This window comes from Pangasianodon hypophthalmus, chromosome 21 (genome assembly GCF_027358585.1).
Source record: "Pangasianodon hypophthalmus isolate fPanHyp1 chromosome 21, fPanHyp1.pri, whole genome shotgun sequence".
NCBI classification, from domain to species: domain Eukaryota; kingdom Metazoa; phylum Chordata; class Actinopteri; order Siluriformes; family Pangasiidae; genus Pangasianodon; species Pangasianodon hypophthalmus.
The window spans coordinates 12,826,005-12,970,183 of record NC_069730.1 but is presented as its reverse complement, the minus strand read 5'-3'; the positions used below and the strand labels follow the sequence as shown (position 1 = coordinate 12,970,183).

Genomic DNA, 144,179 nt, shown 5'->3' with positions numbered 1-144,179 from the left:
TTGTACTGTAATTGATAACTATCACACATAACCTACTGCAGATTATAATTAAAATGTGGTAATTGCAATAGTGCATACAGACATAGCAGTAATCTGCACTGTAAGTGTCTTTCTGAAAATATAGTAGGTAACATTGAATTGGGGCCTAAATACCCAATTTAAAAAAAAAAAAAAAAAAAACGGGGCAGAATATTGAAGCTGTGCTATTTTAAAAAACAATTTAAATTTTGCTGTAATATAATATTCTTGTATGTCACAATGACTTTTTGTTTTTTAAAGCTCAAAGGCCCTCAGGTCAAATTGACCTGTCTATAATTTTTAATAAGAGAAAAAAAAAACATAGAACAGATCTTTTTTTTGTTTGTTTTTTGTTTTTTTGAGAAAACGTTATCTAAGGTCAGTACTGAACTGATACCTTTGTTAAAATATTTGACAACAGGTTTGACTACAGGCTCAGCAGTCAAATAATTAAATACCATTTTTGAATAAAAAGATAAAAAGTCACCTCTACCACCTATCACTACAGAGCCATGACACACAGCCACACCCAGATTTTGCATAGCTTTGTTCAACATCACTGAAGAACAAGTGAGTTGAAGTGTACTGACTGTACTTGTGGAAACAAAACAAAACAAACAAAAAAACAAAAAATCAACAACAAAAAACTTGAATTGTGTTTTTAACAAATGGTGGCTTATCTTTTCCCATTTTTGGTACAAGAGAAAATATTGTCTTTATTTTCTGGTAAAAATGATCTGATTTCCCTCTCCTGTTGTCAAATAGTATGTCATTTGTCAATTAGCAGTATGTTCATGTAAACAGTTTAAGTCAGTTAGTGCTCTCCACCAGGCATGTATAGGTTGATGATGACATTGCTTGACATTGCATCCTCCTTAGCCCTCGCCCTCCTGGATCAGTAGCTGTTGTTCAGTAGGTTCAACATCTAAAAAATTGCAATTGTTAGATTGAAATAGAATGTGACTGAAAATGTCTATAATATCAGCAATGATTACTATTGGTCTGGAAACTTACTTAAATTTACTGCTGTCAATTAATGGACGAAACCCTTTTGTTTCCAGTATATCTTAATTATTTTAAATCTTTAAAAATTATTAATTCATTTATGTTTCCTTTGCCTTGTGCAATATGAATTTGATGAAAAATTGAACTCTTTATTCTAGTAAAAGTGTACTTTGGATTCAGGAACCCTAAGCATCTAAAACCATTACAATATACACACCTTATGCTGGAATGAATACACATATGCAAAAAATTAATGTCCTTTAGACTGATATGGTGCTTTTATTCTTCTCCCATTCTTAGACTGTAGTTTGAATAATGCCCTAGCCTGTGAAGTGTGAAGGTGATCCCAGACAAGGGGACATTGTCATGTTGGCTTGACCTCTACTGTGTGCTCCACTTCCAAAAATGGTCCCACCTTCCTTGGTATTTTCTTAGATTTGATTGTTATTTTGCATGTGCTGAGTATACTGGTGGTAGTTTAGAAAATGTTTGCCATACATGGGACTGTAACAGCTAAGTCTAAGAAGAAAAATGGACCAGGCTGCATTTTTCCTAATACTGCTCTCAGGTTAGAAGTGCTGTTTTTAACTATGCTGCAGTTTTAATTATATTTGCATGATTTCTATTTAAATTAATAAATAAATATTTTTGTATTTTGTTATTTGTAGGAACCTTTGACATCTCTTCTTCTATGTCACGCCAGTACTACTATGTGAATGAAAATAAGACATGGCAAGAAGCTCAGAGCTACTGCAGAGCGAATTACATTGACCTGGCTACAGCAAACAGCATGGAAGAGGTAAACAGTATGAATGAAAGTGTGAAATCAGTGGATCCTGGGTATGGTGGTGCTGTGTGGATTGGACTCAAAAGGAGCTGGGCCTGGTCTACAGGAGACTCTCTCAACTACAACTATACTCCCTGGTCCAATTACCAACCAAATGAACAAAATACAGAGGCAGCATGTGCCCTGGTTGATGGAACTGGATGGAGCGACTACTTCTGTTCAAGTCGTTTTTACTCCTTCTGTTTCAATGGTAATTTAATTATTTAAGTACTAGATTTATGTCAAAATATATTTTAGGCTTCTGATTAACAACATCAACACAACAAAACACAGACTCATCAATTGAAAGAGGGTAACATTGATATGTGTTAATAAAGTGGTTAGAGTGGAGATGGGACAAAAAAAATTGGAAGAAAACAGCATGGTTTGATGACAGTTGTTTGCATGACATTTTTTTAAAAAAAATTAAACTTAAATCCATAAGTGAGTTGGCCCAGAATTCTAGAAAACAGCCACAAAAAAAAGTATGGGTTTGACCAAATTATTATTATTATTATTATTATTATTATTGTTATTATTTATTTATTTATTTTGCAAGTAATATACTTTGATATTTCTATTTTAAGAAAGCAATAATACATTTTACTAAAACAACATTCTTTAATTTTTTAAATTTATATTACATTCTGGCCTTGCCCTTGCCATCTGACTAAAAGACCATGTTGGGAAGGAGCCAGTTTAACAAAGTGTTTAATGCGGTCAGTCTCCCTAAAACATTGTTTAAACTGTCTAAAATCTAGCCAGGTGTTCTTTTCTCACAATTTGATAAAGTTTTTCTTTATCTTTAAATCTTTAAATGCAATTTTCTCACTTTTCACTTTTGGGGTAACCATATTTTAGAATACTATGAGCTTACTTCTGCTTGGGATAGATGCAAAAGAGAAACATATTTCAGTTGAAGAACATCTGTAGCTTACTGGGTGATAGATAGTAGAAAATGTCAACATTTTAAGCAGATGAAGAGTTTTTGCAGTCTGTCAAACATATACTTAAATTCACTTTTATAACTTTTATAACATCCCTCACCAGACTCACCTACTGCTAGCAAAAGGTTCATACTGATCCCATTTTCGAAGACTTGGACAGAAGCCCAGACTTACTGCAAACAACAATACACAGATCTTGCCATCATCAACAACACTGAAGACAAGGCAGCTTTAACTGGTTACTCAGGATATGCATGGATTGGCCTGATCTCCTCACAGTGGTCTGATGGAGGATTCTCAACATTCCGGTACTGGGCACAGGGGCATTCAGAGTCATCTGTTGTTAATAAATGTGGTGCCATGGTGGCTAATACTGGGAAATGGATTGGTACAGGATGCAACCTCAAAATTCCATTCATTTGCTATCAAGGTGAATGTTAATAATTAATTTTATCACACTGTTTCAGGACACCACTGTCATGCAAAATATTATGCCAAATCTGTCTAATGAAATCTATATGAAATTGTATACATTTGATTGTGATTTAAAATAAGGTTCATATGAATGGCTTTTCAATTCAATACTATTTTTTCTAGAGAGCTGCTTTACTTCCTTTTTCGCAAGACATTATAGGAGTCTAGAAATAATTATGAAGCAGTATGTTTCTCTTAAGGCCAGTATTCTTCAGTGACAGCAACTCTTTAGACAGAAGGATGATCTGTTATTCTTTTAACATGCATGATCTAATAGAATTTGAACAGAGTTAACCAGTGACCCAGGTATACAGAAGATGCCCTGAATGGCAAGGGGAAAAAGGTGTTCAAATTTACCTCTGCCCTATGTACGCAGAGTTTGCATGTTCTCCCTGTGTTTCGGGGGTTTCCTCTGGGTACTCCAGTTAACTCCCCCAGTTCAAAGACATGTGTTATAGGCTGATGTGATGTGTTATAGTGTGTGATTGTGCCCTGTGATGGGTTGGCACCCCGTCCAGGGTGTCCCCCGCCTTGTGCCCTGAGTCCCCTGGCATAGGCTCCAGGCTTCCCCATGACCCTGTGTAGGATAAGCAGTACATAAAATGGATGGAAAATAATTATATATATATATATATATATATATATATATATATATATATATATATATATATATATTTACCATTTGAACTGTAAAAAATAATTGGAATTAATTAACACCTTAGGCTATTTTGGTACATAATTTATTGTTGGGCTCAGTATTCTAAACTGATGAAATGTGCTAATTGTTACAATTTAGTTACCCTGAAATGTTTTTAGCCAATTAGCTACGGATTTTTTTCATATGTTTGCCTTCTCAACAGTTACATAAAGAAGAAAAAACAAATAAAATGTAAATTTAATCCATCCCTCCATCCTTCTTTCCTTCCATCCTTCCTTCCTTCCAAGCTTCTGTACCCATCAGAAATAGAGAGTGCAAAATAGAGAGTTTTATTGCTTTTGCTATCTGCAGATTGGATTGCAATAGCCATAGCTTTTTTCTATACTTACTTTCAATACAGGACTCAAGCCTGTCACTCGTCATTACCACTATGTGGATTACCCAAGGAATTGGTTTGATGCCCAGAGATACTGCCAAGCAATGTACACTGATCTGGCTACCATAGATAGCATTAATGATGTGAATAGTCTCATGAATGAAGTTGTGCTTGGCTACATTGGTTCTTTATGGATTGGACTAAACAGAGGTACACAAGCACAGTGGGGCTGGTCTCGAGGGGATGCGCCTCTAGCCAATTACAGCAACTGGGATGCAGGGAGGCCAAATGGTTCTGGACAATGTGTAGTTAATATCAACAATGTCTGGCGTGATTACAATTGCACAGTACCTCTATATTTTGTGTGCTACTATGGTAAGTTAACAAATCATTTATGTACAAATGTTCAGTTTTGGTTTAACAGAATGCTGTGATGCTACCCTTTTCTATTAATGTTATGTTACAGAGGGAAAAGGATACATCCTGGTACAGTCTAACAAAACCTGGCAAGATGCTCAGAGTTACTGCCGAAGCTACTACACTGATCTGGCAACAATCCGCTCTCCGTGGGAACAGAAGCAGTTGATAGAACTTGTTGGTAGAGGAGTCTTTGTTTGGATCGGCTTGTTCCTAGATACTTGGGAGTGGTCTGACCAGTGGAGCCTCTTTTTCAGAAACTGGGCATTAGGACAACCAAGTTCCACATCTGGTAACTGCGCTGCTATGATGACAAATGATTCTGGAAAATGGACTGTTCAGAATTGCAATGCAGCACTTCCTTTTATCTGCTATGGAGGTGAGTCTCAATAGTCAATTAGATTATTATGCAACATGAAATGAAGCACAAATGTGCACTTTGTAACTTTGTACTCTCTTTGTAACTGTCGTACTTCACTTTACAGAAGAAAACATGGTGAAGAGAAAAAACATAATAAAAATCAAAGTGGCTTACAGTGGAACAGCAAATCTCAATGATCTGTCAATGCAGGCAGTGATCTTGAAGGAAGTAAGTGTCTGTGTGGTGCATTGTGGTACAAGTTAATATGTTACAGAAATGGAATCCCAAAACAATCAGGGATACAGAAAATTGTGATCATTTCATTGAAACATCTTCTGACTTTGATTAAAAATTGCCTTTGTAAGATCTGTTTCTGTAGTGCCAATTCAGTATTACTTAGATACTAAGTATAAAACTGCCACATTTCCCTGTAAAGTAATGCAAAACTGGTTCAACTGACCCAAGGTTGTCAACTTCAGTCCTTTGTATTATTCTACACCCCACCTGTACATCAGCTTAACTTTGGTATGTCATATATTTTGTGTCCTGATATCCAAAGCTTTGATTGTTTAATGTATGCTGTCTGATTTACTTGTGTTCTTTTTGTTACAGATTGAAAAAAAAATTATAGGGCAGAGCAAGGCTAATGATATCAAACTGAGCTGGAAATTGAGGAGTGATGGAAACGTGTTTGTGAAGCAAGGATCCAGAGATAAGAATGGATAGGTTATGATCTCATTCACCATATAATATGTCAAAAGTCTGACATGCTCATTACTTTTCTAATCAAGAAATGATCTCAATATGCTTGAATCAATGTTTGTTTATTATGAATTAGCATAAGATCTGATAAATAATATTATTAATATTAATATTATTAAAATCTTTGCTTTGTGGATGCTTTGGGGTTAGGTTCAGGCAACTTTTGCTTCACGTTATTTATATGGTTCTAATTTAATTTTCTCCTTGCATACTTTAGGATGATTTAACTACTGATTAATCAATAAAAATATTTATAAATGTATTAAAGTTTGCTTTTATGATTTATTACAACTTTTTTCTCTGTTTTAAGTAAACCATAACTTGACTGCAATAAATGGAATCATATAATCCTTACAAAAATAAAGTATTGTTTAATATATTTAAAAGTGTTCTATAAGCACTTTATGTACATACAGTATAATCATGCTGTAGTGAAAGTACTTAAAGTTTACTACTTTATATATACTATCTATGCATTAGTACTATAATTACTTTGGACTAATTGGGGCCAGGAATAGACTTGTAAGTAATTATATGTCACAAGCTGATAACTCTGATAAATACTTTGAATACATTATTAGTAAACTTTCCCCTTTTACCTTTGAGAATAAAATAGATATATTGAGTAGAAATTACACTTTGGGTGGTTTAAACCACATATCACATGAAATCTACCAATATTAATGGCAATTACATCACCATATTGTATGATATTTGTTTTGTTGTTCCTTTCTCTGTCCTTATGATTTTCCTGTGAGGGCTATCTCACCACCAAAACAGTATTTTCAGCTGTGCTGTTAAACATACTTCACCAAAGTTTAGGTTTAGGAGTGAAGTAGGAACCCTGGAGCAGTGAGGTGGAAATACTACCCTTTGCACCACCTCAGCCTGCAGCAAATTGTTCATTTGCAAGTGAAATTTTGGATACATTTGTTACATTGGATACATTTGTTACATTGGATACATTGGTTGCATTTGCTCTAGTAAGATAGAAGAGTAGGTCTTCACTTAATTATCAATGTTCATTAATTATATATTGTTAATCATGAATGGTGTTTTGCATATGATAACCTACATACCCTACTTCAATTTTCGCAACATAAAACTCAATTTTAGCAAACCACATATGATAGAAATGTTCAATAATAATTTGAACACATTTCTTTTAATTTTGGAAATGAATCGAAAATATTGGTATTGCTGTCCAGAAAACCACTGTGCTGTTGATAGTTTCACACAGTTTGCGTCAAACAGAATCTCAACAGTACACATTCATAATCTGCGATAAGTAGCATTTTGTGACAACTCGAACAAAGCAAAATTAATTTAAAACTTACATCGCTCCAAAGACTTGCAAACTTGTTGCTAACAACTGAAGAATTATTACTAATTATGTATGACATATCAGTTTCATATTCATTTGTATATTGATTGGCTCATAGAGAGTGATGCACTACTTTAGCAATCATAAATTTTTATTGTCACTGAGGTTTTCAGCTCCCCTTTTTTTTGATGATTTTTTCATGCTTAATCTAATCTGAACAAAGTTCCCAGTAGTGATACAATCATGAAAAACGTCTCCAGGTTACGTATGTAACCATGGTTCTCCGAGGGAATGAGACGCTGCGTCAAAACGCTATGGGAACGCCTTCAGCGTGACCACACTCTGAATCACGTGTGTAATCAGTCCAATGGATGGGTGAGATATCACAGGCGGGGTGACGTAGCGACCAGGAAGCTTAAAAGCACGTGCGGTGGATACAGCAGCAGCTTCGAGAATGAAGCGAGCAATCGCAGGGATGCCGGAAGTATGGCACTGAGACGCAGCGTCTCGTTCCCTCGGGGAACCATGGTTACATACGTAACCTGGACATGTTCCCCTTCAGGAACTCGAGCTGCGTCGAAACGCTATGGGAACAAGTATGCCCACGCCACCAGACTTACAAATCCCTGCCTAGTGTGGAAAAGCACAGCTAGAGCAAGAGAACAAAAGAGCCTGGAGTGGCTCGCATGTCGAGGCCATATAACCTGCCGAAAGTCAGGGGCACGGACCAACCCGCAGCGTTGCAGATGTCCTGCATAGGGACACCTGCCAGAAAGGCCTTGGAGGCCGCCACACTTCTAGTGGAGTGAGCCTTGACTCCCAAAGGCGAGGGAAGATCAGAGGACTCACAGACCAGACAGATGGCATCCACGATCCACCGGCTGAGGGTAGCAGGGAGCTTAGTAGCAGGGAGATCTCGCTTAGGGGGACCATAGCACACAAACAATTGGTCCGCCTTGCTCCACAGGGCAGCTCTGTGGATGTATGCATCCAGTGCTTGCACTGGACACATACAGTTAAGCCTCTGCTGGTCGGGCTCCTGAAAGGGAGGAGGACCGAAGGCCTGGAGTATGACAGGCCATGGTGTAGAGGAGGGAACTTTAGGAACATACCCCACTCGAGGGTAAAGAAACGCTTTGGCCAGACCGGGCGCAAAGTCTAAATAAGTGGGGGCCACTGAGAGGGCCTGTAGATCTCCAACCCTCTTGAGAGAGGAAATCGCCAGAAGAAAGGATGTCTTCAAAGTGAGATGATGATCAGATATCTCCTCTATAGGCTCAAAAGGAGGTTTACAGAGAGCCTCTAACACCACAGCCAGGTCCCATGGAGGGACACGAGATCGTACTGGAGGCCTCAGCCTTAGCGCACCGCAGAGGAAACGTGTAACTAGGGGGTGTCTACCCACAGACTGACCACCGAGAGGGGCGTGGTTCGCCGCAATGGCTGCCACGTAGACCTTCAAGGTTGAGTGGGTCAACCCTGCGGAGAATCTGATCTGCAGGAACTCCAGCACTGTACCAGCAAGGCAGTTAACTGGGTCAAGCTGGTGGTCTGGTGAAAAGTTTCCACTTCAAGGTGTACAGTTTCCTCGTAGAGGGAGCTCTGGATTGGAGAATGGTCTCAACAACCTCGGTGGAGAGACCAGAAGCTACGAGTTGTGCCCCCACAGAGGCCACACCCACAGCTTCCACAACTCCGGGCGGGGGTGGAAACCCACCTGTGAGAGAAGGTCCGTCCTGACGGGGATCTCCCATGGAGGGCCGTCGAGAAGGGAAATCAAGACCCATACTTGGCCCGGCCAGAACGGGGCTACTAACAACGAACGGACTCCATCCCGGCGCACTCTCTCCAGAACTCCCAGGAGCAGAGCGATCAGGGGAAAGGGGTACAGACAAAGCCTCGGCCAAGTCTGTACCATGGTATCCAGTCCGAGAGGAGCTGGATGAGTCAGAGAGAACCAGAGGGGACAGTGCGATATCTCCTGAGTCACAAACAGATCCACCTGAGCCTGGCCAAACACTCTCCATATCTGCTTCAACACCTCGGGGTGAAACCTCCGTTCCCCAGGCCTCGGCTCCTAACTCGACAGGATGTCTGCTCCCATAATGAGATGTCCAGGGATATAAGCTGCTTTCAGCGGGAGGAGTTTCCCCTGGGACCACATAAGGATCTGGTGTGCCAGCCTGTAAAGGGGGCGCGAACGCAGACCTCCCTGGTGGTTTATGTAAGAGACCACCGCTGTGTTGTCAGTGCGCACCAACACATGGCGATCTCTTAGGTCCGGGAGAAAGTGTTTCGCTGCTAGAAACACGGCCAGCATCTCCAGGCAGTTGACGTGCCGGGTGAGATGGCGGCCGCTCCACAGACCGCGGGCTGAGCGGCCACTCATGACTGCTCCCCAACCAGTGAGAGATGCGTCCGTCGCTAGCGTTATGCGGCGACAAGGAGCTCCCAGCACCGGGCCCTGGGACAAGAACCAAGGTTTCCTTCATATGTCTAAGGCACATAGGCATCGCCACATGACCTTGATCATGCGAAGTGGGTTTCCTCTTGGAGAGAACCCCTTGGTCTTGAGCCACCACTGTAGGGGTCTCATGTACAGCAGGCCAAAAGGTATCATGATGGACACAGCTGCCATCAGACCCAGCAGCTTCTGGAACTGCTTTAAAGTGAGTGACCAGCCTTCTCTCACTCTTGTGACTGGCATGAGGATCGACTCGATCCGAGCAGGGGATGGATGTGCCTGCATCGTGGTCGAATGCCACACCACGCCCAGATAAGCAGTTCTCTGTACTGGAGAAAGCACACTCTTCTTTGTGTTTAGTCTTAACCCCAGCTCTTTAATGTGGGCGGGAACGACATCTCGATGCCGAACCGCCGCCTGCACCGATTGAGCTAATATCAACCAATCGTCGATATAATACAGTATGCGGATGCCCTAGAGTCGCAGAGGAGCCAGAGCAGCATGCACACACTTCATGAAAATGCAGGGTGAGAGTGCCAGGCCGAACGGAAGAACCCGATATCGGTAAGCTTCACCCCCGCAAGCAAACCTCAGGAACTTCCTGTGTTGGGGAAGGATGGAGATATGGAAATATGCATCTTTTAGATCGCTCGTGACAAGGAGCAGGCGGCGGTTCGGCATCGAGATGTCGTTCCCGCCCACATGAAAGAGCTGAGGTTAAGACTAAACACAGTCCTCGGACTTCACTACTTGTTTGATTGTAAGTATCCTGAACTTCAGTGGCATGACTGAGAGGTTCAAATGATGCAATTCTAAAATGGGACGCAATCCTCCATCCTTCATTGGAACGATGAAGTACCGGCTGTAGAACCCGGACTCTCTGTCGTGAGGAGGGACCACCTCGATGGCCCCCTTCCTCAGGAGAGCATTTACTTCTTGTTCCATTACCAGAGCCTGCTCGGGGCCCACCAGAGTGGGAAAAATCCCGCAGAAACGAGGCGGTGGAGAACCGGATTAGATTCGGTAGCCTCTTTCTACAGTATGCAGGACCGATTGAGACACATTTGGCAGAAGTTCCCACGCTGCCATATAGTCCACTAAGAGAATCAGTCTCTCGAGACTGACCTCTGGTGTAATGAGAGCGGCTAGCTCGATGCCCTGAAGTGGCAAACCGGCAGGGGATGGCTGAACTAGCTGCTCTTGGAACCTCCGTAGAGGTAGCAAGCCTCCCAGCCTTCCGCTACTTTCCCGGGGGAAACTGAGAGAAGCGCTCACCGGAGACTGCTGCGCCCTGAAGCACCATGGGTGGCAGGGTTGGCAGAATGATCCCCTGAGGGCACTTCCGGCAAGGGAGGAACCACTAAAATGCCACCGCTTGTACCCGTCGACGACGGCATTGACGGCGTCGCTGAACAGGCCAGAAGGCGCAAGCAGGGCGTCCATGAGGAAGACCCTGTCCTTCTGTTTTATATAGGACAGGGTCAACCACAAATGCCTCTCCGCTACCACTAGTGCTGCCATGGACCTGTCAATAGCACGGGCAGTCTTCTTGGTGGCACGGAGAGACAAATCAACAGACTTAATTTGGCTCAGACTTAATCTCCCCGCCCTCATCTAGCTCTTTCAGCAAATTGGCTTGGTAGGCCTGCAACACCGCCATGGTGTGCAGGCAAGCGCCAGCCTGACCTGCTGCCGTGTACCCCTTGCCCACCAGCACTGAGGTGGTCCGCAGCAGCTTGGAGGGCAATGCTGGAGCCTTCAGGGACGATGCCATGCCAGGGGACAGATAGCTAGCCAGCATCTGTTTAAACCCGGGCATCGCCCTGTAACAATGCTCACTTAGTCCTGCCACATTAGCATAATGACTGGAGGCGGGACTGAAGATACAGGCCGAGAAAGGCCTTCTCCATGACCTCGACACCTCAGTGTGGAGGTCGGGGAAGAAAGGTAGGCTCCGGCGTGGAGGTGGCAGCCTACTCCGCAGAAAGCATTCATCCAGCCTGCTTTGCTGAGGTTCAGCCCGTTTCTCGGCGGACCAGTGGATGTGCAGCTGGGCCACAGCATGAGTAACCACCTCCAACAGCTCCTCATACTGGGGAGATTGAGGGGCAAATCCTCATCAACGCCCTCAACGTTATTAAGTTTACATTATCAAGTTCTTATTTTTATCATTGACTTCTTATAGTTATAGCTGGTTTGACCGGTCACTTCGATAGGTTTAATCAAAACTGAAAAAAAACAACAATTAGACGTATAAATAATGTTAAATTAGACCTTGTGTTCTGTAGTGGAAATTTCAGGAATAAAAACCTCTGTGGCTGCAATAAATAACCAAAACATTATTACACACATTTGCATAATGAGCCTAATATCTGAATAGTTTGATTAGATTTGGAGGGGCTCAGTGCAATTTATTTTACAGTGGTCCCTGACTGCAAAAAGATTGAGAATCCCTGGCTTCCAACAGAGCGTGCCTACTTTCTAGGATTCACCAGAAGAGGGGGGCAAAATACCAGTTTTCATCAAAGCATAGCATTGCTCTCAGAGATGACTAAGTGTTCAGTGCAATGTTAAATTGCTTTTGCTATTTCTTTTGGACACAATAACTACAACTCCACTGTATAACTTTCTGTTATGGAAAAAAAAATCAGAAATTGAAACATAAGATTAACAGCAATGCATTTTTTTTGGGCTGCTGATCTTTAAGATTTGACACTTGATAAAACGCCAGATCGGCCCACTCACGTGGGTACCGGAAGCACCTGCCACAGGTGAGCGATTCTCATGTTCTTTCAGCCTGCACCATTCTACCGGAGAGAGGAGCATACCCGACTTTTCATCGCTCAGAATCCACTCGCATTTTATTTCCACCCTAAGACAAGTTTCCTTTTCTTTTTACCTTCTTGTTTTACGTACTTGTAGAGAAAAAAAAAACAAAAAACAAAACAATAATTTAGAGCCCTAAATAACCCCGTGTCCTACACATTTTCCCTGCTCCCAACACATCCACTTAATCAGCTAATTAGCAGCTCCTTGACTAATCAATCAATATTAATTTCATCGAGAAAACTTTAAAATGTTCAGGACAGGACCAGGGTTGGGAACCTGTGCCATAAAGGGCTCTCAGGTGGTCCCTCTGGGCTACAGATTCCCAAACCTTGTCCTGGACACTTAAAAACAGACATTTCAGTGTTTTCTCTCAATAGTCAATCAGTATTCATATAAGCATACACAATTGCTATTTTATTAGAAGGAGTAGGTCATATAAAAGTCATATAAATGAATAATGTAGGCCTACATAAAAAAAAAAAAACAGATCACACTGTTTTGACAGTGTATGTTTTAAAATATACACAACCTCATTATTTACACCCATGTGTAATTTAGTAATATGTAATGTGTAATGAAGTAGCCCACATGGTTCTGCACATTTTTGACAAGCAGGAGGGAGGGGCCAGGCTGTGAGGACGCACGACTTGCACTGAGTTGGCTAATCAGAGGGAGAGAGATAAAGGAGTGGCTGGAGACGCCGAGGGAGAGACACAGATGCACGCATGTTTTGTGATTTATGTTATGTTATGTTTACGATTAAACGTTACATTTAAGTTCACTTGGTTCCCGCCTCCTCCTTGCCCATCGGTGAGATTTGTTACATTGCTGCCAAAACCCAGGAAGAAGGAGGGAACGTCTTGCTCTTGGTAATGTCAATTTGGTGCCCCATTTTTTCCACTTGTTGATGATAGCCTTCATGGTATTCCATAGTACATCTAATGTTTTTTTTTGTACCTCTCTCGTTATCAGTACCTTTCAACAATGAGATTGTTGTAAGCTCTTTGAAAACCTTGGCTTCAGCATTAGGATGAAACCAAGAAAATGTCAAGAAAATTCTACAGAAACAGCTGATCTTTATTTGGGGTTAATCATTATCACTTCATTGATGATAGGTGTGTGTGATAATTACTTTTGGACCTGAATTTGAATGTGATTGGTTAATTCTGAGCACACTCACATGCCCCATTATAAAAGGGTATGCACAATTATGCAACCTAGTTACTGTAGGTTTTTTCTTTTTTCCCCATAAAATGTTTCTATTTGTTTTTCACTAGAGTTTTTTTGGTTTCTGTATCACATTAAAGGTGGAAAAAGATCTTATATGATTTATGTTGGTTTCATTTTTTACATCATGAAAACCCGCAGTTTTAACAGGGGTATGCAGACTTTTTATATCTACTGTATATAACTTGCATATATTCAGTGCATCAGTTATGAATAATCTTATTTCCTGATATTTACATCTAGATATGGCTGACAGGTGTTTCTTGTTGCCTAGGTGTGCCCTGTTTGATTGTTTGTTCACTTAATAGCTCTGAATATGTGCTGTGTTTCACTTTTGAAGACTATATTTGTTGTTAAAAAGGATAAATCAACACGAAGACCAGGGGGCCGTCTATGGGAGAAAAGCAAGCCATTTTCAAGCTGAGAAAAGACTATATAATTATTGCTGCATTTACTAATTTTAGCATCCGTCCATAGAATCGCCTCTGCAACTAGTGCCAGGGACAGACTTCTGCAGTCTGGCAGTGTCTGGCAAAAATCAATCAAAGATAAATTTAACAAAATTAAAACCCAATAAATAAGAAAAGGAAATGAGGGTTGAAAAAAAGTTACAATAACCTTGCTGCATAAGTGTGCACACCCTTTTATAATTGGGGATGTGACTGCCTTCAGAATGAACCAATCACATACAACCTCATATTTAAAAGTAATTATCATACAGCTGTCATCAATGAAATTATCCTGATTAACTCTGTATAAGACCAGCTGTTTTGGGGCTGCTTTTCTTCAGCTGGAACTGGGGCTTTATTGAAGGTGGATGGAATAACGAATAGCTACGAATACCAGTCAATTTTGGCACAGAACCTTTTGGCATCTGCTAGAAAGCTGAAGATGAGAACTTTCACACATTGTTTTGGAATGGCCCAGCCAGAGCCCAGACCTGCATCCTATAGAAAATCTGTGAGGTGACCTGAAGAGTGCTGTGCACAGGACAGGCCTTTACAATTTACAGATCTGGAATGTTTTTGCAAAGAAGAGTGGGCAAATATTCCTAAGTCAAGATGTGCTGAGCATATAGACTCTTATCCAAACAGACTGAATGCTATAATAAAATCAAACGGTGCCTCAACTAAGTATTAGTTCAGGGGTGTGCACACTTATGCAATTAGGTTATTCTAAGATTTTTATTTTTATCTTTTTTCTCTCAAATGTGTCAATTTGGTTTTCAATGGCATTGTACAGGTTGTAATTTTTACATTAAAAATGGAAATGTTCTGATATGATTTATCTTTGTTTTATTTTTACATCATAAAAACCTGCTGTTTTAACAGGGTTGTGTAGACTTTTAATATCCATTGTATATACTGTATGTTACTACTTCTTATCATAATATTGATGCCAATGTGTCCCTTATTATAAAGTGTAAAACATATAGAACTTTAACACTTCTTAAATACATACAAGTAATAAATAACCATTAATAAACCATATAAACTATAAACTAGAGATGGCATGATACCAGCTTTCATTTAAACTCAAACACACAAAAATCACTTACATTACAAATATAAAAATTCTAAAGAATAAAATATAAATATAATAAAAGCAATCCCAACAAAAAATGTGTTAGTTACATTGTTACACGATCAGATCTAATTGTTTATTTTTCTCCAATATTTATTATTGTAATGTGTACAACATATATCCTTTTGTTAACACAATTCTGAATGATTCTTAAGAATTGTTTAACCATAATTAATTGATATTTATTGCTTTAATTTAATTTAATAATTAATTGATATTTATTTATCACCGCCCACTTTATTAGGAACATCTGCACATTCATGTTGCTATTTAATCAGCCAATCATGTGGCAGCAGCACAATGCAAAATAAAAATCATGCAGATACAGGGCAAGAGCTTTAGGTAATATTCTCATCAAACATCAGAATGAAGAAAAAGTGTGATCTCTGTGACTTTGATTGTGGCATGGATGTTGGTACCAGAAGGACTGGTTTGAGTATTTCATAAACTGCTGATCTCCTGGGAATTTCACACACAACAGTCTCTATAGCTTATACAGAATGGTGCTTTGAAGCTTTTAGTGCTTCGAAGGCCTTGGTGGCTTCTTGGGTCCAGGACAGGGACTTGAACTTCTTCTTGAGAAGGGAGGTAAGTGGGGAGATGAAGGAACTATAATTATTGATTAAACAATGGTAGAAATTAGAAAAGCCTAGGAATCTCTGAAGCTCTTCAATGGTGGTGGGTATCGGCCAGGCTTTGACGGCTTGGACCTTCCCCTCGTCCATCTGGATGCCTCTGGCACTAATATGATAACCCAGAAAAATAATTTTTTATTTTTCATTCCTGTATTCAATAATAAGGGTTTAAGTATGGATTTTAGTATGTAAGCTTTTTTAAACATATTGAGTATTTTGTGTTCCTATTTTTTGTGAGACAAATTGTTCTGTTTTAAGAACCGTTTTTAAGTAATAACTCCTTTATTACAACCAACCCTTTGCTGTCTAAGGATAATAAATCTAATGGCAGCTGCTAGATAGTGAACAGATCCCTGTAAATATAAATTTCTAGCAATTTTGCTAACTAATTAATCTGTGTTTCACTATGTCTTGTATAAAACTGTGTAGTAATGTTAAAAAGTATGTTAAATGTGTTAATGTAATACCCATGATATTGGATTCAAAGATTATTAATCAGTGAATTTCTCATAGCATACCCCATGATTCCAGCCCCAGATTCCAGAAGATTGTGGTGCCAGTAAGAGAAACCAGGAGTTACTACATTGGGAACTACAAGAAATGACACATCTATCATAATACATTTGACACAATATTACTTACACAACAAAGAGAAAAGTAGAAATTATTGTAATAGCCATAGGATTGTAAAACACTGAGTCATGTTTCACTTCTTTGGAACTGTCTCTAAAATACCCCTCTTTCTGTGGAGAATTACAGGAACCGGTGTTAACGGTTTACTTCTAAGTTTACTAATGGGAAATAGGCTGGACAATAGAGCCCCAAATTGATGTTAAGAAAGAAACCAAGCAAATATGAAAATATGAATCATTTATAACCATAAACAACACATTTCATTAGAAGAATAATGTTATTCTTATTATACAGTGTGGCAGGGTGCATTATCCTGCAGAAAGAGGTCACTTCCATTAGGGAATACCGTTGCCATGAAGGGGTGTACCTGGTCTGCAACAATGTTTAGGCAGGTGGTATGTGTCAAAATAGCATTCATGTGGATGTCCCATGTCCCAGCAGAACACTGCCCAGAGCATCACACTGCATCCACCAGCTTGCGTTCTTCCCATAGTGCATGCTGGTGCCATCTCTTCCCCAGATAAATGATGTACACGCACCCGGCCTTGCACATGATGTAAAAGAAAATGTGATTTATCAGACCAGGCCACCTTCTTTCATTGCTCCGTGGTCCAGTTCTGATGCTCATCTGTCCATTGTAGGCACTTTTGGCAGTGGAAAGAGGTCAGCATGGGCACTCTGACAGGTCTGTGGCTACACAGCCCGTACGCAGCAAGCTGCAATGCACTGTGTGTTCTGACACCTTACTATCATAGCCAGCTTTAACTTTTCAGCAATTAGTGCTACAATAGCAGACGGACTAGCCTTCACTCCCCATGTGCATCAGTGAGCCTTGGGCTCCCACGACCCTGTCGCTAGTTCACCGGTTGTCCTTCCTTGGACCACTTTTGGTAGGTACTAACTGCATACCGGGAACACCACACAAGGCCTGCCGTTTTAAAGATGCTCTGACCCAGTCATCTAGCCATCACAATTTGGCCATTGTCAAAGTCTCTCTAATCCTTACACTTGCCCATTTTTCCTGTTTCCAACACATCAACTTCGAGAACCGACTGGTCACTTGGTGCCTAATATATCTCAACCCTTGACAGATGCTATTGTAACGAGATAATCAATATATATACAGTTATGGAAGTATATATACTTCCATATGTGTATATACATATATATATATATATATATATATATATATATATATATATATATATATATATATATATACAGTCTGGAAGTATTTGGACAATGACAGAGTCAAAATGTGATTGAAGTGTAGACATTCAGCTTTATTTTAAGAGGTTCCACAAAAATATGGCATTTGCCATTTAGGAATTACAGCCATTTTCACCAAAGTACCTCCATTTTCAGGGGCTCAGAGGTATTTGGACAAAGTTACATAATTGTAAATGTAACCATAATTTTAATACTTGGATGAAAATCTTTTGCAGTCAATAACTGCCTGAAGTCTGGAGCCCGTGTTCTCAAAACTCAGTTTCTGCGTTTCCTCCCTGGAGATGCTTTGCCAGGCCTTCAGTTGCTGCTTGTTTGTGGGTCTTTCTGCCTTCAGTCTTGTCTTCAGTAAGTGAAAAGCATGCTCTATTGGGTTGAGATCAGGCGACTGACTTGGCCATTGAAGAATATTCCATTTCTTTGCCTTCAAAAAGTCTTGAGTTGCTTTCGCAGTATGTTTAGGGTCATTATCCACCTGCACTGTGAAGCGGCGTCCTATCAGTTTTGTAGCATTTGGCTGAATGTGAGCAAAGAGTATAGCCCTATACACCTCAGAATTCATCTTGCTACTTCTGTCAGCAGTCACACCATCAATAAACACCAGTGAGCCTGTTCCATTGGCAGCCATACATGCCCATGCCATAACACTCCCTCCACCATGTGGTATACTTTGCATCATGAGCTGTTCCTTTCTTTTGCCATACTTTTCTCTTCCCATCATTCTGGTACAAGTTAAACTTGGTTTCATCAGTCTAAAGAATCTTATTCCAGAACATGGGAGCCTTTTTTGATGTTTTCCGGCAAAGTCTAATCTGGCTTTCCTGTTCTTGAATGTTACCAGTGGTTTGCACCTTGTTGTAAACCCTGTGTATTTACATTCATGAAGGCGTCTCTTGATTGTAGATTTTGACAATGATACGCTTACCTTGTTGATGTTGTGAAGGGGTCTTTCTTCACCAAGGAAAGGATTCTGCGATCATCCACTTTAGTTGTCTTCCGTGGTCTTCCAGGCCTTTCGTTGTTGTTGAGCTCACCAGTGCTTTCTTTCTTTTTAAGAATGTACCCAACTGTTGATTTGGCCACACCTAAGGTTTTTGCTATATCTCTTATTGATTTATGTTGTTTTTTCATCCTAATGATGGCCTCCTTCACTTGCATTGAGATCTCCTTGGACTTCATATTTTTAGCTCCAGTTGAACAGCTGCCAAATGCCAACTCAATACCTGATATCAACTCCAGACCTTTTATCTGCTTCATTTGTCTTGAAGTAATGAGGACCGCACCTGGTCAATTAACTTCTTGTCAGTCAATTGTCCAAATACCTTTGAGCCCCTGAAAATGGAAGTACTTTGCTTAAAATGGCTGTAATTCCTAAATGGTAAATGCCATATTTTTGTGGAACCTCTTAAAATAAAGCTGAAAGTCTACACTTCAATCACATCTTGATTGTTTTATTTCAAATCCATTGTGGTGGTGTATAAAGGCAAAATCACAAAAACTCTGTCATTTTCCAAATACTTCCGGACCTGACTGTATATATAGTGACTGTGCACAAAAGACACACAGCGCTCCTCACACGACTGCCGCCATGGTGCGGAACAGACATTGCCGGTTCAGCACCACTATTGTTTTGGACAGCATTAGAATGCGTGGCTGCAAGGCGGGGCAGAGAAACTCGACTTGGCTGGCAGCCAATGATTGCAGTAGCAGTAGAGCCAGTATGCCCTCTCCACATGGCCACCCCTCCCAGCTCCCCGACCATCCCTGTGGAGGTAAACTGCAGGCCAGTTTTGGCCCTCCTGGACTCTGGAAGCACCAAAACCCTGGCCCATCCCTCCCTGCTATCACTCCCTCCTAAGGCTGATGGATGCCTAACTGTCTCCTGTATGCATGGGGACGTCTGGGAGGTGCCTGCTGCTAGAGTCAGAGTCAAACATCAGGCCAGTGAGTGGCCGCTCCCCGTGGGCCTCATCCTGGAACTCCCCGTGGCTCTAATCCTGGGTCGATACTGGCCGGGCTTCTCCACCGCCAGGGCATCGAGGCCTCCTCGGAGATGTAGGCCCAGAGTGATATGGCTGTGGCTAGGACCACACCCTATAAGCCTGCACAGTCTCCCCTCATTCCTCTCCCTATCATAGGCATCCCTTTAGAGCAGATAGGCATGGACCTCGTGGGGCTGTTGCCAAAGTCTGTCCGGGGCCGTGAGTACATCCTGGTCATTGTGGACTACACCACCTGGTACCCCGAGGCAGTACCACCTCAGAAATCCACCTCCCGCAACATCGCCAGAGAGCTCCTTCTACTCTTCTGCCTTGTTGGGATCCCTAAGGATGTCCTCACAGACGCAGAGCCAGGAGCTATCTGAGCTGGTGGACCAGTTTGCTGACGTCTTCTCCTCCAGCCTGGGCCTAATGCATCTGGTCCACCACGACATCAAGACCCCACTGTGAGCTGTGGTTATACAGCAGCCCTACCACGTTCCAGAGCCTCGCTGTAAGGCTATAGAAGTGGAAGTCAGCCATATGCTCCGGGACAGGGTGATTTAAGAATCCGCCAGCCCCTGGTTCAGCCCTGTTGTGGTGGTCCCCAAGCCTAATGGAAGCATGCGCCTTTGTATCGACTTCCGGCGGCTCAACCGGGTCTTGGATTTTGACAGCTACCCCCTCCCCAGGGTCAATGACCTGGTGGAGTGACAGGGGAGAGCCCAGTTTATCTCCACCCTCAACCTCAGCAAGGGGTATTGGCCGGGTTCTCCCCTTTGGCCTGCACGGAGCTCCAACCACTTTCCAACACTTAATGGATATCGTCCTGCGGCCACATCACCAGTTCGCAGATGTCTACCTGGACGATGTTGTCATTCACTTCTCCACCTGGTCTGACCACCTCTACCACCTCGTGGAGGTCCTGGGAGAGCTCCAAAAGGCTGGTTTGACTGCCAATCCCAGGAAGTGTCATCTGGGGCTGACCAAGGCAGCCCTGGGCTACCGGATCAGCCAGGGGCTTCTAAAGCCAGAGGAGAAGAAGGTGGAAGTGGTTAAAGAATACCCACAACAAAGAAACAGGTACATGCCTTTTTTGGGGATGGTGGAGAACTACAGGAGGTTTGTGCCTAACTTCTCCGCTATAGCCTCTCCCCTCTCAGACCTCACCAAGAATGGACAACTGGACCGAGTGCACTGGAGTCACGAAGCCGAGCTCGCCTTCCAGACGCTGAAGCAAGTCCTCACCAGCTCCCCTGTCATACGTAATACCCTTCACCGTACATATGTGTGCCTGAGAAATGAAACAAACAAACAAACAAATAGCTAGCTAGCTAGCTAGCTATTTGTTTATTTGTTTGTTTCATTTCTCATCCCATATCATATCTATTACATTATTACTGGCACTGTAGTTTATAGTGATAAATAAAAATGCAATTATTCTGCCATCTAGTGGTACAAGCCTTTTGTTTAGGATAGAAAAGAAGAGAAAGGAAAAAAAATTGTTTGTGACAGGTGCGGTTCTGAAGAGTACTGTGTACTTTGGTACTATGACTGCAATCACAGTCCAGTCTGGGCCTCTGTCTGCTTATTGGCCATTGCTGTGCATGAACAGGTTGCCTAGGCTAAAGCAGCTGGATCAGATTTGACTACAAAACAGAGACTTTTCTAAGATGGTCAGTGCCTAGCCTGCAGACGCATAGCCTGCATTCATCTAGGGACATTTCCATTTCCATCCTCCTATCTTGGTGGCTAACCACTATAAGCGAACAGAATGAACAACTCAAATTCTGTCAAAAATCGTGAACAAATCAAAATGCTAACAAAAATCATAGACCTGTTAGTCTTTGGATAGTGGGAGATGTGGAAACTGAGGAACGAATTATAGCCATTGACCTGTTGGTTTACTAGATGGAAGATAGAAAAGATAGAGAGACAACATAGATGTGCAGTGATCTGCTTAACCCTCAAACGACCAACATATATTGCCCCTTAATCAGACCAACTGGGGTCAGATATGACCCCACAGTAATAAATGATGTACACTAATTATGTTTGAATTTTTATTATTATATGTTATTAGGCATATAAAACATTAAATTGGTATAAAAACTACAATATTTTTATTGTTTTTAATAATTATATAACATTTTATGTTACCTAAAATCAAATAATTTTGAGTCAAAATATGAATAGCATTAAGAGCCTCAGTCGGGTTACACATAAATGTTAACATATCAACACACTGTAATCAACTGGAACACTTAAGTTTTTAAAATTTTTTAAGCAACCTTATTTCATTCATGAAAATGAGCTAAGCATAACTCCAAGGTAAAATGAATGCACATACAAGGTGAGTCATGATTATGCATATTTAATGTATTTCAAAGGCAGTCAATGCAAATCACTTGAGCCGAGCTGTGTGTGGAACATGCTGGAATTCATACCTCTTTCTTGCATTTGGTTATGCTGTGTATGGTGGTACTGTAACTCAGTATTGCTCAGCATTGTTGCTCAGGCAAGTAGAGTTGGGATTTGACATCATACGTTTATGTGTGGCATGACTAAGGCCAGCCGTAATTCTTTCAAAAACACTCAACAGCTTCTGCTACCCTCTGAATTCATCCAATCAGGATGATTTCCCAACCAGATCATGAATGCAACAATGCCTCCAATGTCAATCATGTTGAGAAACAGTATCGTAGACCATCAGTTTAACTTGCACTTGTTGTGTGCATTGCTGAAAGATCATCCAGATTGTCAACAACACTTTTGGTGGCATTGTAATACAGGAGGATTTCAGGTTTGTTCTGCCCATTCTCCATCTTTTTGTCATGATACATGGTAGAAAGTGCCAGAACTCATTTTCATTTATACAGCACATAGGACAGCAAGGCAAGTTGCCCAAGAAAGCCAGAAATGGACGTTATCCTCTCTGACAGCAATTTGTATCATCATCCTAGGGACCGCTGGTTTGTTAGATCTCACAGTATCAACATACATCAATCCATCATTTAGAAGTACTTCAGCTTGTGTGATGGAGGTGAGGAAATTATCTGCATTTCTGCCACTTTTGCGGCATGCTGCTACTAGTTCGCTCCCCACTTGAGCCCCCTGACCAACTTCCTACTGTGTTTGTCATACTGTATGTCAGTGTCATTTTACCTGGCAAAGTAAATTCTAAGAGAAAAGCTGTCTGCTTTCTAAGAATATGCAGAATAAAGTTCCCCTGTCCCTTGTATGGATATGGATCACTTGATATATGGTTACCACAGAAACCTGGATTCTAATAATGATTCCTTTTATATAAAGTCACATAGACCAAATTTAAGCCAAGGGTCAGATCAGACCCCTGTTGGTCACTTGAGGGTTAATGTAGCTAGCTAAACATTGAACTGTGGCTGTGGAGGCTGTGGAACAGAGCCAAAATGTGAAATCAAGGGAGGGGACACAGGTCATAAACAGTGAGCAATGTGAAAAACTCAGAGTAATTGAAATGCACTCGCTGAGGAACTGAGAAGTAAGTGTTGTACTGAGCAACAGAACACTTTGAACGGATCCAAAAAATACAAAATACACTCACTGCAGCCTAAAGACATGAAAAGAGATGATAGGAGTCTATCACCATCTTTGGAAGACAGTCTCTCATAGTCATAACCGGTTAAGCAGATAGCACCAAAGTACACAGAGGGTCAGACATGGAGTAGGGACGAAGAAAAAAAGGAAACATGCTCTTTTCCACAGGTCCATAGTGGGTTAATGAGATGAGCATAGGCAAAGCAGAACATGTGGTGAGTGAGCTGAAATTTGTTTTGCAAAACATTGTTACGATCTGATCCTGGCACTCATCCTGGGTCTATTGTGTTGTTATTACAACCGTTTATATATTGAATAATTTTAACCACTGATCCTAAATTTGTGTGCAGTGTATTGCATTGTACTGTAATTAATAACTATCACACATAACATGTCTTTCTGAAAATATAGTAGGCAACATTGCATTGGGGTCTAAATACCCAATTTAAAAAAAAATGGAGCAGACTTTGAAAGCTGTGCTATTTTCAAACAACAATTTAAATTTTGTTATTACATAATATTCTTATATGTAGCAGTGACTTTTTGTTTTGTTTTTAAAGAAAAAAAAAAAAGAAAAACATAGAACAAATCTTTTTTTTTTTTTTTTGAGAAAACATTATCTAAGATCAGTACTGAACTGATATCTTTGTTAAAATATTTGACAACAGGTTTGACTACAGGCTCAGCAGTCAAATAATTAAATACCATTTTTGAATAAAAAGTCACCTCTACCACCTGTGACTACAGAGCCATGACCCATAGCATAACACATCCAGATTTTGCATAGCTTTGTTAAACAACACTGAAGAACAAGTGATTTACAGGATACATTGATTGTACTTGTGGAAACAAAAAAAAAAACAGAAAAAAAAACAAACAAAAAAAATCAACAAAAAACTTGAATTGTTTTTTCCCCCATTTTCCACATGAAATTATGCAGTTAGTTCTGCAAGCAAAAAAAAAAAAAAAAAAAAAAAAAAAAACAATATAAAACCTTTACAATATACACACCTTACACTGGATTGAATACCCATATGCAAAAACTTAATGTCCTTTAGACTGATATGGTGCTTTTATTCTTCTCCCATTCATAGACTGTAGTTTGAATAATGCCCTTATCCTGTGAAGTGTGAAGGTGATCCCAGACAAGGGGACATGTCTTTGTGACTAGGGCACAGTTTTGTCATGTTGGCTTGACCTCTACTGTGTGCTCCTCTTTCAAAAAAGGTCCCACCTTCCTTGGTATTTTCTTAGATTTTATTGTTATTTTGCATATGATAGGTTTTCTGGTGGTAGTTTAGAAAATGTTTGCCATTCATGGGACTGCAACATCTAAGTCTAAGAAGAAAAATGGACCAGGCTATATTTTTCCTAATACTGCTCTCAGGTTAGAAGTGCTGTTTCTTACTATGCTGCAATTTTAACTATATTTGTATGATTTTTTTTAAATTTATAAATATATATATATATATATATATATATATTTTTTTTGTATTTTGTTATTTGTAGGAACCTTTGACATCTCTTCTTCTATGTCATGCCAGTACTACTATGTGAATGAAAATAAGACATGGCAAGAAGCTCAGAGCTACTGCAGAGCGAATTACATTGACCTGGCTACAGCAAACAGCATGGAAGAGGTAAATAGTATGAATGAAATTGTAAAAACAGTGGATCCTGGGTATGGTGGTGCTGTGTGGATTGGACTCAAAAGGAGCTGGGCCTGGTCTACAGGAGACTCTCTCAACTACAACTATACTCCCTGGTCCATTGACCAACCAAATAAAGGAACTAGAGAAGGAGCATGTGCAGTGGTTGATGGAACGGGATGGAGCGACTACTTCTGTTCAAGACAGTTTTACTCCTTCTGTTTTGATGGTAATTTAATTATTTTAGTACTAGATTTATGTTAAAAATATATTTTATGCTTCTGATTAGCAACATCAGCAGAACAAAGACTCATCAATTGAAAGAGGGTAACATTGATATGCGCTACTAAAGTGGTTAGAGTGGAGATGGGACAACAAAGTGTTTAATGCAGTCAATCTCCCTAAAACATTGTTTAAACTGTCTACAATCTAGCCAAGTGTGCTTTTCTCACATTTTGATAAAGTAGACATATATAAAGGCAATAGACATATATTTAAAATGATAAAAAGACATTAATAACAAGATATAACAGAAATGACTGAACTGATCACTGATTATTTCCCAATATAATATCAAACAGAGATCAGTAGAGTGAAGAGAAGAGATTTGCTCCAATTTTTCAATTGCCACAAGTGACTTTTACCTCTGGTGTTGAGACAGAGACTGATGTGGCTGATAATCAAAGTGCTAACTCATTTCCCATTGTAAAAAATTGTCCATATTTATATTTTTACAGAAGTAGGTTAAGTTATAAATCATAAGTTATAAACGGTATTTTAGATTGCTATAACTTTACGTCTGCTTGGAATAGATGCAAAAGAGAACGTCTCCAGGTTACGTATGTAACCATGGTTCCCCGAGGGAACGAGACGCTGCGTCACGAAACGCTATGGGAACGCCCCCGCGTGACCGCGCTCTGAATCACGTGTCTAATCCGTCCAATGGATGGGCGAGACGTCACGGGCGGGGTGACGTAGCGACCCGGAAGCATAAAAGCCCGAGCGGCGAGCCCCGCGTTAGCTTACTGGAAAATGAAGCAAGCGCCGCAGGGACGCCGGAAGTGTGGCACCGAGACGCAGCGTCTCGTTCCCTCGGGGAACCATGGTTACATACGTAACCTGGAGACGTTCCCCTTCAGGAACTCGAGCTGCGTCACGAAACGCTATGGGAACGAGTATACCCACGCCGCCAGACTTACAAGTCCCTGCCTCCAGGAGGAGGCAAGCCTAAGGCACAAGGACAATAGGAGCCGGGAGTGGCTCGGGTATCTAGGTCATAAAACCTGGCAAAGGTCAGGGGCGTGGACCATCCCGCCGCGTTGCAGATGTCCTGTAAGGACACACCTGCCAGAAAGGCCTTAGAGGCCGCCACCGCTTGGGTAGAGTGAGCCTTGACCCCCAGGGGACTGGGGAGACCAGAGGACTCGAAAGCCAGAAAAATGGATTCTACAATCCACCGGCTGAGGGTCTGCTTAGAAGCAGGAATCGAGCTGGAGGTCTGATCCTCAGCGCACCGCGGAGGAAACGTGTCACCCAGGGGTGCCTGCCCACTGACTGGCCATCGAGAGGGGCGTGGCAGGCCGCAATAGCCGCCACGTACACCTTCAGGGTGGAGTGGGTCAGTCCTGCGGAGAGGCGGGCCTGCAAGAACTCCAGCACTGTAACAACTGGGCAGTGAACAGGGTCAAGCCGGCGGTCTCCGCACCAGGAAGTGAAAAGGTTCCACTTCAGGGCGTACAGTTTCCTCGTAGAGGGAGCTCTGGACTGGAGGATGGTCTCCACAACCTCGGTTGAGAGACCGGAAGCGCGGAGTTGTGCCCCCTCAGAGGCCACACCCACAGCTTCCACAGCTCCGGGCGGGGGTGAAGATGGCCCCCCGCCTGTGAGAGGAGATCCCTCCTGATCGGAATCTCCCATGGGGAGCCGTCTAGGAGGGAAATCAGGTCCGAGAACCATACTCGGCCCGGCCAGAACGGGGCTACTAACAGTAGACGAATTCCGTCCCGGTGCACTCTCTCCAGAACTCCCGGGAGCAGAGCGACCGGAGGAAAGGCGTACAGACGCAGCCTCGGCCACGGCCGTACCATGGCATCCAGTCCAAGAGGAGCTGGATGAATCAGAGAGAACCAAAGGGGACAGTGCGACGTCTCCTGCGTCGCAAACAGATCCACCTAGGCTCTGCCGAACATACGCCATATGAGCTCCACCACCTCGGGTGGAGTCTCCATTTCCCGGGCACCGGCCCCTGCCTCGACAGGGCGTCCGCTCCCACGTTGAGATGACCAGGGATGTAGGCCGCTCTCAATGAGAGGAGGTTCCCTTGGGACCACACAAGGATCTGGAGCGCCAGCCTGTAAAGGGGGCGCGAACGCAGACCTCCCTGGCGGTTGATGTAAGAGACCACTGTCGTGTTGTCGGTGCGCACCAACACGTGGCGGCCTCTTAGGTCTGGGAGAAAGTGTTTCAGAGCTAGAAACACGGCCAGCATCTCCAGGCGGTTGATGTGCCAAGTGAGATGGCGGCCGCTCCACAGACCACGGGCAGGACGGCCACTCATGACCGCTCCCCATCCGGTGAGGGACGCATCCGTCGCTAGCACTACGCGGCGACCAGGAGCTCCCAGGACCGGGCCCTGAGACAAGAACCCAGGTTCTCTCCACACAGCTAAGGCACGGCGGCATCGCCGCGTGACCTTGATCATGCGGAGCGGGTTTCCTCTGTTTCGGAAAAACCCCCTGGTCTTGAACCACCACTGTAGGGGCTCATGTGCAGCAGGCCAAACGGTATCACGTTGGACGCAGCTGTCAATAGGCCCAGCAGTCTCTGAAACTGCTTTACAGTGAGTGACCGGCCTACTTTCGCTCTCGCGACCGCTATGAGGACCGACTCGATCCGAGCAGGAGACAAACGTGCCTGCATCGTGGTCGAATCCCACACGACGCCTAGATAAGCGGTTCTCTGAGCTGGAGAAAGCACGCTTTTCTCGGCGTTTAGTCTTAACCCCAGTTCCTTCATATGGGCGAGAACGGCATCTCGATGCCGAGCCGCCATCTGCTCTGAATGAGCTAAAATCAACCAGTCGTCGATATAGTTCAGTATGCGGATGCCCTGTAGTCGCATAGGAGCCAGGGCAGCATCCACGCACTTCGTGAAGGTGCGGGGTGAGAGTGCTAGGCCGAAGGGAAGAACCCGATACTGGTAAGCTTCGCCCCCGAAAGCGAACCTCAGGAACTTCCTGTGCGGGGGAAGGATGGAGATGTGGAAATATGCATCTTTTAGGTTGATCGTGACGAACCAGTCCTCGGACCTGATCTGAGACACGACCTGCCAGAAAGCTCACTAAGGGAATCAGTCTCTCGAGACTGACCTCTGGTGTAATAGAAGCGGTTAGCTGGGTGCCCTGAGGCGGCGAACCGACATGGGGGAAATGAGCTAACCGCTGCGAAGGCCTCAGGAGAGGCCGCGAGCCTCCCAGACCCGCTACGTTGCTGGGCGAGAACTGGGAGAGGCGCTCGCCGGAGACCGCTGCGCCCTGAAGCACCATAGGTGGCAGGGTTGGCAGATCGACCTCCTGAGGGCACTGGGGGGACCCGGGCACCGTAAGATGAGGTGTACGCCGCGTTGCCCCAGAGGGGCCCGCCCTCAGAAGCCCTGGGCCAAAACCATCAGGGCTTCTTAGCCGCGGCCCTTCTGGACATGAGGACGGTCCTCAGATCCGCCTTAGTGCCCGAAGGGCCGGGCCCAGAGCGTCGTCGCGACTCCTGCTCCCGCCTCGGGGGAGCACGGGAGGCGACGCTCTGCTTTTGGGCCAGATCAGCGGCCCGCCTGAGCTCAGCTACCTGCTCAGACGTACTCTCCCCCTGCTCGTCCAGCTCTTTAAGCAGGTCGGCCTGGTACGCCTGTAACACCGCCATGGTGTGCAGACACGCACCAGCCTGACCTGCTGCCGTGTACGCCTTGCCTACCAGTGCTGAGGTGGTCCGCAGCGGCTTGGTAGGCAACACCGGAGCCTTCAGGGACGATGCAGCAGCAGGGGACAGATAGCTGGCTAGCGTCTGTTCAACCCTGGGCATCGCCCTGTAACCGGAGTAGTCCAGCCCCACCACATTAGCGTAATCGGAAGAAGTGGGGCTGAACAACCGGCCTGAAAACGGCCTATTCCAGGACCTCGACACCTCAGTGTGGAGGTCCAGAAAAAAGGGCAGGCTCCGGGCGGAGGTGGCGGCCTACTGCGTAAAAAGCGCTCATCCAGTCTAGAGCCCTGAGGCTCAGGCCGTGACTCAGCGGGCCAGTCAATGCTAAGCTTAGCGACTGCCCGCGTAACCACCTCGAGCAGCTCCCAATATTGAGGAGACTGCGGCTCAGGGTCGACGCTCTCCACATCGACCTCCTCGGAGGACGATAGGTGGAGCGCCGAGTCCGCTCCCCGGGGGGAAGAAACCGCAGAGCGTGCTTCCGAGCCCAGGGAGGGGACAGTGGACCTGGAGGGTGAGGAAGGAGAAAGGGACGGGCCCGTCTCCATTCCCTCCGCCAGGTCCATCTGCGAGCCCCACGAGCACAACCGCCGCTCTGCCTCGGCAGAAGCGGGGCCGGCACCGCGAGGCACGCTAGTGAGGGCTCCCTCCTCAAAGAGAGCCCAGCGGGAGCGGAGAGTGCGCAGCGGTAAACGCTCGCAATGTGCGCAGCCGGCTCCCTCGAGAGCCGACTGAACATGCTCCGCTCCCAAACAGGCAACGCACAGACTGTGTGTATCCCCGCCCGTAATATATCGCGGACAGGGAGAAACACACAGCCTGAAGCGCTGCCCGCCCTCGCCCTTTGTCTTATCCTTGGCTTTAGGCATGCCGCCGATAAAACACAAACCAGACGGAAAATAGACAAACAATCAACATAGAGCGCTTGCTGAAAACAGGAAGCTAACGCGGGGCTCGCCGCTCGGGCTTTTATGCTTCCGGGTCGCTACGTCACCCCGCCCGTGACGTCTCGCCCATCCATTGGACGGATTAGACACGTGATTCAGAGCGCGGTCATGCGGGGGCGTTCCCATAGCGTTTCGTGACGCAGCTCGAGTTCCTGAAGGGGAAACATATTTCAGTTCAAGAAAATCTGTAGCTTACTCGGAGATATGTCAAAATATTAAGCAGATGAAGAATTTTTGCAGTCTGTCAAACATATACTTAAATATGCTTTTATAACTTCTATATCATCCCTCACCAGACTCACCTACTGCTAGCAAAAGGTTCATACTGATCCCATTTTTGAAGACTTGGACAGAAGCCCAGACTTACTGCAAACAACAATACACAGATCTTGCCGTCATCAACAACACTGAAGACAAGGCAGCTTTAACTGGTTACTCAGGAGTTGCATGGATTGGCCTGATCTCCTCACAGTGGTCTGATGGAGGATTCTCAATATTCCGGTACTGGGCACAGGGGCATTCAGAGTCATCTGTTGTTAATAAATGTGGTGCCATGGTGGCTAATACTGGGAAATGGATTGGTACAGAATGCAACCTCAAAATTCCATTCATTTGCTATGGAGGTGAATATTAATAATTCATTTTATCACACCCCGTCATGCAAAATATATTATATTATATTACATACAAATTATTATTATTATAACATTAATGAAATCTACCTGAAACTGTATACATTTGATTGTGATTTAAAATAAGGTTCATATGAATGGCTTTTCAATTCAATATTGTTTTTTCTAGAGAGCTGCTTTACTTCCACAGACATTTTCCAAGACATTATAGGAGTCTAGAAATAATTATGAAGCAGTCTGTTTCTCTTAAGGCCAGTATTCTTCATTGACAGTAACTCTTGAGACAGAAGGATGATCTGTTATTCTTTTAACATGCATGATCTAATAGAATTTGAACAGCGTTAACCAGTGACGAACAGAGTAACCAGAAGATGCTCTGAAGGACAAGGGGGGAAATCTGTTCAAATTTCACCACTTTATTTATATTTACTGACCTTTTTAACATAACAAACTAAGACTTGGTGGTTAGCACATTTGCCTCGCAACTCCAGGCTTGGGGGTTCAGTTCCCACCTCCGTTTCCTGTAGGTACCCCAGTTCAAAGACCTGTATTGTATTGTATTTTCCATAGTCTGTGATTGTGCCCTGTGATGGGCTGCCACCCAGTCCAGGGTATCCCCTGCCTTGTGCCCTGAGTCCCCTGGGATAGGTTCCAGACCTGTGTAGGATAAGCAGTACAGAAAATAGATGGACGGCAAATATATATATATATATATATATATATATATATATATATATATATATATGTATATATATATATATATATATATATATATTTACCATTTGAACTGTAAAAAATAATTGGAATTAATTAACACCTTAGGCTATTTTGGTACATAATTAATTGTTGGGCTCAGTATTCTAATAAACTGATAAATCAGATGTGCTAACTGTTAGAATTTAGTTACCCTGAAATTTTTTTTAGCCAATTAGCTACTGATTTATTCATGTTTGCCTTCTCAACAGTTACACAAAGAAGAAAACATAAATAAAATGTAAATTTAATCTTTCTTTCCTTCCTTCCTTCCTTCCTTCCTTCCAAGCTTCTGTACCCATGAGAAATAGTGAGTGCAAAATAGAGAGTTTTATTGCTTTTGCTATCTGCAGATTGGATTGCAATAGCCATAGCTTTTTTTTTAATATATTTACTTTCAATACAGGACTCCAGCCTGTCACTCGTCATTACCACTATGTGGATTACCCAAGGAATTGGCTCGATGCTCAGAGATACTGCCAAGCAACATTCACTGATTTAGCTACCATAGATAGCATTAATGATGTGAATAGTCTCATGAATGAAGTTGTGCTTGGCTACATTGGCTCTTTATGGATTGGACTAAACAGAGGTACACAAGCACAGTGGGGCTGGTCTCGAGGGGATGAGCCTCTATCCAATTACAGCAACTGGGATGCAGGGAGGCCAAATGGTTCTGGACAATGTGTAGTTAATATCAACAATGTCTGGCGTGATTACAATTGCACAGTACCTCTATATTTTGTGTGCTACTATGGTAAGTTAACAAATCATTTATGTACAAATGTTCAGTTTTGGTTTAACAGAATGCTGTGATGCTACCCTTTTCTATTAATGTTATGTTACAGAGGGAAAAGGATACATCCTGGTACAGTCTAACAAAACCTGGCAAGATGCACAGAGTTACTGCCGAAGCTACTACACTGACCTGGCAACAATCCGCTCTCCGTGGGAACAGAAGCATTTGATAGAACTTGTTGGTAGAGGAGTCTTCGTCTGGATCGGCTTGTTCCTAGATACTTGGGAGTGGTCTGACCAGTGGAGCCTCTTTTTCAGAAACTGGGCATTAGGACAACCAAGTTCCACATCTGGTAACTGCACTGCTATGATGACAAATGATTCTGGAAAATGGACTGTTCAGAATTGCAATGCAGCACTTCCTTTTATCTGCTATGGAGGTGAGTCTCAATAGTCAATTAGATTATTATGCAACATGAAATGAAGCACAAATGTGCACTTTGAACTTTGTACTCTCTTTGTCACTGACGTACTTCACTTTACAGAAGAAAACATGGTGAAGAGAAAAAACATAATAAAAATCAAAGTGGCTTACAGTGGAACAGCAAATCTCAATGATCTGTCACTGCAGGCAGTGATCTTAAAGGAAGTAAGTGTCTGCGTGGTGCATTGTGGTACAAGTTAATATGTTATAGAAATGGAATCCCAAAGCAATCAGGGATACAGAAAATTAAGATAATTTCATTGAAACATCTTCTGACTTTGATTAAAAATTTCCTTTGTAAGATCTGTTTCTGTAGTGCCGGTTCAGTGTTACTTAGATACTAAGTATAAAACTGCCACATTTCCCTGTAAAGTAATGCAAAACTAGTTCAACTGACCCAAGGTTGTCAACTTCAGTCCTTTGCATTATTCTACACTCCACCTGTACATCAGCATAACTTTGGTATGTCATATATTTTGTGTCCTGATATCCAAAGCTTTGATTGTTTAATGTATGCTGTCTGATTTACTTGTGTTCTTTTTGTTACAGATTGAAAAAAAAATTATAGGGCAGAGCAAGGCTAATGATATCAAACTGAGCTGGAAATTGAGGAGTGATGGAAACGTGTTTGTGAAGCAAGGAGCCAGAGATAAGAACGGATAGGTTATGATCTCATTCACCATATAATATGTCAAAAGTCTGACATGCTCATTACTTTTCTAATCAAGAAATGATCTCAGTATGCCTGAATCAATGTTTGTTTATTATGAATTAGCAGAAGATCTGATAAATAATATTATTAATATTAATATTATTAAAATCTTTGCTTTGTGGATGCTTTGGGGTTAGGTTCAGGCAACTTTTGCTTCATGTTATTTATATGGTTCTAATTTAATTTTCTCCTTGCATACTTTCCATGCTACTTTAAGATGATTTAACTACTGATTAATCAATAAAAATATTTATAAATGTATTAAAGTTTGCTATTATGATTTATTACAACTTTGTTTCTCTGTTTTAAGTAAAACGTAACATGATTGCAATAAATTGAATCATATAATCCTTACAAAAATAAAGTATAGTTTAATATATTTAAAAGTGTACTATAAGTACTTTATGTACAGTTGAGGTCAAAAGTTTACATACCCCTTTCAGAATCTGCAAAATGTTTATTATTTTACCAAAATAAGAGGGATCATACAAAATGCATGAATAAGATATTTCACATAAACAACACAGTATTAAGAATCAAGGGTATGTAAACTTTTGAACGGGGTCATTTTTATAAATTCAACTATTATTTTCTCTTGTGGACTAATAAACATTTTGCAGATTCTGAAAGTGGAATGTAAACTTTTGACCTCAACTGTATATACAGTATAATCACGCTGTACTGAAAGTACTTAAAGTTTACTACGTTATATATACTATCTATGCATTAGTACTATAATTACTTTAGACTGTTTGGGGCCAGAAATAGACTTGTAAGTAATTATATGTCACAAGCTGATAACTGTGATAAATACTTTGAATACATTATTAGTAAACTTGCCCCTTTTACCTTGGAAAATAAAGTAGATATACTGAGTAGAAATTACACTTCGGGTGCTTTAAACCACATATCACATGAAATCTACCAATATTAATGGCAATTACATCACCATATTGTATGATATTTGTTTTGTTGTTCCTTTCTCTGTCCTTGTGAGTTTTCCTGTGAGGGCTGTTCCACATCCAAAACAGTATTTTCAGCTGTGCTGTTAAACAAACTTCATCTAAGTTTAGGTTTAGGAGTGAAGTAGGAACCCTGGAGCGGTGAGGTGGAAATACTACCCTTTGCACCACCTCAGCCTGCAGCAAATTGTTCATTTGCAAGTGAAATTTTGGATACATTTGTTACATTGGATACATTTGTTACATTGGATACATTGGTTGCATTTGCTTTACTGAGATAGAAGAGTAGGTCTTAATTTTGGAAATGAATTGAAAATATTGGTATTGCTATCCAGAAAACCACTGTGTTGTTGACAGTTTCACACAGTTTGCTTCAAACGAAGGATCAATCTTGTGACAACTCGAACAAAGCAAAATTTATTTAAAACTTACATCTCTCCATAGACTTGCAGTTGCTAACTGCTGAAGAATTATTACTAATTATGTATGACATATCAGTTTCATATTCATTTGTATACTGATTGGCTCATAGAGATTGATGCACTACTTTAGCAATCATAAATTTTTATTGTCACTGAGGTTTTCAGCTCCCCTTTTTTTTGATGGTTTTTTCATGCTTAGTCTAATATGATCATTCTTAGTCTAATATGATCATACTTAGTCTAATCTGAACAAAGTTCCCAGTAGTGATACAATCATGAAAAACCTATTTTATAAATTTAAGGTGTCTTTAACCTGTAGTGATATTCTCCAGAACTAAATTTTATTTATGTTTACAACTGTAATAGTTACGGCAGTAGTTCTGTGTTATAAAAAAAAAAAAAATGGTTAGATTATATTCAGAGGGGGTCAGTGCAATTTATTTGGTCCCCGACTGCAAAAAGATTGAGAATCCCTGCCTACTTCAGAAAGCATGCCTACTTTCTAGGTTTCACCAGAAGAGGGGGGCAAAATACCAGTTTTTATCAAAGCATAGCATAGCTCTCAGAGATGACTAAGTGTTCAGTGCAATGTTAAATCCCTTTTGCTATTTCTTTTGGACAAAATAACTACTGTAACTTGTACTGTATAACTTTTCTGTTAGGAAAAAACTCCTTCAGACATTGAGGAAAAAACTCCTTCAGACATTGAAATATAAGATTAACAGCAATGCATTTTTTGGGCTGCTGATCTTTAAGATTTGACACTTGCTAAAACTTTGATTTATGTTTAAGATAACGCATGTAGAGCATGCGTATGTGTTCATTTATATTCTTCTGATTAAAAAAATGAAAGTAGAAAAGACAAGATATGAGAGTACCGATAGTGGGGGGGAAAGAGAGAGAGAGAGAAAGAGAGAGAGAGAGAGAGAGAAAGAGAGAGAGAGAGAGCGAGCATACTCCACTCTGCAGTCTCAGACAACTCAGAAGTGACCCACACCAGTCTGCAGCTCTCTGCAGTTCTGTCCCGGTCGCAGAAAAACAGTGAATAATGTGATAAACACACCAGGGAAGAGGAGGATCGCGTGTCGTTTATGGTTTTCTTCTTTGCGTTTGGCTGCGATTTTGGGTTTCGCGCCGTCTCCGAGCGATTCGCGCAGACCTCTCCTCAAGAGATGCTGCCATGTCCCGAGGGCTGTTCCCGCGAGTGAACGTGTGCTGGGTCGCGGCGCTGCTGCTCGCGCACCTGGCCGTGGCGTCCGCCGCGCGCGCGCACACCTGCAGCGAGGTGAAAACGGCTTTCCAGCTGCGCCAGATCGGCCCGCTCAAGTGGGTACCGGAAGCACCTGCCACAGGTGAGCGATTCTCACGTTCTTTCATCCCGCACCATTCTACAGACAGAGCAGCATACCCGACTTTTCATCGCTCAGAATCCACTCGCATTTAATTTACGCGCTAAGACAAGTTTGCTTTTCTTTTTACCTTCTAATCGAGAAAACATTACAATGTGCAGGACAGGACCAGGGTTGGGAACCTGTGCCATAAAGGGCTCTAAGTTGGTCCCTCTGGGCTACAGATTCCCAACCCTGGTCCATCAATCAGTATTCATATAATCATACACAACCCGTTTTACTAGAAGGAGTAGGTCATATAAATGCATATCTAGGTCTACATAAAAAAAATTAAAAAAAAGATCACACTGTTTTCACAGTTTATGTGTAATTTAGTCATATGTAATGTGTAATGAAGTAGCACATTTTAGTGTTTTTCTTTGTCCAACACACCCACTTCAAGTCAGGAAGGGAGGTTAATTAGATGATTAGTTGATTCGGGTGTGGAAGCAGGGTAAACACTAAAATGTGAAGGATAGGGTATTCCAGGACCAGGGTTGGTGGCCTGTACTCTGAGAGAACAGAATGTGTCTTTCTATTCAGCGAGGGCTTCAAGTTGAAGCTCTTTAAGAAGCTAAGAACTCTTAACTGTCCTAAAGACTTTGAAGAACATTTTCTTTCTAAGGATGTATATACAGTACATATACACTGAAAGGCCATGTTAGGCACACTTGCCTTGTATTCACAATCTTTTATCAGGTAGGTCAATTTAAAATACCCTCATACTCTTTCAGAAATAAAGGAATCAAACTGTACACTTGCTTGTCGCTGGACTGGTACCCATGAAAGTGCAGATCGGTAGATCCAGAGCCAACACTGGGTGCAAGGCAAGAATGCACCGTAGATGTGATGCCAGTCCATCGCAAGTACTGGTCAATGAGCATTTGTTTATGATTAGAGTGAGGCAAGCTGGCAAGCCTAGAAGAGAGCACTGAGGTTGATTTTCTAAAAAAATAAATGAGTCTTTGCTTGATCTGGGGATTATGAAAATGATTGATTGAATCGTAATGAGCTCCATGGCAGAACCTGAGGTATAACTGCAGCAGAAATAGAGCTCCAAAGTTGGCTTAAATGCCCGATTTCCACAGCCTCTTTCTTGGGCACCATATATCACAGAGGCGTGTGGCTGGTGTCAGCTGAAAGCTACTGATGAGCTCTATTTAACATGTTTATAATGTTTTGCATGTCAGTCACTTCACAAGTGCAGATAATTCCCATTTTGGTAATGGCACAAGCTCTTCATGAAAGAAGACAATCATATGACCAGTGTGCTCCTTACATTTTCTAGTAGTATGCAATAACCTGAGCTGACAATAGAACCAGGGACCTTAGAGAGGACTGTGTCACCGGTCCAATTTTGGACCTTAAAAGTTTAAAGATGCATGTACCACGTTTATTAATGGTAAGGGCAACATTTTTAAATGGTGAACCACAGCGATAACTCTGACATGTTAATGGCATTTCAGTTGTGACACTTCATTGAAATTGACTGGACTCTTTATTTCCCTATCCAATCATATAAAATACTTGGAGGGCATTAGTATTGTAAAAGTTGGCATTCAAAATTACAACTGTTGCAGTCTCCTTATGTTCATTCTTTCTGACAAACAACCATAAAATGGGACTGTTACCATATGTGAGCTACATTTGTAAAATACAGTGTGCAAAGTTATATGGGGGAAAAGCAGTCACAATTAAAAATACTTACCACCCTAAGTACTTACAAGCTATGTTTTTAATCTTTATTAAGTAGGTTTTATGACATGTACTTTTCATCTACTCACAGTACAATTTTGGGAAGTAACAGTACTTTTACTCGAGTATGATTTTACTCTACATTTACCATCCCTAGTTAAAATCAAATACTACATCAAACTATATTAAACTATATCCATGTATTAGTAGTTTAACATGTTTATATGTCAGAATTGATTATGTTTAAATTTCTCAGACTCAGGTGGTTTTGAAAGGGTATTGCCTTCATAAATGCCTATATATTTTTGTGCCAAAAGAACAAGTGCCCAGGGCATTGTTTTCCTGGAACTGCACTGAAATGAACACAATGAACCTCTCAGAGGAAAAAAAACGAGATGTAATTTGGGAACTAGACCCATCTAAATTCATTGGAAAAGGTCATGGGCAGGTACAAACAAATATAACTACCAATTTAGGCCATATCTACTTTGTTTTTAAATCCAAAACCAGCACTCAGACTTTTTGGGTGAGAGTCTACTAACTTAGCACATCATTATTTAGCAATTTTATTTCACTCTTCCTTGCAAAAATGCTCCAGATCTATCAAATTGCAAGGGGTCTCTTGTGCACAGCCCTCTTCAAGTCATTGCACAAGTTTTCAATAGGATTTAGATCTGGGCTCTGACTGGGCCATTCCAAAACTTTTATCTTCTTCTTCTGAAACCATTGCTATGTTGACTTGTATTTGTGCTTTGGGTCATTATCATGCGGGAAGGTGAAATTTTGCTCCATCTTCAGCTATCTAACAGAGGCCTGCAGGCTTTGTGCCAAAATAGTATTTGGAGCTATCCACGAGTCCCTCCATCTTTACTAGAGCCCCAATCCCAGCTGAAGAGAAGCATCCCCGTAGCATGTTACTGCCACCACCATGCTTGACCATGGGTATGTTGTTCTTTGGCTGATAAGTAGAAAAGTTCTACCTTGTTCTCATCAGCCCATAACATATCTTGCCACATGGTTTGGGGTGATTGTATGTATGTGTTAGCAAAATTTATGCAAGATTGGATTATTTATTTATTTTTTTGGTGAGAAAGGGCTTCTCTCTAGCCACGCTAACCCATAGCACAGACTTGTGAAGAATACGTTAGATCATTGCCACATACATGGAGTGACCAGTGGCAGTACCAGCCTGCTATTCCTGCAGCTTCATTAATGTTGGTAATGTTGTTATTTTTGGCCTCTTGGTAGCCTCCCTGATAAGTTTTCATTTTGTCCTTTTGTCAGCTTTGGAGGGAACGTCCTGCTCGTGGTAATGTCAATTTGGTACACCATTTTCTCCACTTGTTGATGATAGCCTTCATGGTGTTCCATAGTACATCTAATGTTTTTTTTGTACCTCTCTCCTTATCACCTTTCAACATTGAGATTGTTGTAAACTCTTTGAAAATCCTACAGAAACAGCTGATCTTTATTTGGGGTTAATCATTATCACTTCATTGATGATAGGTGTGTGATAATTACTTTTGGACCTCAGTTTGAATGTGATTGGTTAATTCTGAGCACACTCACATGCCCCATTATAAAAGGGTGTGGACACTTATGCAACCTAGTTATTGTAATTTTTTTCTTTTTTCCCATAAAATGTTTCTATCTGTTTTTCACTAGAGTTTTGTTGGTTGCTATATCACATTAAAGGTGGAAAAAGATCTTATATGATTTATGTTGCTTTCGTTTTTTTACATCACAAAAACAGTTTTAAAACTGCAGTTTTAACAGGAGTATGAAGACTTTTTATATCTACTATATATAACTTGCATATATTCAGTGCATCGGTTATGAATCATCTTATTGAATTTATGATAAATTAGAAGTTACTTGAGTCCCCTTGACCTTTTAAAGGATATATTTAAGTTTCATGTCCTAGGACGCCTGAAGACATTCAGACCCCAGTATTTGACGAATTCACAACCTACTCAGAATTAAATTTGAGTTCACTAGCATATTGCACAGGCTATATATTCTGGTAGGGTAAGAATATTATTGGAAATTCATTTTTCTTGTGGTAGTAAACATTTGCACTAAATTTATTTTAATTTTTTTAGTTATCCCCATGCCCCCCTGTGGGCTTCATCTGGGTAATCCAGTTTCCTCCCACCACTCAAAAACATGCATGTAGATGGATTGGCTATGCTAAAATGCCCCGGAGTGTGAATTAATGTGTGAATGTGTGTGCCCTGAGATGGACTGGCATCCCATCCATGGTGTATTCTCACCTTGTGTACAGTGTTCCTGTAGCTGAAAGCAGTTACTGAAGTTTAATGAATGAATGAATGATAACCATAATGCATCAATGGGCACTAACCAGCTAGCTGCTGTTCTTTCTTATATTAGAACTGCTTGCCTAAATTACCCCTTTAACTGTGGACTCAGACTCTGTGACAGCTGACAGGCACAGGGCAATGACACAGAGCTTAGTCAGCCTGCAAGACTGTAGACACAGACAACAAGAAGTCTGGACCAGGAGTCTGGAATGCCAGGCATGCCAAAGTGTTTCTAACCGCTGACACCGACGAACCCTGTCACAAATAGCATTTTATGCAGAGCTGTTTAGGGGATTCACAAAGCATAGTTTTATTTATGTCAATGTTATTTTCAAGTGAGTTGGAAAAGAGCTTATAGTTAGAACAGTAAATTCACAATACAAGACCAATTTTATTGATGAATTTAGATTTTTTCTTCATGTATATATATATATATATGCATATTGATCATTTTGATTTTGGTACTTTTCCTTTATATGTAGTTCAATGACAAACACAAAAAAATTAATATTAATCCAAGACATGAAATAATATTTCACTAAAAACAAAATAATGCATTAAGAATGATAAAAGCATACAAGATATGGTGATATGCTAAGGAAAAATAAAACAGACACAGCATACGCATCATTATGCTGTTATGATAATCAGTAGAGGTCTGTAGGAGCAAAACTGAGTAAAAAGGCAGTTCCAGCGTATAAGAATATTTTGCAATTGTTAGAAAAAGACTAAAAAATATTTAAAAGTATTTTAAGCATAGTAGATGTTCATTTGCACAAGAAATCTTGTAAATTAAGCTGATCATACATGGAAGTGATACCTGACATTTCAACTGAAACAAGAATGCAGTGTATTTATAAGACAATCTCTCTTTTTTATTATTTCATCATTGGCCTAAAGTATAAAATCCTGCCAACAAGGGCTTTTAATTAATGATAGTGGCATTTAGCCAGGGATAGCATAAGAGCTTTAAGTAATCAATGCCACAAAAATGCTTATCCACTGGTTTACTAAAAGATATGATCTGTATTAATGCGGCCAAGTGAACTATATCAGGATTACGTGCTGATGTTACAAAGCCCATGCCATCCATTACTGAATGAAGAAAGAGATAATTTTCTTTGAAAACATACTGTTGCTGCTCTAGGTTTCAGACTGACTCACTCCAAATTCTCCTATAGAAACGTCATTCATATTCCTAACTCAGAAAACTCAAGGTAGCTTTAGTTACATTGCTTTGGCTTTGGTATTTTGGTATTCCTTCTCTATCCAATAAATCTAAACCCCCTTCTAATAAAATCGACACTGCTGTGAATTACTCTCTATTAAATTTGACACCATTACGAATCATTCTTTTTTACAACATTGCACAAAGAAAAAAAAAACATCATGTAAGTTCTGTAGAGAAGTGAAGCTGTTGAGCCTTTTAATGCCATACTACTGGGAAAAGTTGCTGAAAATATGAGAGTAGTATTAAAATTGCAATAAATATATTTTGATATCTGTAAAGCTTCTTTTTAGAGCCCTAGAGATTTACCAATTTAAACCCAGATTTTGTTTGGCATTACGATGAAGGTGATCAATATGGTAAAAAGTCATTTTTAGAGACACCCAATTTCCTTCATAAAACATGGCATCACAATTTTTTTTTATAACTACATAAGTAGTTTCACTAAGGTTTTGCTAACAAAATTGCAAGAAAGCTGTGGAGCCATATTATGAAAATGTAAATTACATATTCTTATTCAACATTTACAAGCAATTGAAGTATGTAATGAGGGAAAAAGTGAAATTTAAATGATTGGTAGTTCAGTCAATTAAGGCAAAGCACATACACCTTACAGTACTCACAATACTGAGAAAAGTACATCATGATCTTTCAGTTAGATGCCTTTTGTGACAGCTTTTTAAACAACTGGCTTGGAAAAGAAAAATGCAAGCCCCTGATAGTAAATTAGCTTTTACCTTTTTTGTAATCAGGGTCTACAGAGTGTTGCATCTTTCATATGAACAAAATAACGTGTTTTCTGTTCTGTGTGTTTGGCCTGAATGTATGTACAATATACAATTTTCTCTCTAAAGGTTGGCTTCAAAATAAATTTTCTGCCCAATTTGAATGAGAGAGCCTTGAAGTCCCTTTGGAAACACAGATTGTACTCACAAATTTGTATGGGAATGTATTAAATTTGCAGATCATTTATGCCAAAATCTTTTTTGTCAAAAAAACCAAAAAATCATTTACTAAGTCATAATAAAAAGAATATTTATTGAAATTGTGCCTTATCAGAAAGTAATCAGTAAAAATCAGAAAGTTTTTGCATGTTACCCCAGTAAACTTTTATATTAAATATTCACCACAAGGCTGAAGACAATTTGAAAAGTATTTAATTAACTTACACTTTTATAAGATAAAAACACGCTAATGTCTAGGTTTTATAACATACTCATGTCGAGGTTTTTCAATTTTCTTTATTCCAACTGCACTTTGAACAATTTTTCAACCTGTTTTACTACCTTGAGCTGACATAACACTTGGGTTTAAATCTTTGAATTTTTTAACCCACTGTGACTACAGAGAACATTTAGTGAATGCAAAAACCTCATTTACATTACTTTCTCTCTCTACTTTGCATGCAATGTAATTCACACAGTTTTTCTTTGTAAATCACCCACAAATTGCCTAGTCATTCCATATGCAAATTAACTTCTGTTATTCTGAATCTTAATCCTAAATAGAGGCCTAAATTCCACTTTCTGCCATGTGGCATAACAAAAACCTGATTGGCAGGTGCCATGGAATAGATTAACCCAGTTATCTATGGGACACACTCTGGGACACACTCTGAGACACATGGGTAAATGAAGGTGATCTCTTAATCTCTGAACTTTAGAAAGACTGATGAAACAAACTGTTTTGAGTAAGCTTTGATATTGATATCATGGTCAGATTATTAATTTTGTCAGCTGGTATCTAAAGTTCCTATTTTGTAAGGAGCATGAATTGACTCCCTCCCGCCATGTAATAGAACCATTCTGACATATTATTTTTTATGGAAAAAAATATTATTTTTGTTACCCTTACCTTTACCTTGCTAACGTTGCTTATTTAGAACATCAAATAGCCTTTGGTCAGTGCATGAAAGTGGGTTTGCCTCTTTGATGGGAGAACAGCTCCCACATTCATACAGTTGATCTCTGGCACTGGAAGAAAGTCTCAGCTTCTCAACTCCTATTTACTTTCCTTCAGACAGCCTTTCAACATACTCTCCTTCTGCACCCCACTTTGCTCAGTCAGCTACTTCTTATTGTGTCACTGCATGCCTTTAGCTGAGGTCTGAAATCAATTCTAAATCAGTTTAACCCAGTGTTCTATATGGTGCTGCTCCAGGTGTTAAATTCAGTGTTTACCTCATCATTAACCCTTAGATGAGCCTTGTGTTGAAGCTGGCATTTAAGCTATTACATAAAGCAGGGCTTATCATTTAGTCCAGTCTATTTAGTCCAGATCAAACAGTAACGGCACTAATCTAGGTTCAACCTGTGCTTTTCTTACCCTTATGAATATACTTATATTGGGCAGAGAAAAAAAAACAAAAAACCTATATACTTGCTTGATATGATTGCCATTTCTTTGTAAACCCACATGGAGTTGTCTCTCGCAACTTTGGCTTCAAGTTTGGTAGTTTCGTGTGTGATGTGCTTGCCAAGTCCCGTCCAACCTTTGCGACAGCTTCCGGATCCAGCCATGAGAATGATTTCAATACATTGTTCTTTTGTCAAAGGCATATTTAAAGGCTATCTGAAAAAAATATATAAACTAAGTATGACAGATTTTGGAAGACATTTTACTAAAAAGTGTTAATTAATGTATGGAGACTTGTGGGACACCCTGTAGTATACAGTATATGGAACATTATTATAATCATTATTATGATTATAGGCTGTGGCTGATATGTTTCTGGCATTAAATATATATATTTATTATATATATATTATTATTAAATATATATTAAACTTCTCCCATATTGTGTTATATATTTTTTCATCAAAATTTTATAAATAATAGTTTGTTTATACATTTTCAGAATTGCTCAATATTTATTGAAAGAACAATGATAAAACTGGTATTGGAATATTTGGGATGTGTGACTTTAGGTATAGGTCATTTCTAAGTGAGACTATAATGTAAGGAATCTGTGATTATATAATTTTAAAGTTTGTTTATTTTCAGAAGATAAACATGTATGTTTTTTTTAGTAGTTATAAAGGAACGTCTGGTATGTTTAAGTGACCAGGTAAAGGTAAGGGAAACATATTTGTTTGAGTAGTAGTAGAGACCATTTAAAGTCATACTGGCAGACTGTGTTTGTGTGTGTGTGTGTGTGGTATGCGTATGTGTATGAAAAGTTCCCTGTGCCTATTCTGTCCTGACTGTGGTTCATACTGGACCTTGAGGCATATGTCCAGTTTTACTTGGTGGGCTGTGTTTTACTTTGAGACTACATTTTCAAAGCCCTACCTTGTATAATGTCTAGATTTTTTAAACCTGAACCTAGTAGTAGTGGAGTCTTTCCTCCAATTTTTGAATCCACTCTGCTTAACCTTTTATCCAAATACACCCCAAACCTCCAGCTCCCCCCATTTCCTGTTCTTGGCCCAGGTTGCACACTCTCTGGTTGGCACACCGCAAGAATTAGTGCCAGTTTGAACTAAGATAAATACTGCAGGCACTTGCAGAAAATGCAGTTTTATTGCCCAGTTCTTTTGGAGAGATGTTTTCTTAAAGCAAGGGTCCTCACAAAACCAACAGGTAAACATTTTTATTTGATGACTTATGCCAACAGTTCAAAGCAAGAAGGTTTCTATAAAGGATTATTAAAATAAGGGTTAGTATCAGTTGGCTACTTCCACTATTAACTATTAAAGCTATGTTGGAACTGGTATATACTGTAAATAAAAAATACTCCCCCCAAAAAACAGCATAATTATGAAGGTTTTTAAGTCTGCCTCCCCGCTTGAAGTCAGTGTTGAAATATTTAAATTACAACAACATTTGCATTGCATAAAGACTGTATTTACAAGAAGGCAAATAGAGTTAATTTGGATCAATAAATCTTCTCTTTCTGGACTTCACTGCCTCAGGTCAAATATATTTATTCACTTTTGAACCTGCAGTAACAAGGGTTATGTTGATTTGAGCAATGAGAATGGACTTGACCACAGTTAGAGCTGCACTATATGGCCAAAAGTTTGTGGACACCTGACCATCACACCCATATGTGGGTCTTACCCAAACTGTTGCCACAAAGTTGGAAGCAAAATTGTGCAGGAGGCCTATGTATGCTGTAGCATTACAATTTCCCTTCACTGGAACTATGAGGCCCAAACTTGACAGTGACAGTGCCCCTGTGCACAAAGCAAGGTCCATGATGACATGGTTTGCCAAGGTTGGAGTGGAAGGACTCAAGTGGCCTGCACAAAGCACTGACCTCAACCCCACTGAAAACCTTTGGGATGAACTGGAATGCCAACTGCATCCCAGGGCTCCTTTCCTGACATGCTCCAAAATCTAGTGAAAAGCCTTCCCAGAAGAGTGGAGGTTACTGTGACACCATGTTCAAAAAAGCACATATGGGTATAATGGTCAGTTTTCCACAAACGTTTTGGCCATATAGTGTATTAGAGCTGCAGTACTCAATGTTGCTAACTCCCACCATATTAGCCACTGAGATTTATTCAGTCCCATTATCCAAAGACCAAATAATTCTCCAAAGTCCCTCTGTACATGTACAAGCACCAGAAATTGCCTTTGTGAATGCAACCTTTCATTCCACATAGATCAAATAACCCTGCTGGATTAACTCTGTAGAAATAAATAGGTATGCTAAAGGACCGTTAGTACACTTCAACCAAGCAAACAACACCCACATACCCCAAACTGTGTTATGTATGTTATTAGGTTATAATGTTACAGGTAATGTTAAAGTTTCAGTTTCTAATTCAGTTTGAGATTAATTTAGTTTGAGATTACATGAAATATTGACAATGTTTGCAGAACCCTTGTGTGAACATACTGTACTTCTAATGGCCAGCCTTTGCAGGGCACCACACACACACACACACACACACACACACTCATTTACACCTGGGCCAATCTACATAGCCAATCTACCTACCAGCATGTTTTTGTGAGGTGGAGGAAACTGGAGAAAACAAATGCTGTTAATATAAAATGCTCTAAGTCTTTTACCGTAGTGTCACTAGTTTGTGTTCTATGGGTGAAATTTAGGAATTAAAAAATCTCATGTCTCCAGTAAATAAATGTTATTAGATGGGGCAATTCTAATGTTTTATGCACTTTTATATACAGGGGTTCCAGGCAACAAAAGGTTTGAGATCTTCTGATTTATCAGATATCCATTAGATAATAGATGCTCAATCTACACAGATCTTCTTGCATTAGTTTAAATTGCTGCATTTTTAATAATAAAAGAAAAATTAAAAATCTGATGTCATAATTTATATATAATGACAGAACAGTGAGATATGCAAAAGACTACACTCATAGAACCAACATACTATTTGCCAAAATTTCTGAGAGGAGCCAAGACATTCCTGAAGCCAAAATTACAGCAAATGAAATTTGCCATTATCACACTTGCTCGATTTGTACCACCACACCATAAATTCACAAAATAAATAGATAAATAAGTAAATACAATCTCTGGACTATTTGAAAGTTATGGTCTGGGATTTGCTGTTTCTTCCCAGGACCAGGTGTTGAATAACATGATTGGTTGAATTTGCACAGTGGGGAAAGAGATGGTGTAATCTGTGGATATAGAGTGTGCGCGCACACACACACACACACACACACACATAACTCCATCAACTCAGATCAAAAGCACATTGAGAAATTTTTCACATATATTTGTGAGTGTGTGAGCAATGAGAATGGAATTAAGCTCTAATCCAGCTAATTAGGCAGCGGGTATTGGTCACCTGTGGGTGATTAGGGGTTTAGAAGATGAATGTAGGCCTTAGTTAGGAAGAGCCATGGGACTGTGTGCACATAAACAACTCTGGAGTGAAATCTTCAAAACAAAATTATTAATACAATTGTGTAATTTAAACATGTGTATCTAGTTACTTTTACTGTGATTACTTGTGGGATGTTAATGATCACAGTCATGTTTTTCTCAGTCATTCCTTTGGGTTCTTTTTGGCTGGGTCACTAAAACTGATAATATTGAAAGGTCTCAGCCTGCAAATCCAAAATGGTACAATATATTTATAGGTTATTTTAGCTGAAACTTTAGCTAAGGTAGACTACTCTATAAATGAGAAATATACATGCATTCCAAATGCCAAGTGATTGTCCCTGGCAAACATTTTATATATTTTATTTTCTTATTGTATTTGGGAAAAAATATGTAGCCCTGGCAAGCTAATGTTTAAAGCTGCATTGTCTTGATCTTGTTTATATTAAGATTTGTGTTCACAGTAATAAAAGTATTACACAGTTGTTATATGAAAAATCAGTATTCAACCGGTGGAAAATTGTGAGTCAAAATGCAAAATAGTCAAGCGTGTGTATTAGTCAAGCATTATTCTTTCATTAACTCCCCATACATTAAAGTCTATGAAATTAAAATTGGTGTTTTAGAGCTTTTTGTATGAGTCACAGTAAACCCAAATAAGATGGAATATATCAAACAAAATAATAAAAAGTGTTTTCTCGATATGCTTATTGCAATTTTACAGTTTATGATTTTCCAGAAAATGGTAAACATTTTGCTGATTCATCCTCCATTAATGGAGGATGCTCTCTAGAAGACATTTGTCCCGCCCGGCAAACAAATTGCGGGTACTGCTCTACAGTAGCAGCAAGTTAAGCATCAACCATATGTAATTTTTATTGTAGTGGTTGTGCAGCTTCTTTCATGTTATTCTCCTTCCAAACAATCCCTTGTGTGTTAAAAAAGATGGATTGGAGTCTATATGTGTGTATGTTTGCACTCGTCTACCTTTCAAAATCTTGATCTTGGATCAAAAATGTACGACTGTTGCGGGCTGCAATAATTGTGATGGTCTGTGTGCTGTGAGGCTCAGTTTAATAAACAGCTAATGCGTGTTTATGAAATGGCAATACAGCAAGCATTTGGGCCTATGAAGGCATGTTAGTTTGTTGGTGTGTGTATGAGAGAGATTGATTTGTCCAAAAAGCCTATTTCTCAATACAGTTTTATTATGATAAATGGCAGTCTTTTCCCTCTCCTCTGTTTGGAGCCTAATGCTCTCCCTGCTACGGGGAAGAGGTAAGAAAACTGCTGCAGGCTCATAACACGTGACCCATGGCCCTGTACTAACCCAGTGCATGGTGGCTGGAAGTATATGCTCTAGGATAACGAACATGACAAAGTCGTAATGGGCAAATTGGCAATGCGAAATCCCAGTAATCCTAACAAGCTCTATTTAAACCTGTGGCCTCTTATTTAGTCAGTTTGCTATGCCACAGCTGAGTGTTTAGATTTGGGGGGTGAGGTGTGTAGTATTCCATGCTATTGGCTATTGTAGGAATCAGTTAAGCCCTTTGACACACTCCCTTCCTGTTTCATACATCAACATACAGAATTAAATCAGGCTCTCATATCATTTCATGGGCATGTTAATGGTATCTGGTGTTGTGTGCTGTGAATGTGCAGTAACCAAAAGCATTGTGCTTCTGCTATATTTGGTTATTAATCAGAAAAGAGGCTTTCTTGGCAATCAAGATCAGAAAAGAATTTCTTGCTAATAAAAAAAAACTGCTGATTTCAAACACTAACTGATGGTTTGTAATGCAATATATGTGTACTCAGTGAATGTTTAGAGAATACTTCATAGACAGCTGACATGATAGCAGAAAGATCATATGAAAGATGGCATGTGATAGGAAGTATGAATGTTAAGTATGAGAAAAAATAATAAAAAAAAAAAGGGACAGAGGTTATGACTTCACTCCTTTGGGAAACACAGCAGCTGGTTCAACCTAGATAATTAAGCCACACTGATGCATTGCCAGGGTATGCTGATAGCAAGAGATGGCGAGAGCTATCCACCCCTATTGTGTTTCAAGGCCAGATTTGGAATGGGTGGCACAAAGCTTGGGTCAGGGTTGCGGAGTGATAGTGAGTGAATGCTTGAGAGACATTTCTTGGGGTCAGCTTTCATTGCATAGGCTTTCTGTCCCCATTTCCTACCCCCTTCCCTTTCCCCCAATCCCCTTCCCTCCCTCTGTTGAGGGCCAAGGTGCTGCGTGCGATCCTGGGCCTCAATTTCCGAGGGCTCCAGTGTCACAGCAGTTAATTCTGTCTGTGATGTCAGTATGGTGTGTATGCCAGAATGTTGAGTGTGTGCCTATGTGTGTGTGCTTAAAAAGCTTCATTACAATTAAATGGACAGGGCTGTCTTTATTTGAATGACAGTACTGAGTGTCCTTGCTATGTGACTGTAAGTGTGTGTGTGTGTGTGTGTGTGTGTGTGGCTCACAGCACTAAGTTAAGGTTTCCAATAGCAGTAAGCATTAGATCATCACCCTAATGAGGAAATGAAAATGGATATTAAGAGAGTATTTATGACTAAGCTTGTACATTTAGGCCCTGATCTAATAAGATCTCAAATAATGAGTACTAATTTGAATGTGCAGTTGGACAAATTGTATGCAGTTAGTGAATGTGTTGTGGGTGATTTAAAAAAAAAAAGAATTGCATGAATGATGTCACTGTCAGGTGGCAGAGACAGCTGCATTTCCAGGTATTGCTTTATTATGCAAAAAATGGGCAAACAAATCTAAAACTCTAGGCAATATCATGGTCAAAAACAAGCAAAAAGTCAGGTGATCTGCAATCAGGGTAATCAGGGCAAAACCAGAAATACATAAACCAGATCCCAAACCATATAAACGTGTACGGGAAACAGCCTTGGTACATCATGTGAGTAAACAACACTCAGTGATACTTCGCATTGAATGGGTGTCCAGACTGTGTTTATAGGGTGTGTGAGTGATTGAAACCAGGTATGTTGTATCAGTACTCTGGAGACCTAGAATGTGACAGTGAATGTGTGTGTTGGTAGTTGTCATCCATGGTGCCCATGTTTGTAGACTGTGCTGCTGCATGGGAGTTGGAGTTTGACGCTGATTCCAGCATTGGCATGACAGTCACAAGCTAAGTAGTGGAGGAAACAATATGTAAATGAAGTTCAAATAAAGGCAATGAGAAAATGAGTGATAAAACAGTTTAAAATGCAGTATGAAAGTAAAATAAAACAGTGCAGTCATGCATCTTAAGGAATGAATGAAAACCTTTTCAAATGCTCCATTTAAATGCTGCTCACAATGGACAGGTGAACGTGCAGTAAAAAAAAATCAAATATGAAACTCAACTTGTTTTGAGATACTGAGCAACAATAAGTTTTCGACAAACTCATTAGTATGGTTATAAGACTTGCCCTTCAGCTGTATTCATTTGTGCATGCGACCTTTGTTCCCTTTGACTCCAGGCTGAACTAAATGACCATTGCTCTTACTTGGTTGAAAGCATGTCTCAGTGTCTTGCCACGTGACTGCTCTGAAGGTATGTCTCTTAGGCAAATCCCCATGGAGTGTAGGCCGTTATGGTTAAAACCCAGCCACTTTTCTTGGCTTTTCCTGCATTTTTTCAGGTGTTTTTTTTGCTTTGCATTGCTTGATTTATTTTGGACAATGTGCCTGGTCTTACCTGACTTTCCCATTGCTTTTATCTGTGTTTGGCTGTTTCTGTAGCTCTTAACCTCAATAGACTTATCAATAATCAAGAGTGAGACCAGAATCTCTCAACAGTGTCTCTTTCAAACAGTGATGCTGATCATTTATGCTGAACATGATTTTATCTCTAATCAAATAATTTTCTGCTTCACCAAAATTTCTTTTCTTTTTTGCTTAAGTGATGTGCTTGTCTATACTCAAGAGCCCAAAACAGTTTTCTTCTTTTTTCAAAGGTGTCTATTATACCATCTTTTTTTATGCTCCATCTCCCTCAAATTCAGTAGGCAGGGTTTTATAAACCTCTATTGCTTCATTACGTAGTACATGTAGCAGGATGTCTATTTTTACCATCTCTGGCTTGGATTCAGCACCACTCGCAGTCTTGTAAATGTGGAAGCATTGAAGTATTGTGGAAGCTAAAACTGTCCATGCCATTATTGTCATTTAACACACACACACACACACACACACACACATATATATATATAGTTATTTCAGCTCAAACCTAATCTTCCCAAACATAATCCTTTGTAGACCCTGTAACTAAATGAGTTTTACATTTTACCAATAAGTTACCTACTATGTGTAGGTATGTCACTTTGTCCAAATACCTTTGAACCCCTGAAAATGGAGGTACTTTGTTGAAAATGGCTGTAATTCCTAAATGGTAAATGCCATATGTTTGTGGAACCTCTTAAATATGTCTCTTGTATAAAGGCAAAATCACAAAAACTCTGTCATTGTCCAAATACTTCCGGACCTGAATGTATATATATATATATATATATATATATATATATATATATGGGCATGCAAACACACATACATATACATATATCACTTGTAAATAGCAAAAATAAAACTATACAAAATTAATCACTGCGTTCATACACAAGCAAACAACAACAAAAAAAACCATATGTGTGCAATCAATTGTCAAGTATATCCAGCCCCAGGGCTGCAGAGGGGAAGACACTGTTTATGGAAGGGAAATTGCAGGGATAAAGTGTTACAGAGATTTCAGCTCAAACCTAATCTTCCCAAACATAATCCTTTGTAGACCCTGTAACTAAATGAGTTTTATATTTTACCAATAAGTTACCTACTACGTGTATTGAAACTGGACATTCAATGACCTTTCTTTCTACCAGATGTGAACCTGTTGGTGTGTAAGCATGCTGGACCATCCTGCTGTACACGTAAGATGGAGGAGAGCTACAAAGTTGCAGCGGTGAGGGATACTGTGCAGAATATCAGGTCATACAGCTTCGAACTCAAATACCTGCTCTTGGGCCATGCTGCTGCCTTCCAGGGTATGAATGAATAAAACTAATTAGAATTTTGGATATAAGATAACCAGTTACATTTTATGAACACTCACAATCATATATAAGGTCATTGTGCTTTTAGTTGCGTTAGTTGAAACAATTTACCAAAAGTGGGCATTTAGGTCTTGGGATTTATAGATAGATTGGGGAATAAAATGAAATGGTAGAAGGGCAGATGTTAATGTGCAGTTACACTACATATGTTTGTACTGTAAAGTGGATTTAAGCAACTGACCAACAGACTGTTTCAATGAAAATCAGAAGCACTCCACTAAATCAAACTCTAATATTTCTTATAATGTTTAAAAAAAATTAACATTTCTCCACATAAGATCAGTCTCAGTTATATTAATAACCAAACATAGTAGTTGACAGCAGAATGTTTCCTTTGTTTCTATGCATTTTCAGAAAACCCAAGTCTACTATTGTGTGGCTAATGTCCCAGGTGTGTGGCTTTAGCTATGCATGATAGACAGTTTGAGTAGTAGTACAGACTGAGACAGTTTATTCTCTGCGGGATTGGTCTAGATGTTTTTTTCCCCCATATCCCTTAGGTTGTGATTGGGACCAATTTTTACTTTTAACTGGGAATATCATTGGAGAGTTGCTTTCAGGATTTTTGGCTTTTAGTGACCACAACTGGTAAAGTACATATCTATTCAGAACCTTTGCAGTGGGTCAGTCTATCTCAAGTGGTCCAATAATTGTAAAGTTGGTTGCTTGACCATTTTTAATTTTTCAAATTTTTTTGAGCAATTATCTCTATGTATTGGCATTGCAAAACCACCATTTTTTATTTTTTTTATTTTACTTGGGTTAACCACGATGGCCATCTTTATGTCATGGCACGCAACAAATTTTGGTTATACAGCTGTTTATGGAAACCTCAATATCTCGGGTAGGGATGGTCCTAGCTCCTTAGAACAAAAACTGACCTCTAGAGCACATTACAAGGTACATATATAAACAATAAAATAGTTTATATAAAATTTTTTGCATATTCTTGTTCCTTAGGCTTTGAACTTAAGTCTAATTGTAATGCTCAAGATTCCTCATAGTTCCACATTTAGGGTGACTTTATAATGGGAAGGGCTCGAGTCTTAGTCTAAAAATTTTTACGGGGTAGCTAGGTAAGTATAGTGTGCATACATAACATTTCAGGTTTGAGACTTCTCTTATTTGAAAGAGGCAATCTCACACCCCACACCCACTCTGACCAACATCTCTCCACACAACCATCAACACCTCCTGTAACCCCCCCCTCACCCCCATCTTGATACTCAACCTGCACTTAGGATCTGTGAAATGAATGTGTGTCAGCTCTTCAGGAGAAAATCAGGAAAGCACCAGGACCAGACAATATCTCACCCATCTGTCTGAAAGTCTGTGCAGACCAGCTGACACCCATCTTCACACGGAACCTCAACAGATCACTGGAGCAGTGCAAAGTCCCTTCCTGCTTCAAACACTCCATCATCCCTGTCCGAAAGAATTCCAAGAACTCTGGGCTGAATGACTACAGACCTGTTGCCTTAACATCTGTGGTCATGAAGATATTTGAGAGACTAGTGTTGACCCACCTGAAGAACATCACTGGACCCCTACTAGATCCCTTTCAGTTTGCGTACAGAGCAAACAGGTCAGTGGATGATGCAGTCAAAATGGGACTGCATTACATCCTGCAACACCTCAACAGACCAAACTAACACAGCTCTCTGTGCCCACCTCCATCTATCAGTAGATCACCAACTTCCTGACAGACAGGCAGCAGCTAGTGAGGCTGGGAAAATTTACATCTAACACCTGCTCAGTTAGCACTGGTGCTCCTCAGGGTTGTGTGCTCTCCCCACTTCTATTCTCCCTCTACACAAATGAGTGAACCTCCTCAGACCCCTCTGTTAAGCTCCTGAAGTTTGCAGATGACACCACAGTCATTGGCCTCATCCAGGATGGTGATGAGTCTGCATACATAAGGGAAGTTGAGCAGCTGGGCTGTCTGGTGCATTCGAAACAACCTGGAGCTGAACATGCTCAAAACAGTGGAGATGATAGTGGACTTCAGGCGGAACCCCCTGGCACTACCCCCACTCACCATCCTGGACAACACGCTCACCAAGATCTTCAGGATTACTAGAAAATTATAGGCAGGTAAGTTTGGAAGTTGGAGCTAAACTCTGCAGATTTGAAGAACCCTGTGACAGACCATGCTTCACTGTTGCCAGTATCAAATGTAACATTTTAGACCTCATTGACAATACATGTTTAAACATAAACATAATTACTGTAAATACTGTTCATTTTTATTATATGTTTTATTATTTGTTGCATCTGTTCATTTCTCAAAATGCATGAATAAAGAAGGCTTTTCCCCAGATTTCTACTAGCCCAAGCTCTGTACCCAGTGAAATCTCAAACTCAAATTTTTTTATAGCATAATGCTACTGTAAAGGACTTATTTCAGTGAAAATTTTAGGTTCACAGGAATTTTTAAAAATTGTACTTTCTCGACCCCATAAAACAAGAGAAGCCTCAAACCTGAAATGTTGTGCATGCACACTATACTTACCAAAGTACCCCCTAAAAAAATAAGACTGAGACTTGAACCCTTCCCATTATAAATTCACCCTAAAAGTGGAGCTGTGAGCAATCTTGAGCATTACATTTGGACTTAAGTTCTAAGTCTGAGGAACGAGAATGTGCAAAATGCTTATATATGTACAAGTACCCATGTACTCTAGAGATATTTTGTTTTCCAAGTAGCTCAGCTGAGATATTGAGGTTTCCATAAACAGCTGTATAACCAAAACTTATTGTGTCCCATGACACAAAGATGGCCATCTATTTAAACCAAGTAAAAATAAATAAATAAATATAAAAGTAGATAGATAGATAGATAGATAGATAGATAGATAGATAAAAAATTCAAAAATGCTTTTTTGCTCATCCCTAATACATTTAGACTTCAGTAACACATTTTTCCCATTTCAATGTGTAAAAACAGAGGTAAAAACTATGTATCTCCACTGGGACTGCCTGGACAGGAAAGTTCCTGGTGTTGGCTTGTTTTGTGCCAGGAGCCCTTAAGCATAAGATCTCAGTAATAAAAGTAGGCTGTAATGAGCCAGCTTGTATGACCAGTTAGTATCTGTCATTTCCACTGGGGTGGAGTGGTATACACAAATGCTGTATATACAATGCAATACACAATTATGAAAACCCTCAAGGCTATTCTATTTCATTTCCTCTTACATGCCCTTTTTATTGGAACCTAGACAGAATCATTGTTAGTTCTCATGAACTAATGATGCAGCAAAACACAGCTGGTCAATAACAGCTGAGCAGCCAAAGTACTCTTAGTCCTCTCAAATGGGAGGACTTTGTATACAGGACTGTAATTAATCTCCCAAGTGGTGCAACTGTCTAAGGTTTCACCCAATCACCGGGAGATCATGAGTTCTAATCCCATTAATGCTATAACCAACTGTGGCTGGGAATCCAAGAGAGGTGCAACTGACCCTGCTCTATGAGTGGAAAGAATAGCCATTGTCTTTCCCAAGTCTATCAGCATAACAGTAATGGACAATGTGTTTCCAGGCTGGTAGCTGTCATGCGATAAATGAGATTTAACTAGCATAGAAAGATGGATGGATATACTTTATTGAGCACTACAGTAGCTGAAGAACACAGGACTTAAATGCACAGAATCAATACATATACTGGCCCATATTAGACATTTTTATACTGTATACACACAGACATCAATGCACAAGCAAGAAAATGCAGAAACACAATAATGATTGAAACATTCTGATTTAGTGTGTGTTTAGTTTGGCTAGGAGTAAATTGACTACAATTTAGTACATTAAAGAAAATAAAATCTCTTGTAATTCTGACATGGAATAAAAGTTAACAGACTGCAGTTACATTTCATCTGTGGAGATAAAATGTACCACCAAAGCTATCTCAGTGTCAAGTGACTCATGGACTACTCTGTATATGTATTTTCTGATGTGTGGTAGAGAAAAGCTATTGCCAAAAGCAAGAGTACCCACAAATTTAATGAGCTGGTCAGTGTTCTGTCACCTTCTGTTTGCTTTGGCAGCGTAAGCTGGCTACTACTGACGCTCACTACACACTCATTCATGGATGTCCAGCTCTGCATTATTGAATGAATGCTGAAACACACTTAGAGCCGCCCCCTCGTCACCCGAACCCCCCCCTCCTGCACGCCTGCCACACACACACATACACACACACACACAAACACATATTCAATCTTATAAACAAGCAGAAATTCAAAGACTCACACAAGTGCCATTTCACTCACAAACATGAGAAGACGATACACACCCACACTAAAAGAAAGACTGAGTGAGTACTGAAACACCCTAAAGGAGGAGAATAAAATAGATTTGGAGAACTGGATCTGTCTCACATCTTAATTAACATGATTCTGGTTTGATGTTTCACCACTGTAACTATACTTTAACTGTGATGATTGTTTACCAAAGGATGTGGGCTTTAAATGTAGTGATACTACAGCCTCCATATTCTGGAATTCAATAAATATTATTATTATTATTATTATTTCTTTAAAACAATTAGGCACCATACTGCCCTATAAGTTTTCTTTGTCTCCTTCATGTAGGCACCGTATGCAGAGTGAAATATGGGATTAGGCTAGACATAAAAAAATGCATGTAAAAACTTTCTCTGGGAGAGTTTTGAAGAACAGAGAATAGAAAAGAGTAGAGAAGAGTAATTATGTTATGGATTGTGTATGTAATATTTATGATCCTAATCTACTTAATTAATCCTATCAGATTTGTTCACCTCTTCAAACATACACAGAAACAAGGCATGGACTTAATGAACTAAATATAGAATAAGACTTCACAAAAAACAGAAACAACAGTTAAGGGCTGGGCAGAGAACAGGTGAGTATGATCAGGAAACTTCCTAATCATAGGACAGGAGTGGAGACAAGACTCACACCAAAATGTATATGGTCAAGCGCCATGCACTGAATTTGTGACAGTGGAGTCGATCTTTTTCCACAATTTCCACCACCAAGCAAACCATAAGACGCTATACATCTACCAGTTTTTTTTTTTTTTTTTCTTTCCTGTCAGCCAAGTAAAATCTGCCATTCTCAAATCAGGCCAAATCCCAGATGGCTTCCCATTCAGTTTATTTGCTTGCTTCATAGACTATTACATAATGGTGCTGTACGTGGTGTGGACTACCATTTGAGATTCCTCCACAGAAATGCATGACTCCTTGTATTTATTTATTTATTTGTTTGTTTGTTTCTAATTTACTATTGTCTTATTGCACTTAAACTTCTCTATTTTCATCAAACATTAACATATTGGCATATTGGGTGCACTCACAGCCATTAACACAAACCTGCTGTGTCTCCTGCTCAATAGTTCACCCTGCAAGGGCAGTATAGAATATTCTACTTTATTACTCATACTTCTATACTATTCATGCCTAGTACTTCGTGTCCTTCTTTCACGGTTTGCGTGGTTATGTGATGGGCCAAGTACATCTTGGCCAAGATATATGGCTAGCATTCGGTTTCAAATTTACAGTTACATTTGCATATTACAGCATTTAGCAGATGCTCTTATTCAGAGTGACTTACAGAAGGTCACTGAGGTCTCAGTCGAAAAACTGATTTGTTACAGAGCCATGCTGTTTTTTGCTGTTTGATGGAAAAGCGCTATTAGTTGGTAGCCTGAAATAGTTAGTGAATGGTGGGCTGAAGTCTATGTCTTTTGGGGAAGTTGAGGGGAGCTAAAAAAAGGTCTTTTTATAAAGTTAGAACAAGAAAGCAGATTGACTGAACATTAATTTGGTTAATTTGACCTAGTCCAAATGAACACCTATGACATAATACTACTGGTGCTGACATTCTTCTTGCTGTTTGTTGGCGCCAACCTTCTGAATATAATATAAACCTTGAGAGAGCACAGCTGTTATTGTTAGGCATGTCATAAATCGGTACCTTGTTATTCATATGTCAAAAGCAGCCAAGAGGTCAAATGAAAAGGACTGAGGACATTATGTTATCTCTCTATGGACCGCTGTAAAAAGTGTGTTTTTAATATATGGCTTAGCCAGACTACAACAATGTTCCTCAAAGCATCATAGTGTTAAGATTATCTCAGATAGATAACATGCACTGTGTCAATTCTCAGTTGTCTTTGTACTGTAATCCTTTTGGCAAACTTCAGCCTTGTGTATTCTCATGGAATGTCTATGATGTTCAAATGTATTTGTCGGAACATTGTGATTCAAATCCCAGCTTTGTTTTAGCAGCAAATCAATTTAAATGACTATTAGTTGCCTCAATATCACTTATGGAAAATACTGAAAACAAAGATTATTCTAAATCCAATTTAAATAATCACTGAACCCATCTTTAAGCAGAAAGTTCAAATGAACCACAATATTAGAAGGAAGTAAAATGGTCTGCAATGTGTGCAACTTTCCTGAAACATCTGAGGTATTAATGTCTTTCATTTCTTCATTTGAACAATGGTCAGCCATTTGTTTAGTTTGTCTGATGTTTCCAATTAATATTGCTGTGACCCTTTCATGGGCTCACATGTTTGCCACCCACCTCTGGTGTTGGGGCTTCGTGCTCTGCGTTAGGTTGGCACCCAGTCCTGGGTGTCCCCCACCTAGGATAGGCTTCAGGCTCCCCTGGGACCCTGTGTAGGATGAGAGGTATGAAAAATGAATGGATGGGTGGTCTTCAGTTTCTTGCCTTTAGTTGGGATCTCTATAAACTGTGAGCCAGATGCTTAACATATGGATACACTAACCAGATGTGACAACAGTCTATAAGGAATCTATAAGGAAAATTATGTGACAACAATTCTTATATTATTATATTATTATATTATTATATTATTATAGTAAAGTGTTGTAACCGTATTACATAGTCAGACATTTTATAATTAATAACAAACAAAAAACAAACAAACAAAAAAATATATATATAAAGTATATTCCCATATGTTTATACACAAATGCCCCATTAGTCCCTCATTATTATTATTATTATTATTATTATTATTATTATTATTATTATTATTATTATTATCGTAGTAGTGGTGGTGGTATTAGTATTTTAGTATTAGTATCAAAACGTTCCTCTTTATCTTAGAGTGTCTTCTCTCTGGTCTTCTCTTCTTTCCTTGATCTAAACAGACACAAATTAAAGTTAAAATAGTGTAGACATATAACATTAATATTAATATAATACAATTTTTGTGTGTTTTGGATATGTTTGATTGTGAATATTTATAGGGAGACATATACATTTAAAGACGTAGAATTAGGTCAAAACCTTAAAGCATCAGGAGTTCAAAATATTTTGTTCCCCATTTAATTGTTTATTTCTCATTTTGCAAAAAAAAAAAATAGTAATAATAATAATAAGACACTTTCACCAGTCACTTTAATATGATCTCAGTGACTATTTACTTTGAGGTTTGAGGATTTCAGAAATTGCTGATCTCCTGGGATTTTCAGACACAACAGCCTATAGAGTTTACACAGAATGATATGAAAAACAAAAAACATCCATTGAGTGGCAGTTGTGCAGGATGAAACGCCTTGTTGCCAACAGAGGTCAGGAGAAAATAGCCAGACTGGTTCGAGCCACTGGTTCATGTCTTTACAACCGTGGTGAGCAGAAAAGCATCTCAGAATGCACAATGTCAAACCTTTCAGCAGATGGGCTACAACAACAGAAGACTACATCATGTTCTACTCCTGTCAGCTAAAAACAGGAAGGCAGTGGGTACAGGGTTACTGAAACTGGACAATTGAAGATCGGAAAAACATTGCCTGGTCCCAGGAGATCCACAGTACTCAAACCAGGCACCAACAACCATGTCACAGTCAAAGTCCCTCAGATCACTTTTTTCACTGAGCAAGGTAACCGATATTCCTATTAAAGTGGTCAGTGAGTGTATTTTTACATTAAGACATTCTTTGTCATTGTTTTTCTGTAGATAATCGGTCAAACATATATACACCATCAGGTTATAATGACATATACATGCATGCAATTTTCCTGCCAACCACCTTCTTCATTTTGTGAATTTTCTATCAAAATCCTTTGGGAGATGTATGTGTTCATGTGAAATTTATCCTTTAACTCCGCAGCAGATTTAGACTTATGAGATTGATATTCATAATGCAGATTTAAAAGTCCCTTTCATTATTCAAAACAAACCATGAGAAGAGGAGTCAACACAAAACATCATCCAATAAAGATAAACTGAAGTTCTACAGTTATGTTGTCTGTTCTGAAACAATCAGTATTGCAAAAGACACTATAAAAAGAAATTCTATTCTTTATTGCTTAGAAATAGAAAAAGTCCTAACAGAGAAGATTTTTTTTTCTTTTTCGCATCAATAATATAACTAATTAAATTAATTAATTAGCCATTATTTCAACTAATTAAAATAAATGCATCACAATAGTATATCCAAGTAATTGTAGCATTAAAGTTGTATTTGTAGCCTGTGTAAAGTAGCTGTGGAGACAGAAGGCAGTCAGAGTGTATAAATGTGGGTATCAACAGCCCCTTGGGAACCCTCACACCTCACAGACAAATTGGCTGCCAAGAACAAGCAGAAAAAAAGAGGGAAAAATACACTTGTTCCCCATCATTGTTATTCTTCTGTTCCTCTGTTCCTCGGCCCCAAACGCATGACTTCACAAGTTCAGGGAAGGAGTCTAATTGAATCACGCTAGTCTCATCTCCCCTCCCTTGGCAGATTGGTCCTTCTCAGACTTATGCTTTGACTAATTGGACTCGCCATGTTGCTTCCTGTGTGGAGCTGGAGTGAGTGATCCCAGAGAGAAAGAAATATAGACAGACAGAGAATGAAGAATGAGAGAATGTGGTGTTAAAGCTGATCCCACCCTTATAGTCTCTTGAGATTTTCTGTCTCTCTTGTTTCCGATAAAAAGAAAAAAAGTGAGAAAGGAAAGGAAAAAAGAAAAAAGAGAGAGATGTCATAATTCTACTGATTCGTGTTACTTTATGAATATGCTAATCAGGTATGGTACTGTCAGTAAAGCTCAATGAAATGAATGGAATTTAATTGTGAGAGAGAAAGAGAAAGAGAGAGAGAATTCTGTTCATATTCAGATTGGACCAATGACGCCATGTCTACACACCTGCTGCTTGACGACAGTGTCCAGCTGTTATGACTGTGACTTTGACTTATGGCTAACAGACGTTGGCATTTGGAAAAGTCTTTTCCTTTCAAAGTACTTTTCCCTTTAAAAAGCTATTTAAAAAAGAGTAATTTGTGCAGTTGCCCTCACGTCACCTTTTGAGAATAGGCAAAAATGTTCTACACAAATATTTTAATTTTCCCAACATATTATGTCATTACTTTTCAGACAAACTCTATATTTGCCTGCTATTAGCCAGGAGTACAAATAGGAGATACACACATTAAAATCCCTCTATTGGGATGGGATTTCAATTGGGATGCCAATAGACATTGGCACAAATCAGGTGATGAATATGAAATGTATATTAAATTCATAAGCAGCTAGAAAACACAATTAAAACATGGATTATATACAATAAATAGCTCATGATAGACAACTGATGCTTTAGGGCTTTTTATCCCAAATCTTGTTTGTCTCTGCCTCAAGGTTAAAACTATTAGCAGAGCTTTTAACAAGAAAATGGCTCTCAATTTTCATCCAAATCAACATAGAAATGGTTGCAAGAAAACACAAAAAATGTTTTGCAATGGTCTCTGGATTTGAGCTCTGTTAATAACATTTATAGAAGAAGTTAGTCTATGTGCACAAACCTAAGAAAATAGAGGACCTTGAAATTGTCTGCATGGAAGACTGGTCCAGTGTATAAATCACTATTTATATGTTTAAAGAAACTGTGTAAAAAAATAAAACAATACAAAATAAATAAAATAAAACAATAATATTGCATATATATTAATTTTCATCATTTTATAGACAGATTTTACTGTAACTGGAGACTTAAGAGGATCAATAAAACATTGCTCTTTATAAAAAGGTGCAGTTAGACAATAAAGCAAAAGAAAAGAGGAGCTTTAATAAAGGAATAAAGAACAAAGAAGGGAGGGATATTCCTCCCAAATTAAAAGTTACACAGAAAAGGAAAATTACATGTAATGGGAATGGGGTCTGTGAGGTGAGAGGGAGTGGTCAGGTCGCCTGAGTTTTATTACTATACTTTGTAAACACTCAAAGAGAGAGAGATAGGGAGAGAGAGAGAGAGAGAGAGAGAGAGAGAGGTGCTTACATCCATCATGGCTATTATTCTCTTCAGCACCGATGATCAAAATCCCGTTATCTGCTCTTACAACCTCTCTCTTTCTGTTTTCGCATCATTAAGTTGTTCCCCAATTACCCTGCTGCATGCATATGTGATTTCTTAGCCAACCACACTAAAGAGAGAGTGTGAGAAAAGGTCTGAGGTCTTCATATGGCCCATGTGACTGCAGTTTGATTCCCATCCAATGGGGGATGGCTGTTTCATTTCTCTGCCAGGCCATGATGTGAGGGTTTTAAGGACAAAGTTAACGTTTGGATCATAGATTCCTTTATATTGATTTTAAATAACTTTTACTTCTAAAAGCAGTACTCAATAAATGTAAAAAGTTTCAGAAAAATCACTAAATGTGAACATTTTGTTAAGTTTGTTCATATAGACTTCCTTTTGTAAATACTAGTATTATATCTCGAAATCATGTAGCATAATTATTGACTAAATTGCTCTCTAGGAACTCTATTGCTGCCTTTACCCATATCTTGTTTCCTTCCATTACTATGGGAAGAACCAAGGAACCCAAGACAGCTGCTTATCATGTTGATTTTTGCACATGTCACACAATGGACTGGGATCCCATCCAAAGTGTATATTTGCCTTGTGCCCAGTGTTCCTCAACTGTTTTCAGTGTACATAGACTCCATTTTTCTAGACACTGGATTGACCTAGTCCTGGATAGAGTGACCGGAATGGAAGACTAGAATGTTGGCTTAATATCACATACAAGACATCGTAAAGACAATCAATACATAGAAGAGGATACTGTATATGCATTGACTAGGGTTACATACCAACATGTAGTGAAACAAAATAGAAGCAATCAGGAGACATAACTAGTGTAAAGTGTGGAAGGAAACAAAAGGAAGCTGAGGAAGACTATATGACAAATAAAATACAGAGGTATATTTTATTTCTGTGTATTTGCTTGTTTATGTGATGTATAATGCATTCTTGAAAATCAACTATAGAGTCCCTTTGCTAGGATATGTTGGTCGTACAGTAATGTATCTGACTCATTAATCATAACATATTCCACATATCAAACACTGGGGCCTCATTATACAATACAAAATGTATGAAACTGATTGCTCTGGTTATAGCTCATGGTGGAGGATTGGAAGTACATAGCCAATGCCACCACTACCAAAAACAGGTCAGTTCAGCATTATATCAGACGTACATGCCTGATGTCTTCGTATGACAGGCCTCTGAAACTCAAGCCTTGAGATGGGATTAAGGGGCTTTTTTGAGGGTGATGGATGACCAGAGAGGGAAGAGCCCCCATGTCTCGGATCTGTGTGAATTCAGTTATGCAAAGGGAAAGTGAAGCTGTTCATACAAACATTACAGTGGATGTGGAATATTTTCACTGTCATTAAGATACTGTCAGCACTTCCTATTTGCACTAGAAGTGTAACACAATGCCACTGTCTGTATCTGTATCTCTTTAGTCTTCCACATGTGAAATAAATATTAACCTTACCTCTGGACAATCCTCAAAAAATACCAGATGTAGAAATCCCAGCAATTTTAGCATGTGTTATGGGGATGGGCTCAGTATGAGATGGAAAACTGTACCAAGCAGGTCCCACTATCCAAATAGATAAAAGATGGAAATAAATAAATAACCGGATTACAAATCCAGAATGGGCAAGGAGGAGCACTTACTGGCTAAGACATGACCTCAAATAATGATGGCGGCAGGGGGTGTGACCAGGGGAGCTAGCATGCCGTGCTCTACTGCGCTAACCACTACGCCACTCACTGTGATAAGCGACTGAGAGGAGAGAGTGTATAAGAGAAGTGGCGAGCCACTGAGAAGCCATAACCCGACATTCTCAATTTGTGCCACGACACGGAGAACAATCTCCATGCTGGTCGAATATCAGATAAAATATAAATGCCGCAGAGACGAGGGAGAGGCGTACCTTCATCATGGCTTAACAATGGGTTCAGTGAGGAAAGTCTCTCGCTGAACCAGGGCAAATTGCCCGTTTTTAGTGCTTAGATATAATAAATAAGGCACCTGACTGTAGGCTTGAGCCTCAATAAATCTTCTCTAAATCCTGTGGTAAAAGTATTGTGCTGAAAATTAGGGAAGATACCGAAATTAATACTCAGAGAGAACATACCACTCTGATACCTGGTGCAGATTATATCTGTACACTGACTAACAAAACCCTGGGGTTTAAATTGCGATGTACGCAGGTGCCATGTGCCAGTGCTGATTACCTGCACGGAACTGAAGCACTATAAAGGACCATGCAGGTGGCCGTGGATTTGCCTGAGAAGGCACCTGCAATATTTCCTGGACTCCACCCACAACGGCAGATCTTTAGTTGCCAGCCACAACCGCTGGCCAGGGCAGAATGTCGGAGCCATGCACCTCTTGCGATATGCCATGCAGTTGCTCCTCTGGGCAGCTGCTTGCAGGGCTGTTCTGGCCTTCTGCCAGACCCTGCAACACCGGAACCCCTTGTTCCCCTCCTGCTCAGCAGACATGGGTAGAAGGTAGCCAAACTGGCACTCAAGTGGCAACATGCCCAAGGCTGAGTGCCAGAGGGTGTTATGGGCATACTCCACCCACATTAGGTGTTTCACCCACATCGAGGGATTGGAGGAGGCCAGACATCGGAGGGACTGTTCCAGGTCTTGGTTGACCCTTTCTGTCTGGCCATTTGACTACTGGTGGAACCCCTACAATAGGCTCTCTATAGCACCTCCTAGATAGCAGAAGGCAAAACCGACTGGCGAATTGAGGACCTTGATTTGAGACCAAGTTGGTTGAGGGTTTAGGCAGCAGAATAAATTTACAGGCCTTCGAGAACCAGTCCCCTGGGACAACGGTAGGCCAGTGATAAAATCCAAGGAGAGATGTGACCATGGACAAGATGGTATGGGGAAGGGGTGAAGTAGACCTTGTGGACGGGTTCAAGGCTCCTTAGTTCGGGCACAGGTCTGGCAGGCCGTGACATAGGTCCAGACATCTTTATCCATTGAGGGCCACCAGAACCAATGCCACAAGAACTCCAAGGTTCTAATGGCACTAGGGTGCCCGGCAAAGGGTGAGTTGTGGCCCTAGGAGAGTCCCTATGGTCGGACACCCATTGGGACATAAAGCCTGCCGAAGCACCTGGCAGACCTCCTCTTCTAAAGAGGGGTGACTATTTGGGAGACGGAATTATGGGCTGGGGTGTGGCATCCTGTGACAGGGGATCCCTCTGGCGCAAAACCATGTCCAGCTTGATGTTCTTTGTCCCAGGTTTAAAGGACAGGATGAAGTTGAACCGGGCGAAGAACAGGGACCACCTGGACTGTCGCAGGTTCAGACGCTTGTCCTGCTGGATATACATCAGGTTTTGTGGTCCGTACCTCAGCCAGGGTACTGAAATTCTTCACGAAGCACTGGAAGAAATTTGTAAAGCCCAAGAACCGCTGGAATGTCCAGACTGAGATGAGGCCACTCCTTGACTGCTTTAGTCTTAACCAGGTCCATACTCAACCCCTCACGAGATATGAAAAAAGCCCAAGAAGGAGATAGTGGTGACATGAAACTGAGACTTCTCGAGCTTGTATAGGTGGTTTTGAAGAAGGAGCTGAAGGACCCAGTGGACATGTACCACATGCTGCTTTAGCGAGTTGCTAAAGATTAAGATTTCATCAATTTAGATGAACACATAGTGGTTCAACATCTCTTGTAGGGCCTCATTTGTGAAGCGCTGAAAGACTGCAGGGGCATTCATTAGGCCGAATTTTGAGGTACATTAGGGTTTATGAGATACTTGTAATGCCTCAAGGGAATGATAAATGCAGTCTTCCATTCAACGCCTGCCTAGTTTAGAGAAGTTCTTGGCCCGATGTAGTGGGTCAAAGTTCATCAAGGGCAGAGGGTGTTGGTCCTTTTGGGTCACCATGTTTAGGCTGTGGTAATCTATGCAGGGGCACAGGCTCCCATCCCGTTTCTTAACAAAGAAGAAGCCTGCACCTGCCGGTGAGGTGGATGGATGAATAAACCACAGAGATAAAGCCTTTTGGATATATTCATCCATGGCTTTATGTTGACCAAAGAGACAACTTAAACACAAGTATAGTACCTCCAGATTCTAGCTGAACTGCTGCATTTGATACAAAGTTTAAAGCCTTTCTAAACGAAGCGAAGGTTAAACTGATAAGTTGATAGTTTGTTCACATCATGGTCTGAGAAACTGCTAGAAACTCGGGATTTCGTTCACTCTCTGTTCAAAGCCATTTTCACCCGTGTGTTTATGTGTTAGATTAGTTTCTGTGTCTTAGAACAGTAATAAAGTCTCGTCTGATTTTAAAGGCAAGTGTCTTGTGTCTCTGTACTTATAATTTGCTGCCTCAAACTGCCGATCTTGTTACTGTGCTCTCAATATAGTGTTTCACTATATTTAGGATATTATTGCCAGTGGCCACGGAGGTAAATATCCCATGCACAGTTAATAAATACACTAATTTCAACATATCGCTGGACGAATAGTTGTTCAGCTATTAAAATATTAAGTTTGCAAAATTTCCCCTTCTGAGCTGGTCTGCTAATCTCCTACATATTTTGGTGGAGAATGCAGGCAGCTTAACCTAAACAGCTAATTTACTACAACGTGCTCAGGCCGGATTGCCTTATTTGACTAGAGCTCCAACAATCACTCTTGTAGATGGTTGTCCAGCCAGATGGTGAGGCTATACATGGCCTCCAGGTCCCTGGAGGGATCATGAGCAACCAGCTCATCTTTCAACTCCTCTGAGAGGTCCTGTACATTCGTATGTATGGTCGTTCCAGCCTGAACCAGCTGCCATGGTTCAAAACTTGATCGTATAATTGGCTAGGGAGTGAGCACCCTTGCGCATCTGGACGAGAGATGAGGTAAGGTCCCCTCCACTGGGTGGGTGGTCAAGGTGCTCCGTAGTGCTGTGATGAAAGAATTTACTGTGTGGTGGTCTGGCAGGCAGTGATGCCAGACTGCTGTAGCCCAGGCCAGAGCTTTACCAGTTAATAGGGCAATCATATATGCTATCTTGGCCATCTCCAAGGGGAATAGGGAGGGCTGCATCTCGAAAAAGAGAGCATTGTAAAGTAAATGGTTTCCACCTTCCCCGCTGCCCAGCTTAAGGCAGTGGAGAGGGCCAGCATGTCTCAGCACCTACGGGGGAAGCTGGCTCCGGAAGGCCGGATTGGGGGCTTTCCACCAGGTCAGTGCCTGTAGAGGAACTGGCATGGGGCTGCAGCAGGGCCTGGATCTGCCCTACCCATTTTGCGATTCCCTGGACCTCAGTGAATAAGGTAGCCAGGGCCTGCTCGTGTTTCCCCAGCACTGTGGCTTGGCCAGCCACGATCTGCCCTAGCCGCACCAGATTCGCTGGCTAACGTTCTGGTGCAGACATACTGTTACAGGGGTGGACTCGGTATGAGATGGAAAACAGCACCAAGCAGGGCCTGCTATCCAAATAGATAAAAGATAGAAATAAATAACTAACCGGATTACAAATCTGGAACGGGCAAGGAGGAGTGCTTACTGGCCAAGATGCGACCTCAAATAATGATGGCGGCAGCAGGGCACAAACCAGTGCCCTGCTCCGGTGCACTAACCATTACACCACTCACTGTGATAAGTGGGTGTGAGAAGAGTATGTGTAAGGGAAGTAGTGAGCTGCTGAAAAGCCCTAACCGACGCTCTCAGTTTGTGCCACAGCGCAGAGAACAATTTTCATGCTGGCCGAATAGGTCAAATATAAACGCCGCAGAGACGAGGGAGAGGTGTCTGCTCGTCAAAGCTTAACTAAGGATTCAGCGAGGAAAGTATCTCGCTGAACCAGGGTAAATCGTCCTTTTTAGTGCTTAGAAATAATAAATAAGGCACCTGACTCTAGTACTGAACCTCAATAAATCTACTCTAAATCCTGTGATAAAAGTATTGAGCTGAAGATTAGGGAAGACACTGAAATTACCTCTCAGAAATAATACTGCTCTCAGACCGGGGTTTAAATAGCGACATGCATAGGTGCATGGGACTGAGGCGCTATAAAGGACCGTACAGGTGGTCACAGATTTGCCTCAGAAGGCACCCACGATGGTACAGCATGATCTGGGAACTCTGGCTCTGACAGTTCCTCAACCTCACTTCAGTTTATAATTGGTCTCGTCTGGAGATTTTTTAAACCACTCACACAGTTACGTTTCTTAATTGGGTAATAAAGGGTTTAGCACTTTCCCAACATTTATAAGAAATAATAATAATAATAATAATAATAATAATAATAATAATAACAATAGTGGGACACCTATTTGTTTTCATATTTATTTACATCACCAATTTGCAGCAACTCTTGTGTCAATTCCATGTATGGGATTGCCTTAAGCATTCCTTACTGGCATCTGGAAACAATGTATTCAGCTCTTCCACAGTAGAGTGGATTCTGATTAGCTGAATTATGTGAGCTGGCAGAATGATTTGTCAGTTCCCCTTCTTCCCATCCAGAAAGAATGAAAGACTTCTGGATCTAAAGGAAACCTTATCAATCTCTAGATTTAGACAGGAACCTATTGACTTGGAAATTAACTCACTTTAAGCAATTTTGTTTTCTCCCCATCTGTTTAACTACTTTAATTAACTTGTGAGTCTGAGCAACCAAGATGGCAATGTGGGCATCTGAAAATTGTTCTTGGGCGATTATAGAGATTAGTAATTTGAGAATGTATTTTATGGGCCATCTTAAGAAACTGTATAACCTCCCATTACAAGGCAGTAAATTTTAGCCCTTTGAAAGCTCTGCTTTTAAGCATTTGCACAGCTAGCGGCACTGTTGCTGAATTAAGGCTTCATTTTTGTAAAACGGAACTTGGCACTGTAAAATGGTCATCTCCACTAAGGCGCTGATCACACAGGCTCAGCATGTCTGTGCTGAAAGTATTTAGATTTATAGTCAAGGCCTACCCTGTTTCAACATTTCATTACAAATATAAAGAATGAACTGCTGGAACATATTCTTGTCACATACTGAATAGAGTGAGGTCTTTGCCAGAGCCGGTGTTCACCTTCAGTGGTTTATGCAATACAAATTGTGCATGCTATGTCTGAGGCAGTATAAAAGCAAAGGCCCATTCCAAAGTATTTATACTTAAATATTAAGTATATTAAATTAGTGGTTCCCAACCACCAGCCTGCGAGCCTGGTCCCAGGCGCAAACAGTGCATCTGAAATGGCATTAAGATTTCTGTGGGGAAGGGGAAAAAGACTGGAAAGACTGAGGAAAAACAAAAGTAAAGTAAATTATACTGAGAAATAAGCTGTCTGAACATCCACCACACAGGCACTCCAAAACATCTTATTATCTATAAGCTCTCACTTGCTTTCACACACATGCTGAAACTGCGCTTTGTAGCAATGCAACACAGCATTCAACCATAAGACCACACTCAGCGAAGCCTGCAAATGACCCTGCTGCTACTTTTCTCCACTCGCTTTCTCCACTGCTGATAGGAAACGTGGTCCAGCAAAACTGGGTCTGCCTAGTCTTACTTAATTGCTTGGTCTGAACATGAATGTGTTCTGAAAGTTTGATCTGAGAAATTGTTTGGAAGTTACTTCACTACAATTGGATGTTTTCATCTTCATATGATTTTAATAGTCTTTGATTTACTGGATCAGGTTCAGTGAAGTCCAGTGACAGACTTTAAACCATTATTTAAAAAAATATTCCACTTCCCTAGGGTAGGGCTGGCTGATAGTTCAAGCAAGAACTTTCAGTGATTTATGACTTGGTTATAGGCTAATTCCTTCCGAAAACAAAAGGGAAAGACTGGTGTCCTCTGGGTCTGGAGAGTTCTGACTGTACATCAGATGAAACACAGGCTTGGTGGCAAAGGCAGGGGAAATTATTCAAAGTCAAAGAGTGTGTGCTCACATACACAAGGTAAATGTCAGTCTCTCTCAGTAATTACATGTAAAACATGTTACTGGAAAGGCAGTTTGGCATGTTCGCCTATGTAATGTAGTGTGCTTTCTCTCCCTCCCTTCTCTTCCTCCCCAACTCTCTTGCTCTTTCTCTCTCACCCTCTCACATGGCACAAGTTTGCCCTCTGAAACTCTAGCCTGGCACATTCTACCTCATGCGGTTAGCTGCTCTCCTTCCAAAATGTCTCACCGTGTCACGCACACACGCAGCCCAGAAGCTGGTAATAACCTTTATGTCATTTTTTCTTCCACATTTCTTTAATCACTCTTACCACTTTCTTTTTTCTCTGCAGTCTCACCTATAAATCTCTCATCACTTCTGTGCCAAACAACACAGGATTTAGGGGCTCTGAAAATAGAAGAATTGTAGAGGCCATTTCATTTGAGAATATTTTATTTCTTCCCATTAGATTCAACACATTTAAGGGCCTTGATCAGGTAACTGATTATTCAGGTCAGGTCAGCACACAAAAGTGCAATGGCTCAGTCCCCACCTGTGGGATGGTGTTTATAATAGGAATATCTGACAGTTTTTACCTTTTTTTCTTTTACAAAATTGAGATTTAAGTAAGTAAGTAAGTAAATAAATAAATAAATAGGTTACTGAGGTTAAGATTAGGGTTAGATTTGGGTGTAGGCATAACATTAATTAGTTTCATTAATAATTATGGAAGGACCTCACAAGGGTAGTAAGATAAATGTGTGTGTGTGTTGGTACATGTGTATATCAAATAGCTGTCTGATTATGGATTTTGATCTATCACAAAAGGATCAGAACAGGTATGATATGACATTTGTATGAAGTGTGAGCTATTCCTTATGTTTATGTTTATGATGCTTATTTTCAGCTTTTTTTCCCCACACTCCCCGACATTTTGTGAGTGTATGTGTGTCTGTGTTTCTTCCATTTCTGACTTACGGTTTTCATTATTGGAAGTGATGTACCTAAACATTTTGATACCCTTTTCTACCCCTTTATACCCACTGCAAACTGTCAATAATTTGAAACCCTTAAATAAGACATAATAATGAGACATAATGTCACCTGGTCTTTTTCCAATCTTCAACTGCCCATTTTTGGTGAGCCTGTGCCCACTGTAGCCCCAGATTCCTGTTCTTGGCTGACAGGGGAGGAACTCTGTTGTAGCCTGTCCACCTCAAACTTTGGCACATTGTTTGTTTTGAGATACTTTGCTGCTCAGCATGGTTGTAAAGAGTGGTTAGTTGAGTTAGTGTAGGCATCCTGTCAGCTTGAACCAGACTGGCCATTCTTCTCTGACCTCTCTCCTCAACAAGGTATTTCTGCCTTGTTTTTTTAGTTTGTTTTTTGCACCGTTCTGTGTAAACTCTAGAGACTCTCGTGTATGAAAATCAGCAGATCAGCAGTTTCTGAAATACTCAAACCAGCCTGTCTGGCACCAACAACTGTTGATCCTTATCTGCATGATTTTATGCATTGTACTGCTTACACATGATTGGCTGATTGGATAATTGTATGGAAAAGCAGGTGTACAGGTGTTCATATTAAAGTGGTCGATGTGTATATGCACATACAGAGTATGTATAGACAGTATTGGACAAAAACATCAAGCACCTTGGTTTATGTCAACTGCATTACTGTGTCAGTACAAACGATTTCCCTAGCGAACTGCAAGACAGTGTATCTAAGAGAACTTTAAAAACAATGGCATTTTTTTTTAAATTTCATCTTCTCTTTCCAGAATTTTACCCTTTGGCACACCACTGTGTATTTATTATGTGCATGTGTTGATGTTGCGTATATACTTTAATCTGTATCCATACATGTGCTTGTAATATCCGCATGTGTTTGCATGTTAGTGTGAGGTGTTCAGTCTCAGTTTCACTGCAGTTGCTGCTGTTTCTCCATCTGCTAACATGCCTTTAATCTGACATCAGTAGCCCAGGAGAGAACGCCACTGTGTGCGTGTGTGCGAAAGGAGGTGGATGGGGCATTTCAGCACAGCTGACTAGACAGGTCACACCAACTGGCCGTTGTACAAAAAACAAGTTTGGGCATGTATGTTTGCTTATCTGTGCTTGTGTGTGTGTGTGTGTGTGTGTCTGTGTCTCTGTGTATGTGTACGTAGAGGAATAGAGAAGAAAGAAACACCACCTTCTTCTGAACTTGGTTTTCATTTAGATAGATAGATAGATAGATAGACCCTTTCACAGATGATTTAGAAAAATGGTTGTGGAGCTTTTGCTGTCTTCACATCCTTGGTGGATGGTCTCAATTCATAATCTCATAAAGTCATAATCACTTTGCAAAAATGTGCAGTGCAAAAATAATTTGTATGTATAAAAAATAAATCATAAGCCACTGAAACTGTCAATAACATTTCAGAAACTTGTTTTACAAGCTCCCATTTTGAATTTCAATTTGAAAGGATGTTCATGTGATAATTCTGGACCGGGAACTAACACTTCTGACAATTCTGATGAAGGGATCATAACAGTCCAACGTCCAGCTGATTTTCAATCCTGTTTCCCCTCTCACTCATTCTCTCTCTCTCTCTCTCTGTCTCTCTATGCAGATACGTACCAGTCTCTGTTCACTTTCTCCCAAGGTCACCTGATCTCTCTTTTTGAGAGCACCTACACCTCCCTGTCTTCTAGAATCGCTCCCCATGTCACTTCCCTCTTCTCCAGTCTTTCCAACTTCATCCAGGACACCTCCAACATTTCTGTGGATGCTACTGTCTACAGCTTCTATGACCACCTCTTCCCAATAGTCCACAACCACATCATCAAGCCAGGCATTGCTGAGGATAACAACCTCTCTGAATGCCTCCGTGCCACTCGCCAGGATGTGAATCCGTTTGGTCATCATGCTCAGGCCATGGTCGAGGAGTTGGCAGGCGCCATGCAGGCAGCCAGGGCTTTAACAAGGGCATTTTCCATGGGTGAAGACTTGATGAATGTCACAGAAATGGCCTCTCTGACCAGCGAGTGCGCCAAAGCACTTCTGAAGATGCAGTACTGCCCACATTGCCAAGGCTTAACCCTCATACGTCCTTGTCCTGAGTTCTGCCTCAATGTTATGCGTGGATGCCTGGCAAATGTGGCAGAGCTAGATATGCCATGGAGGCATTACGTGGCTATCCTGGAGGACCTCATACACACTGTAGCTGGAGAACACAGCCTGGAACTTGCCCTGCTTGGGGTCAGAGGTCATGTCAACGAGGCCATACTGTATGCACAGCTACACGAAGCCAGGATCAGTGCTACTGTGAGTAAGACAGCATTTAAAACCCATTTTATTTCCTTGGTGCCCAGTGTTCTTTTAGAACCTGATGTACAATGTGTCCTTTGTTGTGTTTCAATTCCAGCATGATGCTCTTAAAACAAAATAATAAATCAAGAAAAAAAGTCTTTTCATCCCTGCGTTCTTAAAGCAATATGGGGGAGAAAATTAAAATTCACTTTACATATGTGAGTAGTCTGGTCTAAAATGTGGCATGCATGATTGCCTTTGGATTTAAAATGTTGATAACAAGATATGAAATGAAATTATTCACCAGAAGACTACACTTGCCTGTGCTCATTTGAAATATACACGCTCATTCTGTACACTGGAATAAAAAGTAACATTCGTCTACATAGAATTTACCATTTTTATGCTACTGTTATTTCTTGTCAAATTTGAGTTTGGTGTTCTATCACATTTCAAATGACTGTGGGATATTATAGTGGCAGTGAAGTCTCAAAATCCAGCCAGTCAAATTGAGGAAAAGTTGTAGCATTGTTTTAAAAGGAATCATTAGTCCTTAAAACTGTCTTGTTTGTCCTGCTTGAAAATTTATAGAGGTCATTCAAATGACAGTGTGTTACTGGCCGATATGGAATGCTTCAGCGGGGAGGAGACCAATCACATTAAGGACAAACAGATTTTTAGTGTCCATAGTAATTTGACAAAAATTCTAATTATGCTCGTCTCTCTGACCAGCTGTTTGTTTGTTTGTTTATTATTTCTTTTTAATTTCCCTATCTTTAATTCCTCCCCTCATTCCTCCTTTTTTATGTCTATATAAGCCAGGCAAGTACAATGTAGTATAATGTCGATGACTGGAAATGGTTTTTAGTTCACAAATATGCTTTGAATCTCTCTCTCTCTCTCTCTCTCTCTCTCTCTCTCTCCCTTACTCCCTCCCTTTTAACTCAGTATCATAATTTTGGAACATAATGTATTATTGAGACCCATCTGTTCTTTGTGAAAGTGGTCCAGGCAATTGCAAATGAATTTTAACTCATTTGGAAAATCAAGTCCAGAGCTCCTCTAAAGCCACAAATGACAAAGTAACCATGACATGTTCTTTCTGGCACCTATGAGCTGAGGTTAGTGAAGCCTCTCATGCACATTCACATGCATGGCAGGAATAGAGCAGAGCTTCTCTTCACAATGCCGCTAATTGGCTTGAGAATACTGTGGGTTGTCTTGGCACATGAACAGCCTTATAATGGGTTCAGTCTGTCCATAGGTCCCATTATTCCCTTCAAAATCTTAACATAAATGAAACTGTACATGCTGGTGTTCAGTTTTTCCCCATCAAACATGTGTTATGAAGAGGTTAAGGTGCTGAAAGGTTTAAGACTTTTTTTATGTCTGGTTTAGAGATTGGACCACTGCCACATACTCAACAGTGTGAGAGAAAGAGAAAAGAAAAGAAAATCATGAAAGCAACTAAGAAAAATGACGGTCTTTGATTCATATAAATTGGCCTAAGTGAGGTTAACATGCCTAAAAATATTCTTAATAAAGTTAATGCAGACACTCACCATTGGCCACGTTCCCCTGGAATGTCTAATGAAAATGACGAGTTAATTTAGATGTTCAAGAACTTTTTAAAGAATGGTTAAATTATTTTTAGTCAGAGCATATAATATCTGGAGAAGTTCTTTTCTCTGGCTGCTGTCAAAAAAAAAATCCTGCTTAGAAGAAAAACTCAATTTTCCATGGCACCCCATGCTCTGTAAACAGGAAAAAAAAACCCAACAACAAATCATGTACACCACCAATATCCAACCAATGAGCACAAAGAGCCACCTTTACTTGCCTGTCAGTCATGTTGCTTATCAACTCAGAAAGCTGTCCCTCCTGCACTGGAAATCAGGCTTTCTAGCTTTGCATGTGTGTTTGGGTGGGGCTTTGGTTTTTGATGGCATTAGAGAGAACACTGAAGTAAGGGCTGTATCGGTAATTAACTCCCACCAAAATGACTGACTATGCCTTTAACACAGGACTATGTAGTCTGTGAATAAGAGAAACCCAAAGCTGCACAGTTACTAGCATAAGTATCATCATCATCATCATCATTATCTATCCAGCCTTTATTGCTCTTTATTGACTATTTTAAGTTCCATGGCCTGATGTTTCCACTTCTTCTTTTGAAAAAAAAAGTACTCTTCATACTTGTGAAAACACAACAGAAATGTTTTGAAAGAAGTTTTCTATCTCTAATGAGCATAAAGTGGGAAGTGGTGAAGTAGCACATATATGTGTGTGTGTGTGTGTGCGTGCATGTGTGAGATATTAGAGGAATTATAATGGTGTAATGGTGTTGTCTTTCTCTGTCATGTTTTCCCAAAAGGCTTGCGGTTGGCATTCTCTACCCCCTGGTGTGCAGCCTTGAGATGGCACTGTGCCCTGCCAAATGTGTGTGTGTGCGTGTGTGTGTGTAAGAGAGGGAAACTTGGATGAGACTTAATGCTCACAACATCCTAACTTACACACTCACCATTTTGATCCTTTGTGTGTGTGTGAATGTTTGTGTGTATGTAGGGTCAGGTTTTAGATCTGCAGGCGGCGCATGCTTGATGATACTAGTTGCTTCATACACAGCACACGGGGAGTTTTCACACATTCTTCTGCATACCTGCAGAGTTTATAAATTGTGTGTGTATGTGCCTGTGCGCTTGGGTTTTTTTATATATATCTGTGCATCTCTAATGCATGCATACCTGTGTATATAATGACGTTATATATGAATCTATGTGTTTATCATTCAAACCACTGTTCTGTGAATTGTATTAGTAATTGAAAGAGTTGAAGTGAACTGAAGTGGTTTATTTTTTCTGCCATTCAACACCCACCTTAATGGCCAGCTTAACACATCTACATCTGTCACGTATCACTATTAGTATTCAGATTTCCATGCCACAGCTGGAGGTGGTGATTCAGCACATCTGTGATAGATTCTGTGTAATGTGAGTACAAAATCTGAATTAATGTGTAGTGCATTACTCGTTGCAAATATCATTTTTATTTGAGTGTGATGTGGGTATAGCTTTTGGCTTTGCTTTCCATTTGCAATAAACATCCCTCCATTCCTCCACCCATTGCCCTTTTCTTCCAGTCTGTAATCTGAATCATTTTCATTCTCTCTCATTATTTTGTTTCACTCTTGTGTTCTTTCTTTGTTACTCAGCTTGTGAACTGTTATTGCATTCCACTTCCAATATGTTTCCTTTTTCTTTAATATTTCTTACATCTTTTATACCTTACATGCTTTGTTATGTTCATATTCTATTCTATTTGTCTATCAGTTGGTGTCTCTCCCTCTACTCTTCTGCTGTTCTGAAGGCTTGCCCTTTTTAATGTTTTTGTTTTCATGGCACAAATGATAAGTTTCCATTTAAAAGCTTACAACAGTTTCCTGAAACCAGCAAAGTTTGGCTTCAGTAATTTATTATTAAGTGCTTACCCAAGTATTCTCACTGCCATCCTATAGTGACGTTTGTGTGGTGACAGCTTTCAAAAAAGTTTCAAAATCTCACACAAATTTTAAACAAGAACAGGTGATGTGGTTAGATTTTTTTTCAGTTCCACACAAAGTCAGATGAAATATTAACTCCACCTCTAACCCTAACATTAACCTCAAACATACAAACTGAGACATGTGAATTGTTACGAATTTTCAAGCAAGAAAAGATGTTGGTTAAATTTGTACAGTCTAACTAGGGATCAAAAGGAAGTAAAATGATTCAGAGCTCAAAATGTTTATAACTTTACAACAGATGACAGTTTCAGAAATAAACAAGAACAAGAAAAATGAGACAAAAATCATAACTTCTTAACCAAGGACACATTTGATTAGTTAGTATAGTATTTTACTTTGTTTCCTCCAGGGTTTAACACAAGGCTCTAATTACACCCTTACAAAAGAATGTTAATAGCAACTTGTGTTTTTGGACAACGGAAACAAGCCTCTGGAGGCTCCTGGGAGTGGAGCGGATTTCCATAGAACACAGCCAGTGAGACGGGTCACAGACAGAGTGCCGTCACACTTTTTATTTTATTCTTTTTTTTCTGGCTTAGAGTCCCTGCATCCTTCCATAAGTCTGATGGAGTAAAGATGTAATCAAATACCTCAGGAGGTTTCCCTTCATTAGTTCATTCTTTTCTCCAAGATTCTAGTGCTGAGAGAGCCTACAGTAAACCTTCACCTCCCTCCTTTTTCATGAGCCATTCCTTTTTGTTCTACTTTCTCCATCACGCACTTGCTTTCCTTTCTTTCACACCTCCTTTTCTATTCCATCTCCTAGCAGTTCCCTTCTCTTCCAGTGTGCTGTATGCTGGTATGCTGACTATGCACTCTTTTCCCTAGCTACCATATAATCATCCATCTGAATACAAATTTATGGACACAGGAAATTATTAAGCTTATTCACTCAATGGACCCCGCACCATTTGATATGAATAATTAGGATTTACAGAGTGTGTGCACTCCTGCATGTTTGGAATATAAATATGGAATGAGGTATTTTAAGCATCTACATATGAATAAATATGAACGTGAACATTCTTCTTCATGCTTGCAATGGGGGGAAATGGAAAGTTCGATATTTGAGTATGAGAAAGGATATGGCAGGAGTGAGTTAATGCTGTAGGTGCATTCAACTACATCAGAGGACTTTTCTGATAATTGACATTTTTAATATGTGTCACTGAACCATCATAAACAGCCAAGAATCAGACCACAGTATTGATCATGTAAATGCCTTAACAACAAAACCTTGCAGATACAATAAATATCTATGAAATTCTGGTATAAAGAAAACTGATTTATCGTTGCCTTATTATTCCATCAATTACAGGCAATGTCAGTTCAGGCTCCATTAGCAGTATTTAAAGTTTTATACTAATTAAATATGAAGTATATCTGAAAGATGAGTAATTTTTCATAGCTAGATGTTTAGAAGACTGACGTGGACCTGTTTTCTCTTGTTTACAAGGAGGAAAATAAAGAACAGATGTACAAGGAGGGGGAAAATGACAAATATAACAGTTATAACAGCCAATGGCTTTGGTTCCGATGGGGGGAGGGTTCTTCTGTGAGATTATATCAATGGTGGGGGTGACAATCATGATATTACAACAATATAGATGACAATCATGATACTACAACAATATATCTTATTTAGTTTATGCTAGTTTTCAAAGCACTTTACCTCCTACCTGTTCATGGTAATTAATTACTATCTGCTCCCTCTGGTTTGTTTCCTCTGAAGACTTTTTATTAAATCTCTATACTCGCATCTGTGTTCTCCTGTCTGTGACAGAAAACTTTGCGGCTAACATGGGCACAGCGGCTAACATTGTTTCTCACAGGTTTCAATGATGTACATCAAGCTGACACAGCTAAAGGCTGGTGAGAAACAACAAATCACTTCCATCCATGGTACACTGGGGAGTCTCACTATCTTCAATAATTAGTGGTGCCGAGCTCTATCACATCTTTGGCAGGTCCTCCTCTAGACATCTCATAGCCCAGCCTGACAAATATGACAGGAAGCCAACTAAATGTCAATATTTTCTGCTACAATGCTTGACAAACATTTAGTAGTAGCTCATATCACTGCTGTTTGGTAAAGTGCAAGACTAGGCAATTACAGTATGGCTGAATGGAGTTAAAACTATGCAGTTCTTCACCATTTCGTTGAGTTGTTCTGCAACATGCTTGATCACCTACCTGATGGCAAAAAGGTGGCAGAGTATCTTTTAACCCTAAAACACAGACTACAGCTGAATTTGCTCTGGAGTCCCACACACTCAGGGATTGTGGATCAATAATCAATAAACTAGCCTTCTGAGACTGTATCTGGTAACTTGATTCACTCATTGAGCTAGCTATTCATCTTGACAAGCTTCTCATGGAAAGAAGAAAACCTGATCCCATACGAGCACCAGTTATCACAGAAGATGAAATAATATCCTCTCCAGAAGCAGTGCAGATCATTCACACCAGCTCACTGTCCATGAACATCAGAAATGACTGAAAAAGAACCATTCTGCATAGCTGTTGTGCTTCACCATTGAGGCACTATGTTCTCACTATTGAGAGGGAAGTGGCCAGTATCTTCATAAATTCTAAAAGTGTTTATCAGCTAAAGATCCCCGTGCAACCATTACATACTAAAATTCATTTCCAAGCTCTGGATAGCAAACCAGTTGGCTAGGGAGTCGTTATGCTTGAAATGATTCCCCCAACACAAGCACCTTACATAGTAAAAGCCTCCCTCGTTTCACCTAATCTCTCAAAAACCCCAAAGCACAATCCAATAATCTCCTGGTCTGAGCAAGCAATCACAGCCTGGTCCCCTCACTGCTGAGATACTGCCTGGTCCCCTCACTGCAAGATATTTTATATCCTGTTGTAACCATTGCCTCCATATCTATCGAAAGCCACAAGGTTGAGGTGTCAGTTAACATACCCGGTCTGTTATGATGAGTTTCAGGAAGTATTCACTAAGGTCAAAGGATGTGCTGTTCACCCTCCCAGAACTTATGACTATGACTTATGACCGTTGATTTAGTCTCTTGTACTACTTTTTCAATGTCACATGTTTATAGCTTGTCCCACACTGAAAGCAAAACCATGAAGAATACATTGCTTAGCTACTGAAAAACTAAATTACTGTATAGTTGCGTACCATTATCCTCTGCCCCTTGTGTCCTCAGCCTTGAAAAAATGAACAGCTGCTGTAATTTTCACCAAACTCAATCTCCACAGTACAAATGGAAAACAGCATCTAGTATGACCTCTAGCCACTACAAACACTTGGTAATACCATATGGCTTGGTCAATGCCCCCTTAGTTTTCAAAGTTTTCATGGAAAACTTTCCCCAAGGACATAGGCAAATGCATCACAATCTGTTGCCACAATCCAGTTGTCATCACAGTCATGATCACTACCTGCCTCTTTGGGCAATTCGCTCAGGAGGCCTCTTTTTAAAACTCTAAACCTGCACCTACATTTGCTTGTCTGCACCTAATGACAGTTATAAAAATTTATGGACCCAGGCTATAAGATGTTATCAGTTTTTTCACAGTAAGCCTTTTAAGAGCAGGGAGTAAAAGCATGAATATCCTAAAGAAATGCCTCAATGACATTATATATTCTTTGCACATTTGAAAATCATAGCATGATTTTGTACCTTTCAATCACAGCTGATGTGTGCAAGAGTATTAATGTGACATGAGGCCAGCTAGGACAGCCAGGAGTATCAGTTGCCAACACACTCAGTGTGTGTGTGTGTGTGTTTGTTTGATCCTTGTAAGAACATACAGTTCAGAAAATAAGTAGACTATGACGTGACTCTTATTGTTTTACCTCTGTAATCCACCACATAGGATCACTGGATAGCAGGGGAAAGAGAGAAAGAGTGTGAAAGAAGCCAGAGGAGAGAGAGGGAGAAAGGGTGAGACAGGGTGAAAATTGAGTGCATAGAATGTAAACCAGCAGTAGACAAAAGCCTGAGCCTAATACCCACCATGCACTGCAGGGGGGCCAGAGAGGGCTGAGAAAGCTGGGATGCTTCTGTAGCTGATCCCTACATAAATAAACATGCATCCCTGACCATCACCACACAAAGCAACCCAATACCCCCAGAGCACAGAGTGAGATGCCAACGATTGGGGGAACGAGATGAGCAGGTCACTCCCAGTGAGGAAAGAAATGGTTGTGGATTAAGATCCTGGCTGGACTTGAATCTCATTTTAGCAGGGAGATAAGCTAGCTCCATCAGACAATTAGAAAAAAAAGATTCTTGAAAGGGTTCTTTTTAAAGGTAAAGATTCTTAGCTTCATAAACGGGTCCTCATTTGAAACCCTTTCAGATAGGGAAAAATTGTGGTAGGGTTCTTCTTGAAATAGAAAGCTATTGGTATCCTAACAATATTAATATTCTTAAATTGTATATTTTGATTAATTATTAATTATATATATATATATATATATATATATATATATATATATATAAGAATATATTTCCTGTCTTAAATACATAACAATTTGCAGGACTTGATTAGGGACAGGGTGAGTGACTTCATCACCTTCTCCTTGTTTGTTGAAATTCATACCAAGTAATGGTATGGTAATTCAAAGGCTTCCAATCACACTGTTAGGATCAGCATGCAAGTTCAGTTGGTGATGATAATTGAACATACGATAGAAATTGCTGACACTCTTGAGACTATCATTGAGGCTATTATATCCAGGTAGGGCTGCAAGATGATACCAGTATGGTGTACTGTAATAGTGGGTATGCATTAACTATACTGTAGTTAGTGTTGCATAAAATTCAAAATCAACCAAGGCAACCACAGCCAGCTTCATTAGGAGCTTGCATAGGAAACATGGCTGCACCACCATTGAAATGATCTAGGTGTAGAATAGTATACAAATACACACATGAACTGACTCATGCTGAGTTAACACCTACCATCCAAGCTCCTACTTTTGGCACTGGGTAAAGGATAGTATGGTATGTACCCTAGTGATGTTTGATCTCAAGCTGTCGATGGAGAGATTTTCAGAATTCCCAGGCAAACTTGCCTCATGGAAACTTATCATTTACCATGCTTCTTGTACTTGTTCTCAGATGTTTTCATTTTGGAGCATGTTTTTGTCTTAGATTCCAAGAGCCGATTACCTTTTTTCATGAATCTTTCTTTCTTAAGTACCCATGTCTCTTTTGGCATTTGGCTGGATAAGAAACAGCTGAATTCTCTGTGTTTGTATAAAATATTGTTTTATGTAAGACCATGGAACAAAGATCTCTAAGTGATCCTTATCTTAATTTAGCTTTATCTTCTGTGGATGAAGACAGACTTTTTTTTACCCTCTGAACAATTTATGCATCCACCAGCTAGAATGCAACAAAAGTCAGATTGCAGTAGGACTAGCCATGATTGATTAATATTAAATAGTTTTTTTTTCAGTACAACTACATGATTTTTGGTACTCATAGATATCGTTTCTGAAATTCAGTGTTTAGGGCTGTCATGGATCTTTTTATTTAGCTCTGTTTATTTTGGTTATGTCCATGTGCTGCTAGCAATGAACACCTCATTCGAGTTCTATGTTTAAAATTTTATGCCATTTAAACAGGATCTTAAATAGAGAGTGGGAGATTGACCTGAGTGCACAGAGCATAATCACTGAGCATGGTCATTAAAATGAGAGCAAGGTACAGTGAATTGCATCTTGACTCGCAATGTGTAGACCCTAGCGATAGCGCATGTCTTAGTGCAATGTGCTTGCAGAACAGAAGTGCTCTTTCTCACATGTGACAGATCCATCACTAAAGACTGTTTTGTACTATATTTAGCATTAGGTTAGGCATTAGGCTAATTAGGTAACTTTATCCCTCTAATGGGATAAATCAACACAAAACATGCCAGCAAAATTTCCCCCACAGCATAACAGATCCACTAGTGTTTCTTTATTTTTTTATGCTAGCTTGCAAGGTCTGTGGTGAAAAAATTTCTTTCAAGATTGTCTAATAAATTGTGTACTGGACATAATAGATAGACATTGAACCTATTACGTGACATCATGTTATCTGTTTAAAAATCACATTTTTATTTTTATTAAAAATCACAAGGTGTTTAAACTAGCAGAATTTCTTGTATGAATACTGGATAAAGATCATTTCTTGTGTTTGGGTGAGAAAAAAGTGTTATAAACAGTGGGATATATACAGATATACAATGAACAGAACAAATTAATATTAGGTGAAATGAATGATCATCATAGAACAAGTGTGGCAAACTATTGAGGAAATCCATAATATCATGGAAGCCTTATGGAAACTACATTTTGAGAAGGATGTACAAATCTAATAAGCATAGATCAACCACAAATAAAATAATAATAATGGGTGGCATGGTGGTGCAGCAGGATGCATTGCATTACATTGCAGGTTTGCATGGCTTCCCTGTGTCTTTGTTGGTTTCCTCTGGGTTCTGCAGTTTTCTCCTTCCTCCCAAAAACATACCAGTAGGTGATCTGGCTATTCTAAATTGCCATGTATGTATAAATATTGTCAAATATTGAGATGCTCTCAATTAGTGCTGTAGTTTTAGAATGGGAGTTCAGTGGTGCCTACAGTGAGGGTTGGGTTATGTACACTTAACTGTCAAGTACGCTGCAAGTAGCTCCAAAAACACACATCCAAACACAAAGTTTACTTGCTGGAAAAAAGAGTGTTCACTTGCTGTTTTGGAAAAAAGATACATGTAAAGCAATGGAGGCTATATCAATAAACTGTGCAAAGAACAACAATATTGAGAGACAAATATTGTCCTACAGAGTCATGTTTTGCTTTCACTCATTGCATCTTTCTCACCAGGCCGGATAATTTTCAAACCGTAATGCGTCATGAAAGCTTTATACAGGGTCATACATCATGGAGGTCAAATACACAGGGTGTCCAGTCACACCCTGAAAACCCCCAAGTTTGAGACAGAATATTTTAGTCTATTTTCGATTATCCTGATTCATAACATCTCAGGGCTTGTGGGCTTGTGTACATGCTGTTGTATTCATTGGGGAAACTACTTAGAGCTTATACAGGCATGGATATGTAATTCCCAATTATAAAGCCATACACTTGGCTGTGCTTTATATATATGAAAGTGTGAGCAAAGAAGAGGAAGACAAAGAAACAGTAGTCTCTAGTACTTATAATCAAAATCCCAGTACTGAGGTAATGGTAACAATGAAAATAGTTGATGCTGCTAAACATTAGCACATTAAGCTTACATTTCTATGTGCAAAAACATACATACACTAACTCTCCATTTATATCTAGTTGAAGTATCTAGTAAATATTTTTGCTAGCAATGCTGCTGCCCCAGTTAAACGTCTCATACTGCAAGTATCTCGTGTCAACCTATGGCAGCATTAACTGTTTTTGTTACACTGGGATAAATTTTCTGGTATGTTTGTAGAGGACCTGTGGCTTGACAGTAGTCTTTCATAATTTCTGCCTCTGTATAGCTGTATTTTTCACTCAGCGTTAGGTGTGTGCAAAGTATGTCCATGCATTCCACTCCTACTCACACTATGAAGCCTTGACTCTTAACATATACAATTCTGTTAGCATGTCTGTCTGTGAAAAGTCCTCGGAAGTCTCTACAGCTGAATTCTGGAAAACAGCCACAAAAGATGGAATGCGTAAATGTTTTAATTAGGCTACTAGCTTTGCCTTGGCATATGCCTGCAGGGATCATGTTGTGTGAGGAGCCGGTTTAACAAACATATTGGTAAATGCAGTCAGTCTGCCCAAAGATGTCTAAACTCTTGCTAGCTAAATACGATTTTCTCATGATTTGATAAGTTTTTGGATAGTTACATGTACTGATTTGGACATAAGCCTCATCAGTTCAGTTTGTAATGATTCCAGCTGTCAACATTGCTCAGAGTTCCTGCGCTGTCAGGCTGTCATCAAATGTTTAAATGACCTAAAATAAAATGTGTAAAAGACATTAATAACAAGGAACTTAGCCAACAGAACAGAACAGAACTGATTGAATTAATCAGGAATTATTTTCCTGATGTTAGCCTGAAGAGTCAAAGAAATGCCGATGAGGCTCCGGTTTGTCATCTCAGTCACCTGAGGGCTTTTTACCTCAGATGATGAGACCTATGTAAATGATGCTGATGATCAAAAGTGCTCAGCTTTTTCCATTGTAAACTTATAATTCTTTAAAATCATGCAGTACTGTTGTGAGATAGGTATATAAGATTCAAGGTAAGCAGGGCATCTTTTAGTGGAATTTGAATGACATCTTTAAGTACAATTTTCTTATTTTTCAGGGGTTTAAAATGCTAAAACTTTACTTGTGATTGAGATACATCCAAAAGAGAAACAGATTTTAGTTCAAAACAATGAAGCAGAAAATGTCAAAGGATGACCATGTGAAGAGTTTTCACAGGCTGCCACACATTATGTCTGTTTTTTTTTTTTTCTGCATGGCTTTTCCAGATTTAATTATACATATCTGTTAAGAAGTTTAATAATAGTCTTTTCTCTTTGGCTTTTATGTAGTCATACTTGAGTTTTCTCCTTGGCTATCAGGGAACACAAACCTTAATGAATAATCCTAATTCCCCTCTCAGTATAGATAAATTGATTAAAACTAAGTTAACGAAGTTTTAGTTTATGTGCTTGTCCAAACAGACATTGTGTCTGAAAGATGGGAGGTCTTTTTATGAGCCTGAAAAGCTTTCAGTCAGATGAGATTGTATTGATCAGTTGCTAGTGCTGTGTGTGTGTGTGTGTGTGTGTGTGTGTGTGTGTGTGCGAGTGTAAGATGTTTATTATTGTCTCACTAAATACATGTGTGTATACTGTCTATAAGTTTGCTTGACTATTAATGTGTTATAACTGCAAGTATAATAGTAAATATGCAAGCAGTGATTGAAGGGTCCAAGCACCAAGGGTGCAGCAAGCACAAAGCACCAGGGTACCTGTTTGATGAGCAATTGTCTCTAGTACTTTTAATCAAAATCCCAGTACTGAGGTAATGCTTATAATGAAAATGGTTGATGCTGCTAAAAGTCAGCACATTTAGCTTATATTTCTATGTTCAAAAACATACATATGACTAATCTCAACTAAAATTGCATGAAAAGCTGACACATAGCTACATGTAATCTGTGGAGACGATGTTAAGCAAGGTGCTTGCGAACTACATCAAAGCTACATTAGTAGCTAGCATTAACCTCCTTGCATAATATATTGTATACTATAGATCATTAAATATCAGCATGTCTTCACTATTCCTTCGGCAACTGTTTTAGCAATTACAAGTTATTTGATTTTAAAGCACCAAGCACCAGGGTACCTGTTTAATGAGCAGTTGTTTGCATGAGGATACATTGCATTTCTGAACATACATTTGAACTTTGTGCCACAAAGCATGATGTACAGTGGAAATATACAACAGAAGATGACTGAATCTGTTAATGATAATGTTAGACAGAGTCAAAAATTGATTACTGAAAACATTTCTTTTTTTTGCTTGAGCAGTAGGTTTCATTGTATAGTGGACAATGAAAATATGCCACATGTCCTGTTTGAGCATCGTCACATCCTGCTTCATCACTGCAACTCTGTTTAAGATATCAAAAGTTCCTTCACAGTTTTGCATCAGGGGTAGCTTGAAATCATGCTGACCAATTTTGGCATAAATTGGATGAACCTAGAAGGAGTATCAAAAAGTTTGGTTTATAAGCCACACATCCCGTTGCCAGGTGGTGGCACTGTGAAAATGAATCACTGTTGGCATGTGTATGTAACTATGCCCCATCACTTAACATAAATATGAACTTTGGTCCACACTGCATGATGTACAGTAGAATTATGCCACACTTCCTGTTTGTGTGTCACAATATGTTAATTGATTACTGCGCCATGGCAACACAATATAATATTTCCAAAATTCCTTTGCAGTTTACCATTGTGGACATCTTTAAAACCTGCTGACCAAATTTGGTTTGAATCTGCTGAATCTCATAGGAAGATTATTTAAAAGGTTGATACCTGTCAAAACTCACAAAATTCAAAATGGCTGATTTCCTCTTGGGTGAAGTTAATGGATATGATTGAAAAATTTCTTTGGCTTAAGAAGACCCATATGTCTACCAAGCATGGTACATGTATGTGAAACTGGCAGCTTATATTTAAAAAAAATGCCAAAGAGGGGACACTGTTGAACCCCAGGACCATGCCTGGCTCCAATCTTTTGCTAGATGGCCAGGACTTCTGATGTGTGAGTTTCATAAGTTTTGGCAAGCATGGAAAGCACCTCAAAAATTAATAATAATAATAATAATTATAATAATAATAATAATCTTTTATATTAATATTTGTGTGGAAGTCATTTGTGACTTAGGTTGTTTGGGAGCTTATTCATTCATCACTCATACATTTATCTTCACTGACAGCTTTCTTTACACTTTAAGGGAACTTCTTAGTTCATCTCCTGTTACACTGTTTTTGGTCATGCAATGCTGCATCACTGTGTGTGTGTGTGTGTATTTGTGTGTGAACACATCACATTGTTAGATCTAATTCTATCAGTGTGACTGAGCTAGTAGTTTCTAGAGACTATCCATCTTGATATATCTAACCACTGTCACCTGAACTTGAACTCTCTCTGTCTCAGTCTTGATGATTCATCTCTCAAATTCCAGTTGGCAAGACTTTGCCAAGACACATAATGCAAAAGTATTCAAAACCATACTAGTGTTTCTCACAGATCTGTAATGTTCTTTCATGGTGGTCATGGGACTGAATGTTTGGGGGCTGGGGGTGAGAGGGGATTTGGGGGGTTAAAAACTGCTGGTAGATTTAAAAGTTGCTGATATATTTGCAGTTGCGTGTGGCTCCTCGGCAGTTGTCAGCAGCAGTATTAAGCTGCTGAAAGAGGGTTCAAAGTGTTGCCACATATTATTGCAAAAAGAAATGATATTGATTTGAATGATCTTACTCTATAGGTCAAATTCTGATGCCTGAAAATGCATTGACTGAATACATTAACATAGATTATTACAAGTGATGGTGGTACAGGCTGTGTTATCTGCTCAATAAATGGTAACTAGTGAAGGTAAAGGGGTAGAAGAGTCCATAAGCAACCTTACTGTCATCTTTGTTGGTGATGGTTGGACATGTCCAATATGTCCAATATCCAAGCATTACTAGGAAAGGACAATGTTTTAACAGCTCCATCTGGCTTTTTTCTCTCTCCTTAGTTACTGTTCACAATTCAGCCCCACTGGTGTGAAATTCATAAATCAGTTCTAGTACAGTCAGTTGCCATCACATAATTAGTAGAATGGACTCCACTTGTGTGAAATTAAAATGTCAAGGAATCTCAATATAAATACAACTGTTCCTAGGGAGCTGTAGAAGCTTGATAGAGAACATACCTAAACAAACATCATGAAGACCCAGGAGATATCAAAACAAACCCAGGGCAAAGTTCTGGAAAAAGTTTCAGTGAGAGTTTAGTTTTAAAAATAACCCACAAACATCCTGTAAATGAATTATATCCAAGAAGGAATATGGCACAACTGTGACTCTACCTAATGGAAGCCATCCACTGACCAGGTCACTGACCACGTAAGGAGGGCATTTGGAAGAGAAGCAACTAAGAGGCCAAGGCTAACTCTAAACGAGCTGAAGAGATCCACTCCTCAGATGGGAGAAACTGTTCACAGGACAACCATAGCCCAGACACTCCACAAAACCAGTCTTGATGGAAGAGTGGCAAACCATATGAGATCCCATTTGGAGTTTGCCAAAACAAATGCTGGAGACTCAGCAAACATGTGGAAAAAAGTTCTCCAGGCTGATGAATGAAAAATTTAACTTTTTGGCCTTGGCACAAAGCTTAATGTTTGGTTGCAACCCAACTCTGATTATCACCATGAGGACACTATTCCTCACAGTGAAGCATGGTCATAATAGCGTCGTGATGAGCATTATCCAAATAAAGCCATTTCAGTTCCTGGTTGTAACACTTGTAAAAAAAAAAAAAAAAAAGCCACTTTCAGATAATTAGTATGGGCACTAAAATGGGCTATTAAGGAACATATAAAACCTCATGTTGGCTATGAATAAAGGTATAAACAATGACATAACTTTCATGGTCTTATTTGTAATATTTTTTATTTATTATGTTTTAAATTAAATACAGATAAAATCAGTATATTGCAGTTGATTTTAGACTATGTGTTGGTGTCTTTCAGTGGAATTGCAGTGGAATCTTTAAATGTGCTGAATCTTTAAAGGCAATTGTCTCACTTTTCACTTTTGGGGTAACCAAACTTTCAATTTTCCTAGGTTTTCTGAGGCTGGCACACACACACACACACACACACACACACACACACACACACACACACACACAGGTACTTTAATATTGAAGTGTCCACTCAAATTTGATATCCTTCTCTCTGTTTCTTTTCCCCAGGTGGATAAAGTGTGTGGCCAGTCTGTGGCTGAAACCCAAAGTGTTCACCCCACCACTGATACAATGATTCCCACAGTAACACTTTCCCCAGAGCCCACGACCAACCAGTCAGAGTCTAATGTCATGAAGCAGCTGGGAAGATTATCCCACCTACGCAGGTTAGACAGCACTTATAAAGCCTTATCTAGTCTTTCATTGTCAATACTAATGCATATATGGATTTAAATAGGTAAATTTGAGTCATTACCTAATTTGAGCACACACAAAAGCAGTGCGACTTCTATTTACTGTCAGTGCACTATATAGCCACCAGTAAGGAATTGGTAAGGAATGTCAGATGACCTTTTTCCACATAAAATCTCTTGTAAGAATTAGATATTTTAAAAGTATTTGGGGCAAAATCAAGCAAGTCAAAAACATTCTTTGGATGATTTTTGAATGCTTTTATACCACTATAAATTATAGCTGGTAGCTTTTTTAGATAATCACAGAAATCTACCACTGATTAATAATTCAATGTTTGTTAACAAAACAATTATAGGGTCCAAAATTGAATCTCACCCCAGGTGAATCAACAGCAATGCACTTTTACTTGATTTTTCTTCTGATAGCAGTATCTGTGCCAGTCAGTGAATAAATATCTCAGTGTTCTTCAGTATAAGTGACCTAGGAAGTGAACCACAACAATGTAAATACTGTTAAGTGAATTTACCAAGGCCTTTGATATCTTACAAACACCAGACAAGCATACAGTGGCACTCTCTGTTAGAGTGGCAGTGCTACAGATCCATATTGCACCAAGCTGGCAGACAGTGTGTTGTACTTGGCACAGGGGTTTGTTCGAAGCCTGAATGAAAGCATCAGCAGGAGATGGAAGAGGCACTTCCTGTTTGGATTCATTCCTGGATTGGATTGGATTTATTCCTCTCAGCAGAAGCCAGTGAGAAAACAGTTAGACCCATGAAGAAAAAAAAAAAGATTACACAAGCTTTGCAGGTGGCATTTCTGAAGAGCTGAAAAGTGTCAGATCGACGTAAATCTAAAATACGTAAATAGACTAAAGTAGAATATATTTATTTCATTTTCTATATTTACATTTATTGATTTTTCAGTTACTTTCATCAAAGTGACTTGGCAGAATCCAATCCAAGCATGATACAACCACTGCAAGCAACTGACTTGAGAGAAGTACACCATAGCTGTAAGAAGAACAAATAAACAAGAAACACACACAAAGAAACACAGTGCGAGGTACAGCTAAGCACTAGGAGATGAGAGTGGACTTTTAACCTTTAAGCCCTATGGCAGACTACAACACCAAAACCTTAACTAGATCCAGTAGCAATTTATTTATATACAATTTAAAGCCTCAATTGCAAGATGTTTAGCTGGGCTTAACAGATGCTTTTCTTTGGAGATGAGCATATGATAAAATAACAAGAAAAAGTATTTGATGTTTTACCAGTAAGTGAAAATAAAAGGAAGCAAAAATACAACAAAAACACAAGTGAAAACTGGATAAAATATAGTAGTAATATAATAATATAATATATAATATTTTTCAAATTATAATAAAATAATAAATTATATTTTTTCATGTTTATATACAGTATTATTTGCTGTTAGTTGGCTCCAAAGGCATGAATGATCAATGCCACATGGCTGCCACTTGTAATTTGCATAAAGTTGAATCCAGCCAGAAGTGATTCTAGGATTTTATTCATGGGGACCAAGGGGGGAGACAATGGCATCAGCAGGGTGTCACAGTTGAGGATATACATATACATATGTGGTAGGCTAAAATCTCAATAAGTAATAAGTACTAAACCACATAATCTCACCACATGAGTAATAAACAATAAGTATTTGCTAACTCTTACAATATCAAAGCACTATCAACTTAAATGAAGCCAATATGATATATGACTTAAAGCAGATTTATAATAAATTAAACTGCACCCCAGGATTCTGAGCTGTGTGCTGTAGTATATTGTCTGTCAATTCTGTGTATATTTTCATCATTAAACTAAACTGGATACTTTAAATATAATTACTAAATAAAATCTATTATATTTGAGGCACAAAAACAGTTTCATCTCTGTTTATGTTGTGTTCTCAGAACCTGCTCATATAAAACCATTCACAAAAAAAAAACAACAAACAAACAAAAAAAAAAATCATCGGCCTGAATGGCAAAAAAGCAACACACTCCCACTGAGGGTTTTTTTTTTTTTGTGGATTCCTTGTGCTGCTTTAACTAGTTGGGTTTGAGTGGTCTGCCAGCAAAGCTTGACACAAATTAACTTTGTTGTCTTTTTCAATTTACAAAACGGTAGAGGTCCGGCCATTCAGAAACCCATTTCTGTGCCTCGCTGAAGTTGTAAACCAGATGGATTGAAATAAAATTGTAGGAAAATCTAAAATGTACCTTTTATATAGTCAAATGACTCACTTGAAACTACAATAACAACATCGCACTGATCACTGATCACCTCAACAGGTAACAAAAAACAGCAAAAGGAAAAAGAGAGCACAGTGATATACAGCCATGTACTCAGAGAAAGAAAGATAGAGAGAGTGTTGATGGTACTGTTTACCTAAGAGGTGTACAGCATGGTTGATTTTCATAATGACATAATAGGTTTGAATTTGCATGTGCATGTCTGACTTTTCCCACAGGATCATGATTTTTTTTTTATCCCTTTCCCTCCTCTTTGTTCTGTGACTTTTTGTTTTCTCACAACTCACCCTCTTCCTGCTTGCCTCATCCTCCCTGGACTACTTCATAAACTTGTGTGACGGCCTGATCAGCTCGCTCCCTCTGAAACCCACCAAACACAATAAAGATAGAAGTCTAAAACAGATTGCTCGGTAAGCACACACACAGACAACACACACTGACAATTAAAAACTAATTTATCCCCTTCCTTCATATGGTGTATTATATTTTGCATGCATCCACATTAAATGAGTAGTGATAATTCTCCATTAGCGCTCCTTGTATAAAATCAGTTACAGCCCACTCACCTCTGGATATCACATGACTGTAATATGATGTCACAACTCATCCGTTATTCAGCATGTGAGTCACTCATTTCAGACCCCTCTAATGATTTACAAATCCTCCTGTTGCATATCCTCATATGAAGTTGGGTGTAAATGTTTCTCTTTCAGTTCTAGTTTTACTTCTAATTTTCCTCTAGCATTATGTCAGTGGAAGGTCCTCACAAAGATAGCAAGACAAATGTGTGGTGTGCGTGTTTATTCTAGTCTAAGATGTATGTTTTTTATATCTAATTTTGATTTTAGATTGTTTAGCTCTAATTTCCAGTTCTGACGCTGATGGATTTGTTAATTTAGATGCAGTTTTGAATTTTAGCTTACATCAGCCTATACAATGTTCGTTTTTCATTTCTAAATCACAAAGACATCAGCCTGGGAAACACAATTGAAATTGAAATCTGAGTCTAGGGGCCCCTTATTTTCCAAAGTGTCACATAGATGGTCAAATGTTGTTAACAAACCTTGTTAACAAAGTTTTTTTTTTTTTAATTTTTTATTTCAGTCTCTTTGGTAAATAAATTTTATAATCACAGTTCTGTGAAACAACAATTTTGTTTAATGCTTATATGTGTGCATGTTGGTTTGGAAAATTTATATATGACATTATATGTAACCCCGCTGTTCTTCTAATGTTTTATCCTGCTCTTTCTTTTGTTCTCTTTCTCTCTCTTTCTCTCTCTTTCTGTCTGTGTGTGTGTGTGTGTGTGTGCATGCCTTTGTTGTATGAGTCTCCTTTAGGGAGTTCATGAAGTATATTGAGCGCTTCAAGGCATTTTTTGCAGCAGTGCCGGAGATGCTGTGTGAAGGAGAGGTTGTGCGAGATGAACCCACGTGCTGGAGCGGAAATGACGTAGTGGAGAGGTGAGTCTCACCTGCTGAATTCTATTCTGCTCTCGTCACTAACATCTATTGTTTGCATAGAAGCAAGTGTTATAAAATTCGTTGATTTAAATTTTATTTTATCTATAGAAACTTGGAAAAAAATTACACAAAGAGAGGGCAGAATAAAGTAAGAATATGAGAGATGGAGAACGGATGTAGCAGTAAAATATACAGAATGATTTGTGAAACACATGGGATGATTAAAGTAGAGAAAAATTGTGAGATAAAAAGAGGAGAGAGTATGAAGATAAAGATTTTATGCAAGATTTTATTTTTTCCCCTGTATATGCATATTCAGTATGTGTGTGTGTGTGTGTGTTGGGGGGCAGGTTTGTCTTGGCTACTCTTGGAAGTATGCACTTGGAAGTATGCACTGATTCACTCGGTGGATTACAGACAGAATGAAGGAATGCAATGTGTATTATGAGAGAATTATCTCTCTAGCCTGGAGTCTCACGGCTAATTGCTTTATAATGACTTCTGTAGGCTTCACTGCTGGAGATGTTTAGTTTAGGTTTTGATGCCTGGTTTTAATCTAAGCAACTATGAACCATTTGTCTAAAATCCACATAAACTGAATATACTTATTTATAACAATTAAAATTAAATGATAAATAGCTTAGTTGGCATTAAATCACACCAATCCAAATGGTGTTACATGTATGTACAGTATGCATGCATGTATGAATATACTGTATGTATATATGTATGTATGTAGTTATTCTTTTGTTTATTTATTTATTTTTAAATACAGCCTTTTTCCATGAAAACTATGGAACCACTATTCCACCACAGTAAAGTGCTAACTGAGCCACATACTCTCTTTATTCTAGCCTTCACTCCCACCTAATGATTGAATTCAATTTTGCTTTCAATTTAGGGTGCTTTATAATAATTATAAGATAATTATTTATGCAACTCACTTGTTAATTTCTGTACCATAAGCAATAGGCTTTTTTTTTCCTCATATGACCACATATTGCTTTTATAACATACTGTCTTTTTTTACTCATCATAAAAAAATATTTCCATGAAGCAATTTAAATATTTATCATTTATTATCATTTAAACATTTTAAGAAATCCACATTCTGAATGTTTATGATCCATTGCTTTAAATATAGTCATCCAATGGACGTCTATCAAAATAACTAAACTTTAGTGATGGAATATGTGTCCTAAAAGTGACACTAGGCTATTGATATCACCTTTGTGATACTTTATGTAATAAATCAATTCCCAACAGGCAATATACAGACAATATTTTCTTTGGCACAGTTACAAATTGTGTTATGTTCGACAAATAGTGCACTAAATAGGTATTACAGTGCATTTGGGTTATACCCTATTTAGGGTCAATAGTGAACAGGAAGCTAAATTATTTAGCCTAACTGTGTGAATAACTGGCTCCTAAATAATCAGTCAAATCTAGCTACATATCTATAAAAATATAATATTGCTTCATGCTTTTAGGAAATACAAAGTTGTTATACTGATAATGTTTGATCTGTCTGTGGTAGTAGACTCATTATGATTCACACTCATTGTATACTCATTCCAATACCCATACTTTAAGAATTAATGTCTGGTTTGAATGTTAAAGACATCACATTATCACTGTTTATAGTACTTATAAAAGCTGTGTTTTAATGCTTTCAAGTGGAGTCTCAGAGCTGGATGTGGGCCTCCATCATCCTTGATCCTAAGCTGTTAGGTCACCCAGCAAATACTTGTCTGCTTCCTAAACGTCTGGCTTCGCTTCTTAAAAATAACTCAGCGATCATGAAAACATTTTCACCATCCCTATCTTTGTCTTTTTTTAGCTGCTTGTTATGCCATTTATTCCCCACTTACTCTGTGCCAAAAGAGTCCCATTTTGAGCCTTTTTCCATGGCAGCACCCACAATCTTAGCAAACAACAGAGGAGGCATCAATGTCACTAAACAGACTGAGAGAAAGAGAAAGAGAGAGAGAGAGAGAGAGAGAGAGGCTCCATTCTTATTTGGTAATGCTGAACATGTACAAATGATGTCATGTAAGCATTCCACTTGCCCATGTTTATAAGTTTTCGTGCACACAGAGACTTTGGAGACAGATTAGGGAGACAGGAATCTGACGTGAGAATAATTCCATTTGATTTCATAAGGATTAAGTTGTAAGAAAAGCTATGTACCTCAACCCAACCCATCACCATAACCTCTTAACCTATTGTACAATTTCAAACATTGGCCTTTGATTATTCTTACCTTTTTTCCACCGTGAAGAGGATTTTTATGCAGTCATTTAAGACAATTTATTCTCTGTGTGCTATTTTTATTAGATTTATATTGTACAGTTATTCAAGTAGGAAAGGATAGCCCAGTTCTGTAAATGCATTTTTGCAAAGATTAATTAATTAATTAATGAGTTTTGCTTGTTGTTCTTCGTCTTCTTTCGGCTGCTCCCGTTAGGGGTCGCCTACCCACTAGTCCTTCAGGGACCCAATGAGTTTTGCTTGTACATTTATTGAATATGCTCTCTAGCATAAAGAGAGATGGAAAATAGGGATCTTACTGTATATTTTACTACTTAAATGCAAATAAGATCAAATAACTGAATTAAAACTCTGGTTTATCAAGTGTAGGTTTTATGGAAATGTGTTAACTGCATAGCTAGAAAACTGTAATAATATTTAAGCTATTGTCACTTCTGTTGTTGACAGATTTGATCATTCATGGAGAATAATCTTTTTTTTCTGGTCAAATGATTTGAATCATTTGCAACATCACTGTAATAGCGGTCATTCAGAGCGGTGTCTTCTCAGCATTTGTTTCTAACATAACCATGGAAAGGGATGTAGCCAGACTGATAGCAGATGTGTATTTTATCAACAAAACCCATGCTATAATACTAGTTTTTAACTTGCAACCTCTAGTTTGCCTTGTGAGTGAGGAGGAGAAAAAAGTGCGAGATAGCCCCAGTAGCCTCCATCCCCAGTGGAAACTACACATAAAACTCCCATCTATCTCCCTCTACAAATGCTGACTATATTATACTCTCTGTGTAATCATGTGTGTGTATATCTAGGCTGTGTCTGGACCATGTGACGCCTTGCAACTGGGCTGTTGTCAAGAGGAAAGAGGTTTCTCTGCAGCCTGATGTGGGATATTTATGTACACATACACCTATACTAGAGCACATGAACAGAGATTCACTAAATTGTGACTAAAGATGCATGTTACTTTTCAGATTCATGTACTTATTTAGATGTGAACATGTACAAGAATGTGTCTGTGTTAACAGTAGTGCATGCCTGTGTGTGTGTGTGTGTGTGTATGTGTGTGTGTCAGTGTGGGTCTTGAGTGTGTTAGAGTTAATGAATACAAGGCCAAACAAAAGCGTAGAAAGAAAAGGGGACCCTAATGTAGAATAACAGAGATATTGGACAATAGACTAAAACAGAAAAGTCGGATGGTGGGACAAATTTTGGGAGAAAGACAAATATCCAGTGAGGAGAACTCCATATGAGACTACCATCTCTACTCTTCCTCTCTGTCTCTGCAGTAACAGATGTGTGAATGGTAAGCAAATGGATTGGTGTAAGCAGATAAAAATGTGTGGCATCCTGTGTGATAAACACTCAAACAACACTCACACAAACACACACAAGTGTGTGTGTGTGTGTCACATGGAAGCTGGCAGCCACAAGATGTCAATGCAGATTACTTTCACTGAGGCTTTTACAAGCATCACTGTCATAGGCACAGTAAACAGTCAGGAATAACACAAACAAATCCATAATCTAACAGCAAAAAAAAAAAAAAAAAAAAAGGCTAAACTTAGTCTGAACCAGAAAGATGGCAAACAATATTTGGGAAACAGCACAACTAAGACATAACCAACTAGGCTTTATCCTAGTTAAGGTTGTGATGGATTCAGATCCGGAGTCTGTGAGATACATTCTGAATGGGTGTCACAAATACTGTAACCAGGACCAAAATTTTAGTAAGGTAGAAAATCTATTTTATCAAGTTAGTTTAAGTTATACAACTGAGTTGTATATTATATTTACATTAAAAAATGATTGGTCTCACCAAACAAACATTTTATTTTACGAAAATGATACATACAGTAAGTAATTAAAAAAAAGTGCAAGAAAATTTGAAAATTTTCAAGTGACTACATCTTAACTAAAACAGACAAACAGCAATGCCTTTCCCCAAACACTTTGCATTTACAGTAAAACCCCATATACACACTCCAATTTCCACAGTCCTAGTATCTCGTCAGAGCTACAGTAAATATAATTGGCAGATGTGTCCTCCTAAGCTGCTGTCAGGACACTTGAGAATCACTCATCATTGCTGATTGGGTAGTTTTGGAATGCAATTTTATCTGCATAGAAAACTACATTCTACCACTATATTATCATGGTACCACTGTTCCCAAATTGAATTTGGCAGATGGAGATGCTACATGAGAGGTAAAAAAAAATCCCCAAACCTTCCAAAAGTACAGAGGACCGGACCTTGGCGTTGTATTATCTAGCTACCCCATGCATGCTCACACACATGTATTTGCACACTAGTTCACACCTAGAGGAAATTTATAGTTAGCAATCCACTTACACAGGTTTTTAGAAAGTGGGAATAAACCTGGAGAAAACCCACACTGATAAGGGGACATCATGCAAAACTTCACACAGAGCTCAGGATTCAACCCAGGACTCAGGATTTTATACTGCACCCTTTTCAAAATTGAACAGTTTTTAGAGCAGGGATGCAACCTTCATAAAACTTTTAAGCCTACACCAATCAGCCACAACATTAAAGCCACCTGCCTAATATTGTGTAGGTCCCCATTTTGCTGCCAAAATTGCCCTGACCCGTCGAGGCATGGACTCCACAAGACCTGTGAAGGTGTGCTGTGGTATCTGGCACCAAGATCAAGCATCAGATCCTTTAAGTATGTCATTTAAGTCCTGCTCACATGCCCATTGTAGGCATTATAGGATTAGGCATTGTAGGATTATATTACTTACAGCATGGGCACCCTGACCGGTCTGCGGCTACGCAGCTCCATACGCAGCAAGCTACGATGCACTGTGTGTTCTGACACCTTTCTATCATAGCCAGCATTAACGTTTTCAGCAATTTGTGCTATAGTAGCTCTTCTGTGGAATCGGGCCAGACTGGCTAGCCTTCACTCCCCACGTGCATCAGTGAGCCATCGGCGCTTTTAACCCTGTTACTGTTTTGCTGTTTTGGAGATGCTTTGACCCAGTCATCTAGCCATCACAACTTGGCTCTTGTCAAAGTCACTCAGATCCTTATGCTTGCCCATTTTTGACTGCTTCAAAAACATCAACTTTGAGAACTGACTGTTCACTTGCTGCCTGATATCCCACATCTTGACAGCTGCCACTGTAATGAGATAATCAACCTTATTCACTTCAGCTGTCAGTGGTTTTAATGTTATGGCTGATTGGTGTATACTTTTTGTAAAAAACAAAATTCTTTGTATAACTGTGGCACTATGGACAGACTTTATATAAATATTGGTGAAATTTTATATCTCTTTAAATTAATGCTATAATTAAGATGCAAAGAGCCAAATGATGCTCTAGTACTCCATTGTGGGTTTAACTCAGGATGTTGTGTGTTATTATCAATAGCAGCATACTGTATTTCTGGTTTTTTTTTTTTGCAAATTTTGCTTTTCTTCAGGGCTACGACAGTCACTACTGCAGGCACGCCATATAAAGTAGGCATTGTGAAACTAATCCAATGATACTATCGAACTTGTTTTGTGGTTCGATAGCAAACAAGAGTTATATGAAGAGCTGTATGTTGTGTCAGTTTCCATAGATTGTTCTACATTTTGTGGCACAGTTCAAAATAATGAGTAGAGCAGGAACTTCTGCTGAGATTTGAAGAACTAAATTTCTGCTGAGATTTGAGGAACTAAAAAGAGCCTGGACTACCTTGAATGACAACTAAACATTTCTGGGTGGTGTTTCCACTGCAAGGACCACTGCTATTATATACAATTACTGAAGTGATGCAAACTGTACAGATGTACATTTACTGACTTACAACTGAGACAGGATACAACTGAGCATTTGAAGGTTAAGGCAATTACTCAAAGGCCCAACAGTAGCAGCTTTGTGAGGCTGGGATTTGAACGCATGACCTTTTGATCAGTATCCAATGCCTTAACCACTGTGCTACAACTGCCCTAAGAAGGTTAAGACTGTGTTGCTTTTGCTTTGTTGTGTGAATATGCTGTTAATAATGTAGTTTTTTATATTATTTCGCAGCTGTGCAAGCGAAAGGGAAAGTTCATGTTTATAGCCTTTTTTACCACTTGTCATGAGTGGTATGCTGCTAAAACACATACAAAACACTCTGCCTCATTTTACTCATATAAAAACAGCTACAGACCCGAAAGTAAGAAATGGTCCTGGTTCCAGTGGGAAGGTCCTGAGATTTTGAAAATGTTTCTGGGTTCCTTCAAGCACAGCTAATATGCTGAAAGCTATATGATGTAAGATTTTTGAATCTGGTAGAAAATGGTATTGTAAGCTACTTTGGGAAAAAGACTTAATAATGTGGGTGGTACTGAACTCTTGCTCCACAGCTGCAATTGCACATAGTTAGAATTAGATAGAACAGGCTGTGCTCCAAACCACACAATGTACACTAAGTAATACAGTATGCCTAAATAGTAATGACACCAGTGCTCTAGTAGTAAACCATTTAGTATGGTTGTATGAAGTATGTGATGCTGCCCAAGTATTCGCAACTCCTGATTGCTCAGTATTACAGAAGTATTAAGACAATACTATTTATTAATTAATTTTAAATTTTAAAAAACTAATAAATTTTATTGTGCAGATCAGTGCTCCTGTAACAATTACTGAGCCCTAGATGAAAAAAACCAAACTTCTCAACAAGTGTTTGTCTTTTAGCTACCATAACCTGGGTAGCTCTCACTGAGATTGACTTATCAAGCAGCAGTGCTTATGAATTACTGACATGCTGTCACGTAAAGCCGAGGTCACATCAGATTTTTGCCATGTGAATTTCTTCACTGATGTGGCGCAAAATCAGGCTATCATGGACATTGCTGGTGGGACATGTTTCTGGAGGGAAACTAACCTTAGCCAACTAGCTGGTGTTTCTTATGTTACTGCTAAGTGCCGCTAGCTGGTTATCACATTTAATAGAATATTATTAGCAAGTTCTTTTTTTGTAATTGCTTTTTAGCTCCTGCTAACCAATTGCTAAAAATATGTATGTATGTGCATGCTTCTGTTGTATAAAACAGTGCATTTTGAAATGCCCTGTATTCATAAGTAGTTCCTCCAAGTTGAGTCTTTCATGATGATGTGGCCCCAGCTGCGCACTCTTGGCTTTCTGTTGGCTCCAAGATTAGAAGACTTTCAGGGTTATCTAGACAAGTTCATCTAGACAAATTTGAGGCGAAGCAAAATCAGAGGGCCTCCTAAAATGAACTGCTACCAGAAGTGAATCCCTTTTTCACATTCCACATTCTCTTACATTCAAGTAAACCTTTTTGCCAGGTGGATTTTATTTGTGTCCAGTGCGAACGTGACTTAACTGTGCTCAATGAGGATTATCATCTATCATTCACTAGCCTCCCAACATATTAGAACAAATAAATGCTTTAGCTGTTCAGCAACAAAAGAAAACTCCATCAGTCCTGAATCCTTTTATCCTCTCATAGTGTAATATTGAATTCTTTCACTCTATCACTCCCATTTGCTTTGTTTACACTATAACACTCTCCTGATTGGCTGTGGCTTCTGCCAGTCCCCGAGTAGCCAGACTTCTTTCATGCCTGAAGTTGGTGTGTGTTTATGTTTGATGTATCTGAGCTGGGGAAAGACATATGCTTACAAATTTCCTACCAAGTCCCGACATCCCTGATACAGCACTGAATGTGAATGACCATTACAAGAGCTCAGGAGCGTCATTCTATAAAGCATGTTTTCCCCTGACAAAAGCATCATATTTTCCCCTGACAAAAGCATCAAGTCAGATATGATTCCCAAAAGACATTGTGGCCATTAAGGTAGTATATCATAACCACTAAGAACCTTTGCGTGCAAATCATTGTCATATTCTGGTGTTAAAACACATAATACCTATGGTATATATGCAGTTTTATGACTGTGAGTTATTTCTATTTCATGTTCTTTGAAATTGCATGTGCAGCTCTCTGTGTGTGTGTGTTTTGTGGAGTCCAGCTATTGAACCATTGAACAACATATGAGTATGTGAAAAACTCTCTCTCATATTAGGGTAGTGCTATATCATATATACCACAGCACACAGAAATGATTGAATCTGTCACTGAAATTTCACCCATGGTTCATTTGATTGATGAGCTGGCTAATAGCACGTGAATACTATGTGAATGATGCTAAGTGTATGGTGTTGAACACTGATATGAGCATATGTGTATAATATCCCCCTGTTCAGTGCATGCAGTTGGAGGGCACATTCCCAGGCTGGGCGTAGGGATTCTTTCTCCCACTGTTTCCCACACCCCGCTCACAGGAGGGCCTTTGTTCCTGGGTTAGGCAGTGCTTCAGTTCCATAGTCCACAATGAGGCTTTCTTCACCCCAGTAGCCCCAACACACCTCTGCACCAGCCAACCCGATCTCATGCCAGCATCATAAGAACTCCACTGAGCGAATGTTTGTTGAATTTCATAATTATGCAGTTTTAAGAAAAGACGTGACCACTAACCTCACCCTTCACACTAACTTTACGCATCCAAAACTTCTGCAGATTCTTATAAATTTGCAGCTGTGAAGTAACTACAATTCTACAGCATGTTGACCTAGACAAAAGTCCTGGCATTATTCATCCTTTACAATCAATTTCTAACTCACTCTTTCTGTTTTCTATTCACTCTCTGATCATAAGTCTCTCTCTTTTTCAGTTCAGTTCAAGCTGTCTTTGTAGATAAGGCTGTATCATTTACATTCCAAAGCACTGGAGAGGCAGGTTGTAGTTTAGACAATGATAATGGACCATGTACCAGACATTCACACCTCCATTAAATTTGAACTTTTTAACTTATGTTCTATGTTAATTCTGCAAATCACCTGTCACTAAGTCCAAAACTTATCTGCACATTATCTATTCACACCAGTCACAGCACACAGATGCTACAGTCATCTGCAAGGTGTGAGAAAAGTCCCATCTATAATTGGTTACAACTAATATTCTATTAGTATTATTTCATTGATATGAAATCTAATTCAGAATTTCAATGACTTTACTATGAGATTATATTAATTTTTATGTCTGTCTGTCTGTCTGTACTGGGTACCAGCAGGAGACAGTCAGTGCTTTCCCATGATCTGCATCTTCCCCTGCAGGCTATGAGTTCGACCTGAACAACACACAAATGCCCTTGGTCCTCTCAAGTATTATACGGACACACCCATGCAAACACACTTTTATACAGAAAGACAAGCCTGTTCTAATATGAGCAAATACACTTTGTGCAAATCCTGTCCAGAAAGCAGATTGTTTGTGTGGGTGAGTGTGTTTTCTAGGATGACTAGATTCCCTTTGTAACAACAGGATGCTCCACATGAATTATAGCCACAGGCAGAAAAAGAGGAATGTAGTGGTGGGGTGTGTGTGTGTACTTTTGGATGAAAAGGTTATATAGTCCGTGGCCTGGGAGCAATTCTTAATGCCTCATATCAGAGAGATCAGACAGCTCCACCAACCATAACAGTGAACTTTTTACATGAGACACAGCAAGAGTAAAGAAGGATCAAGACAGCAAGGCAGAGAGAAAGAGAAGAGCAAAAGAAAACAAGTGAAAAATCTTAGTAATGCAAGACTTTTTTTTTTTTTGATAAATACAGACTAAGTGAAAATAACAGACTGAGTGAAAAAAGTGTGAAAAAACAGGGAAAATGAGAGCCAAGTATAGAAAGTGCTATATAGGGCACATTAAAGGAAAATGTCATATTTATAGATTTAATATTGCAACAAATTGTCAGATTTTTTTTAAGCCAGTGGTCCTGAACTAATATAACTCCATGTACTTCTCATCAAATGCATATAGCTCAACTGTATGTTCATGTAGCATGTATTAAATAGCATGGTCATTATTGTGGACACTTTTTTGTTTGTGTGCCTTCACTTGATCACATAAAAGCCGTTTTCCGTAAGAAACCATTTGCCTTTAGATATTATATTTTATTATATAGACTTTTATATATAGAATATTATTACACTGGATTCATGTCATGTTTCCTCCGAACATCAAACATGGAAAACATAACAGTTATAACCCTTATTTTCATACCAAAAAACAAAAAAAAAAGTCCTTTCATTGGACAATGTGTGCTTAGTCTATCTACTATCTACTATCTACTAGTTTCTCCTTCAAAGGCATTTTAGGAAAAAAGATGATGGAGTAAATAATTCATCTTGTTCATGTTTATTAAACCCATGACTATTTCACAAGTATCTTATCTCAGAAATATAGATTAAATCAAGGGGGACATGACTGTCAATGATAGGCTGCATGAATTCACACATTCTGGGCTAGAAAGAAATCAGCCCCAGCCTCACTTTTTCATACTATTCTGTGTATTTATTTATTTTTAAATTTCCCCTCATTTTCCCCCTAATTTAGTATCAGCCAATTCCCAACCACCAGTCAGGTCTCCTCTATCATACAAAAGCTACCACCTCGTGGAGGGTGAAGGCTAGCACATGTGCTCAAGGATGGCCATGATTGGCTAGTGTCTCTGTGATTGATAGGGGGAGAGAAAAACTTTACCACCCCTCCCACCTAGAAAGCACAGCCAGTTTTGCTCTCTTGGATTCCTGGTAACGGATGGCTATGTCATCATCAGGATCCAAACTCACAATCTCTGGACTATAGGGTGAACACATTTATGTGTATTTTTTTAACGACTATTGGTCATGCTGTTGCATTGGTTCCACAAAAATCCAAAATAATCTGCCTTAACAGCAAATAATCTGCTGTGATTATTTGCTGACGAGCCTTGCTAGCTCATTTATACCAACCACCCCTTGACCACCCCATGTAACTTCACATGACATGAATTTGTATGAAAGATTACTATGAATAAGGTTATGGTTAGGGACAGGGATATTGCTCATACTTTTTCTTACTATATTTTTTACAGTATAATTGAATGAAATCCACTCACATTTCCACTGTTCATTCAAAATAGTGTGCAGTCTTTATGGGATTGTTGTTTATGAGGTTTGCTACATACTTTGGAAATAGCCAGTCCTGTGTCGCGCATTAAAAGTGATGTTCTATTTATTCAATTTCTTGACTTACTATTTATTGCCTTGTTTCCTTTGTCCTCCAACTTCCTTCCATTCCCCTTGCTCATGTATCTTCTGCAAGGCACAGATGTGATGCATTATATCATTTAACACAGAGCCATGCTGTAACACAGATACAACCAAATATCCATTTACAGCAGCGTATGGGACTCCAACTGGAAGAGAAGTTGAGAGGAGAGAGATATATACACAAACTAAGGTATGGTGACTTGTAAAAGCACCAAACAATAGTTCGGAGATGAAATAAATAAACCAGAAAGAGACAAAGAGATAGAAGGCCAAGATGGATGGGCTGGATTGGTTTTCTGGAGCACTCCCTCTGGGAAGATCAGAGAGACAGGAACTGGCAGTGAGCAGGGAGTCTCTGTGTGATCAAGCATCTTAGGCCCAGTTCCAGAATGTAGGCCTGTGCTGAAGATGCCTTCTATACTCAGATCAACTGCTTTATAAGTGCTGATCCGTCAACAATGTTCCCTTCACACTGCATGACCTACAAATTCCTACAGTTCGCCTTTGCACTACCATGTTCTGGAGCCACATCTGAAGTATACAACTTTAAAATCATATCCATCAATATCCCAAATTACCTTTAAATACTCTTAGGGGAAATAATGTAGTTTTGACCTGATTTTTTGTTTGTTTGTTTGTTTGTTTTATTATATCTCGTATCTTTTTTAATGATTCTGAAATTCTATTGTACCTTTTTAGACACATGATTACTGATTAATGCTATAGCTATTCATTTTAATTCCCTATTGCTCACTCTCTGTTATACCTGTATGAGTCTCAGATCACAAAATTCAACTCATATTATATTCCTAAAGGTCATGATGTCGATAATGCTGTCTTGGTGTGAAAGGCATGTGGGACATTCTTCCAGCTCAAAGCCCAAGAATATAAAGACAAAAGTATGTAGCTTTTGCCAGAAGTGAAAAAAAATATCATAAGATTATTGACCAGCTAGAAAAAAAGGAGGAATTTGAATTAAATGAGAAAGAGAGAGGTGAAGTTCGGGACAGTCAGGCTGAGAAGATGTTTGCATTCTTTGACTGATACTGACTAGGCCAAAAGGAGAGGGTGGGAGGATTTTTTTTCTGCTCAGACTCTCCAGATAAACCAATAGTTTGATTTGCTTGTAATCCTGTATTTATTTGTACTATCCAACTATTCCTTTACCATTGGATAGTGCATATCCTGGCATACTAACTTCGAAATCTTAACAGTTGTGTACTGTGAAAGGAGTTTCACTAGCTGAAAATTTAGATGTGGGTATGCAGCCATTTTGATTTCACCTTTCTAGCCAACCAACTGTAACAGATGAACAGAAGAGGAGAGAAAGGAAAGAATTAAAAAAAAAAAAACTGTATTACTGTACTGACAGAGTAGCAAAATAAGACAAGTTCTAGGAAAATGTAAGAGAGACAAGGATAGTTTATATGGTGAGTAAATGAAAGATGTGTTGTCAAAGGGTACTCTGAAGTGTGATATTATTGGGTGAAGATTAAAACACCTTAATCCTTTCTGACGCTCATGCTGTGAATTAGATGCTTGTCTGATCTTGCAAATGTGAATCATCCTGCTGTTTTCACATATTGTTTCTCTTAGTTACTGCTTGTAGCTCTTCCCCAGAACTTCAACCTAACACACTGTGAAATCTATTAGCATTAACATCTTAGTGTCCAGTTGGTGTCTATGTTGGACTTGGGATCAGTTTTAGTGTTGAATGGCTACCATTACACAGAGTATTTAATGATAGAAGGCCAGACGTGACTGTCCGGTAATGCCACACATTTTGCGGTGCATGGTTTTGAAATTCCAGGACACACAAACACATACACAGGGATCTCATGACTTGGCAACTTGCAGCGCACAGAGAGAATCTCACACCTTGTCTCCTAGTTATCTTGCTCTCTCAGTCTCTTCATCTAAGATTCATGCTAGGGGTCTTATGTGCTGACCAGTCAGCATTTTAATAGCAGTCTGATTCTGTGTAACTGACATTCAGCTCTAGATTTAGATTAACTGTTGCTCTTAAAGCATTTTGTCCTGGCTGGTGAGTGTCAGTGAGAAAATGGAAGAAGAGAATGTGGGGGAGGTTGTGATAATAATGTAATACTGGAAGTCAGCACAAGAGCCAAAGATAATGATGTTCAGCTGAATTCAAATGAGCTCCCGCGTCTTTCCCCACTGCTTCGAGAATGTCCTAGACTAATCAGCTCCTTCAATTTCCATGATCTCAGCGACTTCTGTTTCTAACCAAGAGTCCATGGCATAAGTTATTAACTTAAATATGGGTGGAATCAGACCAGTGGTTGTTGACCCTGACTATGTGTCTTTAGGTTAATGGGTTCAATCTCTCTCATCTCAACACTGACCCTCAGGGGAAATTGTTGCTATAGGTGGTATTTGTTTGATATTGGGCAAACAACCTTAAACTGGGGCTATGCATATTGTAAGGTAAGCATAATTCTGTAGAAAAAAATTAACCTCGTTTTCAAACATCTATAGTGTGTATGATACTTCAATGATTTTTTTTTATATATCCAAATTTCATGTCTACAAAATTGGCTACATATATAGGCAAATATGGTTGACAGTTGAGTGTAAACAAATCTTCAACCCAATAAAGATTTAACAGAAAGTGCCTTAAATATCAATCAGTACATACAGTGTTTCATTGCTTCAGATATTTTTATTGCTTTTATGAAGCTTTGTCAAATCTGCTCCTCATTATTTGATGTCCTTGTTACCCAGAAGGCATACTGCTGCCCATATGTGCCAGAAACCCTTTTCATGTATCCCCACCCAGCCTGTGAGCAATTAAAGCGTATTAGCTGATGTTTTCCCACACTTCCTTGAAGTTATAATGCTCAGTCAAGGGTATTGAACTCAACAAGTTAGTGATACTTGTCAGTGTTGTTGTGATTATAATAATACATGCTGAAACATGAGAAACTAACACAAAGTCTCAGCAACTACAGCACTGAAAAAGTACATTCATTTGAAAAATACTCTGGTTAGGATTGAAAATGGTAATTATTTTATGGGGCATTGGTCCTCACCTGTTTTGTGAGAATTCTCAGGGTTACTATTATGTGCTTCAATGGGCATCTTATTGCTTACATATTTGTGGAGTAATATTATATCGTATCTAATTCATACCTGACCCTGACACTGAATTTCACCAAAATATTCCCAGGTTGGTTTGTGTATGTGAAAGGAGTTATTGAGGCAACTGCATGCTTTTAATATAGCTCAGGAATGACAAATGCAAACACAGCGATTTTACCTTGTGTAGCCGTCTTTAAGGAATGCTTGAGGGCCAGTGTTTGAAGGGATAAAACAACAAAGTTGAAGGGCCTGATTGTGTCAGTGTCTGACCACTGTGTGAAGACAGCTGCATAATGGTGGTGGTGGTGGTGGTTTTCAGTTTTTGTGTGGAAATGCATCAGACTTGTAGAAACAAAACTAAAAACTAAAAAGGGGCTAAATTGAGATTTAGGATGTGGGAGACCCTTACTTCTTTCATGGTTACCAACAATGTGGGGACAGTACTGTTCAATTCATGTTATTATTACTTGATTGTAATGTTATATTATAATAATAATAATGTTTTTAAGATGTTTCTGTGGTAAAGAGTTAATTAAATAAGTACAGCTTACGCATCATGGAGTTACAGCATTGCCGCCTATCACCTTCACCTTGTAGAGTTTCTGTTGCCGCCTCTCACCTTCACCTTGTAGAGTTTCTGTTGCCGCCTCTCACCTTCACCTTGTAGAGTTTCTGTGCATCTTCTCCCCATGTCTGTGTGGTTTTCATCTAGGTTCTTTAGTTTCTTCCCACCTCCCAAAGAATATCATTAGGTTGATGGGTGACTCTAAATTGTCCCCTTGGTATGAGTCACTGTGTATGTGCATGGTGCAATGTGATGGGACTGACATCCAATCTGGGGTGTAATTCTGTCTCATGCCCAGTGTTCCTTGGATAGGGTCTAGATCCAGTGTAACCCTGACCAGAATAATGCAGTTAATGAACATACAACTGGGTGGCCAGATCTTAAGATTCCAGTGCTTCAGTTTTGGTATCAAAATGATATTAAAATATATGTAACAACTTTACTTTAGAGCAGAGTTTTGGCTACATGACACCCACATAAGCCCTTCATGACAACTGATGAAAACCTACCCAGACATTTATAAAGGCTTATTCCAACTGGCATCAGCTCTGGTGACATAATGTAAGTCAGGAAAGTTTCATAACACAACTTTGTGTCAACCAAATTGTACATTACTTTACTTGGTTTGACATAAAAATGGTGTCTTGAATGTAGGCAAATTTGAAAAAAAAAAAAAAAAATATATATATATATATATATATATATATATATATATATATATATATAATTTTTTTTTCAATTGCTAATATAAGATATTATGTCTTCAAGTCACTTTCATTCAATTTCACTTGAATTTCTGTTACCATTCAAGTTTGTTTCAACATTCACATAAAAACAGGTGGATGGAAAACCCCACTTGTGGCTTGTTGTGTGTACTTTTCACGGTGTGATGCTGCCATCACAGGACTGAATTACTCTCCATGCTATTTGTGGCTGTGCATTCATTACTTACAGTTGGCCTTTAGTAGTGTCGTGCCAAATTTCACCCCTGGTAAGTGTGTCACCTGTTAGTTAAGTGACCCGGCGAGGCCATATGTTGACTGATGTTCTCTATTGTATGGGGCCACAAAATTGTTTCACAGCTCCAAGTTAGACATTTACATCTATTAATGAAAAGAACTGGGATCAACAGGATATGTCTTTTTACTAGAATGGGTGTGTGTTGAGGGGTATGTGTATGTTTTTTTTTTTTTTTTTTTTTTTAAAGAAATCCACATTTCATGAAAATGCACACTCAAAATGCCCCTAACCCTACAAGTACTCCTTCCATGGTGGTGTAAACCAGTGTTGCATGGCCCAGGTTTGCAATACAAAGTATACATACATATCATATACTGACTCATATTTTATGACACAATACCATTTACAGGTTGTGTGAACTAACTTAGAATTGTAGTCCCTTGTTTCTTAATAGAATGTTGCAAAGACTTGGATTTGACTAGGCTTGACTCTATGTGTGTGTAGTATATTCTGGGCACTAGACCTCCTCTGTTATAGCAGCTGACAGGCAAAACCCTTCTTACCCCATGTGTGTGCACATGTACGCCCATGTGTGCATCTTTGTGTATGTGTAGAAAAGGCAGGGAAAGTATATCTTTATGAGGGCAGTCATATTGTTTCTTTTAGAATCCACAGGTGCCAGAGAGAGTGTGTGTTTGTGTGCAAATGTAGAAGTATGTGTGTGTGTGTGTGTGGTCTAGTAAATGTTTGTGAGTTCATGTGTCAGTTTGTGTGGCTGCATGTGCATATGTTATTGGAATGAATGTAAAGCTGATGGCGGTAATGGATGACACATTTTGACATCTTTTGACATTTATGATTTCTCAACATGTGCTGGTGCATGTGAGCCATTCCACTAGGCTGTGTCATCCTTAAGTGTGGGCAGTGTGTGTGTGTGTTTGTTCTGTTTTTAACCCCCTGCTGAGGCCACCCTCACCACACACATTCTTGCCCTTTCATACTGTTTATTTGAGAGAGATCAGTCTTTCTCACACAGCCTTAATGTTGCTCATGAGTTTGGGCGTTTAACACATACAGTGTGTGTGTGCACACATTCAACCCATATTTCATAGTTTTGCAAAGTTCAACTTAATATGTTTTGTTTTCCTATATAAAACATTTGAAGCTATGGCAATGTGACAGCTATTTTCCATGATATATTTTCAAAGATTATTTCTGTGTAAGACTGACAGTGTGCAAAATTACATTTAATTTTACCATGCATTACAGAGTTTTTATGGAAGATGAAATACTGTATATATTAATGCTTATAAATTGAATATTCCAATATTAAACATAAAAAATGTGTCATAAATTGTGCATTGTTCCACAAATAAGACAATTTTTTAATACTGTAGATTTCTTTGATGCTCTGTACAGTAGGTTGCACCACCTGTTTTTTTTTTTCCTTCAATTTTTCTCCATTTTCTCACCAATTTGGTCACCTGCCAATTCCCACCCACCAGCCACCTACCCATCATATGACAGCTACCCTACCAACCTGGAAGGGTGAGGGCTAACATGTTCTTCCTCCAACATAGAGCAGCATAAACACTTGAGAAAAGTGCTATCTGCCCTCTTCACATAAATGAACATTCATGACTGGTTAGGGTAACTATGACAGAGACAATCCCTTCCACCCAGAGAGTATGGCCAATTTTGTTCCATCGTTTATCGCTACATATATGTGAATCTGTTTATGTGTCTCTGTTTTCTTTCTACAACTACCTTTGGTCACTTATTGGAAATTTGCTCTTGTATCACTTGGTTTTGTATGGATTCAAACTAGATTTCTTTTGACTACATGAGGATATATCAAAGGGTTCAAATGCTAAGTGAGTCAATTAATGCCATATCAGCTTGATTTTATGACAGCGAAAAAGGTTTATTTATTTATTTATTTATTTATTGACTATTGGTCAGTAAAGTGTTTAAGTGCATAGATATGTCAGAGAAATGGGTAATGTAGCCAATACTGCCACCTGCTAGCTAAAGTTTGGAAAAACACGAACAATGTCCACAATGTCCCACAGTTATATTTGTGGTAATCTACAAATACATAACAACAACAGCAACAATAATAATAATAATAATAATAATGATAATAATAATAATTATTATTATTTGTAGCAGTAGTAGTAGTAGCAGCAATAGTAATATCAGTATCATCACTGTTCTTTAATTTTCTAGTGTTAAGAGGCAAATAATCTGTTATTATAAGGAAGACCGAGACATAGTAGCCTTGCTCAGAATAAAAGAATTAAACTTTGATTCATTTTAATGTGTCAATACAAAAAGTGCTCCTTTATTGTTAATTCATTACACTACTCAATTTTTGGATGAAAAAAAAGAAGGAGGAAGAAAGAGAGACCATATGTGCCATTTTCAAAATATGTGTGATTTTCAGTGTACAGTACTTCTTCATTTAAAAATGCATTACATACAATGAAATGAATATAGCACACGGAAATGAAATAGCACTTTTCCGTACTCCATTAAAATGAATTACAGCAAGATGAAGGCTTTTATTTCACAGTGACACCATAAGCCTGGCCGAAAGTCAGAGTGGAGCTCTCTCAGGCTTTTTAACTCTGATTTGATGACTTCCATCTGGTCTTAAGTACTATGTGTGTTGAACACAGGTTCCCATTTACTCCGTGTAGGTCTAAAATGAGAGTAACACAGAAATACATTAAAGCTGTAGTTCTTAAATACATCAGATACAGTGGCACTTGTTGTCCGGCTTTCTAAAACGTGGAATAAGCTAAGCATTAGTTGATGAAGCTCTTTTGTGGTGTTTCAAGTGAGGGAGGAAAATGTGTTCTTTCACACATTTTGCAAAGGTATTAAGCTCTCAAACTCCAACAAACCATGAATTGTTCCAGACATAGGGGATGTGTAGTAAAAAGACTTAAGGCTTAATAATGCATGTTGGAGTGCTTGTGCAATATTCTGTATTGCCACCAGATGACAGAAGTGGTCAATTTATAGTATCAGCTGCAATTACTGACACTGGAAACAAAACAAATGCATATTGTAAATACACACGCAGGTGACATTTAGATGTAACTGATGTGACTTGCCCCATATCTGACAGCATGGATGCTCTGAGTGGTGAAAATTAATTACTAGACAACAAGAGTTCTTCTTTTCCTGTCTGGTTGACACATGTCCCCACTGGCCCATAGTGTCAGCTATAGGACCAGTAATGTCAGCTAGATCTAAATGTCACCTAGTGTGTGTGGGTGTGGTTGTGTAAGAGGCTGGACATGGGAGTTTATATGCCAGTATGCCAGTACCAAACATGGCAGCTTGTACTATACCCCTAAAGTGTTCTGTTACAAAGGAATTCTTGCTGAACAACGAATTACAACTCTGCATTTTAGCTGAAGATTTGGCAATTCATGCACCAAGCAAATCAAGGACTGACATATTTGCTGGGATGCTAAGTATGACTCATAAAATATACCCTTTCTAGACTAGCAGTGTCTCATACTGTATAAAGGATGAAAAGAAGCTAAGTGCTAGCATAAATAATAAACTGAATAAATACAGCATTAACAATAAAATCAGAAGAAGCCTGGATGCTTGGAATGTGTTACAGTGGTGTTGATACCTGATGGTGAAACTAGTAATAAAGGCTGGATTCCAATAATAAAAATGCCAGTTAATAGTCTGATTGTCAAAAGTCATGTGTGTGTATACTTTGGGGCAAGCTGATTTGTTTATGTGGAATTTTGTTTTTGCTGTCTCCTGAGAGATGACACTCGAAGTCATACATCTGTCTCTCCTTGCATGACATCATCACTCCAGCAGTTCTATTAGCCAAAAACACTCATCCTGCTTTTACACAAAAACTCATGTCCTGTTACGCTCCTGTTTTATCAAAGACCATATGTATATATAAAATAAAAATATATAAATACATATAAATACATAAAATTCCCATCTATCTTTCTTTCTCCACCAGTGACAAAGTTTTTGCACCCACCTTATCTCCTCCATACTATTCAATAACTCTTTAGTGGTTGACCTGGTTATCTAGCACAAATAGAATTGTAAGAAATTGTAGTCCAATTTCTTAGAATTCACCCCACTTACAGTTCTACAATCACTCCTGTCTTTTAGATGAGGGCATGCACTCACAAATAGAGGAATGAGACCCTAGAGATATCTGGATCTTTCAGGTATGCACAAATTATTTCTGCAAGACTTGCCTTTATCTATACATGCAGTGTCCATTTTAATAGGAACACCTGTACACAAGCTCATTCATGCATTTACAGTGCCTTGAGAAAGTATGCACCCCCTTGGTGTTTTTCCTGTTTTGTTGCATTACAACCTGGAATTAAATGGATTTTTATAAACAAAACATGACTATCCCTCTGAAGTTGCAAAATATTTTCCTTGTGACACAAGCAATAATGAAGACAAAAAAAAAAAAAAAAAACAGAAATCTTCAGTGTGCATAAGTATCCTAGCCACTGGGATTTTTGCCCATTCTTCAAGGCAAAACTGCTCCAGCTCCTGCAAGTTAGATGGGTTGTGTTGGTGTACAGCAATCTTCAAGTCATGCCACAGATTATCAGTTGGATTGAGGTCTGGGCTTTGACTAGGCCACTCCAAGACATTTAAATGTTTCCCTTTAAACCACTCCAGTGTAGCTTTAGCAGTATGTTTAGGGTCATTGTCAAACAACCTCTGTGCAAGTCTCAAATCTCTGGCAGACTGAAACAGGTTTTCCTCAAGAATTGCCCTTTATTTAGTGCTATCCATCTTTCCTTCTATCCTGAACAGTTTTCCAGTCCCTGTCGAAGAAAAGCATCCCCACAGCATGATGCTGCCACCACCATGCTTCACTGTGTGAATGGTATTCTCAGGGTGATCTGAATCAGTGTTCTCAGCCTTTGTGGGCCCCCACACTTCAGTTCTGGGCAGCTGGAACCAGGGGAGAAGTAGGAGAGAGAGAAAGGGAGATAGTGAGGAAAAAGGGAGATGCCTGGACCAGTGATCGGTGTCATGTGATTCTTCGCCAGCTGAATAGCTTTTTCCAGGGATGCGGGCCAGTGGTACTGGACCCACTCCACCGTTCCTCTCAGTAGTCAACTGACAAATTGCTCCAGTACCACCAGCTTGATGGTCTGTTCCATTTCCCACTCCTCTGCCATCAACCATCAGTGACAGGAGCCCTTCAGCTAACATACAATAGCTTATGCTTTTCACCGAGGTCTAAAATGTTACTACATTTGATATTGGCAACAGTGAAGCATGTACAGTAAGTGACTACAGTTTAGAAGTCACTTACTGCTTCTATCACGGGAGAGTTCTTCAAATCTGGCCCTTGATGTCCACTGTCCTGCAGAGTTTAGCTCCAACCCTAAACAAACATACTTGAACAAGCTAACCAAGGTCTTCAGGATTACTAGAAAACTACAGACAGGTAAGTTTGGAGGTTGGAGCTAAACTCTGCAGATTTGAAGAACCCTGTGATAGAGCATGATTTTCTGTTGCCAGTAACAAATATAGTAACATTTTCGACTTCACCAACAATACATGTCAATCGTAAACATAATTATTTGTTATGCTTATATTACATCTGTTCATTTCTCAAAATGCATGAATAAGGTAGACTTTTCCTCAGATTTCTACCAGACCTAGCTCTGTAACCAGTGGAATCTCAAACTCAATTTTTTACAGCAGAATGCTACTATTGAGGACTTATTTCTGTGAAAATTTCAGGTTCGTATCTGGTCCCCCACCAGAGATATTCAACCCAAAGGTGATGGGAATTTTAAATAATTGCACTTTCTCGCCCCCATAAAAACTAAGAGAAGTCTGAAGCCTGAAATGTTATGCGTACACACTATACTTACCTAGGTACCACCTAAAAAATAAGATTCAAACCAAAAGAGTCTCAAACCCTTCCCATTATAAATTGACCCTAAAAGTGGAACTCGACCACAGCCCTGCTGCCACAGAATAGAAGATGGAAGACTTTTGCTTTAGACAGCATTTTTCTGGTCATCGCTATGAGAATTACATGCATTACTTGTCTGCACTCAGTGTCTTTGTTGGAGACTGGAGCCAAACTCATCACTTTTGCAAAAGATACTGACAGTGCAGTACATCAATAAACCTATCAACCTGCTCTTGTAGATGATAATGTGCCTAGGCAAGCCCGGTGGCCAGAGAGGGCTCTCAAGCACTATGTAGAAGTGACTGCCAGCTGGCCAGTCACTGACCAGCTGTTTGTGTACTTTGACGAGTACCATAAGAGATTAGCCCATTGGGTAAAAGTTACTGTGCACACATCAGGCCATGTTACTAACCTTCACTAACTTTGATACCCAGCCTTTGATGCGTGGTTCTACAAATAAGTGAAAGACTTGCAGTTTACCACCATGTTGTCCAGAATGGCCAGAAGATGAGCAGTATGTAGCAGGGAACTTTTATAGATCACTCACATGGGGTAACTGTGATGGTAATGAGGTCATGATTGGTATTGGTACTCAGAACTGAAACAAGCAAATGAGGAAACAGGTTCGGAATGAAACAGCCCTGGCAGTCCTCAACTAAGTCACAGAACCATGGTTAAATATGTAAACTTTTGTTGTAGGTTCTGTGCAGTTTTGAGTTCAAATTCCAGGACTACCAGAGAGCCTATGTTAACTTTGCTTGTTGTTATTATAAGATTTACTCATTTCCTACAGGTTCTCCCTTTTCTTCTCAATTAGATGCCAGTAGAAATTGCCCCTAGGTGTGTGTGAGTGTGTGAATATGTGTCCATAGTGCCCTGAGATGGGTTGGTATTCCATCCAATGCTTATTTTATTGTGTTGCTCTTTTACTCTCTTTTTCAGTTATAAAGGTCGAGTGGTAGGCAATGGAATTATTGCTCAGAGACACAATCCTGAGGTGAGGGTCAGAGGTCCAGATGCTATGCTAGCAGCAGTCAAGGAGAGACTTGTGCACTTCAACCAGGTGGGTTTTTGCCTCTTCAACAGAGACTTGAAAGTTTCTATATTTCATAAACTTTTGAAAAAAAAAAAAAACATTCTTTGGAGTGGGTGTAAAATTTACTTTAGAATGTTGTGCCATTCTTCAGGGACTTACTATACTATTATGAAAAAAGCAATGTGGGATTTATTGTTTCTTTTTCCCCTAAATCTTAGCACTAATGAGTGCAGGAAAAAAAAGCCAGACAGGTCACAGGGAGAATGACTAAGATTAGATTTAACTATAGGTAGAAGACAATGAGAACATCAGATCCTGAACAGAAGAACAGTAGACACGGGGACAGACAGAGAGACTCGGAGAATGAAGATGATGGTGAGAGTCTGTAAGAATAAAACACTTATATAAGTTATCAAAGGCATTTAGGATATTTGCTGTTAGGATATTTGAATACTGTCATGGTATTCAAATGAGCCACTGAATATCTGGTATCTGGGTGAAAACCTGGAGACAGACTGACCATGTTCTGCCATGTCCACCCCCTCCCCTCTTTTTTATTTCATCAATACATCCTTTTTTTTCATTTTTTCTACGCTTTCTTTCAACCATGTGTGGTTTATGTCTCCATGTGTGTGTCTGATAATTTATTATAACCACAATATTTCTTCCCAAAATATGATTAGGCAAAATTTATATGTGACTATTAAAAGGAGAAGCGGTAGAGAGAGCCTTTATATCAAATCTGTATTCAAATCTTTATATCAAATCTGTATACAAGAGCTGCTAGGGCAGAAGTGCAGTGGCTACCTTAGCTGTGCTAAAGACCCAATCAACCAAATCCTCCATGACACCTTGAGCAACTCAGCAAGAGAGCAAGAACTGATGCAACACAGGGCCCTCATAAATCCACCACCTACAGCAGAGTTTGACACAAGAGAACCCAGCATGAAGGAGGTCTGAAAGGTTGTATAAGCAGCCAGGGCAGGTTCAAGGCCTGGTTATGTCAGCACAATATCCTCCTCTGCACCATCTGGCCGTTACTGGTGTACGAGGTCCCTACATAAACTGCGGAGGCCCAGGAAAAGAAAATCAGCAGCTACTTACAGTACGTAGGTGGCTGGGCTTGCCTCACAGCCTAAGCAGTGCAGGCTCTGTATGGGAGGCATAAAAAAACTGCAGCTCCAGCGTCATGGAGGAGTTCATGGTCTCTCTTACAAGGGAGGCACTGCAATGCAGGGACTCCAGGGACCCTAAAGTCTCAACAGCAGGCATAGAGGTCTTAATAGACAGTAAGTGGAGGGCCCAAAACGAGACAGCAGAAGCACAGCTTAGACACAGAGCAATAGTAGGGATGGTGGCATCAGGACAAATTGGAATAGGTAGCTCTCCAGCACCCCAATATGATAAGGCCCAGGGGAAAGACATGTGGTGCCTACTGCAGGAAGCAGTGATAGCTGGAGTACAGAAAATACCTACCTACACCTGGACAGAGCCTGATATCCATCATAAATGGCTTTGACACAATGCCAAGAAAGCAGTCAAGAAACTCTCAGTGCACTCATACAGAGACCAGCATGGTCAAAGTAGTGACTCAGATACCACAAGTTCTGCAATACCTCCCAACAACAAATGTTGAGGCAAACAATCATGGGTCTTTTCCAAATCCACAACACGTCCCTTCACAAAGCTGTGCAGTCTCTTTTGGATGGAGTGTCGTCTCAGAGCCCTAGAATAGACTTAATTTGACACACCACCATCCAAGGTTTCCAGTCCAAATGCACTGCCCAAGATGACCATACACTGTTAACTACTCCACTCCAACCTTTTGCAGTGCCTTCAACATCTCTGGCCAGATCTCCTACACCCCTGCAGCCTTGTTGCTATGAAGCTTTCTACATGCCATAGTAACCTCAGCCAGAGTGGTGGATCTCAAAACACGACAGATTTCTGGTACTGTCTCTGGAAGGATTAAAAAGCAGAAGCCCATCTCTATCAGCCCTTCAGTTTTAAACAAGATGACTATCTCTGCAATGTAGTGTAAAATGTGTGGTGGATTTTTAAATAAATGTTATGTGTAAGAGCAGTTACTTTCAGCTATATTTTTCTGACATATTTTTCTATGGCTGAATTTCAAATGGCATGCACTAGATGTAGCACACTACAAAGCATATGAACAAAGGTCTATTTGTATTCATATTATTGTATTGTAATTCATATTATTCAAAGTATTTATTGAACACTTTTTAAATACATAATGATTTTCAACAGTTTTAATTAGCACTGTTAACGTGTGTGTGTGTGTGTGTGTGTGTGTGTGTGTGTGTGTGATGTAAAGCAGTGTTTGACTGGGAAAAAAGTGTCCAAGAATTAGGATTATGAATGAGGGAGATCATGTGTTTTAAGTGTGTGAGGTGTTGAAATGTTTAGTTTGGGGTTTGCAATAATGGGGTGTAGGGCAGCATCTGGCACAAACTGTATTTGTTCTATGAGAATTTGGCCCTAGTGTCAAATTTAATTGATGATCTCTGATTTTGTAGTGGCTTTCATTGAAGGAATTCATTTACAAAATTTGAAAATCTGAAATTATATACTTGACAGTGTCTTTCAATAACAGGTTAAAATTGATTGTTTTTTATTGGACTATAGGATTACTACTATATTTATGTCTCATTAAAACTCTAATTCTAAACTTGCATGCCATTATAAGCTGTTAAAATATTAAACATTTTTGTGGAGAATTATACAGACAATTGACCAGTGCTTAATCTAATAGTACAGTAGTATCCAAAAATTAAAGGCCAGATTTTTATCATTACTTATTCTGTTACATTTTCTAGAAATGGTGTTATTTTGTGTGTGATTAGGAGATACAGAAGCACATGCCAGGACTAGGACACAGGGATTCATGGGAAGACCTGGGCAGTGGTGAAGACAGCAGTGGGGAGTGTGACGATGAGGATGGTTGCCAGGGGTCAGGGGAAGGCACAACTGAATCCTGTGAGTAAACATTTCAACATTTCATTCACTTTAGCATTAATAGTTAAAGCTGGCTACATTTTTCTAATACCTTTTGACCCAGATAGGAAATAATAACATCAAGGTCATGATGCCGTACAAAACTTGCACTCTTGTAGAAGCCCTTGAAGTATTTCAGTAAAATCCTAAATCTGGCACACACATCAACTGTGGTGATTTTCACTCTTGCTGTGTAAATAAATCCGCACCTGTGCTCCAGTGCTGGCTGCTGGTTATTAAAATAGGGGACGCACAACTGGACTATTATGAGACTTTTTTGCTCCCTGACAGCTGTTAGCTGAAGAAGGAAGTGACAACTAGCTAGCTAGACCGAATGCAAATAATGCAAATGCAGAACTTTATACTTACAGTTTATTCATGTAATATTTACAAATTAAGCCAACACTGCAGGCTCCAAGTGATTCCGACTAGCACCGATATGTCTGAGATGTCAGTCATGTTCATTCCCATTGTAGTGACTGGCACTTGGTTATGAGGTTCTACCTCTTTGAGAGGTCTACAAATCATCATAAGGAGAAGCTATGCGTCCAGGCGGGACAATCGAAGAGTGCAGTCCTATACATGTTAAGGTGTTTTACTGTGCAAAAACACACCAAGTGATGCCATGCATCCAGGTGTGGCTCAGAATGACATGTTAAAAGCCTGTTGTCCAGTGAGTGTTAATCTTTTGTCCCATTCAAACACCAGTTACACAAACCTGTAATAAACATCAGGAGATACACAGGCTTCACTGGGTTTCTGTTGTGCTGTGTCTTCAAAGTAGATTTTCACACAGTTGCTCTGTTCACCAAAAAACCAGTTTGAGTTAAATGAATGAACAGCATGATACTGCAGTGAGATATTTGATCATTTGATTTGCTAAAATATTGAATTCCACCATGATTGATGAATAATATGAGGTGCCCTTTTTGTCCACTGACAACACTTTTTTCAGCAGTTACTGAGCTGTACACACAGATGCCCAAGAGATCACTTTTTTCATACTCTATATCGTTGAGAAACTCTGAGATGACCAAAGGAAGAAAAAATATATAGATGGAGAGGAGGTTAAAAGAAAGCATTACGTATTCTGTGCAATGTGTCAGAGCCAAAGCTAAGGGACAGCGGGAGATTTTCTTTAGTACACCACATACTCACTGATACTCTGGGTCAATGGCCATGAGAGAAAACATATTTTATATACCTGAATTATTTTTCTTCCTGTCTTTTTGTGAAGCTAACTGGTTAATCTGAAGTACATGGCATCTCATTTTCTTTGTATTATGAGGCAAAAATCAAGTGGCTATTCACCAGACTTGCTTGGTAGGCTTTGCCCTAAAATTTCTTCAGTGTATATAACACTGTTTCTTAAGTTGCAGGCCTATGAAAAAATGTTTGTTATTTTCACCCTGAAAGGATGATTTTGCATGTGCAACAACATATTGGTGGAACACCAAGAGAGAAATGACATCTATACCAAACTGACATGGTTATTTAGTGAATTTCAAGCTCTAATTTTGGTTTGCTTAATTTGCCTTAGAAAAAAAAATATGCGTAATCACAAGTGTATTTAAGAAACATCTTTTTGTTTCTTGTGTCACATCTTGTGTCAGTCCTTTATATCTCTTTTAAATACTTTCCCCCAAAATGTTTTATGTTTACTAAGACACACAAATCATTATGGGTATCTCCATGGTGAAATCAGATGTAATTTGCAATTATACCAAACAGTAATAGAAATTATGATTGCAAAACACCCTTTCTTTCCTCCTTTCTTCCTTTCCACACACTCTATTTTGACTTTTCTCTTGTTTACTTTTGTCTTTCTTTTGTGTTCTGTTTTTCTTTCTCTTCGTCCCTCATTATCAATTGCACACTTTGTCAACCCCCTTTATTTCCCCTCTTGTTCACTTTTTCGGTCTCTCCATATTTATATAACAACCCCATTCTCTGCCCTTCTCTCTCCAGCTAACACAGACTCTAGTGTTGACACTGAGGTGGTGGTGAAATCTCCTCCTCATGAGGCTCCTGTAGGACGCTTTAAACCCAAACTCAGCAGCGCCGCTCATCATGTCCTGCCCTCCTTCACCATCCTCATCCTCATCCTGGGACAGCAGTGGACCTTGAACTGAGAGGTTGAAGATGCACATAAATATGAATAAAAACGCAAGATCTTCCTTCTGCTTGGATGCTCCATATCGTCTTCCAAGACTGCTGCCATTTTTTCTTGGCAGCAAAGATCTAATATATTCTTAAAGCATTTTCTCTTATATACATACGGACATGATCAAGCATATCAATAGCCATAACTGCTTTTAATCATATTCTCTCAGATGAAATGTCACTTAAATATCACACATTTAACCTTCAGCCTGTCAGTGAAATGCATGACAGAAGCACTTCTCTAGCACTAATGGACAAAGACAATATCTGATCAGCAGGGAATGTTTTGTTATTAAACACATACACACAGAGGAAGAAGAAAAATGAAATGTTATTGTTATGCTCAATATAATATGTATATAGTTATAATTCCATAGTGAGGACAGTTTTAAAATGAAAATACCACATCAGAATCCCAACCTATTTAACATAACCCACTTCGATACACACAGAAAAACACACATATGTCTTTTTAACCATTATGAAATGACATTGATAGATTCAACAAAAAAGTGCATTAAATATCAGTTCAGATTAATCTACTGGAATTATCAGGTTTAAAACGTTAAGATTTTACCCTGCATCGAAGCCAATGAAAAAAACAGAAAAACAGTAGGGTCAGATGTACCATATGTTTTTCACATCACCTGAAATTTACTTAAAGCAATGGAAACGTGTATACATCAAATATTTTTATGAAAACTTCAGAATTCATCTTGGTGATAATATGAGTAATATGTCTTCATGTTGTATGTTCACATTCACTACCTAATTTACTACCATTCTTAAAGGACTAGCTAAGTTTTCATCCACTCTAACTTATTTTTTAAGGTCCAAATTCCAGAATAGTCATTGCATCTGAAAACTGAGTCCTGATCGTACATATGTTAGAATTTTGATTGTAAATTCGTAGTTTAAGCTTCCTGTATTACTAAATTCCTTAAAGTTCAAGCGCCAAATAAAATTAACTTTTTTACTGCACTTTAAAAGTGATTGTAACAGTTGATTATATTTAAAATTTATATTTCACTTCGTAACCAGTTGCTGGGATGGAAACATGGTTATTATTATAGGGATCTTCAACCCTGGTTTTTCTGTTTCCCCTCCTTTCCTATTCACCTATACAAACTTTTGTTGCACACCGTTGCATATTTTTACATAGCAGTCGGACATCAGTTTTTTAGGACTGGTAAATTTAGGACTTAAAAATTACTTGTGCATCTCTTCTGCCTTATCGGCATTTAGCATAGCATATGTATAAATGTATATATTTAAGGTCATTCACTGTTTTGTCTGTGTATTACTTTTTTTTTTCTTTTGTATTGTGAAAGGTGCAGTGCGAGAGGCAATGAATCCTTGTTAGAGGTCTGGAAATAAATTTATATATATATATATATATATATATATATATATATATATATATATATATATATATATATATATAAAGTCAAGAAGATTCATTAAAAGAAATGCCATTTTTCCTACTTCCCACACTTCTGGAATGATTTACTTTTTTTTTTTTTTCCAGTTTACATTGATTTCCCCAAAACAAAACAAACAAAAAAAAGGACTATAACAACTCATTTAAACTTGCAAAACATTCTGATTTACTAACTTTTGCATTAACAAGACTTTTGTAAATTTGTCTTCAACTTGGAGAAACAGGAATATGCAAATTTAATAAATGCCTTTTGGTTGTACTAATTACTGACTTAGTAAGTCACACTGCAAGTGCAAAGTTAATCGATTTGCATTGACTCTACCATTTATTTTGCACCTTTAGGTAGAAACAGCCTTGCATTTTACATATTCATTAAGGTATGTTGCCCTGTTGGTAAATCATCACATAATAATTGAATATGTTTGCACATGTTTTTGCACAAGTAAACCTTTAATAAATCAGTCCATAAGTTTTTTTTTTTAATTAACTAAAATGGAACAATGAATTAAATTGTCATGATATACTGGTGCCTACATCTCTTATTTTGGGTAATCTCTTACTTGGAAAAAACAAACCATTTATATCTTCATAATACTGTATAATCCCAGTGCCATTGTAATTATGTTGCAGTTGGCTCAAGAGTTACACAGATGAACCTCAGTGTGAAGGAATGGCTTTTTTGTAGACTCCATTCAATTTAACAGTCCTCTAAATGACACTTACTTTCATTTTCTCACTGATGGTCTGTTAAGATGTGGTTCAATTGAGATTACATAGCCTAAGCCAAAAGTGAAAACATGTTTACTTGTTTTAAAAATTAATTTGAGAATGATTTATTTGACAAGACATGGATGCAAATCTGAAAATACGACTAAGCTAACTGTCAGTTAGCTGAATGTACGACAACTTACCTTTCTGAATTTAAGATTTTTACATTATATGTTAATGAAAGTCAACTACATGCTTATTTTAAGTACCTTATAGGTTTGACTTAAAATACTGTTGTAAAAGTATGCTGGAGACCTTTAAAAGCCTTATTTGCTTTTGCTTGTTTGAGCAGGGGTTACTGTCATAAAGTCATTATTTCTACAATTTCATTAATACATTGTTTTAAATAAATCTTTACATTACAGCTGTGTGTTGTTTTATGTTTTGTGATCTGTCTTGATGACTGAATTTTCACACCATTCTCAAGATCTTTTTTCTCCTGTGTGCTACTTTTTTCTGTGTTACAATTTTTCAGTAGTGTGTGTGAGAGAATGTGCATTTGTGTTGGGCTGCGTATCTCAGTTTGGATTGTATCTCTGTTTGCAAAACTGCAAACTGGGAATGTATGTGTGTGTGCATGTGTATACATTACAGTATCACTGTACATCACATTCTCTTTCTAGTCATGCTGACGGCTCAGTCTACATTCCTCTGCAGAACACACACACGCACACACACAAAAAGTTTTAGTAAAGTTGTGTGAATGTTTTCACAGGCCAAAAGAAAACTAAGTGTAACTGCTTGACACAACTGTCAATGATGGGCTGCATCAATCTAGCATCTGGGCTAGAAAAAAAATCTGCACCAGTCTCTTCACTATACCATTCTGTGTATTTTTACTTAAGACCACTGGTGTTGCTGTTGTTCTTGGTTCCACAAAAGTCAGGAATATTCTATGTTAACAGGACATAATATGATGTGTTTGTTAAAAACTGATCCTTATTTTTATGTTTTATTTTTTTTTATTTCAAAGAGGGGGGGGGGCTTATCTCTGTTACACCAACCCTGATATATGCACCTGAAATCTAAAAACTCTGCTTAGAAAACAACGCCTATAACAGACAAACAAAGTAGAAGGTTTCTTATGGAATTATGGCTCTACAATTGAGTGGAGGACATTTCCATTTCCATTTGGAGAATACATTACGCAACCTTGCATTTTTCCTCGATTCCCTTGATTTCCCAGCCAGGCTACAGGCTGAACATGGGTTCTTTTATCAGTGTTATCTTTAATCAATCCTGGCAAACAATACATCATTTAATAGTGTGAAAGCCCAAAAATGTGTATCTGGAAACCATTTTGTGATTCAAATTTTAGTGAATAAAAGCTGTTACCTTTTTTTCTTGCTGTGCAACAGAAACATGGGTTGGATTCAGATGATTTCATTGGCAACTATGCAGAAAAGCTTCAGAAAAATATTAAAGCTTTGAATCCCAAATTCCTCAAAATACTAATAAAACTCCCATAGTGTACTCTGCAGTCCTCTGTCGGAAAAATCTCACTTTCTCTACTGGATATGCTTTCACTTACATATAAAATTTTCAAGTTTAGCAGATTCTTAAAATGGTACATGGGTTGCAATTGGATGAGATGTTTTCTAGTCAGGAAAAGATACAAGAAAGGTATCATAATGACAGGAATTCACTTCAGTCCATCACAGTGTACCATGTACACATACACCTCCTTCACACAAACTCCTTCACACTTAGGAGCAATTTAGTGCAGCTATGTCATACAGACAGCAGCATTTCAGTTTTCATTTCATGATTAACACATCTCAATGTAAATAACAACTTACAGCATGGCACCTTTGTTGGCAGAGCACCCAATTTTCAGGTGAGCAAATGTATTGGAACAGATAGTCTTAATGTAAATAACACTGTATTTGGTTGCATATCCCTTGCTTGCAATACATCAAGCTGGTGACCCACTGACATCATCAAACTGTTACATTCTTCAAAGTCCAAGGTTCTTTACTTGTCACATACATTATATACATGTGATGTATTAATGTAGTGAAATGTTTTTCCTTAGTGCCTTGTCCCACAGTGCAACAGTGATACATAATAAAACAATATAATACAAGCCAAATATAATGTAATGAATAAAATAGAAAAATAGAATAGAATAGACAAAAATATTGATGTCATATGTAAAAAATATGTTTAGCAGCTTGGAGGAATCTTAGCAGCTGTGTATGTCTGTGTGTGAGGTAGTAGTATGCAGACTTCTCAAGTGTCTTCATTCAGTAGCCAGATTGCCTGAGGGTAGAAACTCCTCCTGAGTCTCTCTGTGTTGGTCCTCAGGATCTGGTAGTGCTTCCTTGATGGGAGCACTGAGAAGAGACTATTTCTGGGGTGGTGAGAGTCTTTTACGATCCTCCTGGCCCTGGTCTTGCATCGCTGGTTGTATATGTATGTGATGCAAGGGAGAGAAGTCCTGATGGTCTTCTCTGCTACCCTCACCACTCTGGACAGTACATTCTGGTCCTTGGCCGTGGTGCCTCCGAAACAGGTGGTGATGATTCCAGTGAGAAGACTCTCCACAGTCCCAGTGCAGAAAGCCTTCAGCACCCTGTGAGAGACCCTGAACCCAGCCAGACGTCATAGATGGTAGAGACACTGGTGCGCTCTTGTCGCCAAGGTATTTGAAGCTGCTCACACTCTCAACCATTGATCAACAGGGGGCTGTAATTCCTCACCTGCTTCTTCCCGTAGTCAATAATCATATCCTTAGTCTTGGTGACATTCAGGGAGAGATTGTTATTCCGATACCATGTGGAGAGGATATTCACTTCCTCTAAGTAGGCCTTCTTGTCATTGTTGGTCATTGTTCCCTCTACAACCAGTATGCAGGATGCAGGAGTATGCAGGGGGCTGAGGACGCAGCCCTGAGGAGCTCCAGTGCTGAGGGTGAGTGTGGAGGAGGTGTGGTTTCCCCATCCTGACCACCTGGGGGCGTCTAATCAGGAAGTCCAGGATCCAGCGGCAGATGGAGGAGTTTAGTCCAAGATCCTGGAGCTTTGTGCAGAGGTGTGATGGTGTTAAAAGGCGGAGCTGTAATCCACAAACAGCATTCGCACATAGTTTCCTTTCCTCTGGTCCAGGTGGGAGAGGGCAATGTGTAGGGTGTAGTTGATGGCATCATCTGTGGACCTGTTGGACCGGTATGCAAACTGTAATGGGTCTAGGCAGCTGGGGAGGAGGGAGCAGATGTAGTTTCTTCTTTTGTGATGCTTTTCCAGGATTTCAGTTGTTGTTTGTTTTGAGAGATTTCTTCCTTCAGTCTCCTCTTCAAGAGGTGAAATGCATGTTCAATTGTGTTAAGGTCTGGTGATTCATCTTTGTATGTCTTTGCAAATTGCAATCCAGCCTTCAAATGCTTACTGTTGATGAGTGGTTTGTATCTTGTGGTATGGTCTCTTCTTCAAACAGTAGATTGTGGTACCTTCACCCCTGCACTGTGGAAGTTGATGGTGATGTCTCTGTTGTTTTTTGGGCATTTCTTCACAGCTCTCACAATGTTTGTCATCAACTGCCATTGTTTTCCTTGGCCGACCTGTTCCATGTCTGGTTGTTAGCACGCCAGAGGTTTCTTTCTTTTTCAGAACATTTCAAGTTTGTTGTATTGGCTATGCCCAATCCGTGTGCAATGACTCAGATTGATTTTCCCCTCTTGTCTCCACTTCAAAATTGCTTGCTTTTCTCCCATAGCAAGCTCTCTGTCCTTCATGTTGGTTTATCTTTTTTAACATATGCAGTCATCACAGGCAAAACCCAGGGCTCAGACCAAGAGTAGACATTCAAAGCTATTAATTGTTTAAACAATCAATCTAACAGGGCACAACTGGGCAATAAGAAACACCTATCAGCCACATGTTCCAATATTTCTGATCACTTGAACAAATGGGTTGGTTCAAACAAAAGGTGCCATGTTATAAATAGTTCTGATCTATCATGTCATTTATTTTTTAATCTCAAAGCCAAATGTCTTCAGTGTATAGCAGAAACAAAAGAATTGCCCTTGCCATTCCAATACTTTCAGAGGAGCTTGTATATGAGAAAAAGAAAAGCTAGCAGTGTTAGTGATACATGTTCTTGTTATTTTTTATTATTATCTTTGTTTTATTTGTGTTAAGTTTCATTCATTATAGTACAGGGCTGGTGATGGTCTCAGTAGGTATCCAGGGCAGAGTCAAGACACAGGTAAATGAATCATTCACTGTGGAATAAATATTGCAATGTGGCACAGCAGGGACCAAATTATGGTTTCTTCCTGTAGGCAATTTACAGCTATATTGTGTGTTTTTGCAGTAATAATTCATATACTTGTAATCCTGTTTAAAACAGATTCAAAAACAATTACAGTAGTTTACTGGCAACAAGATCTGCCCTGGCTTTACAAGTTCTGTATATGATGTGTGGGAAATAAGCTACCATGTTGTCAGCAGCACCCTGATTATTGTACACCATCATGCATGTAGACACCAGAAACTACTTAAATTCTGTGTGAACAACATACACTGCTCAAAAAAAATTAAAGGAACACTTTTTAATCAGAGTGTAGCATCAAGTCAATTAAACTCCTGGGATATTGATCTGGTCAGTTAAGTAGCAGAGGGGGTTGTTAATCAGTTTCAGCTGCTTTGGTGTTAATGAAATTAACAACAGGTGCACTAGATGGGCAACAATGAGACAACCCCCAAAACAGGAATAGTTTTACAGGTGGAGGCCCCTGACATTTTTTTTCCCTACTCATCTTTTCTGACTGTTTTTCACTAGTTTTGCATTTGGCTAGGGTCAGTGTCACTACTGGTAGCATGAGGCGATACCTGGACCCTACAGAGGTTGCACAGGAAGTCCAACTCCTCCAGGATGGCACATCAATACGTGCCATTGCCAGAAGGTTTGCTGCGTCTCTCAGCACAGTCTCAAGAGCATGTAGGAGATTCCAGGAGACAGGCAGTTACTCTAGGAGAGGGCCGTAGAAGGTCCTTAAGCCATCAGCAGGATTGGTATCTGCTCCTTTGTGCAAGGAGGAACAGGATGAGCACTGCCAGAGCCCTACAAAATGACCTCCAGCAGGCCAATGGTGTGAATGTCTCTGACCAAACAATCAGAAACAGACTTCATGAGGGTGGCCTGAGGGCCCGACGTCCTCTAGTGGGCCCTGTGCTCACTGCCCGGCACTGTTGAGCTCGATTGGCATTTGCCATTGAACACCAGAATTGGCAGGTCCGCCACTAGTGCCCTGTGCTGTTCACAGATGAGGGCAGGTTCACCCTGAGCACATGTGACAGACGTGAAAGGGTCTGGAGAAGCCGTGGAGAACGTTATGCTGCCTGTAACATTGTTCAGCATGACCAGTGTGGTGGTTGGTCAGTGATGGCCTGGGGAGGCATATCCATGGAGGGACGCACAGACCTCTACAGGCTAGACAATGGCACACTGACTGCTATTAGGTATCGGGATGAAATCCTTGGACCCATTGTCAGACCCTACGCTGGTGCAGTGGGTCCTGGGTTCCTCCTGGTGCACAGCAATGCCCGGCCTCATGTGGCGAGAGTGTGCAGGCAGTTCCTGGAGGATGAAGGAATTGATACCATTGAATGGCCCCCACGCTGGCCTGACCTAAATCCAATAGAACACCTCTGGGACATTATGTTTCGGTCCATCCGACGCCGCCAGGTTGCACCTCAGACTGCCCAGGAGCTCAGCGATGCCCTGCTCCGGATCTGGGAGGAAATACCCCAGGACACCATCCATCGTCTCATTAGGAGCATGCCCCGACGTTGTCAGGCATGCATACAAGCACGTGGAGACATACAAACTACTGAGTACCATTCTGAGTTGCTGCAATGAAATTTCAGCAAAATGGACTAGCCTGCTGCATCATTTTTTCACTTTGATTTTTGGGGTGTCTTTGAATTCAGCCCTCTATAGGTTGATAATTTTCATTTCCATCAAACAAAGTGGCATCCTTTCGTTCCTAACACATTACCCAGTCCATATCAGTATAGATATCCAGCATGATATTTTTCCCCATTGAGATCTGATGTGTTTTCAAAGTGTTCCTTTAATTTTTTTGAGCAGTGTATGTTAGTGATGTATTTTAAATTTTAGTTCCGCTCATTTAGCCAGAGGTAGGCAGTTTAGAGCTGGTAGCAAACTTCAAATCTGTTTCTCATCCTCATCCGATGCAGTACCTGCCATGTCCCTCACCTGAATTAACCTCATTGAAGTTGTGATTATGATGATTTTTATGCCCTGGCATTACTGTGGCACCTGCCAATGCTATACTGCCTGGAGGACTGTCACTCTCTGGGAAAAAGTTCCATCTCAAGCTGTACCTTGCAGTCTTCCAACTGACAGACTGAGGACTGGCTGCAATGTGGCATATTGCTGCTAGTTACCCTGTACTGGTCTCTTTGCTTTCCTATGTGGTCTGCCCAAATATAAAAATATCCTCCCCCATCAATAATCTGTCTGCACAGTTACGTATTAGTTTGTTTCACAGACTTGGTAAACTTGGTATTCTTACTTCAGTGTAATAATGTGTTATCGCTTTATTAAAGTTAGAATATGTTGTGTAGGGATTTGTATTGTTAACTGTTATTTTTATTTTAAGATTTAAGGTTGTTTGCTAGTTAGATAGCTTGTAATTAGCTGTAACAGAAGACAGAAAGGCTAAAGTAGGAGAAGAAAATGGTGTGGATTTTTTATTAACAACCCTGTTTGCCTCACTTGATTCTAGTGAACAGGCTAGATTAAAGAAACTGCGAAACCTGAAATTATTTTAACAATGAAGAAGCAGAAGTTGGCTAGGCCTGCAAATTATACAGCATAATGATATGGTAAGAAGAAACAGAGATACATTTAGTGACTGATTGATGAGACTGTTTTACTGATCATGCAAGTGTTCTGTGGACATGAAGACATGATACAAAGCTGATTCAGCTAACTGCGACAATTACGGAAAACTGGTGAATGCAATTGCATTGTATGACCTTTTATTATCTGAACATTTAGAGATCCTGAATTTACTGATAAGTCATAACCATTCAGAAGGATCTGATTGCTTCAACTGCAAAAAAGCATCAGTGCTGAGGTTTAAAAAAAAAAAAAAAAAAAGTAGTTGAAACTGTCTTCCTTTTCTCTCGGCAGATCACCAAGCCTGCAGATATTAGCTGTCACTCACAACAGTCTGTTATTTTATGTTACATCTGTTCACAAACATTACCCATAATTGTCCTTGGGGACCCCATACAGTCCACATTTTACTCTCTCCCTACACGTAATATGCCAAAACCTAGCTAACACCAAATACCCAATACAGGTTTGTTGGTAACTGGAAGATGGCAAAAATGTGGACTGTCTGTGTCCCCTGTGTTTTCTGTGGAAAACACTGCACCTGTTGAGAGAGGTCAGAGGAGAACAGGAAGGCTACAGAAATTCAAATAACCACTCTTGTAACCGGGTTAACAGAAAAACACCTCAGAATGCACAACACATCGAATCATGAGGCGATTGGGCTACAACAGCAGAAGACCACATTGGGTTCCACTCCTCTCAGCCAGGCACAGGAATTTAAGGCTACAGTGGGCTATAGTTCATCTAAACTGGACAGCTGAAAATAGGAAAAATCTTTGCCTGTTCTTCTTGTACTTTTCAGCTTATATTTATGTTGTTTTTAACCATGAGGTACAAAAATGTACCTGAACAGTATCCCTTTTTTTCCTGACAGTTCAGTAAGTTGTGCATGCAAATTGTTTGGCGAGTTGCCCAGTTAATTGTGCAGGGTAGAAGAGTTTCATCATGCTATTGGGTTGTTCCTCTTCACATATTAGTGAGTGAAATAAATAATTAAATAAAGTATTAATGGCAGCTGGTCAGTAGGGAGAGGTGGGCCACCATTTAGATCAACCGTTCCATAAAAATGAATCATCATAAAGTCACAACTTCAAACATTTTAAATTCTGTTGAAATACTAATTACCTTTTTTGAGTGTCCAACAATTTAAAAAATATTGCTATTTGAGAGATATAAGCAGATGTTCCATTGATTTGCCTTTCTTGATGTTGCACAGTCAGGGGGCAGTGCATTCACTGCCCCAATTAGCTTCTATAGATTTATATAGACGCTATACTATAGATACTATAGATTTAGTGGTCAAAAAATAGGAACTACAACAAGAGCTAATACAGGCCCACTGGGGCAGGAGCAAATTACCCACTTTGTTCTTACTCTTAACCAAAAACTTTTCAAATAGAAAAAAGACATTAATCTCCTAGTGATAAATTTTAATGAATACAAAAAGTACTGCTTTATTGCTAATTCATTACATTACTCAATTTTCTGGCAAAAAGAGGAATGAAGTAAGTCTATATGTAACATATGTGCCAAGCCACACTTCATGCAATGCATTGAAAATGAAATTGCCCATTTCCGTATTCAATTAAAATAAACTACAGGAAAATTAAGTCTTTTATTCTACAGTGACACCATAAACATGCGTATTAAGACAGGGTCCCATTTACACAGTAGTGCTAAGATCAAAGTATCATACAAGTTGATAATAAATACAGCAGATACAATAGCATTTGATGTCCAGCTTTCTGAAATGGAGGTGGAAAGATCTAATTAGTAGAGCAAAAATTAACATCTTTTTGAGAAAATATGTTGCCTTTCACCCCCAGTTTCTGCTATGTAAATGAATTGACCTCTTTAACTCCAAGGAACCATGGATGGTTCCAGATATCCCCTCATTAATCTTTAACATAATATTAGATTAATCCTTGTTCCAGTGTTTTCCATGTAGTTAATGGATTATAAACCTTAAAGGAAAACTCCACCCTTATATTTAAAAAATATGTTTTTATTTAAGCTTAGTGATTCTGTTGCTAATTGACGTTTTGGAACTTGATTTGTTGAGTACAGTGTATAGATGAGGAGGCAAGAGACCTGGACAAACTAAAAGACTTCAGCACTGCTGCATCGCTCTCTTCAGGCAGAGATGAAGTGATGGCAAGATCCCACTAGCACCACTCTCAGCAGGGCGTCAAACAGCATTGTAGGTAACGCAGAAAATGTTAACTTTCGTGAAACCTGTCAATGAAAATGGTTTTAACTGAAAACGTGAATTTAGAATTTAATTATAAAATAAAACTGAAGCTCACAAGTTGATTTTAAATATTTACAATGGGATCCAAAATTGAAAATTGAAACCACATTGAAAATCTGAGATTTTTTTTTCTCATTTAAAATAAACAGAAGGTTTTAGAATTTTGAAATATTTAAAACATAGAAAGCAAATGTTCAGTATCTTGAATCTTTTATATTATATTTAGATTATATATCTTGAATATTTTATATCCGAGATTCTGCATTATTTCTAGGTCCATATTTAAATGTAAGCAAATCTGTCATATTGACCATGTTAACTGCTTTGTATAAAAGGTCAGATTTTCCTCATGTCTAATGTATTCTATTGAAGCATGTGTTTAGCTGACACTTTGTTGGATTTGAACTAAAATGGATCATAAGTTTTTGCACAACTTGTGGAGTCCATGCCAGCTCAAGTGCACTGTTATTAAAGCAAAAAGGGGACATGCCAAATACTAAGAAACTCTGAAATTCATGTAAATATTTGAGATTCAAATAAATATGAGTCTAGTTTTCAGCCAAGTTGTTGTCAATAATATAATTTGTAATGAAAATTGTTGTATTAAATTAGAATTGAATGCAAAATAGCAGCCTTTTCACTAGTGGTTTCAGACTTTTGGACCCCATTGTATATCCAAGTCATTCACTGTGGATTTTTCCTACAAGGTTAGTAAATGCAGTATGTTGGAGTGATTGTGCAATATTGTATATTGCCACCAGGTGACAGAAGTGGTCTAGTTATTGTACCAGCTGCCCATATTGGAACTGCAAATAAAACAAAGTTCACACAGGTGACATTTAAATGTGATTAATCTGACTGCCTCAATTTCTGACAGCACTGATGCTCTGACTGGTGAGAAATGATTACTAGACAGAGAGAGTTATCTTTTCCTGTCTGTTTGATACATGTCCACACCAGCCCATGGTGTCAGCTACAGGGCCAGTAATATCAGTTTAATCTAAATGTCACCTAGTGTGTGGGTGTGGTTGTGTAAGAGACTGGGCATGGGAGTTTATATGCCAGGATGCCAGTGCCAACCATGGCAGCTGGCACTGTACCTTTGTAGAATTTTACACTTGGAACCTGAGAGAATACCCCTGAAGTGTTACAACCGTATTTGTGCCAAAAAACCATTCCAACTGTGGATTTTAGCTTAAGATTTGGCAATCCATGCACCAAGCAAATCCAGGCCTGAAATACACTAGTTTGCTGGAATCCTAAGCACAAATGTGGCCTAGACCCTTAAAGTACAGATCCAGAAAATACACTCTTTCTAGAACAGCAGTGTTTGATACTGTGCAAAGGATGAAAAAGTTCAACATTGAAGGGAATGCATATTAAGAACGAATTTAGAGCTGAAAATCAGAGGCCTAGCTTTGATTGGAACATGCTACAATGGTGTTGATGCCTTGCGGTGAAACAAATCATAAAGGCTGGTTTGCAAAATAAATGTGGCTGTTAATGGGCTGGCTGTCGCATTCTGAAAGTGTTGTGTGTGCGCAAAACATTATGTCTAGGAAACAAGTGGCAAGCCTTGGCATTATTGTTGTGTGTGTGTATGTGTGTGTGTCTTTGTGGACCAGCTGATTTGTTATGTTTTGCTGCTGTTTCTTGAGTGATGACTCACAAAGTGTCTGTGTCCTTGTCCATGCATCGGTCTCTCACTGCATGACATCACTCCAGCTGTTCCATTAGCCAAAAACACTTATCCTGCTTTCACATGCACACATGTCTCACACTCATGTTTTACTAAATTCTGCATAGAAAACAATAATACAGAAACCACTGTGCATCAATTTATCCTTTCTGGGTCACTGTAGACGTGGAGCTTACCCCAGGAACACTGGGTATAATGCCAGTCCATCGCATGTCACCATTCATGCCTGGATTGCACACTCATTTACACCTGGGGCAAATCCACGATAATTTTTCAGGACCAATTTTATCCTCTTTCATCTCTTTTCTCTTTCTTAAGCAAAACTCCAAAACAGTAAATAAAAAAAAAAACATTCAGCTTGCTGCACAGTGTCTTTCGATACAAGTAAACATGTTTGTAAACACTGTGTATAGAATAAACAGATGAAGGAAATGGTGTTGTTCTTTCGGGTGCTCTTCTTAGGGGTCACCACAGCAGATCATTGGTGCGCATGTTGTGATTTGGCACAGGTTTTACACCGGATGCCCTTCCTGATGCAACCCTCCCATTTTATCTGGGCTTAGGATCGGCACTGAGAGTACAATCCAAGTGTCTGGGTTGGTTCCCTGCCCGGGAATCAAACCCCGGCCTAGGCGGTGAGAGAGCGGGATCCTTAGCGGTTAGACCACCAGGGATCCAAATAGAAGGAAATAAGCTTTCATTAACATAGATGGAGAATGCTAAGTTAGGGTTGCAAATACATATTGCAGACTATGTAATGAATATCATTCAAAGACACAGAAATTAATTAAATACACATTCTTACAAATTAAACAACAATTATACTCACAAGCAATGCTTTTCCAAGACTCATCAAGAGAGGATGTGAAAGATATTTTGATAGTCACCACAGGGAATGTGAAACTTTGCTCAGAGTACTGCACAACAAGCCTGAAATTGAACTATGATCTTAAATCACATGAGCTTACTAGCCAATAGGAAGTAGAACAACTAAAACAGTATATTCAAAGAACAGCCTCATATCAAAAACGGTCACTAGATGGTGCTGTAATACTTTAAAGATTTAGAAAAGGCATAACACTATGTCTGGTATCGAACTCAATACTACTACAAACAATTCGAATTACAGGAAAGAACAACAAGCGCAACAGTGAAGAATGTTCGTACATTAAAGTTTAGTTCCCGGGAGACACAAGAGGTATCACCTCGTTGATGGCCTGAAGAAACATCTTAAATGTCCCACCTTTGCTGACTGTTAGTTCTAGCTTTCTGAATTTTCTGTCAGTGTGGGCCTTTGTAACTACTACCATGGGCCACTCATTATGTTTCATGTGGCTATCTTTGAGCAGGACCACATCACCTTCTTCAATGTTGCAGCAGCGTTGTGGCTCTGTAAAGTCACCAAGTACTCTCTCCTCCAGCTGCCCCAAAATGTGTTAACAAGATGCCAGACTCTTCCAGTGCTGACAGTAGAGATCTGCATTATCAAAGGATCCTCAAATAGGATGTGGATTGCAGCTCTTCTGAGTAAGAATCACTGGAGTTAAGAGGTAAGGTGAATCAGGATCTATAGTGATTGGTATAAGAGGTCTTGCATTGACTATGGCACATACTTCTGCCGTGAGGCAAGTACATTGTTAAAGCTTCATGATTCCTCGGACTCTACAAATTCTACGTGTATTGTGCATACACTTAAGCATGTAAAGATGGCTGCCCACCTCTTGCTATTGGCTTGACGTTCACGAGTGAGGCAAGTGGTTATACTCCAGGACCAAACACAATGATCCCATTGTTAGTAAAAGGCGGTTCTGTGCTCAATGATCGGAAGGCAGGTCTCCCAACCTCTGCACAGGTGCCCTACCCCACTGTGTACTACATGCTACACAGTTGTGAAGAAAACTGTTAAACTGTCTTTTAGCCCCTACCAACAAAATATCTTCTGTATGCAAAGAAGTCTCGGTGATGATTCTACCTTGATGTTTGACTATCTCGTGTTGGTAGTGTACAAGGAGAGTAGCTGTATAACTGCAGAAAGGAATGATCAGTGGGTGATTTCCACTTCATGGAGTGAAAGATTCATCAGCTGACCACCGATTCTCAGGAGGCCATCAGAATCGATAACTGGATTCAGTTTTCAAAGACAACTGCCTCTTGAGATGTTCTGTCCCTTCTGTAGGACAGCTTGACCCTGTAAGCGTCTCTCTGCACACATTCAATGATGAACGTCTTTGCTTCAGATACGAGTCCAAGGATGTGTGACTTTTCACAAAGATGTTAACCTTTACATGCCTCTTACCTCTTGGAAAACTGAACTACATGGATAAGTGAATCTAAAACTTGGATGAGAGAGTATCATGCAGAAAAACGTTCAAAACTGTGGGACCAAGAGAGGTGTTCGCAATGAGGTGCAAATGGTAAGGAGTGATCACACCTCAGCAACAGAATCCAGATTGACAAGATTAAAGGGTGGGTCTTCTGAAGAATATTTTGATAGAGGAGTGACTGAGGAATGAGCTTGGCCTTGCCAATGATGAACCTGGCATGAGGATTTCCATACAAGTCTATGACCTTCCAAGATGACGTGAATTTCCTTTCTAGAAGCAGAGGAGAGGCATGTTGTAGTGTAACCTCGCAGTTACTCAAAGTAATCAAGGTCTCTACAAACAAGCCATTCTGCTTCCTTTTCAGCTGGGAGAGGTACATCCCAATCCAAAATGGAGCTGGTGAGTTCTCGTAGGATGAGATTGCCTTGCACAATGATAGAAGCCATCAGGCTGAGAGGGTCGAACAAGCTGTTAACTGTGGCAAAAACTCCTCTGCATGTAAACAGCCTTTCTCTAATGGTTACACAGAAGGTGAACATGTCAGTCCTGATGTCCCAGCTCAGTCCTAGACTGCGCTGAACTGGTGGTGCCTCTGTGTCTAAATCTACGTCCTTATGGTCCTTAGCAGTCATCTGAAGTAAATTTTTGCATAACCTCCTGACTGTTGGAGGCTCTCTTTTGCAATCTCAGATTGGACAATGCAAGCATACCTTATGCAGCTTTAAGTAGACAGATGGTATCTGAGGGGGGAGGCAAGGACTTAAGCTCTTCACCAACATAGAAATCTCTCAAGATTAATTTCTTGGCTTCTGTGCCAAACTCGGCCTCTCCATATGCTGCAGCGCATTTCAGCTCATACATGGCCACAGGTGGCGAAGGGCTATTGCCAAGCACGTGGACCCTCATTCTGTATTCAATGATCTCATTGTTCATGGTGTTATCTTTAAACCACAACAATTGTAGGAAATTCCTGTGACCTTCCCTGACAAAACTGTTAAATATTGGCTCGTTGTCTACAGTGAGGACTACTGGCTCACGTCTGAATTGCAGCAGTACTCCCCGCAAAATCTTGTTTAAGTCACCTAATTTGCCCTGGCTTGCATGGGGATAAATAGCAAAGATCAGCAGATACCAGGCTTCTTCTCCATCTTTGAGACAAGGAGCTATTTAGGCGTGATGGTGGTCCAATAATAGTGGTAAAATGATCTTTCATTTCAGGTCCCCTCTCAAGACTGCAGCAGAGACGTAAGGCGAGTGAGAGCCTGTACTCTATTATTAGGTAGCTGTGGTCTTGGTGAATGATAAAGGGAGCATCTGTCCCATTCGCCTCTGCTTTGAGTTTGGCTGATGGGGTTCAGATGACATGCAGGCTTTTTCTAGGGGAGGCTCAAACCTAGGCAGTGGGAACATCCATCTCAGGAGGCTGGATAACTCGGCCACATTTTCCAGGCTTGGGTGTTCTTTGAACAACCAGGTTTTTGGCCCATTAGTGTGCTCTGCTTGTTATTCATGTCAACATAAACTTCATCCACTCATTCTCATCAGGCTTTGGGTCCATCAGGCTTTATGTATGTTTACCATCAACATTTCTTGGGGAAATTCCATAGAGTCAAAGGCTGGCATCATGAAATGCAGGTAGCTCAGCTTACTAGACCCCTGTTCAGTGGCATGAGCGCTCTTGTGTTGTGCATGCTGGTTAGTTACATCCCTCTTACATGAAGTTTTCAGTGCCAGCACTTACTGATAAATTTTCCAGAAATTTGCTGCATTTATGTTTCAGTCAAGCTTTCTGCCAGATAGTTGGAGTCAGAAGCAAGTGCAAGTGGTTGAATAAAAGAAACACAAATGAAAGAAACCAAATCAAGGCAAGAATTATAAGCACGAAATAAGATAAAATGTACCTTTACTGCAAATCATAAGAAATATGCTTTCATATATTGAGACGTTCCATACAACCCAGGCAGACTTCACTACGCACAAACCTGTATATCTCGCGGGGCTCATCCTAAAAATAATCATTTGATTAATTTAAAAAATAATATACAACTTGTATGTTCATTGCGCATGATTTTCGCCATTTTTAAATGATCATTCTTAAAAAGGAAACGTTCTCAGAAAATCATACAGACATAATCTTGAAATGCCACTTAAAGGACCCCATTTAGACTCTCAGCAGCACTGTAAATGTGTCCCAGTTTCATAATAGATTCGTAATTATTTTCTGATTTTTCTAGAATGTAACGAACCCAAAAACAGAAGTAACTGACAAAATATTATTAGATGGTTGTTGTTGTCAACTGTAGGCTAAATTGGTGAAAGACTTTGTCTTTGAGAAAGATATTCTTGTGAAACATAGTTTGCTTACTGAGTCACATTAAACAGAAAATAGAAAGCTTGTCAGAAAGTTCAACAGGGCATCTAGTTCAGACGTCTGGTTCAGGAGTCTGCAAATTGCTATTTGTTGTTATAATTTGTGAATGAAAAATTCTTCTTTTTGAGCAGGGCTGTTTTTTTTTCAGTGCTTTCCACTGTGTTTCTAGATCATTGTAACAAAAAAAAAAAAAAAAAAAAACCTTCTAGTACAGACCACACCCACTTCTGGTTTACAAAAAAAGTTGCAAATATTTTGAGCACTAAACAGATATAGATAATGGCATTGTGTTACACCCCTACACTATACTCACCAAATATCAGAATACCTGAGGAAAAAGGGAAAAAAAAAAACACTGAAGAAAAAAAAAAAAAACCAGAGCCAGAAATGCCAGTACTATCAGCATGGTCTGAGAATACATTTTGCCAACCTGAAGTTCGTAAATGGTTCTCAACTAGATATACTATGCATGGATGAATGACAAATGAATGAACCTTGTAAATGCATCGTGCTTGTTCACATTCACATTAACGAATATGCTCTTGCTTTGTCATGCAAGTCTCAAAAGAAAGTAAAACCCCCCTGCTCGTGTGATTTTTTTGTTTGTTGTTGTGGTTTGTTGCTTCATGTGGGATCCCACACCTCTAATCCAACCAATAAGCAGAAGTTGTGTCAATAGTTTCATTGCAATTACAACTCACCTTGTAGGCCTCAGAGGTCTCTAAAATTACAAACTGCTCCTTTAATCATTCCAAATTTCCAAACTGGCTCATGCAAAAGAAATCATAGCAGAGCACCAGAAGAGCTGATAGATGCAAAACCATGTAACCTCCATTGGCATAATAAAGGGTACACAGAATTAAGTCTAAGGAGGGTTTCCCTGCACTTTCCAATCTGTGACCATCTGACCCAAAAATGTAAATGCACTCAAAAGACACACTTCCAACAATATATCATGAACCGAGAATGTGTTGCTGTACTGTGACAAGAAAGAAAACAATTGCAGTATAACAATAGCAAAAAAACCTTCATCAATATAAACATCTGTACAGTCACTTAGATTAAGGCCAGTTCATTCCAGTCCACTGTCCTTTACAGTTTCCATAAGATTGGATCAACCTTACCAGTATTTATATCAGACCTTGGCCTAGTCCTACTGATAGCCCTATGGATGGGTTTTCAGGTTAGCTCTGGTTGTGGAGGCCCCAAGCTTGTCCCAAAGTTGTAGTTGAGCATACAGCAATTCTGGTTTCTCAGGAAAGGAGATAAAAGGTTTCCAGAGAGCAAGGAACAAACAAGTGTAACAAACTCCCTCTTCAACTTCCTCACAGGAAATGCTGCTCTACTTCTTTTAATGGTTAGAAGAAGTACCAAGTACCTGGGGGTGACCCCTAGTGGAGCTCAATGGAATTACCATAAAATAACGTGGTTCTTGGGACTGTGTCCGTTACAACCAGCTCTGTCTCTCTCTTTTAAGGTGCACAGTATATAGATACTAAAACAGAGAAAAACATGAGGGAGTCTTGGAGAGAATTACAGACCTCATTAGTCATAACATCTAAATAATAAACGAGAGTGTGAGTTTATGGGTATGCGATGTAATGTGCTACCTGTGTGGGTCAGGCCTGCACTTGAAATAATTGACACAGGCATGCACACCACACTCATTACTCTGGCACTGAGATTTCCACAGCACTGTGACCTCTGGATAATAAAGAGCTCCAATACTGCAGCGGGTTCAAAGAACAGGACATGCACAGTATGGTGTGTCGCCCCGATCAGTGGGTGACACACACACACACACACACACACACTCAGACACACATGCTTTTATGTGCACATTAAAGCTGTTTTCACCCTGCCTCTGTCAGCGCAAAAGCCTATTAGCTTTTCATGTTTTTAACAGAACTTTTAACAGAACTGTTACCATCAAACATCAAACATAAATGTGTATGGCATTGACTAGAATTTACTGTACATTCTAAGTATATAAATGTGTGAATGCTACTATGTGCATGTTACAGAGAAAGAAAGAGTAACATTATTTACCCTTAGGCTCTAATGGCTGTGGTTTTTCTGGTATGCTGCTGAGGGACAGGCACTTAGATGTGCCATAAAATTCTGCCCTCATAAAAAACAGTCACTTCCTTTATATGGGCTAATTTAGATGCTATGACATGCCTACAAATGTGGATTCCTTTGTTCTTATAATATATTCATTCATTCTTTCTCCAACACAAAGCTGTTTACTGGGGTCACTGGGGGTTTGGGTTGATTCCATATCAGCTGAGTCTAAGTTCAATGAATATGTCAGGAAATTAAAAATAGCTGACATGAGCAGATACAGATTTGTTGGTTTTTGCAGTTGCAAGAGTGCAATAAGACATTTTGTAGAGTTTCTGTTTTTGTTGTTGTTGTTTTTCTAACAAAAGTAACTCTATTCTTGTGCACTGTCAAATAAAACTGGGTTGGGATCCTCAAGGTCTGCACTAACCTTATCCATCACAGACCCCATTTTAAAAACAAAGAAAAGTACCCATCACATCGTTTACTATCTTAAACACTGCTAACACTAAACTTTCTAACCTAAATTGTGTCACTGACTATAACACACCAACTGCAGGCTCAGAATCCACCATGACCCTGACCAGAATAAAGGGGTTATTGAAGAAGAATGACTGAATGAATTCCTCTACATCATATGTTAACTTATGATAATACACTGGGTTGCCTGTTTAATTGACCCTGTCCCAAATGGCCCACTGACCTTAGCAGTCCTCTTGTAAGTCTGCACTTCATTGCAGGTGCAGATGTAGTCTTATTATACCTGAGTATTTTAATGGCATGAGGGTGTAAAACAGATCATTTCAGACAGTCCTCAACACTTTACCATATTGCAGGATGTCTGCTTGTTCAGCGTGGTGCTTTTGAAATAGTTTGTCAGATAACAATACCGAAGATGTCACAACATCACACTGTCATTACTCACTCAATTACTCTTGTCATTCATTTGGAGACAAATGAAGTGCAGAGATATTTCATCACTCTGTTCCCCAAAGAACAAGATCACACCAACAAAAATGAATGATATGCCATGATGAAATCAGCTTCTTAGCAGACTCATTTCAAATGATTTTGATGAAAATGTAGCAATTCTGATCATGCTCTGCTTATTTTTTTTTAAACATAACACTGCTCAATGATAAGTTAAATTAATTTTAAAAGACACTCTCCCCAAAGCAAACCAGTAGACTGTGAGTGCATAGAACCACACGTAGAGAAATGGGGCACCCTACAGCCGTCTGGATCTTTCAGGTATACACAAATGAGGACTACAAGACTTACATTTATCTAGACTGCCTTGTTACTGGTGCATGAGGCACAGAAGCATTGCTGCATTGTAGCATTGGTATCTTTTTGTCATGTTCAGTTTGTGTTAACCATCCATTATTCTTAGATCAGTGGTCTGTTTCTGACTACTGGATCATCACTGGCTGGGTTTTTTGGTTTGATTGACAGTTCTTAACCCAGCATTGACACTAAGGTGTTTAGAATCCCACTTTCTCCACTTCACTATCACTACCATGCTGTGCTACAATCCTATGAAGGTTCTTTTCCATTGATGGATGGGTAAAAGAACGATAACAAATTGTACGTAGTCGCTAATAGTCCACTGTCAGTAATTAACAATTACTATTTTGTACATTTACTAATTGTTTACCAGAAAAATTGACCTTTATCATGGGTGTTCCTCATAAACTGTCAACTTGGTTTAAATTGAACCATATTTAGTAAAGGGTGTGTGTTTTTCTGCTTGATGGGTAGAGTACCCAGGACATCAGGGAGACTTTTAGCTCTAGTTAATATCAATGTTATTGCAGCAGAGTCAAAGGTTGCCATTTTCTCCTACTGCCTAACTAAATTTGCCCTTCACAGCATGCTGACTAACCAGCCCTCACTGACCTAATCACAGGCTGTTCCACGAGCCTTCTTCCACATACCACATATAGTTTTTAAAATAGATTTTCTTTTATTTTGGTTGTTCAGTTTCATTTGGTTGTTCAGCTTCACACTTACTTTCATATCACATATTAGTGGATTTGGCCTAAAGCTTTGTCTCTAATCTTAAGGAAGATGAGTTAACTGACTTACAGAAAGACATAGTCTGTGGGAGAGAGAAAGAGAACAACAATGATTGATATCTGTGTACATAAATACATTGAGGCTACTCTAATCAGATGTGGTATATTCATACAACTATCTCATAAGGAATGTCCCCTTTCTTTCCCTTTCATTCTCAGTTTCTCCCACAGACACACAGCTGTAGCCCATATGGGCATTTGCCCCTGCCACTAGCATCCACAGTCTGCTTTCCCATGAGTTTTCTGTGGCAGCATCAAGCTTGACACATTTCAGCCATCCACATGGTTTGACCCTTCAAGCATCTTTCATTATATTCAATTCCCCTTTATCTTTCTTTCTTCTCTCTGGTATTCTTTCATATTCTTTTCTAGTTCCATTTACCAGTGACTTAAATTAAACACCGTGGTCAAGAGTCTTTTATTGGCTATAATTCAGATGTAAATGAAATGTTTCCTTTAACAC

At 39.4% G+C, this 144,179-nt stretch overlaps 3 protein-coding genes and 1 long non-coding RNA gene across 5 annotated transcripts; 3 read left to right on the top strand and 1 right to left on the bottom strand.

The window, feature by feature from the left end:
• The first annotated feature begins 4,354 nt into the window (after nucleotides 1-4,354).
• Nucleotides 4,355-6,010, top strand: LOC113533469 (macrophage mannose receptor 1-like). Its single transcript, XM_034297734.2, has 4 exons — nucleotides 4,355-4,679; nucleotides 4,771-5,100; nucleotides 5,207-5,310; nucleotides 5,695-6,010. The coding sequence occupies exons 1-4, from the start codon at nucleotides 4,409-4,411 to the stop codon at nucleotides 5,806-5,808; spliced, it is 819 nt and encodes a 272-aa protein (XP_034153625.1). The 5' UTR covers nucleotides 4,355-4,408; the 3' UTR covers nucleotides 5,809-6,010.
• A 25,611-nt stretch (nucleotides 6,011-31,621) lies between these two features.
• Nucleotides 31,622-33,395, top strand: LOC117595730 (macrophage mannose receptor 1-like). Its single transcript, XM_034297706.2, has 4 exons — nucleotides 31,622-32,034; nucleotides 32,126-32,455; nucleotides 32,561-32,664; nucleotides 33,049-33,395. The coding sequence occupies exons 1-4, from the start codon at nucleotides 31,815-31,817 to the stop codon at nucleotides 33,160-33,162; spliced, it is 768 nt and encodes a 255-aa protein (XP_034153597.1). The 5' UTR covers nucleotides 31,622-31,814; the 3' UTR covers nucleotides 33,163-33,395.
• Nucleotides 33,396-35,542: 2,147 nt separating this feature from the next.
• Nucleotides 35,543-124,423, top strand: gpc5c (glypican 5c). 2 transcript variants are annotated; one of them, XM_026925636.3, is made up of 9 exons: nucleotides 35,543-35,947; nucleotides 51,937-52,098; nucleotides 73,006-73,700; nucleotides 89,737-89,894; nucleotides 92,548-92,607; nucleotides 93,538-93,660; nucleotides 116,579-116,699; nucleotides 119,537-119,669; nucleotides 121,656-124,423. In XM_026925636.3, exons 1-9 carry the CDS (start codon nucleotides 35,776-35,778, stop codon nucleotides 121,817-121,819), a joined length of 1,788 nt encoding a protein of 595 aa, XP_026781437.3. In that variant the 5' UTR covers nucleotides 35,543-35,775; the 3' UTR covers nucleotides 121,820-124,423. The 2 variants fall into 2 exon arrangements, with proteins under 2 accessions (XP_026781437.3, XP_026781438.3); XM_026925637.3 differs by lacking the exon at nucleotides 92,548-92,607.
• Nucleotides 124,424-128,898: 4,475 nt separating this feature from the next.
• On the bottom strand, nucleotides 128,899-137,444 carry LOC117599992 (uncharacterized). The gene is made up of 3 exons (XR_004580339.2): nucleotides 135,709-137,444; nucleotides 134,850-135,530; nucleotides 128,899-133,164 (listed from the first exon to the last, which is right to left on the bottom strand). It is a non-coding gene; the product is annotated as an uncharacterized LOC117599992 (long non-coding RNA).
• Nucleotides 137,445-144,179: the final 6,735 nt, after the last annotated feature.

Bases quoted from the DNA above. Each gene is read 5' to 3' on its own strand.
- gpc5c (XM_026925636.3), top strand. From the start codon at position 35,776: ATGTCCCGAGGGCTGTTCCCGCGAGTGAACGTGTGCTGGGTCGCGGCG. The intron at 89,895-92,547 runs GTTAGACAGCAC...CGGCCTGATCAG, and splicing joins AGATTATCCCACCTACGCAG to CTCGCTCCCTCTGAAACCCA. The intron at 92,608-93,537 runs GTAAGCACACAC...AGTCTCCTTTAG, and splicing joins AGTCTAAAACAGATTGCTCG to GGAGTTCATGAAGTATATTG.
- LOC113533469 (XM_034297734.2), top strand. From the start codon at position 4,409: ATGTACACTGATCTGGCTACCATAGATAGCATTAATGATGTGAATAGT. The intron at 5,101-5,206 runs GTGAGTCTCAAT...TTCACTTTACAG, and splicing joins TCCTTTTATCTGCTATGGAG to AAGAAAACATGGTGAAGAGA. The intron at 5,311-5,694 runs GTAAGTGTCTGT...TTTTTGTTACAG, and splicing joins AGGCAGTGATCTTGAAGGAA to ATTGAAAAAAAAATTATAGG.
- LOC117595730 (XM_034297706.2), top strand. From the start codon at position 31,815: ATGAATGAAGTTGTGCTTGGCTACATTGGCTCTTTATGGATTGGACTA. The intron at 32,035-32,125 runs GTAAGTTAACAA...GTTATGTTACAG, and splicing joins ATATTTTGTGTGCTACTATG to AGGGAAAAGGATACATCCTG. The intron at 32,456-32,560 runs GTGAGTCTCAAT...TTCACTTTACAG, and splicing joins TCCTTTTATCTGCTATGGAG to AAGAAAACATGGTGAAGAGA.